The sequence below is a fragment of the Canis aureus genome, chromosome 15 (assembly GCF_053574225.1).
Source record: "Canis aureus isolate CA01 chromosome 15, VMU_Caureus_v.1.0, whole genome shotgun sequence".
NCBI lineage: Eukaryota > Metazoa > Chordata > Mammalia > Carnivora > Canidae > Canis > Canis aureus.
Genome location: NC_135625.1, coordinates 55,880,584 through 56,024,762, shown reverse-complemented (window position 1 = coordinate 56,024,762; position 144,179 = coordinate 55,880,584). Strand labels below are relative to the sequence as shown.

Sequence of the window (144,179 nt, the reverse complement as noted above, 5' to 3'; positions counted from 1 at the left end):
GTCTGACTTGGTTTCAGCTCAGGTCCTGATCTCAGGGTCATGAGATCAAGCCCTACATCAGGCTCCATGCTTAGGGTGGAGTCTGCTCAATATTCTCTCCCTCTCCCTCTGCCCCTCCCCCCTAAGTGCTCTCTCTCTCTCTCTCTCTCCCTCTCTCAAATAAATAAATAAATATTTAAAATTTAAAAAAATTCTTCTAAAAAAAACCAATTAAACCGTTCCCCTGGCTTAAACTCAATCTAATATACTAGAATTTCTGCAACCATAAGGAGGCAGAGCTCCCCTGAAAGCCAGTCTGACACACTGAACTTGATTTAGATAGCACAGGGCAGGGGACAGTAGACTGAGGCATTTCAGTCCAGAGACAGTTCTGAGCAATGTGCTTCTACCAACAAATACTTTGAGCCATCTGCATATCCAACAAACCAAAGCCAGACAGCAAAAGAACCTCTGTAACTAGCAGTGACCACCCCCCCCCTTAATCCCTGTAGGTAATTAGTTAGAAAATGATTGTTAGATGTGCTTTAATCAGACTTTTCTTCTACTCATGATATCATCTAAGAACAGACACTGCATCATGTAATTGACTGTGCTATCCTCTGCACTGGCTGCTAAAAAGTTTAAATATACAGTATATTCCTATCAAAATTTATAAATCCTTAAAACATTGATGAATTTATTCTGTTTACTAACCCCACATCTGATGTCCTCTTATTTTTCTCTATTTTTTTTAAGATTTTATTTATTTATTCATGAGGACACAGAGAGAGAGAGGCAGAGACACAGGCAGAGGGAGAAGCAGGCTCCCTGTGGGGAACCCCCTGCAGGACTTGATCCCAGGACCCTGGGGATCAGGACCTGAGCCAAAGGCAGATGCTCAACCACTAAGCCACCCAGGTGTCCCCACCCCATTTTTCTCTTGATGCAATTGTTCCACTCTCGTATTCAATTATATTTTATTTTGTTGCATACCATCTATTTTTGTAAGTTGCCCCACATACTTTTTAGGAGCCAGGAAAGAGAAAGAAGAAAAAGAAAAAGGGGGAAAGAATAGAAGGGAAGATGGTAGGAAAAAGTATTCTAGAGCAGTCCGAGCTTACTTTCTCCATCCTCTCTAGAGATTTTGTATTATCTACTAACTACGGATGATATTCTTACACATGTGGATATTATACTTATTCAGAACTCAGTGCTGTGGTTTTCTAAAAATCTATTCCTCTGTTCTAGTAAGACCAAATATTCTTATCTTTTTCCACTTAGAGCTGTAAAATAAGTGAAGCAAGGGAGTAAAACTCATGGATTTCTTCAGCAAGTTCTATAGTGAGGGATGCAAGGTGGTGACCACTTACCACACTCCATTATAATTGCATGTTAACCTACCTCCCCCCAAAGCCATGCCACTCCTGCCCATCACAGTGTCCTGCCTGGCACATGGCTGCCATCCAACCCATCTTTGTTGAATGAGTGACTATGATCTAAGTAAAGTCTTAGATATTTGAGGATGTAATCATGCCTAAACCAGGCCCTCAGATCTCTGGAATCTAGTATATAGACTGTGATAAACATATACCAATAAAACATATACATAAGTGGGGCACCTGAGTAGCTCAGCGGGTTAAGCATCCGACTCCTGATCTCAGCTCAGGTCTTGATCTCAGGGTTGTGAGTTCAAGCCCCATGTTGGGCTCCATGCTGGGCATGGAGCCTGCTTAAAAAAACAAACACACATATATAAGTCTATACAAGTGATTGTCATAGAAGGTAAGCTGTGATAAATATTATGTAAATGGTTGAGAAAATTAGTGTTATAGAAATCCCAAAATAGGAGAGATTTCTTTCAGGGGAGCACTCAGGGAAAGATTCGTAGAAAAGTGATTGTCACCACCTGGAGGCAGTATGGGACATTCCTTCCAAGTGGAGAAGACACCACAGGAGCAAAGGAAACGTGGGGAAATGCAAATGGGTTCAGGAGACAAGTTGACTGCAGAAGTAAATTAAACTGCAAGATGATGGGAAATAGTGATTGGTATGAAAGAAACTGTCAGTTATTTCTCTTTCCGTCAGCACCTTCTTCCTTAACGACAGAAATCTGAGTTTAGCTGGTCTCCTTGGTGTCTCACTAAGGGACTACACTCCCATCCTTTCTAGAAGGTAAGTGTATCCACAGAATTATTTTTTGGCTAGTAGAATGTTATCTGAAGTGTCATGTGGGACTTACACCAAGGCTCTCTAAACATAAGGGGACACATCCTCCTCATCTTCCATCATGTACCCATACTTGTTTGTGTAGACTGAAGCCTAGGAAGCCATCTTTGGCTATGAGGCTGGTCAGTCCTAGAAGAGGCCTTGGTCCTTAAGGACTTCACTGGACCACATACCAGGCCTGAACTACCTACAACTGTTCTCATTTTACAGGAGAAAGAAATAATTTCTGTGTTGTTCAAGACTCTTTCATATTGGGTTTTCATGTCGTGTGGAGCAAAACCTAACTGAAACTGACACATTAGAAAAATATATAAGCATAACATGCACACAACACACACACACACAACATGAAACAAAAAATATTACCCTCTTCCCTTCCCTTCCTTTCCACTCATCACTTTCTTGACTTTCCTAAACCCAAATGACTCACTCTGCTACATTTAAGTAATGCTTACCACAAACAGAGCCCCTGAGAAATCATCTTCAACAGCAACGTCGAAAGCAATTTTCCAGCATCTGATTTTGGTGTAAATCATTAAGATTTTCGCTTTGGCATGCTGCAATTACAGCCAGGCAGGGCAGCAGTGTGGAATTAATCAAAATGTAGTAATCAGGTCAGCTGCAAAGGACTTAGTTCCAGCAGAAGATGAAGGCAAGAACAAGGGAGGGGTCAACTCTAAAACTTAACCAACCAGCCAAGGAGCTGCTGATGATCCCTAGGCAGATTTAATAAACACCTAACTATTGTGAGCCCTTGACTGAAAGGATCTGTTTGTGCAGCAAGATGAAATCTTTATATTTCCTTACAAAGCAAAATCCGTAGTGTTCTGAATAAGTGCAGGAAAGAAGGTTCTGTGGTAGGAGCTCTGTGAAGTTTTTGAAAAAGAACAAAAGATGCACAGTAGTAGGCAAACTGGAGTTTGAGAAAGCATGGTGATAAAGAACAGGTGCCTGTGGTGACAGCAATTAACTAATAATGGAGGAGACCAGCATCTCTCATTTGATTAATTATCAGCTCCCCACTTCCGGGCTGTGGGGGGGGGGGGGGAGAACAGAGTAGCTTCAGAAGTTGTGTCAACTTTTGCCAGTGGCTTGGAATGTCCCTTTTGAACAGAGGGGGACAACAGAAGAGAGGAAGGTAGCACTGCTTCCCATTGACTGCACTTCCCATGAAACACTTGGCTGACAAAAACTGAAGTCCAACCTTGGCTTCTTGTTGGCTTCTAACCAACCACCGCCCCCCTCCCCCCGCCCCCATCAAAAACTTAAAACCCAGACTTTGGCTACAGTTGCAAAGCATTTCCATATATATCTTTTGATGCTAATAACAATCCCAATGAGGAAACTGAGTCACAAAAAGTGACATTTAATTCCCAACCATCACGGAGCGATTCGGTGGTGTGTTTTGTTTTTTGTGTTTTTGTCAGTCCATTCAAGGTTATGGAAGTGCTGATGAGACGGGGAGGAGAAGAAGACAAGAAGAGAGGAGCCTGCACAGGCAATAACAGGAACCAGAGTAGAAGGCACACTCGAAAAGAGTTGTTTGATTTGGATGAGAATCGGATGCATGGAGAAGGAAGAGGAGGTAGGGATGGAAAGGTAGGCAAGGTCCTTGTGGTGGAGAAATTTCTCAAATGCCAGGTGATGCAGGGTCAGGGAATGTATCAGTGCAGGCCAATAACACGCCTCCAGAACTGACTTTAAGAAAATGAATCGGATCAGGATGTGTAGGTTGCACACAAGTGGGAAAGCTTGAGACTACACAGAAACTTTTTTTTTTTTGGGGGGGGGTAGTTGGCAGGGTAACAGGTATAATTTTCTCTCTCTCATGCATATATACTCATGAGTTTTCTTTACAGTGAAAGCTATCCCTAAACTGAGGTTTCCTCTGCTCTGGGATGGTGATCATGCCAGATTCCGCTCCTGCGTGCAAAGCTTGAGTGAAAATCCTGTGTGCCCATCACTTAAGGGACCCTACTCCTTCTCCAGCAGCTGGCCAGTGTCGCCACCAAACAAATATGTGGGACTGTTGACAAAAAGCAATAAGCCTTCCTACAGCTGTTGAATAAATTGCCTATTAGCAGTCCCGCACCATAATTCATGTCAGATCATGTAGATTCAGCCCTTATGAATAACGGGGAAAATCTTATCATTAAATGAAGTTCTATACCAAATCCCTAAGCATTTTCTTGTTATTTCCTAAAGCTGTTCCTCTTTCCGGCTCATCCCTGAACTTTCCAAAAGCTGACAGGATCAAAGATAAGCAAAAAGTTCATACTCTCTGTATACTGTTCCTCTGGGGACAGGCCTCTTGGGTCCTTGGGATTTATATTTTAGAATCACAATTTAAATGCAGATTTTTAACTCCCATGTTGAGCAGCCAAGGAGGTTTCTGACTTGATTAAAATACTGATGCATAAATTTTATGCTTAGCATTTTTCTTCTATAGCATGAACCCAGCTAAGCAGGGATGGTGCTGAAGAGATGTTTTTAATGAACTTTCAGGTCGTGCAGAAGGTCTCCAAGAAAGTTTATTTCCACCGATCAGTTCTTGAAGTCTTAAAGAGACAGAGTTCTGCTACTTTTTAAATGGTCTTTTAGCAACAGCTCGTAACCAGGGGGGGAAGGCCATAAACTGGTGGGACATATTGCTACTCCGTCTTGTCGGTGGGGGACAGAGGCAGAGAGGAAATGTGGAATTCGCAGTCTAGCTGACCAGTGTTTTGCAGTTTGGGATTGGGAAGGTGTCTCAAGCATTTTGAACCTCAGCTTCACCATTTACGGAAGAGGGCGGTGCTTACCATGCTGACACCAGGGCATAGTCGGACAGCAGCTGAAGCATAGAAGTCCCACAATAGATGCTCATTCCTTCACACAGGGCACCTGGATTTGCTATTTACTTTGTGAACTTGTCCAAATCACTTCACCAGTCTGGGCCTCAACTTCCTCTCTTCTAAAACTGGGGAAGGTTAGATGAGGTGATGCCCTAGGTCTCTTCCAGTCCTAAATACAATAACCCTCTGATCCCGCTCTAAGAGGAACAACCACCAATTTTATGGATACAAATGCTGCAGTGGCAGAGATGCAGTGAAGGTGGCTCAGCATGCAAGAAAACGTGTAGAAACCAAATTGTAAAAAAAAAAAAAAAAAAGAAAGAAACCAAATTGTATGGAAAAGTAACACAGCCTGAGAGAAGGGCGAAAGCAAGCCGACTTGAGCTTTTCTGGCTTTCCTTCTCCTCGCACATAGAGGCCATCATTTCAAGGAAAGAAAGAAAACAAGATGGGAATGGGGGGCAAGAGGATGTCATGGCAGAGGGGGTGATAGATGGAAAAAGCCAGGAAGGAAATTAAAAAGAGAAGACATACTACATATAACTTAAATATTATATAAGACGTAACACATAAAACAGAAGCTATACAAAAATTCTATTTTAGAGGCAGCAGACCTTCTTAGCAGCAACCCCCAAAGGCCAGTATCTCTTCTTCTCTTGCATACGTCCAGCCCTTCTAGTCATGAATGCAATCTCGGGATCTGAGCACAAATCATGCTCTCTCCAACAAATGCAGTTCTAATTCTACTTGATCTCATTCACAACGACTAGGCAATCTAGTAGACAAAGAGAATGGATGTCATTTGTGTTTGCCAGCTGCCAGATGGAGACTCTTGGTGAAGGATTTCAAAATTCATAAGGACCATCCATCCCCACTCCTTAAGAAGCTAGAGGTCCTCCTTCACTATACAGAAATGTTCTTGGGAATATACCAGGAGTCATGTCTCAACCACAGACAATACTCAAGCAAAAGACTTGTGACCTTCTTCAAGAAAAGTCACCCAAAGACATTGTTGGCATTTTACCACTCTGATACAGATAATTTTAAAAAGGAACATGTTAGTCGATGATGCCAATTAAAAGCCAGAGTGACTCTTATCTTCAACTCAACAAGGAAAAACCAAGAAGCATGTCAATAATGTAATTTGAGATCTCAAGCCAAAATTTATGCAACTTGGTTACTGTAAAAAAAAAATCCTAAATATTACATCTCTAGCAATATGATAGAGATACTTCATAATAATCTTTCTCTGCCACCTGTCAGGATTGTTACCCCTTTTCTTTACTAAGTGGATTTATCAAGGATCATGCTCTGTTAGGTTTTCGTTTTATGTCTGACTTATATACAGGCTACTGCTTCTGGTTTCGCCTTTTGCTGTTTCTGAGTTTGAATTCTGTGCAGTAAAACTCCAGTCTGCAATCCTGCCTCTGCCATCATGCTCATCCTGCGTTGAGCCTCTCCCTCAAGTGAGAGGTTTTTCTGGCTCTCAATGGGAGCGGAAGGATCTCCGGGCAGCTGCACTCCACCTCCTGGAGAGCCGTGGCATGCATCCCCTTGGGAAGAGGTTCTCACAGAGAGTCTGCAAGGCCAAAACTAGATCCCCAACAATACTGAGGACTTCTCGCTGTTGAAGTTGGCACTGATGATTCCAGTACTGAAACTGTGCTGTCTTAGTGAAAACAAACTCATGGCAACAGACTGCCAGTAGTCACTATATTGTGCACTCCTGCCTACATACTAACAGGTTTAAAAAAAAAAAAAAAAAAAAAAAAAACAACTTTCATTTTGAAATGTCCCTGATGAGTGTAAATGATGGATTCAATGACATCTCCATCCCGAATACATGTCTTTTCAACGTTCTGCGTGGTAAATGGGAAGCTGTTACGCAAAGTTCTTCTGTTATGCCCAGGAGCACGACGTTGTCTCAAGGAAAAGTACTTGTTTAAAGGTTTGGGTTGGGGCCTGACCAAGCTGCTTTTCCATGGGACATCATTTTGACTCGGAACAACAGTGGAGAGTAAACTACAGTTACTCAGACTCGGCAAACATTTTTTTTTTCTTGTCAAAATTGGATTTTATTTTTAAATGTTTCTACTAGTTTAATAGTTTCAAAATGTTAACTTTAGAGTTTTAACATTTCACCTATGATCAGATTATACTATCACAATGCTAATTTTGCATGTCTTTAGTTAGGAAGGATTTTTGACACTTCCCTCACATATATGTTCACTGTTTTTATTTCCTCTTGTTTGACCTTTATGTATTTTACATATCTCTTCGAGTCTTAATGATTTTAATTACTTTCCTGACATTTTATGGACAATAGATTTCAAGATCTTGTTTGTCGTTTGATGAAATAAACTTTGCAAATATATTTCCTGTTCCTTTTAGTTTGTTTTGGATTCACGCATTTTATTGTTTTCACATAATCAAGTTTGTAAGTTCTTTCTCTATAGTATGTTCCCCAGTTTCTTTTTTTTTTTTAATTTTTTTATTGGAGCACTGTGTGTTATGCTATATGTTGGCAAATTGAACTCCAATAAAAAACATTTTATTTTATTTTATTTTTTTATAAATTTATTTTTTATTCGTGTTCAATTTGCCAACATATAGCATAACACCCAGTGCTCATCCCATCAAGTGCCCCCCTCAGTGTCTGTCACCCAGTCACCCCCAACCCCCACCCACCTCCCCTTCCACCACCCCTAGTTCATTTCCCAGAGTTAGGAGTCTCTCATGTTTGGTCTCCCTTTCTGATATTTCCAACTCATTTTTTCTCCTTTCCCCTTTATTCCCTTTCACTATTCTTTATGTTCCCCAAATATATGAGGCCATATAATGTTTGTCCTTCTCTGATTGACTTATTTCACTCAGCATAGTACCCTCCAGTTTCATCCATGTCGAAACAAATAGTGGGTATTTGTCGTTTCTAATGGCTGAGGAATATTCCATTGTATACATAGACCATATCTTCTTTATCCATTCATCTTTCAATGGACACCGAGGCTCCTTCCACAGTGTGGCTATTGTGGACATTGCTGCTAGAAACATCGGGGTGCAGGTGTCCCGGGGTTTCATTGCATCTGTATCTTTGGGGTAAATCCCTAGCAGTGCAATTGCTGGGTCGTAGGGCAGATCTATTTTTAACTCTTTGAGGAACCTCCACACAGTTTTCCAGAGTGGCTGCACCAGTTCACATTCCCACCAACAGTGCAGGAGGGTTCCCCTTTCTCCACATCCTCTCCAACATTTGTGGTTTCCTGCCTTGTTACTTTTCCCCATTCTCACTGGTGTGAGGTGGTATCTCATTGTGGTTTTGATTTGTATTTCCCTGATGGCAAGTGATGCAGAGCATTGTCTCATATGCTTGTTGGCCATGTCTATGTCTTCCTCTGTGAGATTTCTGTTCATGTCTTTTGCCCATTTCATGATTGGATTGTTTGTTTCTTTGGTGTTGAGTTTAATAAGTTCTTTATAGATCTTGGAAACTAGCCCTTTATCTGATACGTCATTTGCAAATGTCTTCTCCCATTCTGTAGGTTGTCTTTTAGTTTTGTTGACTGTATCTTTTGCTGTGCAAGAGCTTCTTATCTTGATGAAGTCCCAATAGTTCATTTTTGCTTTTGTTTCTCTTGCCTTCATGGAATGTATCTTGCAAGAAGTTACTGTGGCCAAGTTCAAAAAGGGTGTTGCCTGTGTTCTCCTCTAGGATTTTGATGGAATCTTGTCTCACATTTAGATCTTTCATCCATTTTGAGTTTATCTTTGTGTATGGTGAAAGAGAGTGGTCTAGTTTCATTCTTCTGCATGTGGATGTCCAATTTTCCCAGCACCATTTATTGAAGAGACTGTCTTTTTTCCAGTGGATAGTCTTTCCTCCTTTGTCAAATATTAGTTGAGCATAAAGTTGAGGGTCCACTTCTGGGTTCTCTATTCTATTCCATTGATCTATGAGTCTGTTTTTGTGCCAGGACCACACTGTCTTGATGACCACAGCTTTGTAGTACAACCTGAAATCTGGCACTGTGATGCCCCCAGATATGGTTTTCTTTTTTAAAATTCCCCTGGCTATTCGGGGTCTTTTCTGATTCCACACAAATCTTAAAATAATTTGTTCCAACTCTCTGAAGAAAGTCCATGGTATTCTGATAGGGATTGCATTAAATGTGTAAATTGCCCCGGGTAACATTGATATTTTCACAACATTAATTCTTCCAATACATGAGCATGGAATATTTTTCCATCTCTTTGTGTCTTCCTCAATGTCTTTCAGAAGTGTTCTATAGTTTTTAGGGTATAGATCCTTTACCTCTTTGGTTAGGTTTATTCCTAGGTATCTCATGCTTTTGGGTGCAATTGTAAATGGGATTGACTCCTTAATTTCTCTTTCTTCAGTCTCATTGTTAGTGTATCAAAATGCCACTGACTTCTGGGCATTGATTTTGTATCCTGCCACGCTGCCAAATTGCTGTATGAGTTCTAGCAATCTTGGGGTGGAGACTTTTGGGTTTTCTATGTAGAGTATCATGTCATCGGCGAAGAGGGAGAGTTTGACTACTTCTTTGCCAATTTGATGCCTTTTATTTCTTTCTGTTGTCTGATTGCTGAGGCTAGGACTTCCAGTACTATGTTGAATAGCAGTGGTGAGAGTGGACATCCCTGTCTTGTTCCTGATCTTAGGGGAAAGGCTCCCAGTGCTTCCCCATTGAGAATGATATTTGCTGTGGGTTTTTCGTAGATGACTTTTAAGATGCTGAGGAATCTTCCCTCTATCCCTACACTCTGAAGAGTTTTGATCAGGAATGGATGCTGTATTTTGTCAAATGCTTTCTCTGCATCTATTGAGAGGATCATATGGTTCTTGGTTCTTCTCTTGCTGATATGATGAATTACATTGATTGTTTTACGAGTGTTGAACCAGCCTTGTGTCCCGGGGATAAATCCTACTTGGTCATGGTGAATAATATTCTTAATGTATTGTTGTATCCTATTGGCTAGTATCTTGTTGAGAATTTTTGCATCCATGTTCATCAGGGATATTGGTCTGTAATTCTCCTTTTTGGTGGGGTCTCTGTCTGGTTTTGGAATTAAGGTGATGCTGGCCTCATAGAACGTGTTTGGAAGTATTCCATCTCTTTCTATCTTTCCAAACAGCTTTAGTAGAATAGGTATGGTTTCTTCTTTAAATGTTTGATAGAATTCCCCAGGGAAGCCATCTAGCCCTGTACTTTTGTGTCTTGGGAGGCTTTTGATGACTGCTTCAATTTCCTCCCTGGTTATTGGCCTGTTCAGGTTTTCTATTTCTTCCAGTTCCAGTTTGTGGTTTGTGGTAGTTTGTGGTTTTCTAGAAATGCATCCATGTCTTCTAGATTGCCTAATTTATTGGAGTATAGCTGCTCATGTTTTTAAAATCGTTTGTATTTCCTTGATGTTGGTAGTGATCTCTCCTTTCTCATTCATGATTTTATTAATTTGAGTCTTCTCTCTCTTCTTTTTAATAAGGTTGGCTAATGGTTTATCTATCTTATTAATTCTTTCAAAGAGCCAACTCCTGGTTTTGTTTATCTGTTCCACAGTTCTTCTGGTCTCTATTTCATTGAGTTCTGCTCAAATCTTTATTATTAACTCTTTTCTTCTGCTGGGTGTAGGATCTATTTGCTATTTTTTCTCTAGTTCCTTTATGTGTAAGGTTAGCTTTTGTATTTGAGTTCTTTCCAGTTTTTGAATGGCTGCTTGTATTGTAATGTATTTCCCCCTCAGGACTGCTTTTGCTATATCCCAAAGACTTTGTTTTTTTTTGTTTGTTTGTTTGTTTGTTTTTTTATGATAGGCACACAGTGAGAGAGAGAGAGAGAGGCAGAGACACAGGCAGAGGGAGAAGCAGGCTCCATGCACCAGGAGCCTGACGTGGGATTCGATCCTGGGTCTCCAGGATCGCGCCCTGGGCCAAAGGCAGGCGCCAAACCGCTGCGCCACCCAGGGATCCCTATCCCAAAGACTTTGAATGGCTGTATCTTCATTCTCATTAGATTCCATGAATATTTTTAATTCTTCCTTAATTTCCTGGTTGACCCTTTCATCTTTTAGCAGAATAGTCCTTAACCTGCACGTGTTTGAGGTCCTTCCAAACTTCTTCTTGTGATTTAGTTCTAATTTCAAAGCATTATAGTCTGAGAATATGCAGGGGACAATCCCAATCTTTTGGTATCGGTTAAAACCTGATTTGTGACCCAGTATGTGGTCTATTCTGGAGAAAGTTCCATGTGCACTCAAGAAGAATGTGTATTCAGTTGCGTTTGGATGTAAAGTTCTGTAGATATCTGTGAAATCCATCTGGTCCAGTGTATCATTTAAAGCTCTTGTTTCTTTGGAGATGTTGTGCTTAGAAGACCTATCGAGTGTAGAAAGAGCTACATTGAAGTCACCAAGTATAAGTGTATTATTATCTAAGGATGTCTTAACTTTGGTTATTAATTGATTGATATATTTGGCAGCTCCCATATTCGGGGCATATATATTGATGATTGTTAAGTCCTCCTCTTGGATAGATCCTTTAAGTATGATATAGTGTCCCTCTTCATCTCTCACTACAGTCTTCGGGGTAAATTTTAGTTTATCTGATATGAGGATGGCTACCCCTGCTTTCTTTTGAGGACCATTTGAATGGTAAATGGTTCTCCAACCTTTTATTTTCAGGCCGTAGGTGTCCTTATGTCTAAAATGAGTCTCTTGTAGACAGCAGATAGATGGGTTCTGCTTTTTTTTATCCAGTCTGAAACCCTGTGCCTTTTGATGGGGTCATTAAGTCCATTCACGTTCAGAGTTACTATTGAAAGATATGAGTTTAGTGTCATCAAAAACATTTTCTTTTAAAAGTGAATGAAGGAAGCCTGCCGATTCAAGGAAGACAATTGCCAGTGTTTGTTGCCAATAATAACATTTGGGCTTTCAAGCAAAAGGTAGGTTCCAGAAAACTTGAATCCACGACCTGAGCTTGACACTTGCCCATTCTGAAAGATTTTTCCGTTAAAATCAGTGATGATATTGATGAGTACATGTTTTTATATTACATAATGAAATGCGTAGATATTTAAAAGATCTGTATAGGGATCCCTGGGTGGCGCAGCGGTTTGGCGCCTGCCTTTGGCCCAGGGCACGATCCCGGAGACCCGGGATCGAATCCCACATCGGGCTCCCGGTGCATGGAGCCTGCTTCTCCCTCTGCCTGTGTCTCTGCCTCTCTCTCTCTCACTGTGTGCCTATCATAAATAAATTAAAAAAAAAAAAAAAAGATCTGTATAACTCTGAACCAACATTTTCCAAATCATCAAAGCATGGCATTGTTTAAAAGATCCAAAGTACAAGACAGACCAATAGACTTTCATGTAATAAAGTAGGAAAAGTTCATTAATATGGCTTCAGATTCCACAATGCAAATAACCTTTAAGAAAGTACAACTGGCCAGGTCTGGGTAGTACCAAAGTATGATATCCACAGTCATCTGAAAATTCGCTTAACACACTTTTCTTTTTCAACTACATGTTAGTGTGAGGCCAGATTTTCTTCATGTAGATTCATCAAAACATATCATCACCACAAACTGAACACAAAGTCTGTGCCTCATCGAGACCAGCCTCAACACCCAGCCAGACTCCCCAGCTTCTTGCTCCCTCAGTTTCCCCTCAGGGACCTCAGCACTCGTGTTTGGTATGAAGACCCTCCATACCCCTTCTATAGCATTTTTCATCAGCCATTTACTCCTCCAGCACCACTTGGCATTAAGTACTATCATCCTTGGCATTAAGTACCATCATCATTGCCAATAACCTGAGTCACAGATGATTCCCACTCATCTGGCTGGTAAGTGGCAGCTCAGAGCCTCAAACTAAGGTAGGCCAGTTCCAGGATCCAGCCTCCTTCCCACCACACTTCACTGCTTCTGTGCAGGGCACTCTCCGGTTGAGGGATTTGCTGTATCATCAACCCAGAGCTGGTTCTTTGGCTTTGGATGAAACCACCTTCTCCGGGATCCCTGGGTGGCGCAGCGGTTTGGTGCCTGCCTTTGGCCCAGGGCGCGATCTTGGAGACCTGGGATCGAATCCCACGTTGGGCTCCCGGTACATGGAGCCTGCTTCTCCCTCTGCCTGTGTCTCTGCCTCTCTCTCTCTCTCTCTCTCTCTCTCTCTCTGTGTGACTATCATAAATAAATAAAAATTGAAAAAAAAAAAAAAGAAACCACCTTCTCTAAACCTGCTGAAAAGAACTCCTGCCTCTCTGCTAAATCCTTGGAATTGAGACTTTTCCTCCTACTCTTGCCACAAAACTGAAAAACGAGCTGCTGCAGGCTGAATTGCTCCTTCCTCCCGATTCATACACTGAAACCCTCACCCCGTGTATTTGGAGATGAGGCCTTTGGGGGATAATTGGGTTCAGATGAGGTCATGAAGGTGGGCCTCAGGATGGGATTAGTGCCCTTTATCAGAGATACCAGAGAACTTCCTCCCTCTCTCCCCCGGTCTCCACCAGCTTCTGGAGCCTTGATCTTGGGTTTCTAGTCTCCAGAGCAGTGAGAAATAAGTTCTTCTAGTGTAAGTCATACCAGTCTGGTATTTTGTTATGTTGTCAGCCTGACCTAACACATGAGATAACTCGATTTTTTTTATTAATTCTGCCCCTTGCTTGACCTGCACTTAAGGTGTCTTCTGGTTCAATTTTTCTCATAACACAAGGCTGACGGCGATGGTCTGAGAATGAACACGAATTGATAGAGGACCCAGTTGATAGCTGGGCCCTGACCCAGCTCTGCCTGCAAGTCTTCAGCCTCTGGGAGACCCCCAGCACTATCTCCAGTCACAGAGAGCCACAAGAGGCTTGCCCTCAGGGTTCCTGCCCACATAGGGCATCCCTGCTGCTTTTAATCTTTCCATTCCTTAACCTCCAAATTCTCTTAAACTTCTTGGGATACATGTAATGATATTTAATTTTAATTCCATAGCTATGGTGGATTTTGCTGACTAGAAATGGAGACTTCTGGATGCAGTGCCTTAATCCTCTTTAAAAAACAGCTCCTGGGGCTCTCTGCAGCTGTAAATTGTAAAAACAAAAGCAGGATTTAAAAAATACACATGTGTCGTGGTAATTATTTAACGGGTAAGACATCAGGTTTAAACAGTGATATGAAAGCATCCTTAGGATAAGTGAGGCCTTAGTGGTATAAATCTTGATTATTGGTTACCATTCTCCGGTCTTATAATGTAGTAACAATTTCAATCCCTCCGACAGGAAAAAATTAACCCACACCTGCCTCTTCTTGGGCCAGGAGACAGACACAGCTAACAGGCCTGAGGGGGCTTCTGCTTTTGTGACACTAGGCACCATGTTCTCTATCCTCCCTTACCCCCTTGCTGCCTGCATTCACAGACCTGGGCTTTTCTCTCAGAGCCTTATCTAAATTCATCAACACACATGCAATGCTTCACCAGACTGTAAGCTCTACAAGGGCAGGTCAGATGTTTATTTTTATGACCATCGTATTAACCTAGGGTGATGGCCAATTGAAGTCTGCCTGGGACCCTCCCAGTTCCAGTTCTCAAAGCCCTGCACCCTGGGAATCCCTCGGGACTGTGGGTTCCCATGCCCTTGCACCGAGTCTGCAAACAGTTTTTGAATGAACAGACTTTAGGAGGATCTGATGTCATCCCAGAGGGAAGAGCATGTATGAAGAACAGCATAGTTGTTCAGAGTGTGACTGTGGAGCTGGATAGCTGGGTTCAAGTTCAAGCTCTGCCGCTTGCCAGCGATGTGACCTTGGGTAGCTCAACTTCTCTGTATCTCTGTCTCCTCCTTTGTAAGATGGGAAAGTAATGGTACCAGACGCAAAGGGGTGTTTGAAAATCAAGTTAGTTAATGTGCGTAAAGCATCTGGAACAGTGTCCAGTGCACGCTGTCAGAAATTAGGAAGACAACTGACCTAGTACTTGGTCCAGAGTAGACATCCTAGCTTGCTTAAAACAGTAGGGGTGGGAGCAGCTCTCGGCCCAATTGTGAACAAAATGAAAGTATTCTTCAGTTTCTTTCACTCTTTTTACCCCCTTAGGCTTGTCACAAACCAGATCAGGTAATTCCCTCCTGCGTATTCGGTACATGAGTCCCAACTAACTGCCTCACCTATAGATCACTCTAGCCTTCCTCTCTAACAGGGCACCACATTCTCTGGACTCATCCCTTCTTTGCTCGTCAACATGCCGTCTGCATCTACCACCGTGACAGACCTGACCTGCTGGTCGCTGATGAATTTGTTTGTACCGAAATGCCTCTACCCCACTGTACCTCACCCCCCACCCACAGGGGTTTAATGTTCAAAGGGAACTCCAGAAACCTCATTTTTTTAACCTAGGGAAACTGATCTCTAACAATTGGGATTTGAAGCTATGTGGGGAGGGAGGGGAGAGTTGGGAACAGGGCCATTTCGGTGGCATCTCACAAATCCCTTTGAAGATCTGTGCCTGCCAACATGGAGGACTGGTTTCACCCTAGGCTCTCTCCATTCTTGCTTTGAGACACACATTCACTACCGGTTACCAAATGTGTCCTCATGCTGATTATATTGGAAAGTTGCAAACAGGTGAAGACCTAACTCTTACACTCAAGTAGAGATGCAAGGAAAACCAGTCCAAAAATATAATTTGGAGAGAATAGATGCTATCACCATGCCACCCATTCACAAGGGTGAATTTCTGGAGGTGGACAAGGCCACAAGAGAAATGGCTGAAAGTAAATTCACCAGGATGAGTGAAGAACACCTCTACTTGGACCTTCACCTTTCCCTGGGAAAGGAGTCTTAGAAATGCCCAGCCAAACACAAAACCAAAGTGACCAGAGATGAACTTAGAATTTCCCTTCGAGGAATAAAGGGAAAGGAGAGAAAATGAGTGAAAATATCAGTGAGGGTGACAAAACATGAGAGACACGTAACTCTGGGAAACGAACAAGGGGTGGTGGAAGGGGAGGTGGGCAGGGGGTTGGGGTGACTGGGTGACAGGCACTGACGGGGGCACTTGGCGGGATGAGCACTGGGTGTTATGCTAAATGTTGGCAAATTGAACTCCAATATTAAAAAAAATTTTAAATTGGGATCCCTGGGTGGCGCAGCGGTTTAGCGCCTGCCTTTGGCCCAGGGCGCGATCCTGGAGACCCGGGATCGAATCCCACATCGGGCTCCCGGTGCATGGAGCCTGCTTCTCCCTCTGCCTTTGTCTCTGGCGCTCTCTCTCTCTCTGTCTCTCAGTCTTTCATGAATAAATAAATAAATAAAATCTTAAAAAAAAAAAATTTTAAATTAAAAATAAAACAAATAAAACAAACATATGAGATTCAAATTAAAAAAAAAAAAAAGAATTTCGCTTCGATTGCTAACTCCCTCTCTTTTCACAGCCAGCTAAACACTTTGAAGTCTGTGTTCCTATACAGTCTCCCAAACCTCCAACCCCCTCTCTTATCAAAACTTACCTGTTCGTGTCTCATTTCTTGAGAACCTTATTCTAAAGCAAATCTAATAAATTGTGTAAGAGCTGGTGGATATTGCCCCTCCCAATTATATCTCTTTAGTGCCTTACTTGAAGGTTAATGGCAAGCACAATAATGGATTTAAAGCACAATGACCCGTATATAGAGGAAATAATGAAGAGTGAGATGTTGTACCCTAAAAGCATACCCCAGAGCTTTCCATTGATAATTAGACAAGGTATAGCTTAATGACCACAGTGAATCACTTTTTGGATGATACGATTTTTGCAAAATACTATTTTATTTTGCTGAGGACTACTTAAAGATAAAACCATCTTTAGTTTGGTATTTTATTTTCAAAAACAAGAAAGGTCTTTTAACAAATCAGTTTGAGACTTGGTGATACACCTCCACCCCTCCCATCCTTCCAATGCTGCTTAAGAAAACTTAGGGCAGCCCAGGTGGTTCAGCAGTTTAGTGGCACCTTCAGCCCAGGGCCTGGTCCTGAAGACCTGGGATCCAGTCCCACGTGAGGCTCCCTGCATGGAGCCTGCTTCTCCCTCTGCCTGTGTCTCTGCCTCTTTCTTTCTCTCTGTGTCTCATGAATAAATAAATAAAATCTTTAAAAAAAAGAAAAAAGAAACTTAGACAAACAGTAATGGCCCTAAGACACAAGACTCTTACCTCTTTCCTTAATAAGCCTGAACAGGTCCTGCCCAAGAACTGGGTCACACACTACTGCCAACAAAGCTTAATATGGAATTGTGTAGACGTCCTGAAGTTCAAAGTTAACAAAAGAACTTCAACAATATTCAGAGGTGCCTGGGTGCCTCAGTTGGTTGAGCAACCAACTCTTGGTTTTGTCTTAGGTCATGATCTCAGAGTCCTGGGATAGAGCCCCACATCGGGCTCTCTGCTCAGCAAGGAGTCTGCTGAAGATTCTCTCTTTCTACTCCTCCTCACAGTCTGTTCTCTCTCTCTCTCTCTCTCTCTCTCTCTCCAATAAAGAAATAAAATCTTAAAAAGTGAACTTCAACAATATTCTCAGTTAACACCTCCTGCTCAGTAACCCGCAAACTTGAGTCAGAAAATGGTGCATAACCCAGTTACTTGGGTTACGATATAAACTCCTTTCCCTTTATTTAGTTTTCCAGAGTCATGGAGAAGCAAGGTGTGCTGTCCAGAGCAGTAGAGTGAATCCTTTCAGAGATGATGTCGTCTGGGGAGCTCTCAATTATTCTCCTGGCAAAATATTTCCCCTTCCCAGCTGTCACAGAAGCTGAATTTTTTATTCATTCCTTTCTACCAAGGCTGAATTTCTCGAAAATTCCCAGAAAGTACTGCAGAAGTGGTAACATGTTAACCCAATGTCTATCATTAAGACATGTCATTCCATCCTCCATAGCAATAAGAGGAAGAGTATGGCATTCAGACATGGAAGATCTATTGGATAAATTGGCAAATGAACTATTAGGTACTTAAAGTGAGATATTAGGGATTTCCCAATAAAAGTAGATTGATACACAGTGTTACAGGCTGAATCATGCTCCCCCCACACAACTCTTCTCTTGAAGTCTCATTCCTGGTACCTCAAAATGTAACTGCATTTGAAAACAGGATCTTCAAAGAGGTCATGAAATGAGGTCCTATAGGTGGTCCTAATCCCTGAGACTGTATTCAGGGATAGAGTCTTTCGAAGAGGCAATGAAGGTAAAATGAGGCTAATAAGGTTAGGCCCTCACAAGAAAAGGGAAAGACACACCAGAGGCACGTGCACACAGCGGAAGAGGCCACGTGAGGTACTTGAGAAGGCTGCTGTCTGCAAGGCAAGGAGATGGGCCTCAGGAAAAACCTGCTGTGTTGACACCTTGAATTTCTACCCTCCAGAACGGTGAGAAGATAAATTTCCATTGTTTAAGCCACCCCGTCTGGCATTTTCTTATTACTCATCCGACAAAGGTCCTCCTTCTCTATGAAATGACATTGCATTTAATTTATTCCTAAATACAGACACCATGTATGTTGGGCTCAGGGGAGTATTTCAGGGCCCAGGAGCATCAGAGCTCAGCAAGTACACAGCTGCTGAAGTGCTATGATAGAGGAATAAGAAAGCAAACTAATTATATCAAGTATATTTCAAGTGTTGCCTGACTAAAAGATAAATAGAGGAGAGCCAAAACATGGTTTTACATTAGTCCTCACCATTGCGTTACATGGTTGACTCAGGTCAACTTGTTCAGACCACAAAGAGTCTACCTCTCACCACTAATTCATTTGCTGGCCCTAAACCACTCGCTATTTTAGGTGACTATTAGATCTTTACTGACTGTGTCTCTGTAGGTGGCTGTCTCTGTGTGTGTCTCTCTGTCCTTCTCTCCATCTCATAGCAAATTATTTGTACAAAAATGAAATAGTAACAAAGAGCCAAAACATAGTGCATGATCCAGGGAGGCTGTAGCAAACGCTTTCAGTGACCAGTTCACATCCCTTTGGGCCGAGCACATATCAAGAATTGCCAACCGGCCCCTGTATCTCGTTGCTTGGGTGATTTTTATGACTAGCAAAACCAGAACCCCACATCCATGCACTCTGGATAATTCACGCCACACACACACACACACACACACACACACACACACACGCCATAGCACTGCCCTCTGGCTACCTTCAGCCAATGACTATATTAATGACATATAAATATGCCAGCCCTTGCCCCGTCACTGGAGGAGCTCTGAGATGTGTGCTGCATAGCAGAGAAAAGTGCCCATTGCCCACACCAGTGGCATACTAGGTGTGTGCCCTTGGTTGTCTGTCTTCCTCTTGTCTCATTGCCCCACTCTTCCTTCACATCCCAAATAAACGACACGTACTTGAATCTCTGACTCAAGGTCTTCTTCTGAGCAAAGCTAAATTAGGGCAAAATAGACCTGGTTTAGAATCCTGGCTATACCACCTACAAGGTTAGGCAAGCTAATGATCTCCCTCAGGCTTCATTTACCTATTTGTAAGTGGAAAAGATTAATACCTACTTTGTGTGTCTCAGCGAAATAACATACATGAGGCACTGAGTACTATGTCTGGCACATAGCACATACCTAATGAGTTGATTTCTCCTCCTTTGGTTTGGCTCTCCCCAAAGGAGATTTCAAAGGAGACTTCAAAGAGTTACATCATTTGATGTGCTATGTAACAACCCCTCCATCCTCCACAATTGAGTGGCATTGTTATTCAGCTTGCAATCCCGAGGGCCAGCAATTTGGGCTGGGCTCAGCTGGTTGGTGGTTCTGCTGGCGTGGGCCGGGCTCACTCACGCAAAGGTGGACCATAGACAGTGAGTTGGGTGGCTATGCTCCTAAGGGTCAGCTAACCACCAGCGGGAGCAGGATGGCTAAGCCACCTGTCTCCTATCACCTGGAAAGCTGGCCCAGGCTGCAAGTGGCAGCTCAAGTCCCCAAAAGCAGCAAGATGACAAGGCCCAATGTACTGGTGTTTTTGCAGGTGTCTGTGTCATTTTTGCTAGAAGAAGGACTCTGTTTCTGGATGGGAAGAGCTACCAACTGATATTGCAAGGGTGTAGATATAGGTAGTATGGCAATCTGTGGCCATTTTTGTAGCTTACCACAAAATATATGCCTTACATACATCTGAGGGGCTTCCGCAAGACATCGGGGGCCCATGAGTTTTTGGTGGAATCTCCCCACGCTGGGCAGCTTGCTAGTGATCAAAAAGCAGGCAGGTTCTCTCAGGTCAAAAAAGAATCCCTCAGCTGCACTTAGTAGGTGAATTACAGAAGCGAGATGCATAGCTTTTATCTTTGACCAAAGTTAGAAGTTTTCATTAGAAGACGATAAAGAGAAACGGTTTTTTAAAAATCTGGAACTGTATTTGTTTTACTAAATTGTTCAGATATGTTATCATTGTTTTAACCACCACTGATGTAGTCATATTAAACACTGGAGTGGTTATTTGAATAGTCACACAAACATGTTCTTCAAGATGCTGCCCAGAGATGTAACTATAATCAATCCAGGGAGCCGGTTTAAGCTAAGCTGCTTCTTCTTTCCACCAAAACCAATTAACTGCAAGCCTGAAGACTCACAGAAAGATTGTAATAATTGCTACTTTCTTGTAAAAGCAAACCATTTTTCTAAGTTGATTACGCGTCATAATTACTCATCTTAATTTCAATAATAATTACCTTTATAAAATTCTTTATTAAAAAACTCTTTATAGAGCCTTGCTTTATAAAAACTTTTCTAATAGGGGAAGAAAAATATTATAAATAACCTCGGGGGAAATAGTGCCTTGGATTCGGTAAATTGCAAGCAGCATTTATGGCTGCTGAACAAAAACTGGTCTCTCAATAAAGTCCAGAGAGGCCCGGGGCACTGCCATGAGATTGAAGTAATTCTCATGCTCTTGTAATTGCATTTATTTCCTATTAACTGCTACATATATACTTCTGATATTTCGTTAAACTCTGTGTAGAATTAGGGTAAAAGAATTAAGGCTTGACTACCCTACCCTCTAGAAGGTTATTGAGAGGACCTAGGCTGAGGTGACAATCCCCACCCCACCCCACCCCATAAGCATGTGTACCCACCACCACCTTGAGCAAGACCCATAAACTTCCCCTAAGAAAGGTGGTCAGGCCCTCGGGACTCAGGGCAATGGCTAAGGCACTTTATTCTAAGTATAATTCTCTGGTGCCCAGAAACAGAACAATTCGATTTCTTGCCAGCTGCAACGCAATTCTCTCTGGGCTCTGCTGGAGGGACACCTCTCCAAGGCAGGGCTAAGACTGGAGTCTCCCTCTCTGAACATGGAATCCATGAGGACGGCTTTTTCAAAGGCAGAGCAAAGCGGGGAAATCCCAGGCATGAAGCCACTGTGGATTCAGCTCGCCCATCACCAGAAGGACGAACCGCCCAGTGAGGCCAATGCTGAGAGGAGAGGGTGGCCATATGGTCTGTCACCCACACCAAGATACTTTGAATCATGCCAGGACACAGGCCTTGAACCAGGGCTTCCCCAGTGTGGGCGTTCTCTAATTGGGAGAGCTGATCACTCATCTGATGACAGGAGAGGGTGTGCTTCTGACCTTGGGAGAAATGCTGGACAGACGAAGCAACAACAGAGCAGAAGCCAGTTGTTAACCTACCTGAGGGCCTCTGTCAGCCCCTGGCCTCCCAGCAGGGCTGTCCCAAGCTCCACACAACCGGCTTGACCCTCTGCTTCAAGGAAGCAAGTGCAGTCCCCAGGACAACACAGGAAAACACATGGCCCAGGCTCACGTCTAGCCCTGGTTCTTCTACCCAACTCACACTGTGAACCACCGGTGGGAGCAAGAGAAGGCTTTTCCTGATGTTCAGTGAGGCCAGATGGGTGGTTTGGCAGGAGCGCTCCAAGACTAAAATGTCCTCTGGGAAGCCTAAGGAATTCTGACCAGCCCCATATGGACCTGGACGAAGGGGCGTCTTTCCAGTATCTTCCTTCCATGCCCCTTGGGAATGATCGATCACACAGCATTGGTCTGCACCCTGGTGAGGCCAGGCCTTGAGGTCTCCAACCCCAGTCAGTGCTCCCATGGCGGGCCCTGGGCCCTTGCGCATTGATCTCAGGAGCTTCAGACAGCAGGTTACACTGCAGTTTTCTGACCCTCTCCCCTTGGAGACAAGAGAAGGATCAGAATTTCAGTCTTCCTTTGATTATTATAGACTTCCTTTTCATCTAGGTGCTTCCCGGGAGGAAAACAATACCGTCTCCTGCCCTAAGTGAATGCTTACACCGCAGATGACAGTCGGAAGATCTTACGGGGGCTCAATAAGTATTAAAGTATTAGAGGTTTATCTCATTGGAAAGAGGACGGACTCACACCGTCTGCATGCCAAACTTCTTTTCTTTTTCAAAGTTACCAGGTATCACTGCATAGAAGCAGGTTTGCTCCATGCTGCAGGTTACCATGAAATCTTTACAGCTAACACGGTCACTGCCAAACACCAGGTATTCTGATCCTGCCCATCACAGGAACGCCTGTCCTCTGAGGCCATGCTTTCTTGGATCCTCTTCTTCTCCCACCATCCACATCCACTCACCGTTGGACCTCTAGAAGGACCAGACCCTTCCCTTCATTTCCACTCCCAACACCCCACCCCAGATCTGCTAACCTCCTGACCTCACTCCAGCTCTAGAGCGACAGCCTTCTACCTGGATCCCCAGCCTTGGGTGTTCCCCACTCCCAACCAGCCCTGCCCACTAGCCAGATCAACATTCTCCAAATACTGTCTCCTGGAACACACTGTCAACCTGCTTATGATCTTTAGAGCTTCTCTCTTGCCTTGGAGAGACTGTCCAGATGCTTCAGATCTGCCAAAACCTGAGGTCAGCCCATTGGTATCACTTACTTTGCGCCCCTGCACACAAGCCAAAGAGATCCCCACCCTTGGTCATGGGTGTAGATGGCTTCACGCCAGGAACGCACCCCAGTTTTCCCAATTCTTGTACTGTGGTCTAGGTAGAGGATAAAGAGGTACAAGTGCTGGCTTTGAAGATTAAAGGAGCCCAGAGCCCAGGCACACAGCTTTTTTAGAAGCTAGGAAGGTGAAGAAATGAACTCTCCCGGAGAATCTCTAGAAGGAATGCAGCCCCAGTGATGCCTCAATTCTAGACAAGTGAAGCCCATTTCAGAATCCTGACCTCCAGAACTGTAATATGGTAATGGGCTGGGTTTTAAGCCCTCCTCCCATTGGTGGTAATTTGTTAGAGCAGCACATCCGCATGACTCACAGAGGCAGACACTACATGAAGGGCTTGGCATTCACTAGTTTCCTCACTGCCCCACAGCAATATGGGGTGGCCACTACTATTTCCCTGACATACAGATGAGGACATTGCCCAAGGTCACGCACAGAGCCAGTGAGTGGTAGGGCCAGATATCAAGCTGGGACTTCTGATGTCAAATCCTAGGCAAGAAATCCTTCCAAATTTTTCTCAAATGTGGGGGGGATAAAGGCTCACAAGATAATAATGATAGAGAAAAACAGCATTGCTACCCTTGGCTGGCAGGCCCATGGGAAAGAAATAAGTCTTTGTTCTTTTCAGTGGACTTTGTGATGTAGAAGAGGGGAAGGCAGCCCACCTCTGCAACCTGCAATCAGGCAACATCTGGGCACACGCTTACACAGTTCTTCCCTTTTGTTCTTGAACATTCTTAAACCCTTTTTAAAAAAGAATCTCTTGTAGACTGTGGGAATAAGGGAAAGGGAGTGAGGTTGCTCTGGGCAGAAGTTCGACTCTTTCCTCCACTAACCAGCCTCCCCTAGATAGGATGAAGGATACCAGGCTTGAGGAAATGGGGTGTTTCCTCTGCGTGTTGCTTCAGAACTGGGTTTGAGTCCAAAACCACCCTCACCCACTTGTGTCTTGCTTTCAATCCTTTCACAACACTGAAAATCTCTCTGAAACATTATCACTGTTCCACGTTTGCATTGTCCTTAGGGACTTACTTAATTAATTAAAGTTAAGGATTGTATCTATCTTGGTTCACATTTCTGTTCTCCAGGAATCAAGTTCTGTCTTTCCTGAACTCCTACCTGGAATCTTATCAGCAAATCCAATCAATTCTACCTCCTAATGTATAGCCTGAATCCTTCTCCTGCCCTCTCTCTTCATTGCTATGGTCCGTGGCCAACCCTTCGTCATCTCTCATTGTGGCTATTGTCACAGCATCCTGGTTCTACTCCCATTGTCCAAAAGGCTTCTCTGCATAGCAGCCACAGATCAAATCACAATAAAAGCCAAACTCTTTAACTTGACTTGCAAAGTCCTGAAGAATCTGACCCCTGCCTTCTTTTCCAACCTTGTGCCATGCAATCCCATTTTAAGGCCATATGATAGGTCAAGTTCATCCCAGATTTATGGCCTTTGTCCTCCTGTTCTCTGCCAGGAATGTGCTGCTCCTGACCTTCCTTCACATGGCTGACTCTTCAGCCTTCAAATATTGCAAACGACACCTCCTCTGATGCTTCAATATAAAGTAGCCACCTAGTTGCTCCCTGTCATACTTCCTTTATAAGTTCTCTACGTGGAACTTAGTACTTATACCGCTATATGGTATTTTCCTTATTTGTTTCTTTGTTGATTGACTTCTTTCATTTAAATTGAGCTTCATGAGAAGAGTGACATTGTCTTTCTTGTCTCTTCTGTATCCCTGTGACAAGAACAGAATTCTTGCTAACTATTCATTAACGACTTCCTGGCATTTGCCTGGTGCATTATATCTTTTCAGCAAATGCTTGTTTTTTTTTTGTTGTTGTTGTTGTTGTTGTTGTTTGTTTTTAGATTTTATTTATTCATTCATGAGAGACACAGAAAGAGAGGCAGAGACACAGGCAGAGGGAGGAGCAGGCTCCATGCAGGGAGTACGACATGGGACTCGATCCCAGGTCTCCAGGATCATGCCCCAGGCTGAAGGTGGCGCTAAACCACTGGGCCACTGGGGCCCCCCTCAGCAAATGCTTGTTAAAGAAATGCACAGCAATTTGGTTTTAACTTATTAAAACTGTATGCATTTTCTATTTAGACTGACAAAATTTACACTATTTTAAAATCTGATTTCAAAGCATTAATTTGGCTATTCAGACAAAAACCTAGCAAACCTTAAAGACACAACTCTGAGATCCAGAGGTACTCAATGCAATTTCACACTGAGCAGTAAAACAAAACCTTGCCACTTTTGTTCCTGCTTTATCTGAAGTCTACCTACCAGATGGAAGCACAAGTGAACTGGTAAAATGCCTTCATAATGATCTCTTACATTTGTACAGCTACCTAACAAATATCATTCAAGTTTCCTCTGCCATTCCTGCTGGAATACAAATAGGATTACAGTCAAAGTCATAAAATGATAAACATTTGGGAGGTTCTGCTCCCAGTTTCTCTGAGAGGACCCTCTGACCAAACTTCCCACTTTATCTTCAAACTTGTCACAGAAGTCAATCCCCGAGGCTATCTCGCATGTTCTATCTGAACTAGCCTTCTTTTTAGTCACATACAAATATTAGTTCCCTCTATTCCCACTTCTATTCAAGCTGGTGGAATTTCCAGTAGCTGCTGCTAACACGAACCCACCAAAGCCACTGCTGCTGAATGGAGCCCAGTGGGGTGGCTGCCTCTCCAGGAACCCATTTTTTTCTGTGCTCATGTATTGAGGGTGCAGTTAAGGGGCTTTAAAGGACACTAAAATTGCTGCCCCCAACCTGCTGAAACCTTCCTTATGGTCCCAGTATTTCCCAGATATTTAAGAGAAACTATGAGCTTACATTTTGGCTTGCTAATTTATTGGAAACTAACCTCACCCCATCCCTTCTCAGGATATATCGAAGTTGTATTATGCTCTGAATCACTCTAGCTTCCTCTATGGCCACTACTCTCAAACCAAACTTGTGTATTTCAGCTTTCTCTTTCCTTAAAATAAGCTATTTCCCAAGTAAATCATTAGTAGATATGTCCTACCAGTCCTAGGAGTATTCCCAAATTGAACACAGCTTAGGCTTATGATCACAATGCAGTTCCACAATCATGTATATTTTGTTTGCTTTTAGAGCAACCACATAGGGGGAGCAAGGCGACAACTACCTGACATGTAAGGAAATAGAAAAAAAGACTCCATGAATCACCTGATCATACAATCAAGTCACTGTTGGAGCTGGATTTGGATTTAGGCCTCTGGACAACAGCTTGAGAGCTCTTTTTCATATATCAAGGTCCCAAAACCATCTCTGAGTCTCTACCTGCTTCCCCAACTCTTCCCCATCCTCAACCAGAGATGGAGTATCTGGAATCTCTTATAGTTCCGCTGATTTTGAAGTGAAAGTTTTAGTTTGTACTTTGCGCTTAGCATTGCCTGTTGTCAATTCTGTCCCTCAGAATATTCACTCCTACTGTAAGGCCAAATTCCTACTGCTTCTAAAATGGGATCCACCAGCCCAAATCTCACAATATCTACAAGAATCATGAGCTATGCTTATTGGAATAAAGGCACAGATCTGAGCAAGTGGAGCCTCCCCCCCCCCCATTAAATTGAGTCTCTTTGCCTTTATTTCATAACTAAAATAAATAATTTCCCTAGAAAGGATTTATCTTCCTTTTAGGAATACATGGATTATTCCCATATTATTCAAAAGATGATGTACTTTGTTTTGGTGGGGGCAGAAGGGAATGCTTCACATAGCTAATAATCTTCTCTGACCCTCAGTTTTCTCTTCTAAGAAAAAGGGAAAGTAACAGAAACCCATAGAGTCATTATAGGCATCAAAAAGATAATCAGTAAAATGCCAGCATGGGAGAGAGCACAGAATACACACTCAATAAATATTTCCTTACTTCCTGGCCTACTACAAATGCAAATTTAACAATGAAAATTTTCTATACATTCTCTGTTCTCTTCAAGTTTTCCCTAATATATTGTAAAGCATCTATGCAAAGTTCTTCCTCAAGTATTTTTTAGTCCTTTGTCTTTTAAGAGGATGTTGATTCCTTATGTGATGCAGAGTAAGTTGATTTGGGTCAGATTAAATGTGCTCATCCTGGCCTTTGTCACCTTATTTGCTTTGATCTTACTAACAAATTCCACTCTGAGCTAAAGCAGTGCTTTTTTTTTTTCAAAGATTTTATTTACTTATTCATGAAAGACACACACACACACAGAGGGGAAGAGAGAGAGAGAGAGAGAGAGAGGCAGAGACATAAGCAGAGAGAAGCAGGCTCCCTGCAAACTTGATCTGATCCGAGGACCCCAGGATCACGACCTGAGCCAAAGACAGACACTCAACCACTGAGCCACCCAGGTGGCTGCAGTGCTTTATTATTATATCCACATCCACTTTCTCTTACAAAAACTAAAGCTCTATTAATTAAGATATGAGACAGAGGAAGAAAAAATATTTTGGGTGGCTTTACCTTCCAAAATCTAACTGGTGATCTCTGTATTATTCCTAATTGTGGAAATTTATAATACTTATAATCTTTTTGGCAGTCAGCAAATCAACAAAGAAGTATCTGTTATTCCTAGAAACTAAAGAAAAAAATGCATATCATCATGTACATTATTATACTGTGATGTTTTAAAGATAATTTATGTGGAATGTACAGCTGAAATGCTACACTAAATAGATACCCATTTATTATGGTAATAAAATAATTTACACACTCTGGAAAACTGTGTGGAGGTTCCTCAAAGAGTTAAGAATAGACCTGCCCTACGACCCAGCAATTGCACTGTTGGGGATTTACCCCAAAGATACAGATGCAATGAAATGCCGGGACACCTGCACCCCGATGTTTCTAGCAGCAATATCCACAATAGCCAAACTGTGGAAGGAGCCTCGGTGTCCATTGAAAGATGAATGGATAAAGAAGATGTGGTTTATGTATATAATGGAATATTCCTCAGCCATTAGAAACGACAAATACCCACCATTTGCTTCAACGTGGATGGAACTGGAGGGTATTATGCTGAGTGAAGTAAGTCAGTCGGAGAAGGACAAACATTATATGTTCTCATCCATGTGGGGAATATAAATAATAGTGAAAGGGAATATAAGGGAAGGGAGAAGAAATGTGTGGGAAATATCAGAAAGGGAGACAGAACGTAAAGACTGCTAACTCTGGGAAACGAACTAGGGGTGGTGGAAGGGGAGGAGGGCGGGGGGTGGGGGTGATTGGGTGACGGGCACTGGGGGTTATTCTGTATGTTGGTAAATTGAACACCAATAAAAAAAAAGATATTAAAAAATAAAAAATAAAAAAATAAAAGAGGGGTGGTGGTAGAAATAACTTTATATTTTTGTGATTGGTATTGCAGAGAATAGTGAGAGAATAACAAACTTCGCAAACAGAATGTACAACTGAAATAATTTTAAGGGCAATAAGATTGAAATACTACTATTTTTTTACTATTATCTATAATAATAAAGTACCTCTTCCCTTACACAAGCAAAAAAAAAAAAGCAAACAAAATAAAAATGGAGACTCCATAAAAAAATAAATAAATAAAATAAAATAATTTACAGTAAATATCCTTTAACTTTTAAAATGAGATTGAGAATGGCAGTAAATCTGGAGATCAAAGTGGATAACAGACTTCATTAAGTCACCTAAAAGGTGTTTTTTTAGCTTCTTTTTTATTTTGTTCAATAGTAGAAACCACTAATGGGACTATATTGCTTCAAGTATAGTATTGAGGGGGACCTGGGTGGTTCAGTCAGTTAAGCATCTGCCTTCAGCTCAGGTTGTGATCTCACAGGTCCTGGGATCCAGCTGCATTGGGTGGGCGCCCTGCTCAGTGGGGAGTCTGTTTCTCCTTCTCCCTCTGTCACTTCCCCCCATCCCCACTCACACTCTCACTCTCTCAATAAATAAATAAAATCAATAAATAAAATCTTTAAATTTTTTTTACTTAGAAAATAAAGTATAGTATTTGAACAATACATGGGTCTCTAAATCACAGAACATATATATATTTCAGCCTTTAGAAACCCTTGGGCACCATCCCCAATATTTTACAGATGACTACACAGTAGCTCAGAGAGGAAAGTAAATTATCCAAGGGAAGAAATTATAATCTACCAGCCAAGAGTTTGAGGGGAAAAGCAACAAGCCCAACAAATATCACAACACACAGAAAGTTATCAGCAGAAGGCACAAGTGTACCCTAGTCCCCTTTCTCTAGCATCTTGCTAAGAGGTGAGACCAGGCCCAACACAACAGGATGTACCTGCAGGGCTCCAGCACAGGGTCTCCACTGCCTAGTTTCTCCCCACGTCTTGGGTGGCCTTATAAACAGGTTCAAACAAATGCCAGGAAGCCAAGCAACCAGTTTCTTAATTGCTGGCTGCACAGAGCAAACGCTGGAAAAGCATCAGAAGTCCGGGCTCATGAGAAATTGCAGCCCCTGCTGCTGGGGTCAGGAAGCCATCATCTCATGAAAAGCTGAGTTCACGTACTTTCTGCAGTTACCTCTGTCTCCTTCTGTGCGTCACAGTACACTCCTTGTGCTCCCACTTCTAGACACACATGTGGTTACTGGTCACTGGGCTCACTATTGGGGAAAAGAGAATGGGGAGTCTAATCTCCCCTCTAGTTAGAGGATTCAAGGAGAGATAAATTTTCCAACTTGTTATATTTGTCTTCAGGTTTTAAATAACTTGAGTACAAGGACCATATTTTACATTTCTTTGCTACCTCTACATTATACCATAAAATAAGCCTTTAACACATACCTGTTGGTTGAAGAATTTGATAAAGATCTTTCTTATCCTACTGTCTGAAAATTTTGCATGTAATTTTCAAAGCCTGGTGGAAAGGGGAAAGAGATGCAGAAAATGAAATAATAAAATGTTGTGTTTCATCAAAGTCAATCAAAGAGGGAGATTGTTCATTTTCACATCTTATCCCTCACGTTAGTGATTTGTGGGAGAGGAAAAGAGGGAACATGTGCTGCCTTCTAGTTCCACACTGAACTTCTCTTTCCTCTGAAGGCAGTTGATTTCTTGAGTGAACACACTGTCTGCCAAGCTCTTTGCCCTCTTTGCCTGTGTGTGTAGAGAGAACCCTCCATGTCTGGGCAGTGACTAGAGATGGGGGCAGAGTATGGGTGAACATCCTGACAAGAGTATTTCCCTGAAAACAGGCATACCTGCATATCAAATCATTTTGGTTTAGGTTTCCTATTCTAATGCTTTTGGTTGGCTCTTTTTTTCTTTTCTTTTCTTTTCTTTCTTTCTTTTTTTTTTTTTTTTTTTTTTTTTTGAGAGAGAGAGAGAGAGAGAGAAGAGAGTCCCAAGCAGGCTCCATAGTCAGCATCATGGAGCCCAATATGGGGCTCAATCTCATGACCCTGAGATTATGACCTGAGCCAAAATCAAAAGTCAGATGCTTAACCGAATGAGCCATCCAGGTGCCCCTGGTTGTCTCTATCTTAAGGTTGGTTTGTAATTTATACAGAGTCACCAGATTTTAAAAATGTAAAAGAGTATTATTGAGGTTGTCTAGTTCATTCCCTTTCAAATAGATGGTAAACACTTTTCCAGTTTATCAGGCACATTCAACAATTGGGGTTTCTCTTTTGGACAAGGTTACACATTCCATTTCTAGAAAATTCTAGATAACTCTTCGTTTAAGCTTTTATACAAGCCTCCCATATTTGCCCTATTGGGGCAAAAAATAAGAGTAATTGCCTTTGAATATTTGGTAGAGAGTACTGAAGATACTATCATTATCCTGTACTCCTCTGTTCTTCAGATAAATGATTTCTAGTCCCTTCAATGATACCTCCTTTGACAGGATTTTCAGACTTTTTTTCCATGTATCTCTCCTTTCCCTATGTAAAGATTTAGTCTTGAACTTTAGAGAAACTGTAGGTGTGGAAAGACTTTCAGGATTATTTACCAGATGACCCCAATTGCTGTCCCTGGGTTGACCAGTTCCCACTAATGAAGTAGGTACTGTTTGACCTTCAGTGCTTACTAGATATTTCTGGACTGTCTTTGAGTTGCATTTATGATATTTTGCTGTTGAACAAACGAGTCTAATTCTTTACTGTATTTTTTATTCTGTTTTGTTATTTCCAACTCTTTATGATAAAAATTTTCACCCTTCAGAAACTTTCAAAGAATAAGACAATCAATTCTCATATACCCTCTATCTAGAGTAAATAATTTTTAACATTTTGCCCTGTTTTTATCTCTTTCTCTCTGTACGCACACACACACACACACATACACACCCCTTCCAATCAGGTTTTAATCTAGAGCCCCACACATACATAGGAACAACTCAGGATCATAAGCACTGAAATCTTCAACATAAGAAAGCGAATTCAAAGCCGATAGACCCCTCCTCACAAAAAAAAAAAAAAGATCTCCAAAGAAATGGAGACATTTAGGTGACACCCAAAACAGAATAAACATTGAAATCAATATCATCAAAGAATATAGGTAATGCACCTGTAAAATAAGGATAGTACTTTTTTTAAAAAAACAAGCAGACAAGTTAAAATTAAAGATACGATAATGGGGATAAAATGCTTAATAAAAGAAATGGAAAGCAAGGTCAAAGAAATCTCCCAAAAAAGAGTAGAATTGGAAATTAGAGAATTAGAAAAATAGAGAAAATATTTTAAAATTAGAGGACTAATCAAAAGGGCTCAATCTGTGATTATTAGAGTTCTAGAAAAGGAACAAAGAAATAGATGATAGGAAGTCATAAGAAAATAGTATAAAAAGAAGCTTTGCAAAATTAAGGGCAAAAGTTTTAAGATACCCATTGCAATAATATTTCTACCTGCATGTCACATAATCATGGAGTCAGGCAACTCCAGGCATACACACCAAGGCATAACTGCTTTCATCAAGATAACATCCAGCTGGGGGCCACCTCCCAGGCTCAGCATGCGAGAGCGGGAGGGCTGAGTGCGACAGAGGCCCGAGCACTGGCCCGGGCCTTGTCCGCCGCGCCTCCACCTCCTGCGGCCCTGGGGTGGGGTTGGGCAGGGAGCGGCCCCGCGGCGGCCCAACACTGCCATCCGCCAGCCACCTGGGACGCCAGAGCAAGGCACCTACCGCTGTTTTTTCCAGCAGCTCCCTGGTTCTCCGCCACCCCTCCCGGTGTCCCCCTGAACGCAGCCGGGTCCCAACCTCTCCGAGAGCCAGTTCAACAGGCCTGAGGGTCGTCCTGTGGCGCACAGTCCAGAGCGGAGCCAGGAGTTGGTGACAGCAGCTACAACTCCCTAGCTGGGGGACAAGGAAGGACCTGGTGGTGATGGCAGCAGGGGGGCCCGGGGCCAGGGAAGCTCCAGGGGCACTGAAGAGGGTGGAAAGGGGCTGGGGGAAGCCTGGAGCCGCCCACGCTTCATGCACGTGGGGCTGTGCTTCCCAGTGCGTTGTTCATGCGGAGAAGTGAATGCCTACTGCTTAAGATATCTGTATAAAGGGCTGTGTGATTAAATTTTTTTTTACTTGCATTTTTTGTTTGTTTGTTTGGCTCATTACAATGTACAAAAAAGACAAGGTGGCACCATTAAAAAAAAAAAAAAAAAGATAACATCCAACTTCTCAAAAGCAATACTGGATCCCGGGAGAAAGTGGAACCATGTTTGTAAAATTCTACAGGAAAATTATTTTCAACTGGTAATTCTCCCACCAAACAAACAGTATGCTTGTCTTTCAAAGAAGCTACTGGGATATACCATCTTTTAAAAAATTAAGAGAGAAAAGTCAAGAAAGGAAGACTTGAAATTCAAAGCATAGATTCTCCTACACACACCCAGGAAGTTTCTGGACAAGAGCTCTGGACCAGTCTAAGGATGCAGGATGGTGGCTATTGGAGGAGATGCAACAAACAATGGAATTAATGATTGTGAGTGCTTGCAAAATTTTTGTCTAGGTGGTAGACAGATGTGTTGAAGCATTTAGGGGAAACACATATAGCAATTGGTACACAGAAAACAAAGAAATACAAAAGCAGGACAATATTAATTGTGAGATAAGTCTTAAAATATTCAGAGAAAAGACCTAATTATAAAGGAAGCAGTGCTTGGTTCAACTGTAAACGGTCTTTATAAAGTCATATTAATGTAACTCCTAAATACCCATTTAACTAAACATCTTAATGTTTAATAATAATTGATATAACTATAATAATTAATGATAATATATAATATAACCATAGAGGGAGTGAGGAAGGAGAAAGGGAGAGGCAGGAAGGGATCCTCTATCATCTTAACAGGAAATCCATTGCTACTGAGTAAAATCAACCCAATCAAGAAATAGCAATAAAAGCATGTTTAGATACATGGAGATAAATATGAAAGGAAACAGCTAAAATTGTTGAAAGTGGCTGCTTCTGGAAAGAACCTAGAATAGTGCCCAGCATATTGTGTATTGTTCAGAACTATTTCCATTGCAAGTGACGGAAACTCAAATTAAACTAGCTTTAGCAGAAAGAAGAATGTATTAGCTAAAATAATTTTTTAAAAATCCATGGACAGGATAGCTGAATTCAGGTTTTCAAAATAATGTTTATATGATGTCTGTAAGAAATTATCTCTCGTTTTTCATTTATTGGCCCTCCTTTCTTTCTCCTGGGTTGGCTTCATTTTCAAGCAAGTTTTCCCCATGGAGTGGGGGGAGTGGGTGCAAAGATGGTCCCCTGAATCTCCAGATTTACAGCCCTTAGCAGCCAGACTCTAAGAATGAAACAAAGGCCTCGGTCCCGGTAGTTGAAGCAGAAATCCCAGAAAGGGCTCTTATGGGTCTCAGTTGAGTCTTGTGCCCATTTTTGAAGCCATCTCTTTGATCAGGGTGCTATGAATGACTGGGCTTGTGTCCCATGCTCACCCTTGGAACTGGGAAAGAAAATCAGTCCCACTTGAAGCATATGGACTAGGGTCAGGAGAGCAGTGCTCCAAAACGAAGTTGGGGTATTGTGAGGGCTAATTGCATGTGTCAACTTGGCTAAGCCATGGTACCCAGATTTTGATCAAACACTCATCTAGATGTTTCTCTAAAGATGTTTTTAAGATTAAGATTTAAATCAGTAAGTACACTTTGAGTAAAGCAGATTACCCTCTATAAAATAAGTGGGCCTCCTCCAATCAGTTGAAGGCCTTAAGAGGAAAAAAAATCTGTTATCGTTCCCACGCCAACTCGCTCCTTCAAGAGAAGGAAGTCTACCTTCAGCATGTCTTCAGACTTGAGCTAAAATGTCAACTCTTCCCTGAGCCTCCAGCCTTATTGCTCATCTTGCAGATTTTGGACTCACCAGCCTCCAACAATTGTGTGAGTCAATTCTTTAAAATCTCTCTAGAGATAGAGATAGCAAGATGGTAGAGTTAGTGATGGATATAACCTCTTAGTTCTGTTTCTTTAAAGAACTCTAATACAGGGCACTTGAACCTAAAGAAATAAATTAAGATCCTGGGTAAACAAAAAAAAAAAAAAATTTGCTCCTTGATAGGTTAGTTGTTATTACAGGGGGTGGACTGGCTGATTTTTAAAGTAAGGCTACAGTAAGTGGAAGAACAGGATATGTGAGGGTCCATAGATTCTCAGTTACAAATGCCCATACAAAGGTAAAGGCACAATTCATCTACAGTGATTAAATAAGTATTTGGCTCTAAAAGCCAGCTCCCTATTTTTATTTCAAATATTGGAAGATAACATCATTTTGGAGACTTCAGTGACCAGGAAACGCGCACATGTGGGGTAAAGGGTACCTCATGGGTGACCAGAGACCTGTAAATACACAGAACTAGAGGCAGCACCAGAGAGACTGATGACACGTGTAGGGCTCCCAACCAGGCTGAGAGCTCAGTGGTAACTCTTGAGTACACTGCACTTCCAAGGATACTTATACAGAGACTTCCACTAGTCTCCTCTTCCCACTGTCTAAAGTCTGATTATTGTTTAGGTTTCTTTTGCTTGAAAACATAATCCTTTTACTAAATTGTGGTCAGCATGCTTGCAAGTGAGAGAATTGGTGTCAACATTTTGGGTACCATGGGAACAGATTTCCCGCCCCCAGGTCTTTGGACCAGAGCCAAACTGTCTGAAGGGAAACAATCTTAAAAATTGATCCAGGGCCATTTCTGTCTGAGACATAAGGGTTGACAATGAAACTTACTATATAACAGATTCTTCCAAAGGGAAGCTAGGAAGATAATGAGCATTTTTCACCTGCTGTAGGTGCCTTAGGCGCACAAGTTTTGTAATACAAATTACTGTTTGGGGAATTTTAAGTTACTGGCCTTCTGGTCACACCCCGTTGTAGTCCAGGCCATATTGAAAATAGTTGATATTGCTAGCACCATGCCAACACCCACCTAACAAGAGATGGCTTCTCATAAAACTTCCCTGACAGGAGCATATAGTGAACAGTTTGGATTTCAAACAACTCTCGAGTGAAACATGCTCCTCATAAAGACGGTATAAATAGGGATTTGAGATGATGACAAAGCAAGTCATAAAAACTGGTACAACAAATCTGTCTAACTGGAAAGTAATTTTCCTCTACTAAATAAAAATGCAAAAGATTCACCCAAAATTCAATTTCACTGTTTACAAAAAGCCATAGCTATGGGATGATCAAATTAAATAGCTAAAATTAAAACTTGAAAAGTGAACAAGAAAGAATGAATGGTATAATGTGAAGTAAGACTACGTAGACTGATTAAAAAGACAAAGAAAAATGGTAAACTAAGAGTGTTAAAAACAATGAAAATGAATATTAGGTAAAAGAATATTCTAGAAGAGTTAAGTAGTATGAGAAAAGTTGAAAATCAACATAGTTCCAGGGAAAAAAGGAGATACAATTACAGGTGGCTCTAGAAATTCAGAAGTCCTGTGATCAATACCCCATTGAGAAGTAATAGGATCCCTTGAAGCAAGATGACTGATGGTGGTTTTGCCCTGAACTGGAGATCACTGCTACAATGTAATGAGACTTGATATCTCTGGGCAAATATCCTTAAACAGATGCAGATAGTCCATAGAATGTCTCAGAGTCAAGTCTGCAGACCACATTTCCAACTATTAATCAAAACCAAAAAAATCGCATCATGGACAGCACAACAATGAAGCCAACCAACTTCTTGACAGCCTGCTTGGGAAGGAAAAACAAGACTCCAACAGCAACCTCTCTAAAACGACAAGCTCTTAGAAGGCTGGATGCCCACCATGCAGGACAGTGCCCGGGAGTAGCTCTCTGTTGAACTGCGCAGAGCTGAACCACACCAGGAACTTCTACCCTTATGGAAAATGTGTGCTAGCAACATAATTAGGTTGTCCCTTTCATCTCGAGACACCTCACCAACTCGACACCCCTCCTCAGTGTACATCATGGAACATGTCTCGTCTCAAGCTAAAGGACCCCAGTGCCTTCTGGTTCTCATCCCCTAGATAAGAGTAGTGAGGAGAGAAGTTGGAGGGGAGCCATGGCCACATACCGGAATGACCATAAGCAGGGCATAGAATGCCATACTTGGCAGTGCTTTTCAAAATTAGTTCCATGGACCACGTTCCTCAGAATCTCTGGGGGGGCTAGTTCACAGTGAGACACGCAGACCATATCATAGACCTAATACATCAGACTCTCCAAAGTGCAGCCCAGGGCTCTACCCTTTGAACAAGCATCACCCATCACCCACAGGTGATTGGTATGCTCAGTAGGAATAGAGATTTACTACCTTTGAGGAAGAGCAGAAGCAGGGAAAATTGGACCAATAGGCCAAAAATATCTCCTCTGGGCAAGAGTAAGGATATAAAGCAGAGACTGTGGGCACATCTAGCAGCCACTGCGGGGACACAGGACACAAGGGCACAGAACCAGAAAGGTAATAACATTAGGGTCTCAATACATTTTCTATCCCTGGGTAGTCAGCCCCTCTTCGGGAGAGCTGTAGTCCCCTTATCCCTGCAGCCATGCCTCTGTAGTCATTAAAGGCATGGTGTGCTAAGGGATTACTGCTCCTTACTAATTAAATTGTAAATCTTGTTTCAACTGTTTGAAAAAAAAACCAAGGCCACAAAAATACTGACGTCTCTCTAAGCTAGAATAGAGTAGCTGTCTTAATCTTGAAAGAATGCAGCACCCCAACAAAATCTATATCATAAGACAAGCAAAGAGTCCTTGAGACCGGGGGTGGGGGTGGGGTGTCAGCTTGAGAGAGTGCAGTGATATGTTACTGGAGCCAAATATACTCAACAGACCCTTGAAGTGTCAACAACAATCTGAGAACCTTCCTTCCAAATGTATAGCCTGCTCCAAAGCTCATGTGGTCACCCATCTCCAGTCTTGTGTTCTCAATTCTAGACTTCTTCTGAAAACCTGGGTCTCTCATACTGTTTGACCTATAAACTTAGTATTTCTCAAACCCACTCATTTTAATAGAGTGCAATAATCTAGAGTCACAGATCTAGATGGTTCCTGGGAAACAATTCATTGTGCCTCCACTTGAAGGGGTACTGTAGCTACAAACACAGTGTTTACACCAGTTAATGCTAGGGACCTGAATATAAAAGGTCACAAGACCAACCACCTGTCACATACACATCTCACCCAAGTGCCAGTTTCTTCCCATAAGGAAGAAGAATGATAGAACTGGACTCGGAGCTGGTGGTGCAATCTTCTTTTATTTGGCTTCAGCTTCCCATGGAATAGAAACGTCGCTCTTATGACATCTCCCAACACACTCACATATTTTATCCCATGGTGGGTGAAGTTATTTGCAAGGCTAATTGAGGACTTCAGCCTCATTTTCTTGTTCTTAGGCCTGCTTGGAAAGAGCTCTGGGCTGATAACCCATCTTCTCAGGGTTGCAGGGAAGCCCGGGGTTTTTAGTCCTGCCTATCACCTAGCAGGTGAGCCTCACTAATTGTGGTGTAAGGAGCCGTGAAGTTCAGTATTGCCATATACCTAAGCCACATTCTCCAAACTAGTCTTTATTACTTAAAAAGAAAAAGATTTTGGGAATTCTATTTGCTTTTCTCTTTCTCTCTTAATTGGTTCAAAACTCTAGAGGAAAGAAAGTGGAATAGTATATTGGCTGCCCTCAAGTCTCCAACACTCGGCCTCTACTTTCAGTAGAGGTCAAAGAAATGTAGGACTCCCCTCAGCCCAAACCTGTAGGTCCAGACTGAGGAGGAGAATGACTTCCCAGCATGACTGTGTTGCATATTTTTCAGAGTGGTTATTGGGAAAACAAAAACAAAGCAAAAAATGCACCAGTTGTGTGAGACTTACGTAGGCGTGAGGGTGAGGACTACTGTTAGGTTGCAGACACCATTGCTCTCTGGGATCCTCAATTTCTGATTCTGATTGGACTAACTATAGGTGCCCTGTTTGCTATGTCCACTGTGTTTGATATTTTCTCCACACCTTTGCACCTGCTGTGCATTCTGGAATGGCCTCTCCCCTGGCACCCACTGCTGTTTACTTGGAAAACACCTGCGCATGAGTAAAGACTTGGTTCAAATTTCCTGTCATCCTGATCTTTTTCAGGATGAATTACATACATATTTGTGTTGTTCTAATATCATGTTTATGCCTCTATTAATCACTACTGTTAGTTTTTCCATAACCCTTTTCCTCTACTCAATCCCTACACCGTTAGGCTGACAACTCTGGAAAGCATAAACTGTCTTATTCATAATCTTTATAATCCCCAACCCTGAGCCCAGTGCCTGGCATATGGGGGCATGTAATAAATACATGGGGAGAGAGCAGATGGAAAAAAAGAAGAAAAAGACAAGAGACAGAACGACGCAGACACAAAGAGTCAGATAGAAGGAGAAACAAAGGAACAAAGACCCACAAAGAAAGGGGAAGAGAAATCCATGAAAGGGGGAAAAGGAAGAAATGAACAATTAAGTCATAAATATAAGGTCAGAGCCCGCCCCCCATAAAAATATTTGCTAAGTTCTTACTGGATCCTGGAGAGAGCCATCAGTAGGGTGTTGGGGAAGGCACAGCACAATCAGAAACCATGCAAGTGGAGGTGGTGCTATGCAGCCAAGTGGTTGCTCTGAAAAACTATCTAGAACCCAGGCAGCCCCAAAGAACTGTGCCCTCATTGCTAGTCAAAAGGGTTGGGAATGTAGTTTACCTGCGGAAAGTACTCATGAACCCTCCCATGCATGGAAGCTTTCTATTTCACCTGTGTTAGGAGTAAATGACTTTCTGGCCTGCTAATTGCAATTCCCAATCCTTCTTAACTTGTCTCATTATTTAAGTAAAGAAGAAAAGAGTTCAAATGAATTCATTTTTAATTTTGACCTCCAAACCACATGGCCCAATCTCAGGACTTTTAGGAGATAATTTAAACCTTAACGTGTGCATCATAAGGCATTTATTTCTGCAAGCATGCCATAAATCTGCAAGATGAACTGTGATTCACTCCAGTAGACACTAGTATGGGATTATATAAGCATTGCCAATAATGAAAATAAATTACTAGAAATTATAGCAAAGAACAAATAAAGGCAGCTTTATCTATAAAAGTGTTACATCTCCAATAAAAGATGGTCTGTGTATAGAGAAGTAATTTATAACAGCGAGTAAGCAAACCAACATTCTTTTAGATTATCAGCCAAAGTATCATGTACCAAATAGAAAAATACACAAAACAAAACACAGCCATATAAATAGAAATAACTAATTAGGGGCTCTTTTTTTACGTTGTTTTATCCAATGAGTTGGATTATTTTTTCACAAAGGAAGGAGGCCCGCAATACATACAAAGCATTTCCTATGTCTGCCTCAATGTGTCCACATTAAGCATTCAAGTCCCAGTGGTCAAGGACCAAAGTCATTCTTTGATTAGCATTTAGAACAACAGTACATATAAATAGGCATTTATGTTTCTTTCGTGATGACCGTGGTGGTTTCGAGGGGTGCTGGTTCTGGTTTTTGTGTTTTCTTTCTAACTCCATGCAATCATCATGGAGAGAGCACCTCCTCTTTGGCAAATATTATGTCAAGACCTGAAGAAGTGTATTAATAGACAGATAAGGCTCAGGCATTATATTCAAGAATCTCAATGGCCAGTGGGCAGTGCTACAAGTCTGTAGATGCAGGTGTTCTGTCTTCTATAGTCTAGGACCCCACAGAGCCCCCAGGAGCCTTAACAGAGATCAAGCATCTACCATCCTCCCTCTCTCCCTTTCCAGTGAAGCCTGTCTCACTGGGGTCATACCACTTCACCCACACTTATTTTATTTGACTTTGTATCAGTGCCATATGGTTACTTGCAATGTCCTCTAAGCAGATCATAGATTCTTTACAAAAATAGGTCATACTTGTTTTGGCGTCATTCAGAGCAAGGAGTCTGATTAGTGCCTAGATTAGTAAACTGTTTTGTCTTATCTTCCCAAAGGCACTGTGAGTTTTTGGAGACATGAACTATGTCTGATATGTTCTGGTGATAGCCCAATACTCCAGCATAGTGGAAATTCCATTGTGCACTCTCAAGAGATCTTTGTTGAACGAACTAAGAGGAACATGAACTCCCTAGAGTAGAAGCACTTCTGTCTGCTAGCCTAATTCCATTCTCCTCTGCCTATGGCATTTAGTCCTGCTATTTTGTTTATCTCTCTGTAAATAAAGATGGTTTTATCTATCTCTCAAAGTGTATTATAAAAATTAAATATTTTGAAATACTCTGCACAGTTCTTGTCATTCAAGAGAGCACACCAGTAAAGGTAGCTGTTATATAATGTAACTCACAAGCTAGAGGATTGATCTCAGGGCAAAAAAAGTCCCTGAACTCTTACCTTGAGGGGTGAGAAGAATTGAACCCTTGTGCTCTAGCCTTAAATGTGTCCTTTCCATCAGGATTCTTGATGTGTCAAATTTATGGGTTGAAACTAAAGAAATTTCCCAGGGTCTACGTGAAAGCATTGCAAAATAGTGGTTTTTAGCTTAGAGTTCATGAATGGGCTTTGGCCAGTCCATTAATTCATAAATGCATTCTAAAACATATAGACATACATATAGATGTATTTTTCTATCCAATAATTATATGGCTTTGATTAGACATTGAAATTCAGAATTCCTACTATTGAATAATCCTAGGATAAGTTCTGCTTTTCCCTAAAAATCACTGGAAAAGGGATGCCTGGTGGCTCAGTGGTTGAGTGGGCTCAGGGCATGATTCAAGATCTCAGGATTGAGTCTCACATCAGGCTCCCTGTGGGCAGCCTGCTTCTCCCTCTGCCTGTGCTCTGACTCTCTGTGTCTCTCATCAATGAATGAATGAATGAATGAATGAATAAATAAATATTTTTTAAAAATCACTGGAGAGAATTTTCCTCCATGAATTGAAGTATTCAGGAAGATCTTTGTATCTATAGTGTATATCATATCTTATAAAACAAAAGAATTAAAGATTTTTAAACTCAGAGAATTGAAAAAGAAGAGGAATATCTTATACCCTGAGGTACAAAATATCAATATGCCTTATGAAACAAACAAGTGCCAATGATTAAAACCTGACACATGCTCACTTGAATACCTGGGTTTGAAATATATTAGAAGGAAATGTCAGAGCAATTAATAAGCTTCTACCTCCTGTCCATATTCATTGAAAGAAAAATAAACAGAAGCTTAGCAATTGCAAAAATTGGAGAGCAGAGTACTGTTAGTTCTGCAAGAAATTTCAAGAAAACACATTTCTTTTTTAATAAAATATGTCACCAGCAGCCAAAAGATAATATGATAAAAATTTTGTGGCAATTCAAGAATATTGTTTCTTAGGGCCAGCTCCATTCTCTGTTTTCAACCATCTCAGGTTTCAGAGCCTTCAAAATTTGCAGTTATTCTTTGTAGATATTCTCCTGTTAGTTGTATTACTTATAAACCACCCAACTGTCTCCTTAACTGATAAAATTTTACCACTCTTTTCCATGTCATTCCAATGGTCAGAGAATATATTACCTATAGAAAGCAAAAGATTGCTGATCTACTGCCTTTATATAAACTAATTTCTCCAAATGTCTTATTCATTCATAAAGCACATTGAGCCAGACACTTTCATAGATTTTAGAAGTAGAAAAGCAAGTAAGGTAGATATTGACTCGACATCAGGGGACTTGCACTCTAGAAGAGAAAAAGATAAGGGAGTATAAAGCCAAATAAATAAAATAGTTTAACAGTTGTATGTTATGTTGAACGCTATTATGGAAATAATCAAGAGGCTTAAGTTTAGAATAAGCTGTCTCGATACATAGAGTGAGAAAAAGAGAATCTGGGGCACCTGAGTGGCTTAGTCAGTTAGGTATCTGCCTTTGGCTCAGGTCATGATCTCAGAGTCCTGGGATTGAACTCTGCATTGGGCTCCCTAGTCAGTAGGTACTCTGTTTCTCCCGCTCTTTCTGTGACTCCCCCACCCACCCCCTACTCATGTTCCCTCTCTCTCTCAAATAAATAAATAAATTTTTTTAAAAAAAAACAGAGAGAGAATATAAGATTAAGGAAACAGCTTGTGCAAAGACTAAGAATCAGGAAAGAGCATGATATTTCTGAGAAAGGAAAGAGTATGGTGAATTCTATCCATCAAGGGAGAGAAAGTCAAGACACATGGTTGGAGAGGAAAGGACAAGATCATGCAAATCCTGGAGGCCATGGTTAGGGCTTCAGACTTTGTTTTCACTACAGTGGCAGGCAAGTCACTGGAGGGTCTTAAGAAAATGGGTGACCTGATGCAATTTCTATTTTAGAATATCATCTTTAATAATATATGAATAGTGAATTAGTATGGGAAGACTAGAAAACGTTAACATGGAATAAATGGCCATGACATTGAAGAGGAGAAAAGAGATTGAGGCACACTTCAGAAATATAATTAACAGAGTTTTCTGGTAGACCAGACATGGGGGAGAAGAGAAAGCAAAAAAATTAGTGTTACTTTTAGGATTCTTGTGGAGGAGCTGAGAGGATGGTAAAGCTGTTTACTGAGTTGAAGAAGATTTGCAGCAGGTGCCAAGAGTCTATTTTCCACTTGTAAATTTTGCCATATATCTGTGTTACATTCAGGTGGAAAGATCAAGTAGGTGGCTAGATCTACAAATCAGCCATTCAGATGACTGACCAGGGCCAGAGACATAAATTTGGTCTTCAACTTTGCCATAGTATTTGAAGCCCTAAAAATTGGCAAGATGTCTAGAGAGAAAGTATGGAAAGGGAAGAGGACCCTTAGAGGCCTTCTCTCCCCCAGAAAAAAATCCCAACCATTTAGAGGACTAGTTGAAGAAGCCAGCAAGAAAGTCTAAGAAGGGGTGATTAGTAGAGTAGAATGAGAGCTGGAGAGGTGACAAGCACTAAGAGATGAAAACGTCCTTCCTTCCAGCTCTAAATGTCGCATTCTAAGAAGCTTGGAGAGTTCATTAGCCTCAGGCACACCTCTCTGTTACTGCCCCCCAGTGTTGATTTGATTTAAAACATACTTTAAACCAATACTTTCCAATCTTTCACTTGAAAACTTTGTGGGAAACGAAGTACAAAATATCAATCAAAATTTCATTCCATAGTGGGCAAAATGGAGGGTCCCTGGAGCCCTGTGGAGGGTGCTCATGGCCCGAGGTGGCCAGCTATGGGATCGCCAACCACAGTAATGCAGTGCTGTTGGCTCAGTCTGTGATTAGACAAATGGATCAGTGAGAACTCTTTTGGTCTTTTCGTTAAAGATGTGGAAAACAACCTGAGCTAACTTAAGCAAAACTGTGGAGAATTTAATGGCACAGGAGTAACTCTAGGGACCCAGGACTGGAATCAGCCTGGCCTGGGGGAGAACTGGAATGGAGAAATGGAAAGTCATCAAGCAACACCGGTTTCTCTCTTGGCATCTCTCCTGCTTCTCTCAGTAGCCTGCCTTGTTAATTTTTTTGGCAGAGCAGCCCTCTCTGCTACTCCATGTTCATGGCATGCCTCCACATGTTCATCCCTCCCAAGTTCAGAGATTCCTTCTCTGTGTCCCCATTTCAGATTTCTGGGAAAGCAACTCTGGCCCAACATAAACCAGGGGTGCATGCCTGTGCTGATCAGCTGAGGCTGGAGAAAGGAGTTATGGTGTGTAAAACGGCCGTAGGAAAGAACTGTGAGCTGGGCACACACTCCAAACAAATATTGTTAGGTCCAACATGAAACTTCCACTTATCTTGATTATAATATTACAGTCCCTTGATTCTAAGATATCACCCCTTATATAAAGCATCCATTTGGGACACCTGGGTGGCTCAGAGGTTGAGCGTCTGCCTTTGGCCCAGGGCATGATCCTGAAGTCCTAGGATCAAGTCCCACGTCAGGCTCCCTGCATGGAGCCTGCTTCTCCTTCTCTCCTTCTGCCTGTGTCTCTGCCTTTCTCTCTCTCTCTCTCTCTCTAAATCATGAATAAATAAAATCTTAAAAAGCATCCATTCACTGACTTTTCCAGAAAAAGCAAAGACCGTGTTATCTAGCTAGCTAGCCAGCTATCACCTATCTATCTATCTAAAAGCCTCAGGATTGTGTGTTTGTTCATCCCATCACATGCCACTTTTGTCTCCAGTATCAATATGGCCATCAAAATTTGACTCTAAGTTTCTTTTACAACGTATAAAAATAATTCTGAGTCACTTTTAGATCATAAAGTTACTCTAATTTTCATAACCCACGCCCGTTGTCTTGATAGATACTGCAATTTTTGGATTGGTAATTTAATTGTAAAGCATATCAAAGAATCTGAAATTGTGTCTTCATTTCTGCTTTGATTATGCATTTAGGATTTTTAATTGAATTACATATCGCTGGAATTTAACATCCCTTTCTTGAAAGTCAACTAAAGGCTTTTATCTGATGTTCTGAGCTTGAGTGATGGACCTTCACAAAATTAGTTAAATGCACCTTTCTCTTGGCTTTGAAAATCCATCCTATGATGTATTCTGAAAAAGTTGGCCTTCTCTAATCTCTTTAATTGCATTGCCTGATGTGTGACAGGCAGTCTTCTGCATCTACAGTAACTTTTTGTTTTAATGCTGTACAATTATGTAGACTCATCTAAAAATAGTTGTTGATTTCTACAGTTATGCTTCTAAATTGAATTTAAATGCTAAGCCCCCACAGTACCACCAATGGAATCAACTCAGCTGAGGTGAACGCCTACTTTCCCTGCCTGGCTAGGCTGGCATGTGAACGTGGGAAAGCAATGGGAATAGGTTCTCTGGCCACCACCTGGAGAGTCTCTTCGAAAAGATTTTAAGACACATGCAATTTCAGAAATGTCAAAATATGGAAAATGTACATCTTGCAATCCAACAAATATATAAGTTTTCTTTCACTGAGACTTGATATGTGATAGACCTTCTTAAACTAAGTGATTTGCACAGTTTAGCTCATTTACTCCTCATGACAATCTAGCAAGCTATAGCTCTTATGCCCATTTTATAAATGAAAAAACTAAGGTTGTAAGCTTAGTTTCCTCAAGACCACCCAGCCAATAAATAACCAAGCCAGGATGGAAGGCCAGCCTGACTCCAAATCCCATGTATTTCACCAGTGTATCAAAATGCTTCCTAATTAATTGTGTGGTAGTCAGCAAGAGTCATTAAAGATAAGATTAATTAATCAGATAAATTATAAGATTAATTAATAATATGAATGTATCCACCTTGCTATTAAATTAGCTGAGCTCCTCTATCTTTCCAAGAAATATGGACAAGGCTACCTATAGTAGCTATTACATATGTCAATATTATTTCTGATATAAGGTGGAGGAATCACTGTTCACATATCCTTGATTTTCTCATCTTTAAATTCATGGAACTATTTCAAGTAATAATAATCATAAGTGGAAAACAACTTGCAGTTAAGGTTGTATGAGGTGCTCAGCACTTTCCCCCACCTGTCCTCGTCCAGGTGTCCAAACCAGAGAACCGCAGAGCAGCTGCCTGAGCCTGAGCGTTACCATCACCTGCACAGAATAGGAGACAGGCCAAATGAGCATAAAAAAATGCCCTGTTCTAGCAGACCCCTGATCCTCTTACATTAGAATTCTACCTCTGGGAATCGCACCAAAGTGTGGTGTGAGAGACAGCAAGGCATTACCTCGAAAGTATTAAAGGACATACATACAGATGGCCAACAGACATGTGAAAAGATGCTCAACATCACTAATCATCAAGAACATGCAAATGAAAACTACGATGAGATATCCCCACACCTCTTAGAGTGGCTAAAATCAGGAAGACAAGAAACAACAGGTGCTGGTGAGGATGCAGAGAAAAAGGAACCTTCTTGCATTGTTGGTGGGAATGCAAATGGGGCAGCCCCTGTGGAAAACAGTATGGAGGCTTCTCAAAAAATTAAAAATAGAACTACCATATGATCCAATAATTCCACTATTGTATATTTACCCAGGGAAAATAAAGACACTAACTTGAGGGATCCCTGGGTGGCGCAGCGGTTTGGCGCCTGCCTTTGGCCCAGGGCGTGATCCTGGAGACTCGGGATCGAATCCCACATCGGGCTCCCGGTGCTTGGAGCCTGCTTCTCCCTCTGCCTGTGTCTCTGTCTCTCTCTCTCTCTCTCTCTCCGTGTGACTATCATGAATAAATAAATTTAAATAAAAAAAAAATTTAAAAAAAAAAAAAAGACACTAACTTGAAAAGATATCTGTACCCTATGTTTATTGCAGCACTATTTATGATCTCCAAGACATAGAAACAACCTAATAATGGAGTATTACACAGCCATAAAAAGGATGAGCTCGTGCCATTCAAAACAACATGGATGGACCCAGAGGGTATTATCCTAAGTGAAATACATCAGACTAAGAAAGACCAAAACCATATGCTTCCACTGATAAATGGAATCTTAAAAACAAATTTAAAAAAAGCAGAATCAGAACTACAAATACAGAGAACAAACTGATGGTTGCCAAAGGAAGGAGGGTTATGGTTGGGCAAAATGGGTGAAGGAGAGTGGGAGATATAGGCTGCCAGTTATGGAATGAGTAAGTCACGAGGATAAAAGGCACAGCATAAGGTATAGTCAGTGATACTGTGACAGTGATGTAATGGGACACTTGTGGGAGCTACACTTGTGAGCACAGTATAATGTATAAACTTGTCAAATCACTAAGTTGTATGCCTGAAACTAATGTATTATTTGTGTGTCAACTATATTCAAATAAATAAATATATATATATTTATATATATATGTATATATATAATATGTATATTTTATACATATAAAATAAATAAAATGGACATGGGGTAAAAGTATTAAGGGACAAACCCAGGCACTGTAGCTTATCTCAGGAATATTAGTACCATCTGAGAGTCATTTCCTATATTTATTAGGATACACCAATGCTTCCTCATCCTTACCTGCCAGGATTTGGTGAAGTGGGTCTTCTGCTAGCCACAGCCCGTAGCAAACTTCTTCCCTACTGAGTACAAGTAAATAAATAAAGCTCATGCTAGGGGCACCTGGGTGGCTCAGTGGGTTAAGCATCTGACCCTTGATTTCGGCTCAGGTCATAATCTCAGGGTTGGGAGATCGAGACCCACCTTGGGCTCTAAGCTCAGTGCAGAGTCTGCTTGAAATTCTCTCTCCCTCTCCCTCACTTGTGCTCTCTGTGCCTCTCCTCTCTAAAAATAAACAAATAAAATCTTTTTAAAAAACTAAAGCTTACAGGACACCTGGGTGGCTCAGCGGTTGAGCATCTGCCTTTGGTTCAGGTTGTGATCCCAGGCTCCAGGATTGAGTCCCACATCGGGCTCCTTGTGGGGATCCTGCTTCTCCCTCTGCCTATGTCTCTGCCTCTCTCTTTGTGTCTCTCATGAATAAATAAATAAAACCTAAAACAAACAAACAAAAAAAACTAAAGCTCACAATGAATATTGTAATAAATTATATCTTATATATCGAAGATTATAATATTATAATTACAACATGAGGAACATCGCAATCTGAGTGTGGTAGCTCTTTCATGGTACTGGGTCCTCATAGGACTTCCTTCCCTGATGCTGGGAAATGCACCCTGAAAAGCTTCATCAACTTTCCAAGGGCTGTGGTTGAGTTTATTTAATAGATTATTCAATGAACTATGGGCAGAACACATTTCTATTGTTGGAGAACTAAACAGAAGACACAAAAATCTTTATGTTTTTGCCTTGTTTCTCATTTCCTTCTATTACTTTCAGGCTCACAGATTGCTCTAATTCACCATCTTTATGATTTCCTCCCCAGTGACCCTATTTCCACTTCTCTCTCATTAGTCATGCTCATCTATGTGGCTTTGAAGTTAAAATCAAACACCTACTGGTTAATCTATCCTTTTCTTTCATCCATTCACTTTGTGCTGCAAGTATTGAATCCCTACTATGCGTCAAGTCCCATATGTTCTTCCATGTGACTAGCTCACTGAGAACACTGAAATTAGTTCAAACAGATACAAGAAAATTCAGTTTTACTCTTCCCCAGAATCCCAATTGGCTTCTGAGTTCCTCCTCCAGCACTTTTAGACGAGAAGCCAAATCGGGCCCTTCTTATGCCATCATCAGGGCTGTTCAAGGTAATGTGAGCAGTGGGAGGAAGGTGGATTTGGGCATTTGGCAAATCTGTTCCAAATTCTCTCACTTATCAGGTGTGAGACCAAAAATGAGTTTGGTATGTTCCCCAAGTCTCAGTTTCTTCATTTACTAAAAGAGACAATCACATTTATCTCCCAGGTCATTCAAAAGCTCAAACACATTATTATAAGTAAAGCGATGCAAAAGAGATGGTCAAAAAATATTACTTCTCCGATGCCACACACTTTCCTACTTGTGTCTTTGTCTTGTTTATATTCTCTTATGTATTAGGTCTTTATCTAATGAGTACCTACTATGTGCCAGGAACTGTGCTATTTTTCTTCTTCTATAATGGACTCTAGAAGTTCTAAACAGGAAGGGCTTAGACAATCTGGGTGGAATGGAGACTTGCCTTAGGCTTTATTTGCAGAGAAAATTAGCTTTTTACCAAGAATTTATAAGCGGGGAGAGGAAGGAGGTGAGTGGGAGCACTGATGGAAGTTATGCCCCTGCCCACCTGTTCCTGCCAGCTTGCCCTTGGCAGAAAACACCACTTCAGTTGAGACCTCAATGGTCTTGGCCAATGCAAGACTCCTCCATGCACTGCTGTGTTCTAGGGGCCCTCACACAGAGCCAGGTGCAAAGAAGACTCCACTGCTTCCCACATTCTTGTTCAGGGTCTCCAGGTCTCTTTCCAAACTGGTTCCCAGGCAGGCAACTACTTTCTCTACTGATTAACGTTTTCTGCCTGACTCTGGATGATGAGACCTCTTAAGTCAGCTTCTAACTTGGATTATTTATTTTCCTTCTGCTCACATTTCCATTGCTAATTGGCCACATATTTCTTCACTTATTGTTGGTGATAAGACCTCTTTCTTTTTTATTTCTTTTCTGTTGAATTTTCCAACTTCGAAGGAAAATATTTTTATGGGTATACAAGACCTGTTTAGTTTGGGGGGGGGTTGGCTACATTTCACATACGTTATGTAATTTAACTATTACAACAACCCTGAGATGTAGGTGTTATGACCTCTCCTATTTTAAAGATTAAAAAAGTCAAATCTTAGAAAGAGTACTATGTAGGAAGGGTCTTCAACTCCATCTGCTCTTCCCATTACCCCAGTTTAAAGAATTACTACAAATATTTTGCAAACAAATCCACAAATATGATAGACTACAGAAACAGAGACTGCAATTGTCAGCTGATGCATGCATGAAATTGCCTTTGGTTTTCAGATATTCGGTCCTAAGCACTTGGACATCTTCTATTCTTTTGGGAGTAGGTGGATCTAAATTTTGTAAAGCAATATCTCAGCTAATTCATCCATTTCAAGGGGCTAAATAGTCTATTTTCTTAGGCATCAGTAGGCCAGAGGGCTACTGATAATAGAGTACAATTATTACCATATATATCAATTCTTAGTGTCTGCATTGTATTTATCTACTGACAAAGCCATTTTCCCCCAGTGTCAGCACTTTATCGTTAATACAGCTTTAGAATAGAACTGTGTTCTCCTCTGACTCATATATCACTAACAGAACTACTAGGAAAGATCCAATTCTCAATTACAAGCACAAAATAGTCCTACATTTTAGCATATATCAAGTCCATCTAGCTCAACATCTATTCTCTGGCATTGATGTATTCCATCAGGATGGATCAAGTCATTAAAAGACCTTGCAAGTTCCCCCAACATCATATTATTAGGTTGTTGTTGTTTTTTGTTTGGTTGGTTGGTTGGTTTTTTTTGGATCTTCAGCTTTTGCCTTCACATCACAAAATCAGTAGTGACCAGTTTTAAAGCAGACTTTTAAAGGCATGTGTAACTGACACCTTTGAAATTGACACCTCACTATCAAGGTGGGAAAAACTCGGCCAAGAAAAAATATCCCCTAATTTCATCAGTCAGGTTTTCTGGGGCAACCAGCCTACTACTTTACTTTCTCCCACACTACTAAATATCCAACAGTACAGCGTATCCCAAACATCACAATAGGAAGGCCTGTCTTAGCCTGCGTGGCCTGCTGTAACAAAATACCAGAGACTGGGTGGCTGAAACAAAAGACATAAGGAAGTCCAAGATCAAGTGCCAGCATGGTCAGGTTCTCCTGAGAGCTCTCTTGTTGGCCACCTTCTTGCTATGTCCTGACATGACAGAGAGAAAGGGTGCAACATCTCTGGTCTCTTCTTACATGGGCATTAATTTTGTCACGAGGACTTCACCCTCATGAACTTATCTAAGCGTAATTATCTCCCAAAGGCCCATCTCCAAATGCCATGATGTTGGAGATTAGGGCTTCAATATATGAATTTGGGGAGGGGGATATAAACATGCAGTCCATAACAGTGCCCTCATCATCTATGACATAATCATCCTAAAAAGCTTTAAGTTGCTGGCAATATCACTGGCTTGTATACAACTCCAACCACACATGAGTAGAGGAAAGGAATAAGAATAATAAAAAAAGGGATCCCTGGGTGGCGCAGCGGTTTAGCGCCTGCCTTTGGCCCAGGGCGCGATCCTGGAGACCCAGGATCAAATCCCACGTCAGGCTCCCGGTGCATGGAGCCTGCTTCTCCCTCCTCCTGTGTCTCTGCCTCTCTCTCATCTCTCTCTGTGTGACTATCATAAATAAAAAGAATAATAAAAAAAGAATAATAAAAAAGAATACACAATTATGAGTCCAGGGACCTGGGATCTTATACAATCTCTGCCACATCTTGATCTTAAACCACATCATTTCCTTGGGCCACACCTTGCTTACCAGAAAAATGAATGAGGCAGGATGATCTCCAAAGTATCATCAGCTTTAATAAATAAGATTCTGTGACTGTATGACTAATGTATACTATGGGATCAGTAAGAAAACGCACCGTAAACATCATTGAGAAAAATTGTACAAAGAATGAATGTGAACAAAGCAGATAATTGAAACGGTCATTTTGCTAGCGTATCTCTTCACTTCCAAAGGAAATGAACCTGAGATCAACAAAACTTTCCTAATTTAGAACAGATTCACTCTTTTAAAATATGAATGATAATCTATGATACAAACCACTTGCCATTTGTTAGGAGGGTACTCCGTGCTAGCCATTTGATATATTTAGCTCATATAATCCTAAAACAACCCTGCAAAGTAGATTTCATCCTTTCCTTCTCTGCACGCCAACCACACCAGACCTTCGGCAGTCCTTCAGGGTCACCACACTCCTACATCTCCTGGCTCATCACACATCTACTTCTCAATATTTGGGCCTCGGCTCAAATCTCATGTCATATTTTCTGGAAATTTTTTCTTAGTATGTCCCCTGGCTAACGTACCAATCACTTTCCATCCCATCGCCCTGTACTTTTCAGATCACTCATCACTATGTGATATCACTTTATGTGTATATTCTCTCTCTCAATTCCCCACCTTAACCACAACGTGAGCTCTATGAAGGCAGGGACTTAGCGTACTCATTTGGGATCCTTCTGATGATTGACATCCAACTGATGAGAGTAGAGAGCTCACCATGGAGCAATGGGAGTCTGGCATTCTCCTACCTCTCCTGTTTTATTTCTTGCCTTACTCCCTTCATGTTTCCTCTCCTTCTGCTCTCTTTTTTCTTTAAGATTTTATTTTTAAGTAATCTCTACACCCAATATGAAGCTGGAACTTATAACCCTGAGGTCAAAAGCCCATGCATGGCTCTACCGCTGAGCCAGCTAGGCACTGCTCCTTCTGTTCTTGAGGGAGGGAAGCATCAGGATTCATAAATGTTCCTCAGGTAATTCCAATATGCAAGCCAATTTGAAAACCCCCCAGGGTAGTCGCCTGGTGGCTGGTAAAGGCCTCTTCCTGTGGATTTTTGATGAAAGAGGAAGTTTTCCTAACAGTTGAAAGAACCGAGAGCTGTCCTGGTTGGCAGCCCCAGTTACAGACCTGTGGGTGGAAGTGAGCGTGGACCCGAACCCAGGAGAAGACAGGTGCGCCAGAGGGTGCGCAAGCATGCATGTGCTACACCGCACGCCTAAGGAGTGTTGCCGGTTTTCATTTTGAGTAATGAAAAGAAAAAATGTTAACATTTCATCCTGATTTTGCAAAAAAGTAGTCCCTAGTCATTTTCATGAATTTATATTTATATATTTAAATATTTATAATTTATATATATTTATATATTTACAATTTATATATAAATATTTTTAATTTAAACATTTAAATATTTATCTATAAATTATATCTGTTTATATTATGTTTATATATCAATTATTAATATGCAATATTACATATATGTTAGATTATATATAATATACAATGTTGTGTGTATAATATATGCATGAATGTAAAATATATATATATAAATATATATATAATGTTATATATAATATATACATATATGCATAATATATACATATATAATATATACGATGTTAATATATATTCATTAATATATTAACATAATAATTAATATATTATTAATATATGTTCTTTTTTTAAGATTTTATTTCTTTATTCATGAGAGAAACAGAGAGAGAGAGAGAGAGGCAGAGACACAGGCAGAGGGAGAAGCAGGCTCCATGCAGGGAGCCCGATGTGGGACTCGATTCCGGGACTCCAGGATCACACCCTGGGCCGAAGGCAGGCACTAAACCGCTGAGCCACCCGGGCTGCCCCAATACATGTTCTTAATATTCAATAATATTACATATTATATATGTAATACGTACATGTATATATGATACATATATGTAATATGTAATAATATATTAACATATAACAATATTTCATAGTAATATATAATTTATGGATTTCACTTGACAATGATGCTTACTGCTGCTTTTTTTACTCATATAACAAGTTATAGGCTTGTAAGATCATATCAGAAATTTGGGTATATGAAGCTGAAGTCCATTGTTTGATCTCTAACATATCCAATCTCTGCAAACGGAATCCTGTTATACCCAATGATTCTTTGTAGAGATTTCTACAATATTCTGTCCAATAAGGTGCCACCCTTTTTCTGTGACCTGATCTATAAACAGAAGGGACTAACTGAAATATTTTCAGCACATATTCCATAGCCACAGAGGGTATATAATATCCATTCTTCCAGCAGGGGGCTCTCTCACCATTAGAAGTCTAGATGGGAAAAGATAAAAAATGATCCACTCAGTTGTTCATTGGATTCATTTAACTCACTCACCAAAATATGATTGAGTTCCTGCTAACTATCAAATCCCGTTACTTTTCAGGGATACAGTAGGGAGGACTTCATTCTCAGGGAACTTAGAATCTAGTGTCTAATTTTTAGCTGCTTCCACAAGAAAAAATCGTCACTTCCTGAGTAAAAGCTGTTATTACCAGGACATCCATTTGAAGAGGAGGTGATTCTACTTGCTGAGAAAGTAAGTACTTTGGAAAAGAGTCTGAGTACACATTCAAAGTGATTTGCTCTCTGTGCCCTAAGGGATGTATTCCCTCCTGCAACTAGAAGAGAAATTGCCTCTGTTTCTTCCATAGCCTCTGCTGAGATCCAGCCACTGCTCTATTTTGAGGGGGGGGGAAAAGGCTAATCAATCTAGTGGGACAAGCTTTCTATGCCAATTATTTCAGATTTCCGGTCTTAGAATTTATTATTCTAAGAGTGATGAGGAATTAGGAACAATATTCAAGATTCAGACGTCATAAACATCACCTAGTTCAGTGGTAGGCAAATGGTTTTGTTCAAGGACCAAATAAAAAATTAAGATTTTTTTCAGATTGTGCTGTTGTTTTCCTTCCAAATGAAAATGATATTATTGCATCTTATGGGAGAACATAATTTTTACAACTTGGATTATCCACTTGAATGAATGCTGTCAGTATAAAAGAGAAGATTGGTATTCCTTTATGGACCACTAGAACATCAACCTCTGAACATACTCAAGAGGTAAAACGTGGTTGCAGCTTTTAATCTTTCTTCTTAATATTTTGGGCTAGAAGCAGCCCAAGGGCCAAAGCATGTACATTACTGATCTAGTGTCCAACTCTCTAATTTGGCAGATTAGGGGTCTAGAGCCCAGAGAGGAGGCAGGACTTGTGCCACACAGTGAGCTCTCAGGGCATCTTTTTAGAGAAATTGTTTTTATTATTTTTTATATATATTTTTAAAGATTTTATTTACTTATTAAAGAAGGACACAGAGAGAAAGGCGGAGTCATAAGCAGAGAGAGTGGCAGGCTTCCTGTGCAGGACTCGATCTCAGGACCCCGGGATCAAGACCAAAGCCAAAGGCAGACGCTCAACCACTGAGCTACCCAGGTTTCCCAAGAGATTGTTTTTAAAGATTGTGAAATCACAGCATCTTAAAGTTAAAATGAATCTTAGGAAATCAATCAATCCAACCTTCTGCCCCAAGGGAAAGCCACTTTGATAGCACCCCTAAAACAACATCATGCAAGCAGTGATAGATTGCTAATTGTGTTCTAGCTCTCAAATGGCCCACTCCATCTTGAGTTTTCTCATTGTACAAAAGTCATACATGGGGCCCACAGATAACTTCTTGTCATTGTTTCTAGTTTTGTTGTCTGCATCTATATAAAGAATTATACGGCAATTGCTTAAGGACAGTGATCATAACCCCAGTTCCCTTTTCCAACCTAAATATCCTCCACTTTTCAGCCATATTCTGTATGCTATAGTTTCTCTTGACCTCCTCAAATCCCAGCCAGACCCTAACATGTGATGCCAAATGTGACACTTTTCAGCTGAATCTGTCAAGCAATGAGAATGGTGCAAAGTATATCCACTTCCCAGGACACATATTTTACCTACAGAGAGAATAAAGAAGACTCACTCTGAGCAACTAGAAGAAAAACTGCTTTTTGTGCCATTTCAACCTATCGGAGGCTTGTTCAGTGTAGCCAGTTCTCCAGGCTAAAGAATTAGTTTGTTTAGAGAAGCAAAAATCAAAACGTTTCATGCATATGATAGCAATACAAATCAACCCAAAAATTCCAAACACTACCCCCTCTACCAAGTCCCAGGGCTCAGGCTCAGGGTTAAATGGGTTTAAATGGGTCAGTGAATACTTAAAGGTCAGTGCTCTCTGGGAGATACTATTGTCATGACGCACATATTCTCCAATACCTAGAGATAGAACTATAAGGGGTCTTTGGTCTCAAATAATAAGCACACCAAGAAACCCACCATGGAATCAACAATGTAAATTCTATTAATAAATAATATATGAATGTGTTTATGCAAATCAGTGAGTAAAAAAATACCCACTGCAACAATTTCCAGATAATGTCCATTTCCTAAATCTAGTTTCAGCTAATGAACCATGGTGGAAACTAATCAATTGCCCTCAATCTGGCTGGAACTCTTTATGATACTTTCAGCGGTTCTGCAGTCACTCAAACGGTCCCAGATTAATGCCAAGAAGTCCATATTGGCAAATGCCCAGAATTTCATACTCACTTCCAACACCTTACTTGAATTGTCCTCTGCATCTTTTCAGCTGGAAACCAACCACATACTCACCTTATTGTCAGCGTGTCAGGGGAGAGTTTCGGAGGCTCACAGTGACATATGCTTTGGTCAAAAATAAGTCACATATGTGAGTATTGGAACAAAATATTTTAATTAATATCTTCAGAAAACTTAGAAGTCACAGTCCTAATACCTCTCCCCATTTGGACTTGGGCCATATTCAGTTTTACTGAGATCCTATCCTAATGTGTAAGCTATTAAAATATTTCACCCACACACCATTTACTCTGTTTGGAGACATTTTAGACCTCAAACATGGGACATTAAGATAATAGCTAATAATGTACTTACTGAAATTTGTTGGGTATCTTGCAGAAACTATTTTACCTTCATAAATAACCTTTTCATACTTGTATTTTATTCATTCATGTTCTGCAGACGAAACTGGGTTTTAGAAAAGTGAATTCATTTGTCCAAGGTGGCTTAGGTAGGAGGACAGAACTGAGATTAGGTCCCAGGTCTGCCTCCAGACTTTATGCAAAGCACCACACTCCACAGAGAATGCTTCCCCCTGAGGAAGGAAGGATCTGAATTATGGCTCTATGTCTTCTACGTGGGAAGCATAAAAAGTACCTGGTCTGAGAAGAACTCATTTCACTTCTGACAATGTTCTTAAACATCAAACCAAATGTGTACACCTATTTCCTAAATACTTATTTTTGAAAGTCCTGAAATCATCTTCAACCCGATGTTAAGATCCAAATCCATCAGCTCTTTTTCCCCCATTAGGAAGACAGCTTCATGTGGTGAAAATCGCAGAGTTGGAAGTTAGAAAACAGAGTTCTAATTATAATCTCACCATCCACTATTATGGGTAAGTTATTCCCTGGAATCTATTCTCTCAAGCCTAAAATGAAAATAGTAGGGACGCCTGGGTGGGTCAGCAGTTAAGCACCTGCCTTCGGCTCAGGACGTGATCCTGGAGACCCAGGATCAAGTGCCACGTTGGGCTCCCTGCGTGGAGCCTGCTTCTCCCCCTGCCTATGTCTCGGCCTCTCTCTCTCTGTGTCTCTCATGAATAAATAAATAAAATCTTTAAAAAAATAAAAAAAGAAAATAGTAATGTTATCAATTTCCTAGAGTTGCTTATAATTATTAAATGAGAATAATATATGTAAAAAATATTTCTCAAAATCTTGTACCTACATTAGAATCACTGTTACACTTTGCATTTGTGGATATGATTTCCACTTTCCCCATAGATGTAGCCATCTGGAATATTTTCATATTTCCACAAGATGTCAACAGAGTGAAGGAATTTTCAAATGTTAATTTTCATAGTTTGTCAAGCATACAATGAAAATGCTGAAGCTCGAATTTCCTTACCACTTCATTTTACTTGTTCTAACAAGCACAGAGAACAATGAATGTAGCCAACAATGATTCCCTGTTACCTCTCTAACATAAAGCACTCAACTTTCATGATACATGTGGAGCAAGTAATAAGCACAGAAATATGTAATTGCTTTTTAAGAAATATTTATTTTCAGTTTACATTTCAGAGTAATATGGAGGACTAAATTATTTTGGTTCAAATGGAGTTTTGTCAGGTAAAACTCTAAGTATAACTAATAGATTATGGAATGGGAGCATAGTCATGGGAAAAGGAAAAAGAATTGTTAAAGGCATTAGACCTTAAACTCTACCAGTATTCATAAACCATAATGAAAAACACAACAGTCTACTACTGAAGTAAGATGATCCATCACATTTTATATTATTTCTATATACAATTAAATATATCCTGGTGTTATAACATTATTAAATGTAGATTTTTTTAATCTAGACTTACTTTCTCATACCCAAGAAATAAAATGCATATGTGTTCATCTCGATGCTAACTTATAATTGAGTTTCTTTCATGCTGTATCTCCTTATCTCTATGTCTGGGTTGTGGGGGAGAAAGGCATGATTAGGAAATGCTAAAAAAAAAAAAAAAAAGAAAAAGAAAAAAAAAGGAAATTCTGTTCAATTATGATGTTCAATGTATACCTTCAGGGTCCTTCTCTGTTCCAGTGTGTGACTCACGTGGTACATGTGCCATGTGCATTTCCTCTGCCTTCACACTGCTCCTGAACTATATTCTAAGAAGTTCTTTTTATTATTATTATTCATGAGAGACACAGAGAGAGCCAGAGACATAGGCAGAATAGGCAGAGGGAGAAGGAGGCTCCCTGGGAGCCCGATGGGGAACTCAATCCTAGGACCCTAGGGTCATGACCTGAGCCAGAGGCAGATGCTCAGCCACAGAGCCACCCAGGTGTCCCTATTCTAAGAGGTTCTTGAGCTGAAGACTGCTGCTATTTGCGGGGTGCCCCTCCTGCCAGATTTTATCCTCTTTTAGCTGTGTCCAGCTGTTTGCTTTGTGCATCCAGTCCTCTGAAGGCCAAATCACTACCTTCATGGGAGTATGAAGGAGCAGTAAACAGAATATCAGCAATCCTCATCATCAACAGAAAAAGCTGGCTGTGACAATAGTCCTAGCACACTCCCTGTTCAAAAGCAGAGATGCCGGGTGGTCCTTCCGACAATTATTTGTGCACAAGTTCATTCACATAGAGGTGATGTAACAAAGTGCTAAAAGCATTATCCTTAGGAGAGGGTTGCATTCCTAATTCTGCCACTTACGAGCTGTGTGACCTTGGGTGATTTCCTTAACCTGTGTCTCAGTTTCTTCATCTGTAAAATATGGGAAATAACTGTACTTACCTCCGAGTTATTGCAAGAAGTCATTGAGTTCTTGCATTGTGAAAAATGCTTAAACAATGCCTGGTGCATAGTGTCTGCCCGATGTCTTTCCTATTACTGTTACTACCATTTTTTGTTTTATTCATTCATTAAACATTTATTTTAATAATGTTTAATTCTAGGTCTCTGCTAGAGCTGTTATGCCAGGCATTGGAATACAAACCCGAACAAAGCAAACAACAAACAGCCTGCTATGGACTCTATAGCAACAAACACAAATCAAATAAACTTATAAATATGTGATAGGAAACATGATATAAATACATGAGATATGAATGTGTCCCCTAAAAATCATGGGCCTGTCTACCAGAATTCTTAACATCTGCAGTTCCTCCATTTTTTTCCAGGGGACAGGAAGGAGTCTGCTTGTCCCCATAGTCTGTGAACTAGAACTGACTTGCTTGTCTGGTTCCTTTGTGCCTCGTTTCTGGGGAAAGGCTTGGTTCCTCATCTTCCACTTCTCAGCTTTGAACGGCTCTACTCAACAGGACCATCCACATCTCCTTCTTCCACCAATATGAAGCTGCCTCATTGAAACTCACCCCAGGCCCTGATTCTGTTTAAATCAGCAGTCCTCCTGGGAGGGCGTTTGAGTTGTACTCTTAGACATATTGCTCTAGCTTCTGCTTCCCCTGGTTGTCCGTATTCCTGCTACTTTAGAATACCTGGATCTGGTGTCGGATGCTGCCCTTATACTTGTTACTCTGTGATTTCTACTAAATTTCTCAACCCTTCTTAGCCTTTGTAAAAATAAGAATAAAAATATCTACACTATGATTTGAGTGGCTTAAATAAGATAAGACCTCATAAGCAACTTTTAGTGTCTAACACTCAGTAAATAAATTCATTCATCCAACAAATACTTGCCCCTAGACACTGAGGATATTATCCAACAAGTAAGTATCCCCAAGCACTGATGATACATAGGTTTAAAAGACATAAATAGATTTTTTCATGTATGAAGATCATAAGATTATATTCTATCAGGAGAGGCAGCTAAAAAGTAAAATAATATAAATTGTTGTTGTTGTTGTTCTTGTTTGGGGTTTTTTTATTGTTGTTTTTGTTTAAGTGAGCTTCATGCCCAGCATGGAGCCCAGTGTGGGGCTCTAACTCATGACCCAAGCTGAGATCAAGAGTTGAATGCTTGGGATCCCTGGGTGGCTCAGCAGTTAAGTGCCTGCCTTCAGCCCAGGACGTGATCCTGGAGACCTGGGATCAAATCCCACATCAGGCTCCCTGCATGGAGCCTGCTTCTCCCTCTGCCTGTGTCTCTGCCTCTCTCTCTCTCTCTCTCTCATAAATAAATAAAATCTTTTTAAAAAAATAAAAATAAAGATTTTTAAAAAAAGAGTTGAATGCTCAACCGACTGAGCCACTCAAGAGCCCCATAAAATAATGTAAATTTTAAGTACTGTATAGGAAACAAAAAAATTGCTGAGATAGAAAAACAAGGGAGATTTACTGTAGATAGTGGCCCAACAAGGGGTGGGATAGGAGGCAGCCAGATAAAAGAGGATATGCAAAGGTCCTGAGGTGGGGAAGATTAGCAAGATTGAGGGCCCGAAGGACCACAGTGCCTAGAGCCTGATAAGGCAGGGATAGAGGGACAGAAGATGAGACCAGAGAGGTGAACCTAGTAAATGGTTTGGATCTTTCCTATTATTTAATTCCTTCTCCTCCCACGACCATTTCTAGCCACTTGTTTTGTTTTGTTTTGTTTTGTTTTGTTTTGTTTTAAAGAACAGGTAGGTACTGCTACATGGAAGCCTAGTTGATTCCCATCTTAGGAATTCATCAGATTACTACTGATCCAGTTATTTGTGGAATAAAGAAAAGAAAGGTTGAAATGGACGGTGTGATACACACCATGTTCTTCTGTTTTCTTCCTCTCTTCAAATGTTGATGCGCCCTGGGGGATCAGTCCTCTCTCATGCTTTCCTTCATATTCTGCTTCAGTCTCATGGCTTTATGGAGCATTTGTATGCTTGTAACTCCAGTTTATATCTCCAGCTCCGATTTCACAGAACTCCAGGTGCATACCTAACAGCCCACGTTACCTCACCACTTGGGTGTCCAAATTTAATATGGTCAGAAGATAGCCATACATTTTTGCCCTCCAAATGTCTTCTTTCCCAGACCTCCCCATCCCTACCACCATCCAACCTTTCATTCAAATCAAAATTGTAGATAAAGTCCTTGAGCCTTCCCCTTCTCCTGTCCTCCTCCATCTAATCCATGAAGTCCTGTCAGCTGGCCATCCAAAGCAGATCCCTCATCTATTTCTCTGTCTCAACAGCCATCCCTCTCCTAGGGTCAGTCTATAGTCTCCTGGGCTACCTGAGCTACTGGAACAGTACTGATCTGTTGAAGACATGAGCATAAATTACATCATGTTACTCCTCTGCTTAAAACCTCCAGTGCTTCACGCTGCACTTAGTATACAATTTAGACCCCTGACTCTGGCCCGTGAGACCCCAAATCATCTGGCCCCATAGTTTCCCTCTCCTACATCATTTCCTCTTCCTCTTCTCCTGTATCACTAAGCTCCTGCCACACTGTCTTTAAACACGTCCCAACAGTTTTCACCCAAAGGGCTTCATGTGGCTTGTTCCTCTGCTTCACGCCCTGCCCTCTGGTCTTTGTGGGTCTGACTTTCATCTGTCCTCCAGGACATGTCTCAAGTACTTCTCTCAGTGCCTTCCCTAGCTTCTAGTTTTTTTGTTTTTTTGTTTTTTAAGATTTTATTTATTTATTCATGAGAGATAGAGAGAGAGGCAGAGACACAGGCAGAGGGAGAAGCAGGCTCCACACAGGGAGCCCGACATGGAACTCGATCCTGGGACTCCAAGATCACGCCCTGGGCCAAAGGCAGATGCTCAACTGCTGAGTCACCCAGGCATCCCGCTAGCTTCTAGTTTTAAAGTCTTTCATTCCACTCCTAATTCTCTACAAGAGCTCTGCCCAGTAGAACCTCTGTGATGGAAATGTTGAAAATGTTCTACGATTGGTGTTGTTCAACAAAGTAGCCATGAGCCAAGCCACATGTGGCTATTGAGCACTTGAAATGCAGCTACTGCAGCTAAGGAACTGAAATTTTCATTTGATTTCATTTTAATTTATTTTAATGTGATTAGTCCTGTGTGCAGATAGGGGCTATCTTATTGCAGAACAGCTCTATAACATCACCATATTTTATTTTTCTCAGTAAACTCATAACTACCTGACATCATCATGTTCATTTCTATTATATTTCCATGAGGGCCAGGGTTCTGGTCTCCCCACAAAAAGTGCTGGACAAAGGTCTTGCTTATATTGATTATCATAAATTCAGCAGCTTACAAAAACACACATTTATTATACCACAGTTTCTGGGCATCAGGAATCCTGGGCATGGTTTAGTTGGGAGCTTTGCTTCAGTGTGTCTCATAGGTCTGCAGTCAAGATGTTGGCAGGGCTGGGGTCTCATCCAAAAACCTGACTGGGGAGGGATCTGTTTCTAAGCTTGCGTGGTTGTTGGCAGAGTTCAGTTCTCTAAGGGCCACTAGAATGAGGGTCTGTTCCTGGCTGGCTGTTGACTGGAAGCTGCCCTCGGTTCCTTGCCGTGTAGCAACAACATGGCAGCTTATTCCATGCCAGCTTGCTTTATCAAAGCATGCAAGCCAAGAAGGAAACAGAGAGATTTTGTTACCAAGACAGAAGTTGCAAACCTCTATAAAGAAATCGTGGAAATGACAGCTCATTGCCTTTGCTGCTTTTTTTTTTTTTTTTTGGACACAAGTCTCTAGACCAACCTACCCTTGAAGGGAGAGGATTTCTCAAGTGTATGAAAACGAGGAGGAGGCAGATATCACGCAGGGCCATTTTAGGGGTCCATCTGCCACAGTTGGTTGGTTATTAACTATTATTTGAATGGACGGATGAGCGGATAAATGAAGACTCTATTCTCCCTGAGTAGCTGTGCCACTTGCAGCACTTTTATTCCTCACTCTGGAAGGTAAAGCTTCTGGCATTAGAAATTATCAAGGAAGGTAAAGCTTCTGGCATTAGAAATTTTATTCCTCACTCTGGAAGGTAAAGCTTCTGGCATTAGAAATTATCAAGGAAGGTAAAGCTTCTGGCATTAGAAATTATCAAGGAAGAAACAGAAATTTCTTCTGTCCCTGAAGAAATATGAAAAATTAAAAGAACAGTGAAAAAAGGAAGCTCCTTAGCAGATTGGACAGGTCTTTACTTGATAATTATTAAAAGCATGGGCTCTGCACCATACTACTTGGATTCAAATCCCAATACTGCATTTTTCCAGTTGTGTAGGTAACTTCCCTGTGCCTTAGTTTGTTTCATGGATTGATGTCGGGATTCCATAAATGTGGCAGTCTTAGAACAGTGCTTGGCATGGAGTAAACACTAAAGAAATGTTAACTGTTATTGTTGTTACTGCTACTTCTACCAAATTTTGTATTGAAAACAAATTTTCTGTGTTTATTGCTGTTGATGTGGTTCTTATAAGTTAAAGATTGGATCGCTCTCGGTTCTTAGTTGCAGGCAAAAAAAATCAACTTCAGCTGACTTACGCAGAAAATGACATTATTAAAAACATAAGGAGTGGCTCCCAGAATCACTAGAAGGACAAAAAAACTGGCATGGGGCTGTGTGGCCAATAATACCACCCAGAATCATGAGGCAGAGCCTGTCTGGTGAGACTCCTGCTCCTGCTGTCCCCACTGCTGCACTGTCACCTCTGAGCCTCAGATATGATGGCCTGCACCACCAACAGCCCCAGTCCCAGACACTGCAGAAGGCCATCCACCCTAAGGAACTGAGTCTCCTTCAGCTGTCACCACCATAGAGTCTCATAGGCCCCACATTGTTAATTCTGGGCTCTTGGCTGGCACATGTAACTGATGGAGGCTAGGTCTCCGAGGCCAGAAAAGCAAGGAGTTGGCACTTCCTTCCTCTATGGTTGTAAATAGGCCTACTTCTTCCCAAGATTCATTAGAAGGGAAATTCACAAAACAGAAGATGAGCATTCCAACACTGAACAGACAAAATAACTTTTGAAGGCAAATGTCCACTAAAGTGGTCATTAGCGATTTCTCTGTGATGAGCATGATTTTTTAATTCAAGCATTAAAAATTCAGTAATTTCCCGCAGGGAAGCTCTCTCAAGAATTTATATCTCTCATTAAATGTCTTTCTCAGTTGAAATGATAGTTTGCAGCTAAAGTGAAAGATTGGTCAAAATACTAATTGTCTGACTATTTGTGCTTTATTTTTTCACCAATGGATTCTCCTTTTCCAGAAAATCATTAATTGCACATTATATTCTCCACCAAGACTTGTACCCTTTCAACACTCAGATGCCTTGATATTATAGCACTCTTACCCTATAAAAAGTAAGATGTCTCTATTTATGACCTCCTTGGAAGAAGTTCAAATTTTTATTGCTTGTGGCATTTTAATTTTATTTTTCTAAGAGAGAGTCATGAGAGTTTCTTTCATCAGAAACTTCAGAATAGATGGCTGTGAGCCTTTGTGATTCAGCATCAGTAAACTTGACATCGAGTAGAAGCTCCCCCACACACCAGAGAAGGAGCCTCTGACACCAAGGTCAAGGCTAGATGGTCCTCCAAAAAAGATTATACCATTTTACATGCCTACCAACAGCTTAAAGTTGATACGAAAGGAAGAGACTCAGGAAATTTCTGCTCTGGATAGTATTCTACTTCCATTATCTCAAGAATCTAGCATTTTCCTCTAGTCTTTTACCTTAAAGCCATAATTTCCCTTTTATTTTTCCCTGATACTACACATCTGTAGAAGGTTGCCCAAGAAGCATACATTTGGCAAGTTGATCATATTGCTTTAAAAATAGTTTATAACAGTGTGAGGGGGAAAAATAAACATTGAGATGCAACCCTTATGCAGGTTGGTTAACTTGAAGTTTAAGTTTAAATCTTGGTTACCTGATTCAGCTTGCTTGATTTTAAATAATGGTTCTCAACAAGGGTGGCTTGGCCCCTTAGGGAACATCAGCAATGTCTGGAGACACTTGGTAGTCACAGGTGGGAATAGTTGGTGTGATGCTACCAATGTCTGTTGGGTAGAGGCCAGGGATATTGCTAAACCCCCTGCAATGTGCAAGACCGTTCTCTACAACAACAAAAAATTTTCCCACTCAAGATGTCAATCATGCCTAATGTGAGCACAATGACTTTCACAGGCATTTTCAGTTTTCCTTCCTCACTCACATCATTCTGTCCCTTGCTGGCATAGAGACACCTCTTCTGACTCTCAGCTCTTAAAAAAAAAAAAAAAAAAAAAAAATGTTTCTTTCTGAGAGGTCATTCTAGATCTAATCCTCAAGCCTGAACTATGGAGGATGAAGGTATGCCCTGATCTTTCATTCTGAAAGTTCTGTGAACAAATTTACCTTGATAAATACTCCTTGGTTTTGAGCCTTTTCTGAAACACGTCTACTCAATTAGGTGTATTTGAACCCAAGACTTTAATAAACGCAACTCCTGTTCTTATCACACCGTGCAGGCCCACCCTTAGTTTTTCTAAAAATTATAGTCCTAAAGCCCTGATGGGCATCCAGGTTCTCCACCTACAGTCTATGCAGCCTTGGGAAGTCATATAACCTCTTGCTACTTTATTTCCACATCTGCAAAGCAACATAATAAAACTAACTTCATAGGGTAGTTTGGTCAGGTGAAATAATGTAAAAGCCTTTAATAATCTATAAGACAGTAGAAAGTTTGCTTTTACTATTAGTATTCTTTTTCTCCCCATCTCCTTTCCATACCCTGCTCCCTTACAGTTAACATGTGTAGGGCTCTCTGGTAAGGATGTCACAGAGCATACCAGTCAAGCATTTACTTTCAGCAACAAAACCAGCATACCTATAACATACATTTGTATTACATTTGCTCCTACCCATAAAGACAGTGAATTACATAGCCACATGTTTTGAAGAATAGAGAAAGCATCACACTGCAATTAGACCCTCCCCAAATTTAGTAGAAAAAATTACAGATGGGTCAGGATTTTTACCATATGGTGCCTGGGGATCGCAAATAAGATGAAACATCGTAAAATACCTTATTTTTTTTTTCACGAGAATAATTTTAACGATTTGTGGTTGAAAAAAATGGCGTCAAATAAAGCAAAGAAAGAACAAACAATAAACAAACTTCTATAACCTTTGAAAAAGAAATATACTCCAAGCCACAAAGAACAAATATAAATGTGTTGCATGTATTGATACATATTTTTGTTAGTCTTAACATTTATAGGACTTTTTATTGATGACTTGGATAGTTTGTTTTATGAAAACATAGCTCATGGAAATTTGAATTGTCTTCTATTTCTCTTAGTAAATTTCCCTAAACTTAGCAGAAATAACCAGCCTCTTTCCATCTACGTCGGAGAGTCTTGCCGCATTGAGATCATCATTCAGAGTCACTGCAAGGTCTCAGCATTTGAATCATTCCCAAAGAACTTTAGTTCAATTGCTTCTATCCCCCAGGATTGGATGGGAAAACAAACCACATAAGGAAAGCTATAAAGAAAAAAGGGACAAAAAGGACATAGTCCATTGGCTTTGAGCATTGGAAGATATTAATGAGTTTCCTATTGAAGCACAGAGCTTTGTGAGGGTTAAGCCATGGGGATACAGTCATCTCTCTTCCTCATACTGCTCCTCAGGTTACTTCCCAGAGTCAGCAGCATGAATTACTACTTCAGAGACTGCGGAATGGGTGAGTCTATTCACAACAAAGTGAATTGTAGGTGTTAATTACCGAGTTCCATACACTAGTAACTAGTAACCTTTCAGTTTTATAAAATAAGATTCTTTCATCCCATATGTATTCTTTACGAAGTATATACAAAGAAAAACACTTCAGAATTATGATAGTCAGGAATGTTATAAATGCAGACATTCTGATGTGTGTCTCTTGAATAAAAAATCCGTTTCCCTCCAGCTACGAACATGTTTTTGGAAGTTACTTTGGATGCACGTGATCAGACTTTATACAGTCTCCATGTTATCATAATCAGCACTGGCAATTTACTGGTGCATGCTCTTGTAGGCAGATGGCTGTCTAATAGTCCAGTGAGATTTTAAGTCTTCCTTCAAGAAGTTTTTAGTTGTGTTACAACCTCAACTCAGTGTGGCCGACTTTGCAAGCTAAATCTCTGTCTCTTAAAACATGAGAGACACGTCTCTGGGAAATGAATAATGGGTAGTGGATGGGGAAGTGGGAGGGGGGTTGGGATGACTGGGTGACGGGCACTGAGGGGGGCACTTGGTGGGATGAGCCCTGGGTGTTATGCTATATGTTGGCAAGTTGAACTCCAATAAAATTTTTTTAAATAAAAAAATAAACCTCTGTCTCTTAATCCATCCAGCCTCGAAAGTTCCCTTGTGATATTTGCCTTTTCTATTGTAGACTCAGGATTGCAAAGTTAACATTTCAGAGACTATTCATTTCAACCCAGGGATGTGCCAAAAATTCAGGTACTGCCAAAGATGGGTACTGATGCCTAGCACAGGAATCCACATAGGTAGGGATTAATAAAATGAAAACTAGCATACTTTTGTCTTGGTTATGTTTTGTCCAGACAATACATGTTTCCATAACCAAGGCAATGACAGTAAGTTATCCTGTTAGAATTAAATACAAAAATAAGTGATACATAATTCTGAACAAAGAAGAAATTCAAACATCCTGGAAGACTTAAGTTTTTACAAATGAGAATCTAGAGTTAAGTCCAGATCTTCCCTTATCTGAACTAAATGTCTCTGTTTGGTCAAGTTGACTCACCATCTTCCTAAAATGGCTCATCTCCTCTCAGCTTAGCCAGCCAAGGTCTGAGTCTGCTGTTGCCACCATGACCCAGTCCTTGAAAGGGACATTCTGAGGAATGAGAGCTGTATATTTCCTGGTCCCTGATTTTGGTCACCTTCCACATTGAAGCTGTTTAAGCTTAACTTACTCTCATCCTAAAAATGAGTCTAAATCCTTTGGGGCAGAAGCACCCAGGCAACTCTGTCTAGCCCCATACTCAGTCACTCTTGTGTGGCCATTCCAAAAGTGGTGGCTTCCCAGATCCATAGCCACACATACAACATGGTCTCTGTGCTGGCCCTCTGGCCCACCTCTAGTCTTGGACTATCTGATTCATCAGCACCTGCTGCCTGGAATCAGTGCTGATACGATGCATTTATTTTAGAGGGCTTAATCAGGACATGATGAGGTAGGGTTCCTTGAATCTTCATCTTGAAACTGTTGAACTCTAAGGGTCTTGCATGTCCATGGCACTGCATTTGCATGAGGCACGTGACCTAAGTGAGAGCTTAAGAGAAGCAAGGGAAACTGAATTTTATGCTCAAGCAGACATTCTGTGTGATGTTAATGCCATTTTAGAACTTCATGTTTTTTAGCATTGCATTTTCATATTTGAAAATTCGGCAGTGATATTCTATAGGCCGTGCTTTCTTTCCCCCACAAGAAAATCACTACAACACATTCAGCAAATCCACATTATTGTCAGGACTAGCTCTGACTTTTCACGTACCCATTTCTGCTATCTGACCCCACCAATCACTGATTCTACCAAGCTCATACCTGTCTTGGCCTTTGCAGTTGCTGCTCCTTCCACTTGGAATGCTCTCCCTACAGAAGGTTGAGTGGCTCGCTCCTCATCCCAGTCTCAGCTCAAATACTCTGCTCTCAAGGAGGTTTCTAGCTAACATAGCTTCTTGCCAACAATACTCACTATTATAACATTCTCCTTTAGTTTCTTCATAGCCTAAGTGCTACCCAAATCATTGTATTAATTTATTTGTTTTTTATCTTTCTTCCCCACTAGAATATTTATCTTCATGAGAACAGGGATCTTATGTTGGCAAATTGAACTGCAATAAAAAAAATTTTTTTTAAATCAAAAAAAGAAAAAGAGAGAACAGGGATCTTATCTGTCACTTCTTTCTGGATTCCTAAAATAGTGTCCAGCACTGAATATTTATTGAATTAATTACGTATTGTAAATTCATAATATGTTTGCATATCTGATACTATGTCTACCTGATTACTCTATCTTGTCACCTCACTTTTACAAACTTTTTATTACAATAACTCAAACTCCTTCAGTTTAATGGGACATAAGTTCTGCTCTAGATAGATACATAATTAAAATAATTTCATTTTTCTGATTCTAGAATTTGTATTTGTTGATAGAAAACTTAGAAAATATTAAAAAGTATAGGGAAGAAAGCAAGAAATTAACCATACTCCTACAACTCAGAGAATGGTATGATTAATATTTGATTCCTTCTAGTGTATTTTTCTAAGTGTGGATATGTGTATATACATATACATATACATATACACATATATGTGTACACACATAATTAAGAGTTCTGCACCCAATTCTACTGTGTGTGTCACGTGGAGTATGGGGTAAAGGGATACTCTACACCAATAAGAAATGTTTGGGTACCAGCTGGACTACAGCTGGAATTGTAGGACTTAATTCAACTCAATTCTGACACCATCTACATAGAGATGCACCAGATTCCACCGTTTAAGGGTTCAGTCCTACAAGACTATTCCCTCAACACACACACACACACACACGCACACGAACACACACACAAACACACACAACTTCAGACTCCAGTGTAAGCACAGGTTGTCACCCATGCTTCTGACCCACAATCACTATAGATTGGAGATTCCCCCAACCCCCTCATTTGCTTCAATTAATTTTCTAGAGTGGCTCACAAAACTCAGAGAAACATTGACTAGATTAATAGCTCATTATAAAATAATAAAACTCAAGAACAGATGGAAGAGATGCTGGGAACAAGATCAGGAAAGGACATGGTGTTTCTTTTTTTTTTCTTTTGATATTTTATTTATTTGAGAGGAAATGAGAGAGAGCATGGACAGAGCAGAGGGAGAAGAGAGAGAAGCAGTCTCCCCACTGAGCGAGGATCCCGATGCAAGGATTAATCCCAGGACCCTGGGATCATGACCTGAGCTGAAGGCAGATGCTTAACTGACTGAGCCACCCAGGCGCCCCAGGGTGTAGAGTTTCCACACCCTCTCCAGGTGCATAACTCCCCCAGCACTTCCGCATGTTCACCAACCCAGAAGCTCTACGAACCCCATTCTTTTGGATTTTTAAGGAGGCTTCATCACACAAACATGACTAAGTCATTGGCCATTGGCAATTGATTCAACCTTCAGTCCCTCTTCTCTCCCCAGAGGTCAGAAGGTCGTTGGTTCTCTTGGAAACAAGCCACATCCCTAGATGGGGTCCAAAAGTCACCATGTTAATGTAAAAAGAGACACCTTTATAGCTCTCACTGCCTAGGAAATTCCAAGGGCTTAAGGAACTTTGTGCCAGAAACACAGGACAAAAACGAAACACATATTTTATACATATATGTATAAGACACAATATCACAATAATACTCTTACAGATCTAATTTTCTATCTCAAATTAAAAGGGCAAACTGCAGTTCACCAGTTCTGCTAACACTGTCAGTGCTAACCGACCTTATGGGAAGATAAATGGTGTGATATAAGGGTGAGATCAGGGACTTCAATAAAGGATATTTTCACATTTTATTCTATATACAATGATGTTTTCTTAAAATTTTAAAAATATAAGCATGCATTCATGTATTACTTTTGTAATATTAAAATAGAAGGACATGGTCTCAGTTAGAATTGCCATGGCCCTATTTAAGATTATGATTTTGTGTGTGTATTTTGAAGCAGGTCTCAAAATTTTTTAAAAAACTATTTGGACCCTATTTATATGCATTGCTTTGGCTCACCACCATGCAAAGGTGAGGTGACTGCCTATTAAGACATACCTCTTGGCTAATTAGGGTTTTTAATTATCTCAAAAGAATTAACCCATTAAATAAACATTTTTGAGCACCTTCCATGAGCCAGCATAGTGATAATATTCAGTATATAAATTACAGCAAGATAGACAAGATTCTTGTCCTCATTAAGCCTACCATCTATGGCAGTAGGCAGATAATAAATTGATATTTTATTCAGAATAGGCTAGATTATTCTGCAATGATATATAACCTCCCAAATCTTATTAGCTTTAAATAAAAGGTTTACTTCTCACTGCTGCCACATGTCTATCACAGGTTGGCAGAGGAATTTGCCTCTAAGAGATAATCAGGAACCCAATTTGATGGTTGCCTACTGGAAAAAGTACATTGGAGGAGGTCAAAATATATCTATATATTTAAATGTTCTGACCTAGAAGTGATTTAACATCATTTATGTTCCTAAGTCATTTGCCAGAACTAGTCACATGGACCCAGTTAACCACTAGGGGGCCAGAAAGTGCTCCAAAGTGGGAAGAATGAGTAAATGAGACTAGTGACAACAATCTACCCTTCTGATCATTAGATATTAGGTATTTCTTCCCATGTGCAAAATATATGCATACCCTCTCCAGAGAAATAACCCAAAAAGTTCTATCACAGTGTCATGCTCAAAGTCCAAGATCTCACAGTACTTGGGCCTACATGTACCTTCTTTGATTTGGAGACATATGAACTAAATAAACAAAATATCTGCACCATCCTCCCTACTCCCCACCCAACTCCCAATATATAATGGTAGAATAGGAGCAGGATAACTATAGCAAATACTCCCATTTGAAGGGGAGAGGAATAAGATTATGGTAGCCCTCGTTAGTCCATGGCAATCGTGGAATCCCACTAGGTGGACATTAAGGGTCTTAGACATTAGGGTGGGGAATGTTCCTTCATTAAACACCAATTCTGATCCATGGTAGGCTCTCCCGTCCCATTGTTTTCTGTGGTCCTTAGCCCTACCCTCCACCTTCTAGAAGTTCTTTCCTATTATCCTCCATGTCCCTGGATGAAGTGAGCTTTGGAGAATATGTCCTTCTCAGTTTTTTAAAAGTCTTCCCAGATACTTCCTGTTCACAGAAAGTTGAGGCCCAAGGGCCATTTTCTGTCTCATTTACCGTTTCCTTTAGCACTCACTGCTAGATATTTTGGCACCACCCTAAAAAATGTAGTCAACTTCTCCTGCATTTGATTCAAGCTCATTCCATGTGCCATTTCAGCCACTGCTTTCTGAAATGCAAATTTTTGTTTTATTTCTCTTGTGGATAGCTTGAGCCCATCAGGCTTTGTCAGTGGGAAGCTCTATATCATTTTTATTCAACTGAAAGGATTTACTGGGCACCACTTTAATCTACTGAGAGATTTTAGTTATGAGTGTGAATGTCATATCCTTGATTTGATCCTTGACACAAGCCTGAGTTCTAATAAGCCTTTTTGCTCATCTCAGTTATGGATGAGAATCATTCGTATCTTCCACTGATGCAAATATCCAAATCTCTGGACTCTCTATGATCTCTTTCATCTCTAATTACAAGCTGGACAATTATTTCTGTTTCATCTCTCCCTGTAGTATCTTATGTAATCAGTAGTTACCAACACCCAAATGACATAACAGACACATACAGGACATCCCATTTGACAGCAGTAGAATACGCATTCTTACCAAGTGTACATTAAACACTTTTTAGGATAGAACATATGTCTCAACAAAATTAAGAAGACATAAATGATATGAAATATCTTTCCCAACCATAGTGGTATGAAACTAGAAACAAAAGGAAAGTTGGGGGATCCCTGGGTGGCGCAGCAGTTTGGCGCCTGCCTTTGGCCCAGGGCGCAATCCTGGAGACCCAGAATCGAATCCCACGTCGGGCTCCCGGTGCATGGAGCCTGCTTCTCCCTCTGCCTATGTCTCTGCCTCTCTCTCTCTCTCTCTTTCTCATGAATAAATAAATAAAATCTTTAAAGAAAAAAAGAAAATCTAAACAGACCAATAATGAGTAAGAAAGGAAGAGATTGAATCAGTAATCAAAAACCTCCAACAAAATCCAAGACTTTGGTTTCAGGGGTAAATTCTACCAAAACACTCAAATATTCAAAACAATCCTTCTCAAATTTTTCTAAAACATACTCCCAAACTCATTTTACAAGGCCAGAATTACCTGGATGCCAAAGCTATAAATAAGGACACTATTAGGAAATAAAACTAATAAATTTTCTATATTGATAAGTATAGATGCAAAAATTCTCAACAAAGTATTAGCAAATTGATACAACAGAACATTAAAAGGTCCATAGACAATGATCAAATATATTTATCCCTGGGATACAAGGATGGTTCAACACACACAAATCAATAAATGGAAAACATCACATTAAGAGAATGAAAGACAAAGATCATGATTATATTAATAGATGCAGGTGAAGGTGAAGTATTTCACGAAATTCAACATCCTTTCACAATAAAACTCTCAACAACTGGGTATTGAAAGAATGTACCTCAACATAATAAAACACAGCTAACATCATAGTCAAAGTTGAAAGATTGAAAACTTTTCCTTTAAGTTCAGGAAGAAAACAAGGATGTCTACTCTCACCACTCGTTCAACTTAGTACTGGAAGTCCTAGCCATAACAATCAAACAAGAAAAATAAATAAATAAAAGGCTCCAAATTGGAAAGGAAGAAGTAAAATTGCCTCTGCTTGCAGATGACATGATCTTACATATAGAAAATTGTAAAGACTCTACCAAAAAACTGTTAAAACCAATCAATGAATTCAGTAAAGTTGCAGGATACAAAATCAATATATAAAAACCAGTTGCATTTCTACACACTTAACAATGAACTATGTGAAAGGAAAATAAAACAATCCCATTCACAATAACATCAAAAATAATATAATACTTAGGAATAAATTTAACCAAGGAGGTGAAAGATCTGTACACTGAAAACTATATGACACTGGTGAAAGAAATTGAAGAAGATAAAAATAAATACAATGATGTCCCATATTCATGGATTGGAAAAAGTAATATTGTCAAAATGTTTATACTACTCAAAGCAATCTGTAGATTTAATGCAACCCCTATAAAAATTCCAATGGAAGAAAAAATTCCAATGGCATTTTTTACAGAAATAGAAACAATTCTAAAATTAGTATGGGACCACAAATAGTCAAAACAATCCTGAGAAAGAACAAAGCTGAAGGCATCATGCTTCATGATTTCAAAACATATTACAAAACTATAGTCATCAAAACCGTATCATCTGGGCATAAAAACAGACACACAGGTTGATGGAACACAACAGAGAGCCCAGAAATCAACCCAAGAACGTACAGTCAATTAACATTTGAAAAGGGAGCCAAGAAGATTCAGTGGGGAAAAGATAGTCTCTTCAATAACTGGTGTTGGGAAAACTGGACAGCCGCATGCAAAAGAATGAAATTAGAGCAATAACTTACACCACTTAAAATTTGACTTGGAGTAGATTAAAGACTTAAATGTAAGACTTGAAACTATAAAACTCCTAGAATAAAACATGGGGAAAATGCTTCTTGACATTTATCTTAGTGATGAGTTTTTGGATATGATACCCAAAACACAGGGAACAAAAGTAAAAATAAACAAGTGGGACTACATCAAACTAAAAAGCTTCAGCACAGAAAAAGAAACAATCAAAAGAAATGATAGGATAATCTACAAATCAGAAAAAATATTTGCAAATTATATATCTGATTAGGGGTTAATATCCAAAATATACATGGGATTCATACACCTCCATAGCAAAATAGCAAATTATCCAATTTAAAAATGGGGAAAAGACTTGTATAAGCATTATTCAAAAGAAAATATGCAAATGATCAACAGTTACATGAAAAGGTGCTCAACATTAGTAATAACCAGAGAAATGCTAGTCAAAACCAAAATGGAGTATCTCCTTACACCTGTTAGAATGGCTCTATGAAAAAGATATGAAATAATAAGTGTTGGCGAGGATGTAAAGAAGAGGGAAAGCACTTGCGCACTGTTGGTGGAATGCAAATTGGTGCAGTCACTTGGAAAACAGTATGGAGGGTCCTAAAAAATTAAAAATAGAACAACCCTATGATCCAGCAATTCCAATTCTGGGTATATATATACAAAGGAAAAAAAATCACTATCCCAAACTGACACCTATGCCCCTGTGTTCACTGGGGTGGACAACGTTATTTACAATAACCAAGACATGGAACCAGTAAGTGTCCACTGACAGATGAATGGTTAAGAAAATGTAGTGTATACACACAATGGAATATTATTCAGCCATAAAAAGGAAGGAAGTCCAGCCATTTGAGACAACATGGATGAATTTTGAAGATGCTATGCCAACTGAAATAGGTCACACAGAGGAAGACAAATACTCTGTGATCTTGATCTTACTTATATGTGGAATCTAAATTACCAAACAGAAAAAGAGAGTAGATTGGTGGTGGGCAGAGGCTAGGGAGTGAGAGAAATGGGTAAACATGCCCAAAAGGTACAAAATTCCAGTTTTAAGGTGAACAAGCTCTGAGGATCTAATGTACAGCATGGTGACTATAGTTAATATTGCATTATAAACCTGAAAGGTGCCAAGACAGTAGATCTTATAAGTTCTGAAAAAAAAAAAAGAAAAAAAAAAAAAAAGAAGTTCTCATCACACACACACACACACACCATGTGATGGATGTGTTTACCATCCTCATTAAGGTAATCATTTTCCAATACAGGCATATATCAAACCACCACATTGTATACCTTAAGCTTATACAATGCTATATGTCAATTATATCTCAGTAAAATAGGAAAAAATAAAGATATGCTCCTCCTACTCCACCCAAAAATAGTTACCAACACATGTCACCAACTTCCCATTTTCTAGCCTCTTCCACTGGAGCTACAAATGTACAGGGTGCATTATCTGCCTTCCAGGCTTCACTATGCTACTATGGGAGATTGTTTTGCCAAATGTTTCCCTCCTGTTAATATGAATCATCATCCTTATGGCTTCTAATATCACTTCCTTTGTTGTGTACTATTTAGCCATTAAGCAAATGCCATCTATCTAAGATTTTTTGTTCTAGTAACAACTCTCTTCTGACAATAATTTCTGTATCAGTCAAGATTGGTTCAGTGTTGCTGCAACAATAAACACCAAAATCTCAGTGGCTGAAAAGATTATTATTTTACTACATAGCCATTTGTGGGAGAGTAGGGGAGCTCTGCTAAATATAGTCACTCAGGAACTCAGGCTGATGATATCCACTGTCTTGAATGTTGTTGGTTGCTGTAGCAGAGGGAATAAAGAGCTCTGGAGGGTCTTGCATTGGCAAACCTGGAAATGACTCATATTACCTCTGCTCATAACTAATAGGCCAAAATTAGTTACATGACATTACTCAACTACAAGGAAGCCAGGAAGAGCAATTCTCTCTTGTGCTCAGGATGGTAGACAAAAAGGAAATATTTGTTGAGCACCATGAATACCCAGCAAAGTAGGTAAACAAACAAACAAAAATAATGAAAAATCTGTGATAAGTGAAGTGAAGGAGAAAAAAAAAAACTCGGGCTATATGGTAGTAGTAAATGAAGGATCTATTTAAAGTGGGTAGTCTGGGAGGTTTCCCTGATGATGTCACATTTGCAATGAGATCTTGATGTTCAGGAGTGAGTAAGAATGAAAAGAACATTCTGTACAGGAAGCAAATGCAACAGCCCTTGGATGGAATGAGCTTGGTTTTTCCTAGAACTGACAGAAGACAAGATTTGGGGGGAACTCAAGAAGAAATGGCGGTGGGAGGGAAGAGTCATAAGATGGGAGAGACATCAGAGTCAGGTCACAGAAGACGATGAAGGCCATAGCAAATAATTAGGATTTTATTTGAAATGCAAGGGAAAGCCATTGAAAGGTCTTATGGTGAAAAGTGCTTGTTGGATTTAGGTTTGAAAGAGGTAACTCTGGCTATATGAGGAATTACTGGAAAAAAAGTAAAAGTGAAAATGGGGAGACTAGCTGGGAGGGTACTATAACAGTGCAGACAGAGACGGTGGGGCTGGAAAGGGTTGTGGAGGGTAATCAGTAGTGAAGATGGTAAATGGTGAACAATTTAAGATATATTTTGAAGGCCTTACTGATGGATTGAATAAGAGAGAAATATTGGGAATGATGAGTTATTTATAACTTCCATTGTCAAAGATAAACAAAACTGGACACTAGTTAGAGTGGTTAAGTGGTAAGGACAGATTTTTATCAAAAGTAACTTGTTAACAATCAAAACCAGAGCCAGTCTTGAAAATTCCCTGAACAGACAATACCAGTTGAGTCATACAAACAGTGACTTAACTTATTTTGCAACACTAACTTGACCTGGGTCATTTCTTATAGATGCCTCTGAAAATCACAAGCAAAGATCAAACTGTTTTCCAAGGTTGATATGAGCCAGTGCCCTATTATTTAAGAGAATTCTAATGTTATAACCAGTCACTATGAAGAATAAAAACTCTGTTTTCCTATTATATAAACTGTTTCATAGCAGCTACCCCCAAGCCTCATTTCATGGTTTGGTTTGACTGCTCCTGGTTTGCAAACTGTCTTTTTGGTATGTGAACAATAAACTTTGACTAATTACCACTTCTGGTGATTCATTGGTTTTACTTCTGTTATGTCTGAACTTTTGACAATCTATTACTCTAGAGATAAAAATCCAGTGTGAAATGAACTCAACCTTGATTTGTACGGAGATAAACGGGTGTTTCAAAGGAAGAATGAGGGAGTAAGGGGGAGGCTAGTGGCAGCTCAACAGAGTAAATGCAAGTAGGCCAGCTGTGTATGCTAGCTGGCAATCACTGAAGTTAGGATTTTCCCTTCCAACAGAGACTGGGAGACAGAGGCCCTAACTTTGGGCGTTGGCTGAAACAAACAGTGAAAAAAAAAAAAATTGGCGGCCTTGAGCTTTCTCATTCAGGCACTTAAGGTGGCCATCTTAGGATGTGGCCTCAATCTGTTAAGAATTATATTAGTGTTTGTTCAAGTCTATATATGTCAAGGTGGAGGCCTAGTTGAGAACAGGGCTCAGGGGAACGTGGCTACGGTTTGGTCCAGGAGAGAATCTTTGTCACCACGTACCTGATTCTAGTGACATGTGGTTGGTGGTGTGGTTCACAGAGAAGAGGAAGTCTATGGGGACGACTAGGTTTAGAATCTAGAGGAAACCAAATCTCATGCTAAGTATGAGACATTTGAATGACTAAGAAGTTAAATATAAGAATGGACCACAGTAGAAGTCAGAGCTAGAGATATAAATATAAATCAAGAATTGTCATCATGATACAACTCAAAGATTACATAGGTGGGAGTGGGAGGTTGAGAAGACAGAGGGACTCTAAGGATTTGCCTCACAAATTACTCCTTGAGATTTGTTTCTAGAAATATATCACAATTAGGTAGATGGATCTGTGTTTTTAATTATCAGAAAGTCAAATGAACAGAACATCAATCAACGTGGCTGTTAAACATTTGATTTTTCTTTCGATTTCAAATCTATCTCCATTTACTATTTCTAAATCGGTAAAAAAAAATTGCATTTCTTGAACACTATTGTTCACACTCAACATATGTGGAAAACTGAACAGAGGAGGATCAAATAACTTTTGCGAGACAAAATTAGCTAAAGGTTGGGCCCTGTATTCAAAACTAAGCAATCTGCTTCCAGGGGCTATGATCTGAACCCCTATGCTATATCACAAGCATATTTAGTAGCCTGGTTTATTTAGTGGGTCATAAATAATAGACTTGTATATACATACAGTAGTTCCAGTAAGTTTTTATTGGATCTAATGTTCATGTGCGCATGCATGTCTGGGTCACTGGGGTTGGGATACAATTCACCTGGAGGCCATCCCCCAAGGTGTATTACATCAAAACTCCAGGAAGGATAGAATCAGCTTCACTGGAATGGCCCCGAAGCTTCAACCCATTAAGAAACACACGAACAAAGAGGAAATTTTAAAACACACACACACAGATTGTACCAGAAGAGGGTGGGTTTGCTCTGCCCTATGGCATCACACTGAATTCCGAGTCCTGAACATAATTTGCTAGTTGGGGAGATGAGTAACCCCCCCCCCCAAAGTCTTCCCCTCCAAACACTATACTTAGTATTACACTGAATTTTTACACGGTTATCCCTTTTTTTTTTTTTTTAAGTTTTATTTATTCACGACAGATAGAAACACAGAGACAGAAAGAGGTAGAGACACAGGCAGAGGCAGAAGCAGGCTCCAGGCTGGGAGCCCGTGGGACTCGACCCCAGGACCCCAGGACCCCGGGACCCCGGGACCACGCCCTGGGCTGAAGGCGGCGCTAAACCGCTGCGCCACCCGGGCTGCCCTACACGGTTACCCTAAGTATTGAAGAGGTCTTTGGAGGCAGGCATTGTCTCCTTCCACCTCTCTTACTACATCCTCAGGGCCTAGCGGAGTCTGGCATAGAGTAGGAGCCCAAAGGATGGTATTGATTCTGGAAGGAGAGAGGGAAGGGACCCCCCAAAAAAAGGGGGCTGAAAAGTAGGAAGAAAGAGAAAAAGAGAAAGGAAGGAAGTCAAATCAAACATTCCTACTGGGCACTTTTAGAAGGCGAGCAAGATGTCCTCCAAAGTCGCGTTTTAAAGGAAAACTTTTTCCCACGCAGGGTGTGCAAGAAACCATCCCAGTCCCACCTGAGCGAGCCTATCCGAGCCCCTCGGCCCCGCCCCTCGGCCCTAGGCCCCGCCCCTCGGCCCTAGGCCCCGCCCCTCGGCCCCGTCCCCTGCCCCCGGACGCCGCTCGCCGGCCGGCCCGCCCACCGCGCCTGCGCACTTGGGGGCCGCTCCGCCGCGGGCCGTCGGGGCGGGGCCTTCCGCCCAGGGGAAGAGGAAGAGGAAGTGGGGGGAGGATCCTCGCAGGGAGTGAACCGGAAGTGCAAGCGCTCCTGCTCCTCTCCGGCCAGGCGGCTCCCGCTCTGCTGGGCCCGGTGGCCGCCAGAGAACTTTGTCTCCCGCCCCAGCGGTCGCCGCGGCGCGCTGCCTCGCCCGCCTGGCAGGCTCTCCCCCGCTTTCCCTTCCCCGCGCGGCCCTGTCTCCCTGTCGCCCCGCGGTGTCCGCTTGCCGCCGCCGCCGCCTCGTCGTCTCTGCCCGGCCGAGCGGCCCGCCCCGCTGCAGCGATGTGCGACAAGGAGTTCATGTGGGCCCTGAAAAACGGAGACTTGGACGAGGTGAAAGACTACGTGGCCAAGGTAAAGCGGCGACGAGCGGAGGTGGGATGCGGGTGGAGGCGGGGGAGCTGCGGGGAGCTGGGGGAGGGGAGGGGAGGGGAGAGGGCTGGCGACCCCGGGTCAGACCCCCACCCTCCACCCGGGGCGCTGGTCATTGGCGTCTGGCCCTCTTTCTTCCATGCCGGACTTCCTTCGATCCTGCTTTGAATGGGGGGCAAGGTTGGGGGGGGGGTTGGGAGGGGAGAAGGGAGGGGGGTCAATTCTCCCATCTTTTGGACCTGCCGGTGGCCCAATGAAGGAACCCCCAGTGATCAGAATCGGAGGAACGTTTTCTTGAACTTTTAAGCCTGCTGAGAATCTAAAGGAGTCAATGACTGTGACCGGGGCAGGGGGGAGGGGGATGAGGGGCAAAAAAGAAAAAAAAGAAAAAAGTACCGAAAATCGCGATGGCTACAATCTTGAAACTTGGTACGGGCCTCCCTCTGAAGTCTTCACTCTGGGTGTGGCCTTTTTCCCCCCTTCCCACTCCCAGGGATTAGGTGTTTGGTTGCAGGGGTGGAGCGTCTGACCTGGATCAGAATAGTTTTGTTTTTTGTGTGTTTTTTTTTTTTTTTTTCCAAGAAGCATGCTGTGACTTTTTCAGTTCCTCCGTGTCCGTCCCTTGGTTTGCACCCCACCCCCCCCCCCCACCCCCGCCGCTGAACTACTGGAACGTGCACTGAGGAGTGTGCCGTTTCAGGGGTGCTCATCTCAAACCGAAACACTCCCCCGCCAAATAATAATAATAATAATAATAGTTGACTCTGCATCGTGGCGGAATGGTAGGCTTAAAATTCCGAGCTGGCCTGCCCTCGGGGGCAACCCCCCCTCCCCCGAAACCGTGCCTTTTGCAGAGAGAACCCACCTGCGATTATAATATGTTAAGTGTAAAAATGGACCTTCCAAAACAACAAGTATGAACTCGTGACATAACCGTGGAGGAAGAAGCATCTTGCTTCTTAAAAAAAAAAAAAAAAAAGTTGTGACTTTATGACATAACCGTGGATAGCATCTTGCTCACCTCCTAAAAGCGTGAGATCTAGGTTCTAGTTCTTCAAAGGGTATTTCGACCCCCCCCCCCCGGCGTGCTGTGTTTCTTTCCAGACCTGTGTCAGGAAGCAACTAAGCAGAAGCAGAGTTTCTCAAAACTTGCAGGATTGTGCAAAGGGCAAGCCGCTGCTAGTTTTTAGTCTATAATGAACCATTACAACTTAGCCTCCACCCCACCCCCACCCACCCCCCCTCCCAGTACGCGGGATGTGTGTTTAGTTATTCACAGTGGGTCTGCACAGCACCATTCACTGCATTCTCAGCTAGTAGTCTGAAACCCTTGGATGTTTCCACATGAGGTTGAAAGGCATAAATTACGGAGACGCTCCAATCCCTGGTGCACTGTCCAGTGGTGGAACCCTGCAGTGCTCTGGAAGGGAGTAGGCTTTTTGTTTTTCTGTTTCGGTAAAAGCTAGGTTATGCGATACACTTGAAGTATGGAAAGTTGGTAGGTACTAATGGAGCTTACAACTACAGAAACACCACCATTAATGTGGTGTCTTCCTGGTACCTTATTTTATATCATCCTTGCGAGTCTTGTGAAGTCCTTTTATTCGTCTCGTTTTACAGATAGGAGTCCTGAGATGCAGAGTGCTTAAGACAAAAATCCAGTTAAAGAGATGACAGATGATTAAGCCAGAACTGGACTGCTGACTCCAAGACTTAGGCTCTTTAACTGCTCCATGCATGCAGTCTCTCCCAGTATAAAGTGTAATTGTGAAAGCATAGGATATCTTGCTTCCAGTACGACATCCCCCCCCCCCCCTTTTTTTTAAGTTTTAAAATCAGGTCATTATGTGCAGTTTGGTTTTGTTCTTTTCCTATTACCGCCATATTGCCTATTCTTACCAAAAGAAGTGTGCTTGGGACGCCCGGTTGGCTCAGCAGTTGGGTGCCTGCCTTAGGCTCAGGGCCTGATCCCGATCCAGGGATCAAGTCCTGCATCAGGCTCCCTGCATGAAGCCCCCTTCTCCCTCTCTCTCTCTGTGTGTCTCTCATGAATAAATAAATAAAATCTTTAATAAAAAAAAAAAAGAGGTGTGCATGAGAGGGAGGCTAGACATTCAAAGAAAAGCAAAAGGAAGTATTAACTGGCTTATCTGAAAAGTTTGACTGAAATGTAATCCTATGAAAAACAAGCTTTTTCCTTAGTTTGTTGAATAACTTGAGTCTCTTACTGTATCTTTTGTTTTGTTAATGAAAAATAACAACAACAACAAAAACCAAACCACCAAAACCCAGCACTCCAGTTTTTCCTGAGTTCCCTTATGGTGCTATTCACATTCTCAGGTGCTTGTGACATAGTTTCTTCTGCTCAGCAGCCATCTTCCTTGCTTACTCTTGACTCATTTTTTTCATCCTCCAACCCTCATGATGATACTCTTGAGTTTATGTAATGTACATTTATTTAGGTAAGTGTATGTAAACAACATACATAAAGGAATGTTTGGACTCATCTAATTTTCCTTCTAAGCAGTCTTTAAAATACTCTCCTCAGTACTCCTATGAAGATTGCTCACATTGTTAGTATATAAGAATGGACCTGTAGGTGATTTTCCCTTTTTAAAACTAATATTTTAAAAAGTCAGTGATTTCACTTTTTTTTTTTTACCTGTTGTTGACTTCTGTACAGAAATCTGAAATAAGGGTAGGCACAATTTGCTGTTTTGCGATGAGTTCTAACTCTGAAATATAAGTTCAGAGCCCCAAATCATTGAAAATTGTATGTTTCTAAATGGAAAAAGCAGCATATAAAGAAAATGTTAGGTTAATCCATATTAAATGTTCATCAGTAACATTAAAACAATATCTGAGACAGCTTGGCTTCTGGACCGACCACACTTCGTTAGTTCATTCATTTGTATTGGGCATGTGTCAGGTCCCAAGCACCCTCTTAGGCCTGGCCTGATAGCAAAGAGGTTGGACACAGTGCTCAGGAAACTTAAGCATCCACCTTCAGCAGACTTGTGTGGGAAAATTTGCATACTTTTGAAGAAGTATGAAAACCATAAGTAACATCTCACTTACATGAAATTCAGTTTGTCCAATTGGAAAACAAGTGAAAGCCAGTGAGTGAGATCTTCACGAGCAGCAATAGTAGATACTTGTGGCCCCGTTTCCAATCTGTGTACTTCCTCTGGATCACATTACCTGTGCCTCGTCTTCCATTTCTGCCTTCACATTCACTTCTTCCACTGGAGTTAGTTCTGCTTCCACCTGGGCTTCAGTCAGCCTAAAAGATGGCTCTGTTTGCATGAAGTCCAGTTGAGCCCACACTGTCTTCTCAGAGATTTTTCATTTTTGTTGTTGCCATTTTGACTAATGACCTCATGACCCAACCGCTTGCCCAGATGAGAAATTGGGGGATTTTCCCCAACTCCTGAGTGTTGTCAAGACAACCCACTTCGTCCCTTTCAGCCATTCTTCACTCTTCTTATCACTGCTACTTTCCACTAGTTGCTGCCTGTTTCCTGCCTATACTATATTGTCCGTGACTATTAGTATTCCTCTCTTTCCTGGTCAACTTGCACATCTTGGTCAGGGAGATCTCTCTGTAATGGGAATTCTGAGACTCTTATCTTTTTCAGCCAACCTCCTTCACTGCCCTTAAAATATTTTGTGATTCCCATTATTAATTTTTCCGTTACTAATTTTCAAAAGGGCCAGCTACTCCATTTGGGAGAGTAGGCCATTGGGATCTGGCCCATGCCTGCCTTTCTAAACCACCCCTCTGTAAACCCCCTGCTCCAGACCCACGCCGGGCTGTTTCTTACTTGTATACCTTTACATGTGCCCTTTTCATCCTCCCTGAGCAAGTCTGCTCACCTCAATCCCTCACCTCCAACTTGGTGAGCTTCTCTTTATCCTCTGAGCTTAAATACACTTCTGCCAGAAAAACATTTGCCTTCAACTGGTACACTGCTTCTTTTACTGTTTAACTTATCAAGTTTCTGTGACTTTGTTTACATGTCTGTCTTTAATTAGGCTCTGAGCCTCTGGAGCTTAGATATTATATTCTTTTTCATCTTTGTATCCCCAGTACAGTGCCAAGGAATTTCACACATGAAAAGCATATGTTCTGAGAAATTCTTTTTATTCTTGACTTAGCTACAGTTTTAACATACTTCATTAGCTTATATAATAATGATTACCATTGACAGAGTGATTTATATTGCCAGGTATTAGAAGACACTCTGCAAGATCTTTACCTAAGTTTTCGTTTGCTTTTTACCCTATCATTTCAGTATGGCTAATAGTATACCCATTTTAAGGGTAAAGAAATTGAAACTTAGAGAAGTTAAGCAATTCAACAAGGTCGCAAAGTAAGTAGCACAACTGGGATTTAAACCTAGGGCTCTCCGAATCTGCGGGCCCCCCCCTTTTTTTTTTTTTACATCATATCAGTCTACCCTGAAATGGTTATCTGGTTTCTTAGCTCAGAGTAGCTTAGCATCAGCACATTAAGAAAAAGAAAGGGGCTTGCAAGAAGTAGACACAACAAGTTATCTCTGATTATGAATAAAGACATAGAAAATGCCTACAATTTAAAACACTTTTAACTGTAATAATACGGAAATAGCATAGAGACAACATCTCTTATAAACTTTATTATCTCCTCAGTAGAGGCCCTCTTTGCTCAAGGTACTCTATAAGGAGACTGGTTGGTTGGTAGCTTGCGGAAACTTTTGTATTTATAGTCACACACAGTTTTGGTTTTTTTGTTTTTTTGTTTTTTGTTTTTTTTTTTAAGTAATCTCTACACCCAACATGGGGCTTGAACCCACAACCCCCATACAGAGAGTTGCAGGCTCTACTGACTGAGCCAACCAGGTGCCTCTGTAGTCACATAGTCTTAGAATTTATATTCTTAATTATGATCCTATACAGTGCAGAAAAAGTTAAATTGTTTCTCTTTACCTTAAGAAACAAATGTAAACTAAAGTATTGAAATTTCTATTCAGAGTGGTTTCCTGAATAAGAACTTCTTTTTTTTCTCAAAAAGTATGTTCTTAAAATTTTGAGCATTGGGATGCCATGTATAAATATAATTTCATTTACTTATCACATCAACCCATGAGCATAGTTAATGTTGTAAAGCCCCCATTTTAAAGATTAAGAGACTGAAGCAAAGATTAAATAGCTTGTCTACAGTCATAAAGCTCTTAGTGAAGCTGAGATTTGAACTCTAACTTCATAGCTCTTTGCTATTATACTTCATACCATTGGCCTTCATTTCTCAAAAATGCTGTGTGATTCAGGGGGTACTGTTTTATTGAGTATGCAAATGTTAAAAATAATCACAGCAGGATGGTAAGTATCCATTGAGACTACTTAGAGGTGAGCTTTGTGATAGATTTTGAGGATCCAGCTCTCCCAGAAGTGAATGCTCATGAATTGTATTAATAAATAGTCCCTTATAATTTCCAGCAGGTTGATATATGTACTCTCTTGTTGTGCTTCTGTTTCACTTACTGTGAAATACTATACATCAGGTCTCTTAACTTCCCTTTCTCTGTGGTTCCCTTTCCCTCTCTAGCCCCCATTCTAATTACATCTATCTGCTTTTGACACTCTGATAGCCTTGAAAAGCAACAATTGTGCACCCTTTGAAAGGATAGGATCTCTTGAACTTGAGAAAAGTATTAACTCTAATCTTTAGAAACTGCAAGACTTATTAGGTTTGCTTTTCACTTTCCTAATAAAATAGGCAATTTAAAAGCAATCCTAATTTAATATCTTGCTATTTATTCATTTTAAGCAGTTTTCCTTTTCTCTCCATTCCTTTTTTTAAATTACCAGTTTGTTTCTTATAAAGATTTGTCACTATATCTGTCCTTTCTGTACCAGGGCTGGTGACTCTGTCAGAAAGCAGATAGATCAGTTTGTATACGTATAGATGCCCTCAGAAGACATAGAAAGTTTAGTATAGATACACTTTTCTTTTAGTCTTTTTTTTTTTTTTAATGTACAAGAAGATCTTTTTTATATTGGAAGTCTAGTGCTCACTCAGATGTCTATAGGCTATATATAGTGTTTTGATTTGAAATTTTAAATGTTATCCTTGCACTAGTGCAGACCGTTAAAAGTGTACTATATTAAAGCTGATTTGATTATAAAAATCGTATAAGCTTTTAATATTTAAAAGATAACACTGTATTGAATAAAATAAATTGAAACTAAGTGTCTCCCATTGCTCATTTTCCCCTGGCCAGGTAGTTTCTTTAAAGTACAGGTTGTATTAGGTATTTTTAAGACAGAAAAGCATAAAAAAGACAAAAATTGCCCCATAAATTCTACTATCTAGATAATTCCTGTTAACTTTAAAATGAAATTAATTCAGGAACAGATTAAAAAAATGCAACAGCTATGGCTTCCTTCCTGGTCTCTGTGAACCGTGAGCCATTTTTAACAATTCTACATAATTTCAGAGAAACACCAGAAACTCACTCATCTATTTCCCCACTTAAGAGCAGTTTTGTATGTACTTCCACACTTTGTTTTTTTTTTTTTAATTCCTTAATAATTTATCTTGGATTCCACAACAAAATTTATTCATCCCTCTCCCCCTTTTTTTCCAGTAGGGAGGGCATAGTATTCTATTTTATGGATGTACCATAATTTATTTAACTAGTATTCTATGGTAAATAGTTTTTCAAGCTTATTTTTTCTTTTTTTTTTTTCAAGAATTTATTTATTTATTCATGAGAGACACAGAGAGACAGGCAGAGACGCAGGGAGAAGCAGGTTCCATGCTGGGAGCCTGATGCAGGACTCTATCCCGGGTCTCAGGATCACACCCTGGGCCGAAGGCGGTTCTAAACCGCTGAGCCATCCAGGCTGCCTCTCCAGCTTATTCTTTCAGTTAAACAGTGCTCTCATGATTACCTTTGTATATATACCTTGATAGCTTTTGTGTCTGTATTACCCTCCTGATAAAGTTCTACTGACTTAGGCATATATCAGTAAGCACACAAGACTGATTATTCCCTCACAACATCAGCAGCACTGGGCATCATCACACTTTTTAGTTTTTGCCATTTGAATAGATGAAAAATGATCTCTTGCTTCAAATTGCGTTTCTTTAACAAGAAAATAAAACATCAGAACTTTTATAGCACATGTGTTCTTCCCCCCGCCCAATTTCTTATTTATATTTTTGTTCATTTTTCTATTAGGTAGTTGGCTTTTTATTGATTTGCATGAGCCCTTTATAAATTAAGGAAGTTCTTTTTTTTTAATCATTTTTCTTGTAGATTTTTTTGCAGTTTGTCTCTTGACTTCATCTATTTTTTTCTGTAACAGTCTTTACTTTTTTATATGGTAAATAGATCACTTTTCCCCCATTTGTGACTTGGATATTATCTTTTATTTACAGAGATCTCTTCTCTATAAGATTATAGATAAATTTGGTCTTCCAGATATTCCCCCCCCCCCTTTTTTTTGTATTTTAGGTATTTGATCCTTCTGTTATTTACTTTGAAGTGTTTGTTTTTTGACAGTTTGTTTCCATATCATTTATTGTGTAATTCCTCTTTCCCTACTACTCTAAATTATTATTTCATACTATATTTTAGTATGGAATAGAGCCATTTTTCTCTTGTATTTTCTTTAGAATTTTTGCAGGAGCATTCCTTTAAGATTTTTTCCTTTTTTCTTGTCTTGGGGAAAATACGAGCATTTTTAAAACTACCTCACTTTTATCCTTTATGTCTCTATAAGCATTATATATATTTTTTTCATTATATATTTTTTCCTAGCATGTTGGCACCATGTAATCTGAAGAACATAATGCTTTAGGTTCTAATTATTTATGAAGTATTTTAGGATCAGAGTATATGGTTCAGTATGAGAATATTCTGTATCAAAGTATTTGAAACCATGTGTTTAGATAATCAAATCACAGCTGAATTGATATTTAAGAATTACTTTAGGTACTATAGCAGATGCTACCTTGTAATGAGAAGTATGACTAAAATTAACTTTTTTTTTGCAACTGTATCTTTATTAATAGTTCTGACAGCTTCAAAGCTTGATTTTTTTTTCTTTTTGTCCACAAAACACTACGCAGGGTAGAGCTGTGATTATTGAAAGCAATGAAGGAAGAAACAGAACATAAGCTGACCCTAGAAAATGAAGGGGCAAAGAGTCATGTTACCTTAAAGTTCTAGAGGCCAATACAGTGATTAATATGTATGAATGTAAACTTGAGCTTCAAGTAAAGTTTAAATTAAGTCCACTTTTCTCCTATGTAAAAAGTCAGAGATGTGTAGGATATGTTTTGAAAAGATTTCTATTTGGGGCGGCCCCAGGGGCCCAGTGGTTTAGAGCCACCTTCAGTCCAGGGCCTGATCCTGGAGTCCCAGGATCAAGTCCCACATCGGGCTCCCTATATGGAGCCTGCTTCTCCCTTTGCCTGTGTTTGCCTCTCTCTTTCTCTGTCTCTCTCATGAATAAATAAAAATCTTAAAAAAAAAAAAAAAAGAAAAAGAAAAGACTTCTGACTATATAAAATAATGAACATTTTGATACTTAGGTCTAAATTCTTGACCTTCTGAAAATTTTAGATATCTAAGAAAGGGGGTTGCAGATAATAAACACTTTGCCCATAGTATAATAGAAGCTATAATAGATAGTGTTTTTAGGGAATTTAGAATTTCATTGTCGACTTCAGCCAAAGTGTTCATGGCTTTGGATTTAAACCCTCTTGCTCTGGTTCTGTTAACTAACTGGGACATGTTGAGCAAGTTAGTTCCCTGCTCAGAACCTGGGTTTTCTTAACTAGAGAAAAATGAGGCTATTAATATCTACTTGATATATGTCAACTGTGTACCATTTTCCCTGGCATGCAGTGTTAGCCAAGAAATGTTAGCCATTGTTATTCATAATAATAACTATATGTTTGTTTATAAGCAGAACTACTTAAATCATCTAGTCCATCTCCCTTATTTTGTAGATGAGGAAAAATTAGGTTTTTTTTTGTTTTTGTTTTTGTTTTTGGAAAAAATAGTTATTAAAGGGCTTGACCCAGATTATACTGCTAATTAGGATTAAGACTTTAAAGCAATTTCCTGGAACCAGAACAGGTGCTTTTTTTTTTTTTTTTTTAACTAAACTATGGTATTTTATGATAAAGTACTTTGTACTTTATACTAGTTACTACCTCTGTTGCAATATTCTTTTTTGCCCCACCCTATCTGCTCAGTAAATTTCTATCTATTTTTAAAGTTCTTGTTCTGCCTAGCATTGCCTGTTTGTGCAGTTAATTGCTTATTTATGCCAATGTGGTATCTAACATGGATCTTTTTACCTGTGTTGATGCTATAGTGCAGAGTTTCTTTAACTGAAGAGGTATGAGCTCCTGTTTTGACTGAAAAGTCCCTGGACTTGAATTAGAAAAAAAAATAGCTTAAGAAACTTAGATCTTGTTCTATGGAGTTCTTCTCTTGCCTTTAAGTTTCAAATGTTCGAAAAGAGTTTTGTCTAATGACTGGTTAAAAAAAAAAAGTGCCTGTGTAGAAGTGTTACCTGTTACCATTTAGATATTTGAATAGTGCTCTCAAACTTGAGAACTCACAGCCTACCTCCCCCCAAATATTTCAGATCTTGATTTAAGATACAGTGTTTGTAGTGGGGCTTTAATCTTTTGGGAGGTGGGGCTTCCCAGAATTTGAAGGCCCTTCCTAGTGTTTGAGGAGTTCTCTCTTACATAGTATGAATCTTGATGAAATGCAAGTCCTACCACAATAAAAGCCAAAAAGGACAAATACATTGCTTTTTCCTGCCTACACTTAGGAAATGGCTCCAAAACTCATAACCATAATTGGATACTTTTATCTGGAGGTGATATAAAGACTCAGGCAACATAAAGGATATAGCAGCAGCAATAAAATATGCAGTTTGCAGAAAAAAAGAAGTAATGGTATGCCCATTGTGGCATCTCTTCTGCGCCTAGGTGCTTCTTGGGTCATATTTTGGTTTTATTTCCTGTTTTGAAACCTCCTTCATGCCTGCATGTTTATGGAGCTTGATTTTTCAACCTTCCCAGTAATTCTGAGAGAGATTTTTAATACCTGTTGAACATATTCCATTCCTGTTCCTCATTATGAATTGGTTTTTGCTGCTTGTAATTCAGAAGCCCATATTAATTTTTGCTTCCCTATCCTCCCTTCTTGTGCTGTGAGCTTTTTGAAGATAGGAATTTTCTTTGTATTTCCAGCATTTATCATGTCTTTTATCTGCTATATAGTTAAGTTTGGGTTGAATTGGTATTCTAGGAACTAACCCTCCTCCCTTTGTTGTATTGTATATTTCTCTTTGTAACAGATGTTCTCTTAATATGTATGAATGATGTTCCTTCATATTTCCTCTCTTGAAAATAGCTAAGTTTTCAAAGGCTTTGTTTTAAACTGGTAAACTTTGTCCAGCTTTTTCACACTATTATCATAGGTGTGGAATACAATAGTGACAATAGTTATATAGATAGAACACCAGCTTTCACTTGTCACCTCTCATGGCCATCACTTTAGAAGTTCAGTAGAGAACTTTTAAAACCATAGATCTCAATAAAAGTAAAGGTAGTTTTTATGCTTGCATCTTGTAAAGAATCATCATTGCCTTTTTATTGGTATCAATGAACGGATATTAAAATCCATACTTAATGCCACATAAAACAATATAAAAAGCACATGGGGAAAAAAAAAGCACATGGACCATCTCAAACCAATAAAATTGAAAGCTATCTCACTGCAAACTAAGCCCTTCGAAAACACCCTTAGTATTTATTACTTTAAAGCCCTCTTTATAAGAGTAATTATACTTTCACTTTAGATTCCAACAGACCTGGGTTTGATCCCAATCCTACCACTTACTAGCCTTGACCAAGTTATTTAATTTCACCAACCTTAGCTTTCTCATCTGCAAAGAGGGATTATAATAATAACCAATTCAGATGTTTTATCTAATCTTTAAGAAATAGTGTAAAATTCAATAAAGCAGTATTGTACAGATTGTAACTACATAGTGAATATTTGCTATTTGTGTTGTTGTTCTTATGTAGATCCATTCCTAAGAGGAGTCTTAGAGAGCCCAGGGCTTTCTTAGGCTTTGTGACCTATAGTCTCTATCATAGCTATTCATCTATGCAGTTAGGCAAAGGCAGCCATAGATGATATATAAGCAAATAAGTATGTCTGTGTTCGAGTGAAACTTTATTTACAAAAACAGGCAGCAATCTGGATTTGGCCCTTAGATCAGAGTTTGCTCATTTCTCTGTAACACTGAAGTTGCAGTATTGGCTCGTCTAATAAACTCAATTCTATTTCTTTCTCCTTGAGATTTTAAGATCTAAAATAATGATATGTGTAATCAAATATAATACTTACTTTGGGGCTCAACATTTCCAAAAATATGATTCAGAAATTTTTCTCATTTAAAGATATTGAAGGAATAACAAGACTTAGAAAAGCTATGTGTAGATAAGGGAATGAGAAAGAAAGAGGTTGAATGAAATTCTCTAAAAGAAAAAGCAGAGTCTCTATAGTAAATTTGTACCATGGGCAAAAGGCTTAGAATTATTATGAAAATTAGGAATCATTACTTGTATACATGCAAACAACTAATTTAGATTATTAAACTGAAAGGGGATTCTACAAAATCTTTCAGCCATCAGAGGTCATCCTTCACCAAAAATGTTCCAGGATTATTCTCTCTAGCCCTAATGCCAGTCCCAAGACCCTGCTTGATTTCCAAACTGTGGAAGTGAAAGAGAAGACGGCATAGTACGGTTTTCTCAGGTTCATTCATAATTCATTCAGCACATATCATTTGAGTACCTTTAGTAGCAGCCACTGTGTCCAGTAAGCATAGGAATACAATAATTAATATTTTCTGAAGATCCATGTTCTTTAGTAGGTTCAGTTAAAAGGGTATACAGAACAAACAATAATTAAGATAGTTGTATGGGTTCTGAATAAATTGTTTTCCTACTTAAAACATGACATAGGAATAAAACTTAAAAAGCAATATACAAATATGTTAAGGAATCATACAACCATGTAAAAGTAATAGACTGCGATAAGAATCAAGAAAAAGTCATATTTGGTTACAGTAGAGCAGAGAATCAGTGCTATAGAACATCAAATTCAAAGTGGAAGATAATGGGAACATAATGCCTTCTCTGAGTGCTTACTCTGTGTCAGGTATGGTCCTTCAAAATGAGATACTATGCATGTAGAGATGCATGTTATTTAATTTCATGTCTACCCAGGTAGGCTTTATCTCCATTTTATATGTAGAGAAATGAAAATGAAGCAACTTGACTGAAATCCTACACCTAGTAAGTAGAAGGGCAAGATTTGATCAGACTGATTCCAAAAGAGTATTCTTTGCCATCATTTGCACTGAAAGTTTTTAGAACTACAAATGAAGTACATAGATGGAAAAAATTGAAGATTATTACAATATATAAAGCATTGAGATTGAACCAGCAAAAGATAGGGAAGAGCATACAAGTTTGAACTGATAAATAGAAATACAAATTTTCACAACTTAAAAGAACACCCAAAATTGGAAATGGAGGGTCCTCACATTTTATTCAAAGCCAGTAAACATAAATGAGGAGCGTGACACATCCTGACTAAAGTGATTAACTATGAAGATTTTCTTTTAGTCTGTATGCTTATGGGCAAAATAGTAACATTAATTTTAAGAGGTTAAATCATCTTACCTTTAGATTATTTTCTGTGATAGTACTGGAAAACAGTGAAACAAGCAATTCTGTTAGGAATAAAACATATATTCAAGTTGTCACTCATGTATGATGGTGACAGAAAAACAATCTTAAGAAAATGTATACACCACCCCTCTTCCCACTCGATAGATTTCTTCAAAGGTCACACTAAAATTGTAGGAACTGAGTTACTCTTTCCCCTCTTTCTTCTCTCCTGCCCCCTCTTTTTCTTCCCTTTTCCCTCTCCCTTCCTATCATGGGTTTATTTACAGATACATACTTTAGGAATGTAAACCATTGGATCCAGACACAAGATATTTCTCAGGCTACATAAGATTTTAGGAATAAATTCTACCTGTTGAACCCTGAATTAGTTTTTTGAAAATGAAGCTAATTTTTGATCATATTAATTTTTTCAAATTGAGATACTACCATAATGTTTTGAATGGAGTTTTTAAGTTTTGGTAGTCTATCTTCATATAAATGCATGCATTCTGTTAAATTAAAAATTTAATTTTATACCACCAGTAAAAATGTTAATACTTAGCTAATTTCCGTCTGAAAATTTCCAAGTGTAACTGATTGCTTTAAAACCTTCCAAGACAGAAAAATAAGGTGAGCTTTTAATAAGTAAATCAGCTATATAAAACTAATTTAAATGACTGAAGTAGCCATTTTGAAAAAAAAAAAAAACTTAGTTAAAAGTTCTGTGTGGTATATCCATGAGGAAGTATACTGTAAGAATTCTGCTCTTGGAGGGGAAGAGGTTGGGGGGATAGGGTAACTGGGTGATGGACATTAAGGAGGGTAGGTGATGTAATGAACACCAAGTGTTATATAAGACGGATGAATCACTGAGCTCCAACTCTGAAACCAGTAATACATTATATGTTAATTAATTGGATTTAACTACAAGTTTTAAAAATTTCAGTTCTTAACTGTCATGGGCTTTCATTTAAATACTTTATTAGTAAAAAACATAGATGTATAACACTTCTGTTAAAAATACAGTTATACATTATGTTTGCACTTAAAATTTTTTCGTTCAAGTTTTGATTTTCATTAGTTCTGTGTGATACTGGTAAGTAAATTAATGAAAATGAACTTGTAATTTGAATATATCCTTCCAAAACCTTGAATAGTCCTAAGAATCCCAGAGACAGAAAAACATAGTTATTCAGATAACTATGTTAAAAATACAGAACTTTGTTTTATTTTTTCATCCTTAAGCAAAGTATATGTGTTTTGTTTTTTACTGTGAACAGTTTCTTCTTCCAAAGAAAACTTTTTGCCAGATTCTCAGGCATCATTACCATTGAAGTATGTTGAAATTATTACCATTTGTCGTAATTTTGTCAGTGAAAATAACCCGGTTGGGAACATGTGTGGGGTGACTGATCCTGGTAGATTTTAGAAGGTGATTACTTTGGTCAGGATCAGCCTAGTAAGGATTTTAAATAGTAGTAAGAAACTATTCTTCAAAACAATTTAAAATGTTTTCTATGGATGCATTATTATTTATTTACTAAATAGGTGCTCATTAAGTGAATGTTTATGATGCATATTATTATTGTTCATTATTTTGAAATGCATTCATATTTATAATATTTAAAGTTTGATGCATTTAGTGTGTCATACCTTTCCTGTTAACTTTGTAGAAAATATATAGAATTAAGAACAAGTTGATTATATATTTCTCAGACATTCTACCTTTCTGTTGTGCCATCTACCTTATTATCATCTTTTTGGTTTCCTTTCTTCCTCATTGGTAAATTATACATTTGAATCCACTGCTGTGTTGTCATTTATAACTCTGATACTTTTTATCTGCTAATGTCACCGGTACAATATTATGTAATTTTTTTTGGCAAAGTTGTACCCTAAGGCAAGGACTTGTAACCTCGAGGGGCAGGGGATAGAGGACAGAGGGGCACTTGTAGGAAAGGAGGGCCCCTAGCTTTCATCCAATCCTCAAAAGGCTCCGTCATTATAAAAATATTAAATACCACAGTCTTAGGGAAATTCTGAACTCACAGTAGGGAAAGGTAGTACTTAGCTGTAATTTAATTCCTGGGAACATTGACTCAACTAACTATATAGAATTTGTTAAATACAATAGTTTTACTGCATGCTACTATCAGTTAAGTGTCCAGGATTAATTTACATGCTGTGCTACAAAATAGTCACACGTATGCTAATTTAGTCTATTCTTTGTTAAGTGGCTTTTGAGGACACTGGTTTCTTGTGACAGTACAGTATGTACTTATGCATTAGAACTCAGTTGCAGCAGCCTGTAGGTATCTTGGAGATCAGAGGAAGCAAATTACGTGTGTATTTTCACCTAAAAAAAGTCCTAAGACAGAGTTCTCTGCAAGAGTCAGATGACCATTTCATTTGGAAATATTATAAAGAATGTTATCTCAATCTGAATGTTTATTATTCAAATGAACCTAATATGTAGTAGAGACCTGTAAGAAATACTAGATCTAGTAAATATTCCCACCAAACCACACTCTGGAGATGCATATGAAAGATTTTTGCCATTAAGGACAGGAAATCTGAAACTGTTGAAAGTATATACATATTTGCACATATATTTTTATTCCATATTAAAACCATTTAGGAGAGTGGATAAGGCATATATTGAAAAAAGCTGGGAAATCTGATGAAAGGAGGAGGTAGAAAAGTAGAAATATAAAGTAAACTAGACTAAGTAAACTGAATACTCCTCTCTCTTTGGACTGTGGTTGTTAGAAATAAAACACTTCATATCACGAAGCCCCTTCAGAGGATTTGTTTAAGTTATCATTGTACCTAATTTTTTGTGCCTTATTTGCCTTAAACTTTCAGAAGCTGTTCTTACAGTGATGTAGTACTAGCAGCCCAGCAGAAGAAAAATTAACTCTCTGGAACATATAAAAGATTAAAATGACAGATTCCTAGAATATAGATAAAGCAAACCAAAGACCTACTACTTGTCCTGTATTACAAATAAACGTAACAATATTCTAATAGCCACCATCTAATTTTATGACTTGCTGGGTGCTTTGTCTACATTTTCTCATTTAATTCTCATAAACATTTGGTTTAAAAATACTATGGAAGATTGTTTTCACAGGTAAGATAAATGAGAATTGAAGAAATTTAAGTAATATGCCCAGGTTAACCAAGTTAGTAAATGGTAGAGCCAAGATTTGTCTATAGATCTGTTTGGTTCCATAAAACACTCTCATTTCCATTACATGAATGTGAGGTTTTTGGTTTTTGGTTTTGAAAGACTGAGGGAGTAGAGAGATGGAGTTTCCATTTTTGTTTGTATGACTTGGCACATACCTGGTGTCAAAAGTGAAACTTTTAGAACCACAGTGACCATAGTCCAGATCATGCTGTGTGAATTACAGCTGTTAATTTTCCTGATGAACTTGTGTCTTTTTGTCCACTTCTGTACATTTCTACCATGTAGAATAATGTCTTGCTCTTAGCGGGAGCTCAAGAATATTTGAATAAATGACCAAATAAATTGCTAGTGAGTGAAAAAAAATCTTTAAAGCTTTTAAAGGTCTTACTTATAAAGATCTAGAGCTGTGCATATGATAGTAAGTGTTTACATAGAAAGAGCTTGGAGTTATATTCTCTCTCCAGAAGATGAAATCAAAATCAAATTAAGGAGTGTCAGCTTGAGCTGAAAGGCAACGTTTGGAGACTAAATGACAGGAAAAAGAGTATCCAAAATCTGAACAGGAAATGAAGTGTTAACAGAGACAGAGACCGAGACCAAGAACCAGTTCACCTTCATCTTGGCCTTAGCAAACTGACAGAAAACGGATCTGAATCTGGGAAGGTGGGGAGGGACTGTAACATTGTCTTGGGATTTGACTAGTCACCCGGTGTACATTAGGGATGTTCCGTGTTCTTAAAATGCTTTTAATTGCTTCTACGGTGTAATACAAAAGATAAGGAGATTAAAAAAAATAGATGACAAGCCACTTTGAGTTAGTCATGTAAAAAATCATTCCAGGCTTCATAATTTTAAAATAAGTTATTTAAATCATTGTAAGACTTTACATTTGATACAGAACATTGCTTATTATTTCTTTTATAATTTGTTACTCAAGAGGAAACAAACAAATTATTACACAGTATCACCAAAGCCAGGTATTAGTTTGCTGGTTTTTGCTTAAAATGAAAGATGAACACCTACTTTGGCTCCTAGACTTTGATTCAAAATATTAAGACTTATTTTTTAAACTAAGGCTTGGAGATTTACTGCAGTTCTAAAAGTGCTGTACACTGAAAATTCTTGTTTTCATTCTGAATGCTCATTTTTATAAGGATGTATTTTGAATAGGTTTGTGAATAATTATTCTAAAAGAAATAGCGGACTCTGCGTGTGTGTGTGTGTGTGTGTGTGTGTACATATATTATAAATACTGGGGGGGGGTGTTTCTCAAGCATTGAAAACTCTGTTAAATGAACTTTTTTTTTTTTTTTTTTTTAAGATTTTTATTTATTCGAGAGAGGCAGAGACATAGCAGTGTGGGACTGGATCCCAGGACCCCAAGGTCATGACCTGAGCCAAAGGCAGATGCTCAACTACTGAACCACCAAGGCGCCCCTGTTAAATAAAATCTTATTATTGATTTATAAAACTAAAAAAATAGATCTTAGAGTTTGAATTCAGATGTTCTGAGGTTAATTTACTTTGGAAGCAAGATGGATTGGATGATGTTTCTGTACAGTTTTTCTTTAATGGATTTTTAAATTCATAAAAATTCCCATTACCTTTTAGCTAGTATGGAAAGTTACCAGAATTAGTATACTAAAAATTTTTGTTGTTGCAAGATCTAGGCAAACTAATAAATGTTTTCAAAGTCTAATGTGAAATAAAATAATAGGTTTTAAAAAGCCATGTAACTTTAAATTAATTTAACCATCTCACAGAAGCTGTGGTTTTCCAGTTTTTGGTCTATTCATAAGTAATATTCTTACCTTTAATATAATAGTTTAATACTTTATTTTCAAAATAATGGTTTTCCAGTATTGAGGTCTTCCTTGCTTCATCGGTAATATAGGACATTTACTATTGGTTTTGTTGTGTGTGTGTGTATTTGTATGGGTTTTTTTTGTTGTTCCTTTGGGGGGTTTTGGCCTACTTTGTGTTTATATAAAGTTTTGGTATTGATTTTTAGTTTTACTGTATTGGAATTAGAGAATAGTTTCTATAAGGTTTCGAACTTTAGAATGTGTTGAGGTTTTCTTGGGTCTATTACAGTCAACTTTCGTTAATCACTGAAAGTTAAAGGTGTAGTTTCTATAAAGTACAAAGTTCAATATATATTAATTCAGTCAACCTGCCAAAGACTGAGATTATTAAGACAGTCTCCCACTACAGTGCTATTTTTGTCAGTTATTTTCAGGTAGATACATGACTAACATACACATTTTTTTTTTTTTTTTGTAAAATGAACATCTTTTTCACGTGTATTTTTCTTTGCCTTGAATTCAACTTTATCATATTAAAACTACTCATTAATTTTTTAGATATATGTGCCTGATATATTTTTGCCCATTCGTTACATTTTTCACATTTTCTTATATTATTTTGTTTTGGGGTCTGTGTCTCATTGGATTTTTGTTTGCTTTTCTTTTTGTCAGTGTTATTTAACAAAATCTAAGATTCATTCTTTATCTTTAAATTTGATAGTTAAACCTATTCACATTTGTTGACATAACTGATGAGTTTAAATTTTCATTAGACTTTGAATTTATTTTGCTTAAACTTACTTTCATTTTGTATTTTTTTTTTTTTTAGCCATAGGGATTTATTTTCTCAGTTGCCTTTTCTCTGAGTTGTAAGGTATTCATTTTTTTAGTTCTATCAGAACTTAAATTTCATCAGTAAACAAGTGTTTGAATCTAAATTTTACTAAGCAGTAGCCTCTAGTTGTATTTTTTCAAAACAAGTATGTTATTTTAATTGATTATAAAAGTAATGGATGCGGGAAACCTGGGTGGCTCAGCAGTTAATGGTTGTCTGCCTTCAGCCCAGGGCGTGATCCTGGGGTCCAGGGATCGAGTCCCACATCAGGCTTCCCCACAGGGAGCCTCTGCCTCTGTCTCTCTGCCTCTCTCTGTGTGTCCCTCATGAATAAATAAATAAAATCTTTTTTTAAAAAAAAAGTAATAGATGCTCATTTTTAACAAATATAATGTTGAAATTCAAAAAGTGAGAGTATTTTCATAGTCCTGGCCTCTAAAGATGACTCCTAATAAATTTATTGCATATTTTATATGATTATAGATAAGCATAGTCTTCTAAGTTTTGAAGTAAGTGGGATCATCTCTGCTTTATTCACTCAACAGCATGGTCCTCTCCCCATGTCGACAGTATGGAATTTGGGCAAGCTACCTTCTTGGGGCCTCGGTTTCCTTGTACATGAATAGTAGTACTAATTTCCTAAAGCTTTGTGATAATTAAGTGAATTAACACTTGGGAATTACTTGTAACAGTCTAGCCACATGGTAAGCATTCAAGAAGTATGTTATTTTCATCTTAAATGATTCTGTGTAGTGTTTCATGGAGGATATGCCATCATTTATTTAAAAGTGACTGTGTACAGCATTTAATTGTGATTGTGTCACTTAAGACCCTATTTCGTGTCACTTAAGACCCTATTTCGGGTAGAATCTAGTGAAGTTTTATTTCCTCACCTACTTTCTGTTTCATATAAATGTGTGATTGTATGTGCTTGTTAAATTCTATGTCTTCTCTCTCAAGACTTATTTTTAATATCTGTATTATTTAATTTTTAAGCATATTTGCTTAAATAAAAGTTTAATTGGCTTTTCATCATTAGTTCTTTCATGCCAAAGCTCCCCGTTCTTGTGTTCTAATTTTGAATTCTTGTTTCACTAAGGCAACAGTTCTCAAAGTGCTGTAGACGTATTAGATCCATGGGGGCCCTAGGGACCTCTTCAAAACATCCATTAGGTCAAGAGTTGTAATGTTAACAGAGTATGAAGTTCATTGCTACAGTGACAGATTCCACATTGTAAATAATCTTTAACAAACCGCCACTTGTTGAGTTTTAGTGTAATGTCAAAGAAAATCCATAATTAGCTGAAAAGGCTATTAAGAGCATGTTAAATTTTTTACCTGTTCAGCTATATATCTGTGGAAGGCCAAATTTTCTTCATACATTTCGGCCAAAACGACATATCAAAACAAATTGAGTATGGCAGCAGATATGAGAAGTCAGCTGTCCTCTATTAAAGCAGATGTTTAAAAGATTGCAAGATATGTATATATATATAATGCAGTGTCACCCTTTACCTTTTGGGGGAGACAGGAAGAGGAATAGAGTTATTTTTTATTTTTAAAAATCTCATTTATGTTAACATGCAGTATGTTTCTTTTTGTTACTTCTAAATGAATTAATAAATATTTAAAAGGCTTTCTACTTTGATAAATACCCATAGATAGAACCATTATAAACAAAAAAACACTTTGGGATGCTGAGACTAAGTGTTAGAGAATTTACTGGGCTAGAAATCTTAAGGTACTGCTCACCTTCTCCTCCTCCCATCTTGGGAGCATCAGTGGTGTATATTCTGATTTGCTGGTACCCAAAACTGCCTTTGCCTTACACATGAACGTTGATTTGCTTGGTGTGGAATGCGTGAGTCATACTTTATTCTCTCTCAGGTGCAGATCAGAGATTCTCAACCTTCTGCCTACCTCCAGCATATTTAAAGGGCACCTCATACATCTCCCATTGGTGTCGGTGTCAGCAGCTCTCCTCAGAGGCATATACCTCATCCCCAAGTCCTCTCCAGAGAGCATTATTTTAGAGAGTTTCTTTCTCTTGTCCCCTGGAATTCAGTGTTGTAGAAAGAGACCAGGCTAATTTAATTTTTAGAGTTAATTTTTTTTTTTTTTTTACTTTCGTTTTATCCTTGTAAAACAGAAATTGCAAAACTTTACTAATAGGCAGCAGCAGAAGGGGTTGGGGGGGCAGTTCTATTGAATTTTGTCAGCTTTTACCTAAGAGATCTGTAGGTTCAGGTCTTTTTTAAACTCAAAAAAGTTTACTTTTATAACTTTTTTAGTTCCCCTTGTTCTGACCAGGTATTATTTATAGATTTTAACTTTACTGTCATTATAACATTTTAATCATTTTTATTTATCATTTCAGTATTCTGGGAGAATTTCTTAAGCTTATTGTCAATTCTTTATTTAATTCAGTTTTCTCAATCTAGAGTTGGTAGTGTTACCCAGCTCTACTGACTTTGGTGCAGATTTTAATCTTGCAATTGCCGTTTTAATTCTCCGGCTGTATTTCTGAGCCAGCTTCCTAGTCCCATCAACCTGGATCTCAGTTTGTTCACTCTACATGGTTGCTTATTTTTCTCTTAAGATACTTTTTTCATAGGAACCATGTCTTTTGGATTCCATGTTGCTCACTCTGTGAATGCTTTCTAAAATTAAGTTCTTGAGTTTTCAGTATTTTTCTTTTCCTTTGTTATTGTTTTCTTACACCCCATTATTTTTCTTCTGTTACTTACCCTTTAAAGGGGAAAGCTGTCAAGATTGAGGGTATGCAAACAGGACGTGAGGATTGCTCCTGACCACACGTACCATCTGCCTTGTACTAGAAGAATTCTAGTTTCTGGTTACTTTGTTGGCCTGATGTGATAAGTTTAGTATTCTCTATTGCCTAGTTCTAAAAGACTGCTTAAAAAAATTCTAACTTCAGGCAGGAATGTGCCCTAGGTCTCTCTGTAAGTCTGTTGCCACAGAAAGTGGTTGATCTTTCATGGATGGAGAAATAGTGGAGCACTTTTGTTTTATTCTGACAGGAGCAGATTCTGCATCTAAGAAGAGACAGTGGGAGAAAAGAAACTTTTTACCTTATAACCTTTTCCCAAAGGTGATAAATGACTGAACAAGAGAGTGGTTTATTTTTCTCTCTTGTAAGAGAAACCATGAAGTAGGCAGTCCATGCCTGGTACAGTGGCTCCGTGGTCATAAGGTACTTAAGCTCCTCCTCCATCCTTTGTGAATCACTTCTATGTTCAGGGTCACCTCATGGTCCAAAATGGCTGCTGGAGTTTCAGCCACCATTCTCGCATTCAAACAGGAATAAGAGGAGAAGCCTATCTTCCAGTAAGTCCTCGAGGCACCATTCAGCTTGTGTTCTCACCTCTTGGCTACTTCTAGGTACTGAGTTGCTGGGAAATGTGTGGGAGTGGGGCACATTGCCAACTTAATAAAGTCAAAATTTGTTGATAAAGGAGAATAGAATGGTGATGCAGTAGGTAGTATCTTTGCTACAGTGGCACTATATATGGTAATGTGCAAATAGATCACAAGGGCATGCTTCCATAACACCATAGATAATGAATGTACAAGTAGTTGGCCAATATGCTTGGTTTTCTGAGCTTGTTTTCTTTTTTTTTGGTTTTCTTTTTAGACAGAGTGAGCACACCGCATGCACATGCAATCACCGTAGGAAGGGGGCAGGGCACGGGAAGTCAAAGGAGAGAGAATCTTAAGCTGACTCCATACCCAATGCAGAACCCAACACAGAGCTCAGTCTCACAACCTTGAGATCATGACCTGCACCAAAATCAAGAGTCGGATGCTTAACTGAATGAGCCACCTGAGCGCCCCATTCTGAGCTTTTTGAGTTGTTTTTTTCAGTTTGTTTTCATGGAAGTTGAGACAGGCATATTAGGAATGTGTCCCTGAGAATATATTGCTTATACTGGAGGTCAGTTTGCTTTCCTTTTAGTTTGTGGACACAATTCAGATGAAGTGAGAACTTCCAGACATTTAGTGTTAGCATTAAGATTTAATGAGTTCCTACTGGCTTTAACTTATCTAATATCTTTATTACATTATTAAAATATGAAATATTCTATTTAGTTTCTGAACTAGAATTGATGGCACACTCACCCATTTTCCATGAGAGTAATGTGAGCAGGTGTTACTTTCAGTGTATTTCACAATTTTGTGTTCTCCAGCTTCAGGATAATCTAATTCTGTACTGCACATTTTAGCATTTTGACCCAGTCATATTTTAGTTTCCATAGCAAAGCCAGGCATAGTCAATGACTGGTAGTGTTTTTCCAAAGCACATAATCAACCCATAGGGTGACCTTCCCCCTTTCATCAAGGCAAGTGGTAAGCCCCCCACCCCATTTTGTGACCCCATTTCAGAGATGTTAAAATATAGGAAAAGGCTATGCTTTGGAATTGATGAGATATATGATATTGTATGTTCTATAAAATAAGAACTTTAATGGTACAGGGTATTTGGTATTAATCTATGTGTCCAGAATTAGGAGAGTATTTAGGTAAACTATGGCACACCTTGACAGAATATTATGAAGCTTTCAAGAATGGCACAAGATATCTCAATGTTAAATAATTAGTGTGATGATAATTTTTTAAGTAACTACTTTCATTGAGAAAATTAAGCAGAAATACAGCAAGGTAGTAATAATGGTTGTATTTTTTTTTAATGGTTGTATTTTAGATGGCAGGACTGTATAGAAGAAAAATCTCTTATTTTCCAAATCTTATTTAATGAACATATTACTTTTTAAATGTAAATGTATTCATGGTGGCCATGGGGTGGTTTGTAACACATAGGAAGAGATCAATTAGAAATAAATCCTGCTGTGCTAATTCCCCCCCCCCCCCCGTTTTTTTGTTTGTTTGTTTGGTTTGTTTGTTTGGTTGTTTTTGTTTTTTTTTTGTTTTTTGTTTTTTTTTTTTTTTCAGTTCCTAGACCATCAGATAAAGGAAATCTTAATCATTTCATTGAAATTTTTATGTTTTAATGTTATGCTTGGGGGAATGATGGTAAAGGATGGTTGGATAAGAATGTAATGAACTAGATTCAAGACTGTTTGAATGGTAGTACCCAGATATACTACCTATTTCTTTATGTAGTGAACTGAAGGAAGTTTCCTAAATTCTGGTGGGGCTCATTCTCATCTTTTCTTACTTTCTAATAAATGTCTTAGATCACCATAATGAAGATACATGAGGTACAACTAGAGGGAGGTTGGGGATCAGAACTAACACATTCCTTTTAATCTAGAAAGAAATTGGCAGCCTGGAAAAATAAGATGACCATTATAAGTTGAAATTTAATAGCCATTAATGTAATGGCTCTACATGTTTACTCAGAAAATCAGTAATTGAAGTTCAGGAGAATAGCAAATCATCAAAAAAGATTTCATCTTATAATGTGATGTGGCTGCTAAACATAATTGGTAACCTAACATGAAAATAGGGACTGCTTATTCCATGTGTTCCCAAGGGGTAGAACACAGAACTGGTAAACAGTGGATTTTCTAGCATTTAAAGTAAGAATGAGGTGATAGTAAGATCTTGTTGCCTTTCATTAAAGGTTCAATTCTAGGTTGGATATCGTATACAAGCAAGGATTCAAACACAGAGGGAGTGGTTGGGTTGGATGACACTCAGAGTCCTTTCCAACACTAAGACTTTATGATGTTCAGACACACCAATAACATTTTTGAAATATCTGTTTATGGAGTGATAGTTATGGTAAGCAACAAAGCAGCACACTTTGTTCCATAGTGTGACAAAGATAGTATAAATGACTGCACTAATTCATTAAATTGGACTGTTGGAACAAGTCACCCATAGATATCATAGGCGGTATATATAAGTAAGGCACTGTTCTTTTTTTAATGGAGTTTTTATTGAAGTACATAAATAACAAATGCCTAATTGATAAAAGGTGAAATAGAGTAAGAGACATAAACAAGAACTATGAGGATTCAAAGCAGGGAATTATATATCCAGAGTATCAGGGGGATAAAAAGAGTGTCAAGTAAAAGTTTAACAGAGAAAATAGATCTCAGGGAATAAGTGGAATTTCAGTAGATCAAGACATGAATGGAAGTGGGGGAACCATGACAAAGACAGGCAATGATGTGAAGTTTCTCAGAAGTGGGAAAGCACTGATGTGTTGGAAACAGTGTGCATATGAGGTAATGCATATGAGGTAAAATGGCCAGAATGGTAAGTTGGTGTTAAAGTGAAGATAACTTGAGCATCATGATGAGGATTCTCTGTTCAACAAAAGGGAGCAGTTGAAATTTTTTGAGTGAAGGAGAAGTGTGATCGGTCTTACTTCTTAGGAACATTGATTGACTTGATTCACATTTGTTGAATTGTTGAATGTGGAGAAGTTGAGTAGAAGGTTAATTCAGATGACAACCATTGAAGCCTCTGTTAATATTAAGAGGAGCATTTGGCATTATTGAGTGCTCACTATGTGCCAGGCACCTTACATTATTTCAGCGAAGCCCCACAACCATGTCATGTGGTAGGAGGTTTCCAAATAACATTTCTTGGATTTTCGGGAGGAAACTCCTTGAGAAATCCATATACCATAATAATTAATTTCTCCAGGCATACTCTCTTAGGTACACATGTGCTATATTCACCCATACTCTCCGGACCACCTTAATGAATATTGTTGTCTTAATATAATATTTTATAACATAAAATAACATAATCAGTTAGCAATCACAAATTATTATTGAGGTTTAGAAGTACCATATTTGGCATTGTGGCAGCAATAAAAGAAGTAGAAGATGTAGTCTCTGACTCCTAAGGTAGACACAGACCCGCAATTTCACTTTTGTGTACCATTAGCATGCCCAGTACAATGCGAGGAACATGGCTTCTTAGTAAATACTAGCTGATTTATTGATATTAAAGATAGAACTAGACCATTACACCAATAATTTTCTAGTCAGACAAGAATTTACCAGTATAGCTGAGGCTCTTTGTTATTGAGAACAATGGTACTTGAGAATTGAAGCATAACTAGCTCTCATAAATGCCAGTAATGTCATTTAATTTTCAAAAAGTTGGAAAACTGTCCAGTGTCCAACCCTAAAATGTCATCATGCTTCAACATTGGAATAAATGATATTGTTTATTCAGTTCTCCCCTTAACATAGAACTCACTGACTTATTATTGTAAACTCGTTGTGCATTATCACTTTCTTTTTTTTAATTCTAAGAATAATTCTGATTAGGACCAGAGAAGAGCCAGAGAAGGTAGTCTGCAGTTGTTAAAATAGAGTAATTTTACAACTCTTCTTCGGTTCCATTTGATTTAGAATTTCACATAGACTTTCTTCTCCCATCATAATCTAACCCCCTTATTGGATAGGCACAAGAGTCAACCCGTCCTGAAGTATTTCATAGTCACTGCAGTAGTCCTGGATAGAGTGTGTTTAATTTAAACTGCTCACCAGAAAATATTGTCGAGTTTATAATACCTACTATATTACGTATCTGGAATATGCCATATTTGAAAAAAATAAGGATAGCTTAAAAACACCTTAAAAATCTGTGTTGTGTATTTAACAACCAACAGGCTTCATGTTGCAATAAAGGAAAGTAAAATGAAACTGGATAAATTACTCTGTTAAAAGAGAAAGATGAAACTAGGCAAGCCTTGATGTGATGACAAATTAGATTTGTCAGTCTGTGTTACTTCAGCTGTACATAGCAAAGAGAAGCTGTGTGCAGTCATTTATGACCTGCATGATTATTTACACACATCATGAAGAGAAACATTCTCAAAAACATACAATGTTACTGTATAGTGATATCTTTAAAAAACATATGTGTACTTTATCCCTAAGGAAGCATTTGTTATTCCAAAAAAAATTTATAGTCAAGGTATTTCAATGTAGATATTACTAGAGGACTGTATGAGGATGACTAAACTTATCAGCTGTTTAAATTATATATAATGAAAATCTGGAATCATAACCAAGATTTCCAAAATTTGTTTTAAACACCTGGTGGACATGAATAAGTCAGGAGAGGAAACAGAAGCGATAGTCAATAATGTAATGTCACTGAAGCCAAGAGAAGAGCATATGTTTAAAAAAATAAGTGATGGACTTTGTCACTTTCTAAGCCAATTAAGGTGAGGACTGAGACAACCTTCGCATTTTGCAACATGAAGTCATTGACCTCAGCAAAAATGGGTATGGTTTAGTGTTGAGGGTAGAAGTCAGAACAAAAGGTGAGAAATTGGAGATAGCAAATATGGACAGTGCTTTTGGAAAAGTTAGCCATTAAAGGGAGGAGGGAGAACAGTAACTAAAAGGTCTGAGGATGGGTCTAAAGAGAGGTTGTTGTGTTGCAGTTGGCTTATTTAGTGGAAAAGTTGTGCATGGCATGTACTGATGAAAAGGAACCAGTAGAGCAGTAGAGGTTGAAAACAAAGAAAAGGGATAAACAAAGGAGTAAGCTTTCTAAGAAAGCAAGAAAAAATGATATCTAAAACAGGTGAGAGTTTGGCTTCAGATAGGAGGAGAGGATTTGTTGGTTGTAGGAAAGCGTGGTGGAGGGAAGTTCCAGAGGGAGTGGCTGTCTGAAGCAGTCTTCTGTGTAGAGAGGGTATGATGAGATTATCTGCTGAGATCGAAAGGGAAGGAAGAGATAGAGAAGTCTTAAGTCTATAAAAAGTGGAAGTAACTTTAAAATAGTCTCTGTGGCATGTGGAAAAGCAAGAGAAAAGGGAAAACATGGCACGTAATGCTAAGGGACCCCTGGAGATTGTACATCTTTCTTTAATCCCAGAATCTGGAAGACAAAATTAGGGTTAGATTTTTCTCTGTACTGGTAATGTTTCATTAAGTTAGAATCAAGATTACAGAATAGGTGTCTAATGTCCACTATGATGATGTCACTAATGCTTAGAATATGGGCAGAGCGTAGGAAGAAAGGAACTAGATAGAGCACTATCTTCCTTCCCTATTTCATCACCATTACTGCAGTTACCACCTATCAGAACCACTGAAAACCTGTTGAAATTGTCATTCAAATTCCCTACATCAGTAAACACACCATTGACCTCAAGTTACTGCTATTACCAGATAACTAAAGTATATTACCCATGTTTACTTGAAATGGAAGGTGTCCTGTATGGCTTACTTCCAAATCTATTACTTGAGCAACCTCTCCATTTCTTCAGCCAACAGCTTTATCGTATTAACATTTACTATATGTCACAAACTATACTTGGCATTGGAGATGCAAAAGTAAATAATAGATACATGGTGCCTGGCCTTTCATAGAGAATACAGATACATGCAATTTGAGTACAGAGTGCTAAATGTCAGGACTCCAGGAAATGCATGGTGCTTTGGGCACACCTGCAAGGCTCACATTACTCAGCTGAGGTGGTTAAAGATGACTTTCCATGAGAAATTGTATTAAAGCCTGCTTCTAAAGGATTAGTAGGAGTTAACTAAAAGGATGGGGTGGGGGTAGTGCTGGGGTAGGAATGCTGTGAGAAATGAAATTGTAAGGGTAGTCATCAGATGATAGACCACTCCAATGAATAGCCATTAGGAGACTTTTTAAAAGGGAATGATGTGATCACATTTTGTGTTTAGCAAGTTCCATGTAGTTGGCAGAGTAAAGAATAGAGTTGGGCAAAATAGTGCTAGAAGTTGGGATATTAATAAGGAGGTTTTTTCCCAGCAATTCATACAATTGTTTTGATCTCTAACGCTCACCCAACTGGTTGAGGTCACACTGATCCTTTCTCATCCCACTTTAAAACTCTGGTTCCACGTAGTTAGTTGAGGTATAGGATATAGAAGGCAAAAGCTTTTCCTTCAGCACTAGCAGTGAAGGAACCTGACCTCAACTAGCTTTTGCTCCTTAAGTCTCCCATGAAGATTGTTAGTCACCCCTGCCCTCCTCTTATCTCAAATATGACTTTGTTAGCAATCCATTTTGTAAGAATAGAGCCACAGAGATTTGATTTCAGGAAAATCTGTTCCTGAGATATAATTGAAATACAAACCGCAGATATTTAAAGTGTACAATTTGGTAAGTTTTGGCATGTGAAAAACACCTGTGAAATCACCACCATAATCAAGATAATGAACACATCTGTTACCTTCCCTGTTCCTTTGTAGCCTCTCTCTCCTATAGCCCCTCCCTTCCTCCCAGGCATCCACTGATCTTTCTTTCACTATGCATTACTGATAAAAGTTTGCATATTTTAGCATTTTATGCCAAAACTATACTTTCTTGATTTTTTTTTTTTTCAGTTTCTAGTAATTGAAATCCAGTAGTCCTGGCCTTCCAACTTGTAGTCCTGGCCTTCCAACTTGTTTTTTTTCAAAGTGGTTTTACTTAGTCTAGATTCTTTGCATTTCGAGATTGAATTTAGGGTCAGTTTGTGAGTTCCTTAAAAACCTGCTGTGGTTTTGATTGGTATTGCAATGAATCTACACATCAGTTTAGGGAGAATTGACGTCTTTACAGTCTTGAATCTTCAAACCCACAAACGGGTATATCTGTTTCTTTAGGTCCTCTCTAATTTCAACAATTTTTAGTAGTTTTCAGTGTATAGGTGTTTCATGTTTTTATTAATTTATCACTAAATATTTCATATCTTTGGATGCTCTTGTAAATAATACTGAGCATCTATATGAAAAAAAAATATATATATATATACATGCATTTGATTTTATGTATTGTTTTCTCCTGAAACACTGCTGAGGTTACTTATTAGTTGTAGCAGCTTTTGGTAGAGTCCATAGGATTTCCTGCATAGATGAGAATGTCACCTGCAAATAAAAACAATTTTACTTCTTTCTATTAAAAAAGTAAGTACTCCCCCCCCCCCCCTTAATTGCACTGGTTAGAGCTTCTAGTACAGTGTTGAGTAGAATTGGTAGGAACAGAGATGTGTTGTTCCTGATTTTTAGGGGCAAAACGTTCGATATGTCACCAATGTACTATGATAGTTGTGGTTGGGCTTTTCGGTGTAAGCCCCTTATTAGGTGTAATTTGCTGAGCTTTTATCAGGAAGGACATAGGGTTTTGTCAGATTGTTTTTCATCTACTGAGATGATACGGTTTTTCTTTTTTAGTTTGTTGACATGATATATTATGTTGACTTTTTTCAAATATTTAACCAACTTTGTATTCTTGGGATAAACTCCTTTTGGTCATGGTGATATTCTTTTTATATATATTTTTGGGTTCAAAAATTTTGCTAAAATTTTGTTTAGGATTTGTGTTCATGAGGGATATTAGCCTGTAGCATTCTTTTGTTTTGTTGTATTGTACGTATTTTTATCATCTTTGTCACATTTTGGGACAGAGTAATCTTGACCTCATAAAATGAATTTAAATACTTCCTGTCTTCTGGAAAGAATTGGTATTACTCTTTTTTCATAAATGTTTGTTAAAATTTACCAGTGTTGCTCTCCAGGGCCTGGGAGTTTCTTTGTGGGAAGGTAATCCGGAAAGTCTGATGTTAACACCTTGTGTTCTCACTCTTTTTCTGATCACTCTGGTTAGGGATTTATCAATTGTATTGATTCTGGAAAATCAGCTTTTGATTTCTAGTACTTTTCTTTTTCCCATTTCATGGGTTCCTGCTCTTTATTCTTCTATCTGGCTTACTTTAAGTTAACTTAATTAAGTTAATTAAGACAGAATTTAAGTTGGCTTTTTAAAAATAAACTTTAGGGACACCCGGGTGGTTCAGTGGTTGAGCATCTGCCTTTGGCTCAGGTGTGATCCTGGGATCAGGTTCCCCATCAGCTTCCCACAGGGAACCTGTTTCTCCCTCTACCTGTGTCTCTAACTCTCTCATGAATAAATAAATCTTAAAAATCAATAAAAATAAAGGGTTTTTTTGGTACATATTTAGGTTCACAGCAAAACTGAGGAGAAGGTACAGAGATATCCATATACCTTTTTTTTTCTCCTTAGTTTATTTTTCCAAGTTTTTATTTAAATTCCAGTAAGCATACAGTGTAATATTAGTTTCAGTGTACAGTATATATAGAGTCAGCACTTCCATACATCACCAGGTGCTCATCCTAAGTGTGGGTCCTTACTCCACATCACCTGTTTTACTCATCCCCCACCCATCTCCCCTCTGGTAACCATCAGTTCTCTAGTTAAGGGTCTGTTTCTTGGTTCACGTGTCTCTGTCTCTGTCTCTGTCTCTCTCTCTCTGTTAACCTTATACTCTGTTTTTTGTTGTTTCTTAAATTCCACATATGAGTGAAATCATATGGTATATGTCTTTCTCCAGCTAATTTATTTTGCAAAGCAAAATACTCTAGGTTGGTGTGTGGGTGTGTTTTAATACTTTCTGGTTTCTTAAGGTGAAAGTTCAAAAATCATTATTTTGAGGCCTTTCTGCTTTTCCAGTACAGGTCTTTTAGTACTATAAGTTTCTCTGTTAAGTACAACTTTTGCTAAGGTTCCACAGAAGAGGATCCTATCTTTCCTGTCCATCATACAAGGCCTTTGTCGTATTGTCATTGTCATTTTTTTAATCTGCTAAAATAAACTGTAAAGGCAGTGTCTGCAGGGATAAAGGAGAAAGTTTATACTCACAACTCCATTTCATATGCATTTTCCATACTTACACAAAGTGGGGAAGGAAGGTGCCACTTGTTTTGATTCAGGAAAATGTCTTTTTGACAAAGCCATCTTACTGATTACTTACTACAAACAATACTTTGCTTTTCTCACTGAAAAGACCTATCCAGTTAGTGCTCTCCAGTTAATATTAATGGAAAGGAAATAATAATAGTAGAAGGAAAACTAGTTTTATTTGAGATTTGCTGAAGCAGTATCTCTCTTTGCCTCAGAGCCTCTCATTTGTGCAGTCGTGAATAAAGGCTAAAGTGGCACACCAAAAAAAAAAAAAAAAAAAAAATTAAAAAAAAAAATGTGGCACACCAAATTGCCCCTACTATTTAAATTTGTTTCTGAATAGCAAGTATATTACATTAAGTCATACCTTTAAATTTCAACCATTACATAGAAATCTGCTGACTCAGTTTTGGATAGTCTTATAGTGTTAGTATAAACCAACATCAGGGATCCACAGAAATAATAGTTAACCTTTATTAAACATGTTACCTTGTGTCAGAACTATGTTAAGGACTTTGCATGGAGTATCTTTTAATGGTAAGGTAAAACCTTGTGAGGTCTAAGCATTTTTATTCCCATTATACAGATAAGGAAACAGATTTGGAAAGTAACCAGTCTAAAGTCTTCACAAGTAAGTAATAGAGAGGGAGGAGCTCCAACCCAGTCTCCAGTGGCTTTAAGCATGTTGTACACCTTTCTTCTTTTTTTTTTTTTTTTTAAGATTTTATTTATTGATGAGATAAGAGAGAGAGGCAGAGACACAGGCAGAGGGAGAAGCAGGCTCCATGCAGGGAGCCCGACATGGGACCCGACCCGATCATGGGACTCCAGGATCACACCCCGGGCCGAAGGCAGGCGCCAAACCACTGAGCCACCTAGGGATCCCCTAGGATCCCCTACACCTTTCTTCTATATCCATATAGAATACCTTTGAAAGGACAGCCCGGGGTGGGGGGCTCAGCGGTTTAGTGCCGCCTTCAGCCCAGGGCCTGATCCTGGTGACCTGGGATGGAGTCCTGCATCAGGCTCCATACATGGAGCCTGCTTCTCCCTCTGCCTCTCTCTCTCTCTCTCTCTCTCTCTCATGAATAAATAAATCTAAAAAAAAAATATGTTTGAAAGATCAGCTTGGCATGGACATGGAATGATATGGTTCTGAACATCTTGATTCAGAATATGGCTTGATGAGTTGACCAAACCAAGGTAAGTGGATAGTATAGTAGTTATGAAAATAAGTTTCTTCAAACATGTTGCTACTCTAAAATCAGAACTTTCCTTGAGAAAGGGCAAATACTGAATTGAAGGCAACATGGTGGTATAGAAAGAGAATAAGTTTAGATCTCCCTTGTGACTAAGCCACATTAAAAAAGTTATTTAATCTCTTTTAGCTTCAGACTTTTCATTTATTAAATGGAGATTTTCTCCTTCTAGGTTGGCTTAAAGATTAGAGATTTTGTGTATAGCAGTGCCGAACCCATAGTAGCTGGTCAGTAAAGAGGCTTGTTGTATTCGTTATTGTTAGAATCTGTTAATTCTCCATGAATGCAAACTTTTTTTGAGGCCTTAAGTTCATTTTCTAACATGACCCACTCCCCATCCATCGCCAAGATTAAGCCCTGTTCTTCTGATAAGTATTTGTATAGTACTGAGTTCCTTTCCTTTATAGCCGTTGTTTGACATTGTTTAATTATGTGGTTGATTTAGTATCTGCCTTCCCAGACTAGATGGTAAGCTCCATGCAATCAGAAGCTCTGTCTGATTTGGTTCACCTTTGTCTTCTGTGCACAGTGCCTGTCATATAGCAAGGCTTTAGTAAATGTTGAATGAAATGATTCTTAGTAGCATTACTAACTACCTCGAGACAATGATGTCTGTGTCCATTAAAGTAGTGATGCTTTCCTTGAATTACAGTACATGTCCTATGATTGGCATAAAATCGGTAATTTACCAGTCTTTTGTGGCCACATCTTGACATTATGCTGACTGAACTCCGTAGAAACAGAGCACAGTAACATATTTCATGGCAGCATTATTGTCTATTGTTTTCAGTTTGATCATGATCAAATTACCTTCATACTGCATATCTGCTATTGTGCAGAATTTAATTTCAACTTCTTGGTCACTTCAGTTTGCAAGAAATATTGTTTCATGACCCTCCTAGACTTTTAAGAAAGTAAAACTACCAGGTATCTCATGTCCCATCTTCAGTCTACCATCCATCTGAATATCATTTCATTTGGCTTCTCTTATAAGGGAGAAGATGTCAACCGGACACTAGAAGGTGGAAGAAAGCCTCTTCATTATGCAGCAGACTGTGGGCAGCTTGAAATCCTGGAATTTCTGCTGCTGAAAGGAGCAGATATTAATGTATGTAAAGAACATTGTCATTTTAGAAAAAAATTCCTGTTGTATGCATTGGGTCATTATATTATTTTACAAGTCTATAGAAAACAGTCTGAAATTATACCAAATTTCCTGTAACTTAGAAATATATAGTTGGGATTTTCTTTTTTTAAATAAGCAGAACAAACGTTTTAAAACTATGTATGGGTAGTAAATGGTTATCATGCAGTGGAGGATAGGACTCTGCAGTCATAGGATAAATCCAAACTGGAGTTTTGGACAAAGGTCAATAGGCAGATGGTCAAACAGGAGTAATTCTCTCCTGGCTCTCGCCTTTTATAGCTTTTCAGAGTTTTGGAAAAATGTTTAAGCAACCATGACAGCAAGTAAGATCCACTCTACACATTTCAGGGGGACACCGTGTCACCTGGCCCCATTGTGGCAGTCTTTTTACCTCTTCAGCGGCTAATTTCCATCTACTCTTCCCTTCCTGGACCTCACTGGCATCCCTACAGTATTGAGGACTTGGGGTTCAAAGTTAAATACTAGGCAACACAGTAAGTGTCAGAGCCAAGGTTTGAGCCAAGGCCAGAGTCCTGCGCCCTTTGCTTCACTGTGCTGAACAACCCAAGGAGACACTGCTATGGGCTTGGGCCTTGGCAGCTAAGTGGCTAGAAACTTGTAGCTGTGAAGCGATTTTGTATAACAAGGCAAATAGGGATACATTGATAGTTATCTAAATAAATCTAGAAAGAAGAAATGAAAAATAAAGTGGGTTTTTTTTTTTTTATCTCCTTTCATAGGCTCCAGATAAACATCATATTACCCCTCTTCTGTCTGCTGTCTATGAAGGTCATGTCTCCTGTGTGAAATTGCTTCTGTCAAAGGTAAGGTCAATTGTTAATTTTTTTTTTAGGTTTTTATTTAAAATTCCAGTTAACATACAGCATAATATTAATTTAAGGCATACAATACAGTGCATACAATACTTGCTTACAACACCTGTTGCTTATCACAACAAATGCACTCCCTCATCCCTATCACTTATTTTACCCATCTGCCCACCCTCCCTTCTGGTACCCATCAGTTTGTTCTCTGTAGTTAAGCGTCTTTTTCTTGGTTTGCCTCTTCCCCCTCACTCCCCTTTGCTCATTTGTTTTGTTTCTTGAATTCCACATATGAGTGAGATTGTATGGTATTTGTCTTTCTCTGACTCATTTCGCTTAGCATAATACTCTCTAACTCCATCTATGCTGTTGCAGATGGCAAGACTTCATTCTATTTTATGGCTGAGTAATATTCCAGCGTGTGTGTGCGCATGCACACCACTTCCTCCTTAGCCACTCATCATGGACACTTGTACTGCTTGCATAATTCAGCTATGGTAGATAATGCCACTGTAAACATTGGGGTGTGTATCCCTGTGAATTAGTGTTTTTGTATGCTTTAGGTAAATACCTAGTAGTGCAATTGATGAATAATAGGGTAGTTGTATTTTTAACTTTTTGAGGAACCTCTGTACTGTTTTCCAGAGGGGCTGCACCAGTCTACATTCCTACTAACAGTGCTTCAGAGTTCTCCTTTCTCCACATCCTTGCCAACAGCTGTTGTTTCTTTTAGCCTTTCTGACAGGTGTGAGGTGTTACCTCATTGTAGTTTTGATTTGCATTTCCCTGATGATGGGTACTGTTAAATATCTTCTCATGTGTTAGTTGGCTATCTGGATATTTTCTTTGGAAAATTGTCAGCTCATGTCTTCTGTACATTTTTAGTTAGATTATTTGTTTTTTGAGGTTTAGGTTTTATAAGTTCTTTATCAGATAATGTCATTTGTAAATATCTTCTCCCATCCTATAGATTGCCTTTTAGTTTTGTTGCTGGTGTCCTTTGCTGTGCAGAAACTTTTTAATGTAGTCCCAATAGTTTATTTTTGCTTTTGTTTCCCTTGCCTCATTTCTAGACATTTCTAGAAAGTTGCTATGGCTGGTGTCAAAGAAGTTACTGCCTGTGTTCTCCTTTAGGATTTTTATGGTTTGAGGTCTCACATTTAAGTCTTTCATCCATTTTGAATTTATTTTTGTGAATGGTATAAGAAAGTAGTCCAGTTTCTTTCTTTTGCATGTTGCTGTCCAGTTTTTCTAACACCATTTGTTAAAAACACTATCTTTTTCCCTTTGGATATTCTTTTCTGCTTTGTCGCAGATTAATTGACCATATTGTTGTGGGTTCATTTCTGCATTTTCTTTTGTTTCATTGATCTGTGTGTCTATTTTGGAGCCAATATGGTACTGTTTTGGCTACTCCAACTCTGTAATATAACTTGAAGTCCAGAATTGTGGATGGATTCTTTGTTCAAGCTTTGTGAATAATGCTGTTGGTACTTTGACAGGAATTGCATTAAATATGCAGATTGCTCTGGGTAGTATAGACATTGTAACAATATTTGTTCTTCCAATCCATGAGCATGGGATGTCTTGTCATTTTGTTGTGTCATCTTCAATTTCTTTCATCAGTTTTATAGCTTCAAGATTTCTAGGTATCCTGTTGTTTTTGGTACTAAGTTGCTAATTTTTATTGTTTTTTCCATTACTCTGTTTAAGCTAGGTGTTTGGATGTCATTTAAATTGTGTGTGGCATCAGGGACAAAAAAAAATGGAGGCAATATTTAAAACCAAGGTTTAGAGCAAGTGTTATTTTAAATAGCTGGTCCAAAAACTGTTACCAGTTCATAATGAGTAAAGAGTAGTTTGGGCTAGAATATAAATCATTCCAGTCTCCTTCATCAAAAATGTCTTGCTATGAAAAAACAAGTTAGCTGAACTAAGCATTATACTTAATGATGTAGAAAATGTTGTCCTGGACTACTAACAATTTGCAGACTGGTACCACATTCACAACACACTTTGAGTATCCCTACTATGGAATTTGTAAGTTTAATTTTCTGTAGCACATACTGAGTGAGATGATTAGAGGCAGTTTTCTGTAGATAAGTCATCTTGATATGCTTCAGGTCCTGGTAAGTTCTAATTTTCTAGTGTTAACTCTTAAATGGAGTTCAAATTCCAGTCTCAACAAACCAGTCAGTTGTAACCATTCTGGCTGTATGAGCTGGAACCTGCAAATGATGGAAGACAAGAAATCTTAATAAAATAAGGCACTAGTATTAATCCCAAGCGTATCATTTCATGGCATAATCTAGAAAATATTGTTTATAGCACTTTACTTGGGGTTTTAAAATAGAAGTCCTGCTAAAGAACGATACAGAAAGTAAATGAGTAAATGTATACAAAGCATTTTGCCACAGTTCCTGACATATAAATGTTCAATAAATGGTAGCTTTTATATTAACTAAGTCTGAAGAGAATTTTATGCTTCATAGGCTAACTCATTTAGGAAAGAAGGCTAGCACATTTGTCTCTTACACTTTATTGATAATTTCTTAAAGAAACTATTCTGAAAGCAGTTAATTTAGGGTATCTAAAACTAGGAATTTTTTTACCCATAGCTGCATGTTAAGCACTTATTACTGAATTTCTTTAAGTGTGTGGTGGTCATTGGTTTGCGGTGGGTTTTTATTTTGGGAGAGGGGGTATATAGCAGTAGTAATTTTAGGTACTACACATTATACTGATATGAATGATGTGGTTCTGCCAAAGCCAAAACAAATGAAAGTATTATTCTTGGTCACTGTGATGAATCCAGAATCTGTGGTAAGTACCTTTGAAAACCACTGGATCACTTCATCCGGGAGAATATTTTTGCTTACCATTTTCAAAACTGGTTATCACAGGTTATAAGTATTGATTTACAGTTTGTTAGAAATTTGTGTAATTCCAGTATTTATTAGTTAGAACTCTTTATATTGTGTGTAACTAAACCCAGCTTCGATAGCTTAAACAGTAAAGAGATCTTGTTGACTCACATAACTACAGCTGAGGCACACAGCCTGACCCTGGGCTTATGCCGCATTACCAGGATCTGATTTCTATTTGCTTCTCAGCTCTGTTTCTCAGCATGGACTTAGTTCCCCTGACCTCAACCTATCTGCTATAAGTGTATAGTAAAAGAAACAGTAATAATACTGTCGTGTATATTTGAAAATAGTTGAGAGTAAATCTTTAAAGTTCTCATCCAAGAAAAAGCTATCTGAGGTGTGATAGATGTTAACTTTATTGTGATAATCATTGTGAGTATATATGTATCAAATCATTGTGGTCTGTACCTTAAACTAATACAAATGTTATATGTCAATTGTAGCCCAAAAAATAAATTCGTAAGTCAGAATAAAAGATAAAAGAACTTTTCCTCCCCTTTCTTTCTTTCCCTGATATTTTTCCACCCAGCTAAGGTTTTGTTCTCTGAAAATAAAAACCTCCATGGGATTCTTTTTAGCTTAGGCTCTGATCATTTATTAAATGAGATGCTCCCAAGCATGCTTTTTTTAGTCATATATCAGACTCTGTATTTCCTTCCAATAAGCCTCTCTTTCCTCACAGGACAAACAAAAAAGTTATTATTATGCTGGAGAAGTCCCAAAGCATGATGCTCCAGGTCATTGAAACGTGACTGTTAGATTCCATTATTTAAAGAATCTTCTGCCTTAATTTGCATGTGCATTAGGCCCTACTATGTTTTCTTAGAAGGGTCCCTGTAATTATGTACTCTGTTGCTACATTATTGGTTGTAAGTTGACTCTTAACTAGCTTATTTTTTTTGTTTTACTTGTGACTGTAATACTGCCCTTTTATTTGTGTCTGAGCCTTGATTTTTTGAAGTTAAGTGACATTCAGAGATGGCTCTGCTAATGGCAGATCAATTGTACCCATGCAGAGCTGTTATTTTAGATGAAAGGGTTTTACCTTTATGAAAGCAGCATAGTAAAATTTAGTTCTGCTTTCTCAAAATTACTTTGATTTTTTATTATTGCATAAGCTTCTTTAATGGATACCCTATGGTTTTGTTAGCCAAATTTTTTTTGGAAATTGATTGTACTCTTTCAGAAATCCTTAGTTGTTAAAACAAGGCTATTCCAGAGTATTTTTGTTGTTGTTGCAATCAATGTTTGTATTATGAAATCTGGTTCTACCTTTTATCAAAAGTTAGAATCCTTATGGATTATTATGAATTCATTTTAAAAATACTTAGTTTGAGAAGTTTACCAAATTGACATTTTTAATATATTATCCAGCTGGCATATCCGTAAGTATAGGAAAAAAAGCCAAAATAAACAAAGTTAAAAACTCAATATGATCACCACTAATGGTGGGGAGCCACAAAAACAAAAGAAAGAGGATTACTAGACTATTCAAAATCAAACTGCGAAAAAAAAAAAAAAAACACAAAATCAAACTGCGCTTACTGGACATGTTTTTGTTTTGATTTTAATGCAATACAAGATGAAGTTTATGATACAAGTGGGAATTTAAAACATTTAATTTTTGATTGTCCACATAGAAAAGAAGAAACTAACATCTGTAGAGAACATAATATGTACTAAGCACTTTGCTTATATAATCGTCTTTAATTTCCGTCAACCCAAATACATAGGTATAGTCATCTCCATATTATGGATAAAGAAACAATTTGGCTTAGGGAGGCTAAGTATCTACCTATAGTCAAACAAAATATAATGGAATTGAGATTTGTTCCATGATTATGACTCAGAAGTACATGTTCGTTCTACTACTTAAGATTGCGTATCATAGAGTCAGGGACAGTTATGAGAAATAGGTTGTGTATATTTCTGTAGGTAAAAGTTATTTGGCCTAATTTTTTGAGTTAGCACTAATAATAAGAGATCAGTAATGTGGAACTTCCACTTCGAGATTGGGGTCTGAGCACATGCTATGGTATCCTACCCTTTTTTGCCTTCCTATGACAGGAAAGAGGTTTTTAAAATGAATCAGTATTTTCTTTGAAATATAAGAAGGGGTTCATTAGAGAAGAAATCTATTGAATCCTTGAGACACAGAAAGCAGAGGGGATGAGGTTGAAGAAGAAAACATTCCCTGAAATGAGCAAGAGAGTATTGTTAAAAAAAAGATAGGTGATCCAGGGCTGCTCCAAGCCTGAAAGTGGTCAGTACCCTGAGCAACAAACAAGTGAAGATTTGGATGCACTTCAGGAAGAAACAAATTAAACTCAAAGAGAAAAAGAGTGATCATAGTCAAGAAATTAGTATGTGACGGGCAGCCCGGGTGGCTCAGCGGTTTAGTGCCACCTTCAGCCCAGGGCGTGACCCCAGGGTCCCGGGATCGAGTCCCACATCAGGCTCCCTGCATGGAGCCTGCTTCTCCCTCTGCCTATGTCTCTGCCTCTCTCTATCTCATGAATAAATAAAATCATTTAAAAAAAAAAAAAAGAAAAATTAGTATATGAATCTAAAGAAATATTAAAATACGAAACAGCGCAGCCTGGGTGGCTCAGCGGGCATGATCCTGGAGGCCTGGGATCGAGTCCCACATCGGGCTCCCTGCATGGAGCCTGCTTCTCCCTCTGCCTGTGTGTGTGTGTGTGTGTGTGTGTGTGCGCGCGTGCGCGTGTGTGTCTCATGAATAAATAAAATGTTTTAAAATAAAATACAAAATAATAACATTTAAAAAACAAGCTACTATAGAATTATTAAATAATAATTAGATCCATCTTATAAGATGGAAGGCAAGTGATCAAAGGAGTACATGTAAAACATTGCATAAAACTGGGGAGAAGAAACAAGGGAAAGGACACAGATAAAACAGGTTAGAATACAGGCTCAAGAAGCATCCTGGGAAATGTAGCAGAGGAAGAAAAGGCCTAAGCAAAACTGTGAAACAGACATCTATGTAGAGAAGTGGTGACCAAACAGCAGTCAATAAAAAGACCAAGCCTAATTGACTTCAGCCTGTTTTTATCAAAGCAAAAGAGACTAAGTATGTATCATTTGAATTGTAGTTTTCTCAGTTGAATAAGAGTTTTTGTTTGTTTGTTTGTTTGTTTGTTTTTTGCCCTAAAAGAAATCTCAACCAAGAAATTTCAATAATAAAAGGAATGTTTAAAAGGTGATACAAAAATATGCTATAGTCCAGAGGTTGGCACACTTTTTCTTAAAGGGTCGTGTATAACTGTAGGCCGTGTGGTTGCTGGCATAACTTTGCCACTGTAGCTCTAAAGCTTCCATAGACAAACTAGAACAAATACCGAAATTTGTATGGAATCATACACACACACACACACACAAAAAAAAAAACCTGAATAGCCAAGGCAGTTTTGAGAAAGACCAAAGCTGGAGGCATCACAACCCCTGATTTCAAGATACATACTATAAAGCTATAATGAATGAAACAGTATGGTAACTAGCCAAAAATACACACATTCTGTTTGGCGGAACAGAATAGAGCCTGGAAACAAACCTGTGTTTAATATGGTCAATAAATCTGTGAGAGAGGAGACAAGAATATACGATGAGGAAAAGAAAGTGTCTTCAATAAATGTTGAATGTTGCCTGAGTGAAAAATAAATGTTGCTGAGTAAAGTGCACAATTAACAAACAAAAGAGTAAAATTGGACCACTTTCTTATATAAACTCACCTGAAATAAAATTCCCAGAAAAAAAAAACCATAGTAATCTGACATTGACCTTAGCAACATTTATTGTGAAATATTAAGTGAAATCAGAGAAAGACAAATACCATATGATTTCACTTATATGTGGAATCTAAAAAGGATAAACCCATAATTACAGAGAACAAACTGATGGTTGTCAGAGGAGAGGGGATAGGAGGATGGGCAAAATGGGTGAATGGGAGTATAGGCTTCAAGTATGGAATGCACAAGTCACAGTGATAAAAGGTACAGCATAGAAATAGAGTCTGTGGCATTGTAATAGGGTTTTATGATGACAGGTGGTAGCTATACTTGCAGTGAGCGAACCATAACATATAGGGTTGTCTAATTGCTATGTTGTATACCTGAAACTAATGTCACATTGTGTATCAACTATAATTTAAAAAGCTGACATAGGACAGAAATAAATAAGCATTGCTGAGTTCCTGTAAAACTTTACTTAAAAAACAAGCATCTTGGTCACAGTTTGCAGACTCCTGTTTTAGCTCATGAATAGTTTAGAATTTATAGCGCATCATTTTAAACCTCTAGCCCTAGTGGGAAGATATCCTTCCTAAATGATGGTTGAGAATGTATCTGTCATTGTGGATGCTTTTATTCATCTGTGCTATTGCTTATTTGTTGAAAAGTTTTATTATCAATTAATGCAGCTGAACAAGAGCTTATAGAACAGTGATCTGGAATTTTCATTATTACTGAACTAATCTTATATGCCTGAATAATAGCATCATTTCATAAATACATTATTTAGAAGAGTTAATCATGAAGTGATACTCTCTTGAATTATATTATTATTAGCCAGTGGACTTTTAAGTCCAGAATTCATTTCTTTTTCACAGCTATGTATTTTTTGGTATACACATAATTTGATACCTTAAATCTAGTTTGCCTGATTGAAGATACAATTCTCTGAAAGAAGTTTGTCTATAGCATTAATACACTATCATGTTAGACATTTCCTATAATATTGTTATCATACATAGTTCTGACATATCATTTCTATATTGATACTTATTAGAATTCCTTATAATTTATGTAATGCCTTATAATTTATGTAATTGGTAACTGGATTTTAAGAAGTATCCTTTCTTCCTAATCCTAAGGAAAAGCACTCCTAAATAAACCAGTGTGGGGAAAAGGGAAATATTTAAATGTTTACTTCTGTTCCTCTTTTAAAGGATGTTAAGGAACATAGGTAGATAACCTGTGCCATCTACTCTGGTATGTGTTCATATTCTGTCCCCGTATAGGTATATACTGCTATTAAAAATGACCACTCGACTTCCTGTGAGAACAAGAATTCTTTTAAGTAAATAGAAAAAGTTGTACCCTAGCATGTGAGAATGAAAATCTTGTGAATTTGAAAATTTAATCCAACTTCTAAAACATGGCAATTACTGTTTTCCTAGATTACAAACCTATAGCATGCTTAAATTGTTATTATACACTGTCATTTGTTATTAGTGATGTTTAACACAGTCAGCTATACATGAGAGGAACAAATCCAAAGAAACCTGGGCTTTGTTTTCCATTATTTCTCTGCTTCACTCTGTGTCAAAGAAGCTGTCTCCTTAGCAAGTGTTATAACCGTACGACAAAGTAGTAGGTGACCACTGATTGTGCAACACTAATTGTAGTGATTCATAGCTCTTTCACACAACTGTAAGACGTCTGCTCCTCTTTGAGTAGAATAAATGAATGAGCGACAGCAAAAAAGGCTTATTCAGCTATCTCTTCTTATAAAAAGAAAGTCAAACTATTAATGTTTTATGTATAATTGCTCTAAAGAGTAAAAAATACTTTAAAAAATCAGTTTAAGAAACTTTAGAAGACCATCTTTTATATAACATTGATGTTTTTGCTAAACATGTTTGTGTTGTTTTAAAAAAATCAAGCAGCCAATTAATGATAAAAACTGAATACCCCTCTCAAATACCAGCATCGTCAAATTCTCAGTGTCTGTGGTAGATTTTGCCGATTGAACTGAGATTCCAATGTATAAGATCCAAAGATTGTAAGTTACCTTGTCAGCATCAACAAGTATGTGCTTGCAAGTAGAATGATTTTTCACACTCCTAATTCCTCCCTGCCCCCCCCCCCCCCCAGTAACATCCTGGGGGTTTTACATCCTCTCAAGTGCAGATTTTATCATAGCTCGGAACCCCAATACATAGGCAAGTCTGGTTTTAAAACTTTTTAGGACAGGTGACCCTCCAAGAACTCAGCAGTGCCTTTCTCACCTACTTTCAGAAGGAACTGCATTGCCAGAATTCATACAGCCACCAATCTTATCACCTAAATAATGAAGAAACCAGTTCTTACACTGTTTAAATGTTTCCCAAATCTCATACATAGATATGCCCATTGTAAGCTTGTTGTTTTTACCCATTTAGATCTTTGAGTCTGGAGTCATAATTAAATAGTTTTTGTCAGAGACATATACTGGCAGCTTTGGTGCCACATTCCCCCACTCCCCAGTTTAGTTCTTAGTTCTGCTTAATAGCTTTGTGGTTTTGAGCAAGTTCCTTAACATGTAAGCCTAATAAGCTTTCTTTTCTGCAGCACAGAGCCAGTATAATAGTTCCCTCTCATCCAGAGTTTGCTTTTCACAGTTGCAGTTACTGTCGGTCATCCACAGTCTAGATTCAGATGATCCTCCTCCTGACTATCCTCAGAAGGTCAGCAGTAGCCTGATGCTGCATGGCCATGCCTACGTCATTCACCTCACTGCATCTCATCGCATAGGCATTTTATCATCTCACATCACCACATTTTACAGCTAACTCTTCCTTTCACCTGAACACTTAGAGGCCACTGTAGGGTTATTAATTGGCCTAATTTCCTATTGTGTCTCGGAATAGGGAGACTTGGAGAAGAGGGAGAGAGAGAGGGAAATAGCCAGTGGAACAACCAGAATACATAGATCATGTATCGATTAAGTTCACCATCTTATGTGGGCACAACTCATGGGCGCCCAGAACAATTACAGTAAGAACAAAGATAAATGATCACAAATCACCAAAATATAGAAGTATGAAATACTGTAAGAATTACCCAAATGTGACACAGAGACATGAAATAAGCAAATGCTATTGGAAAAATGGCACTGATAGACTTGTTTGATCCAGGGTTCCCACAAACCTTCAATGTTTACAATAACAACAACAACAAACAAACCAGTATCCGTGAAGCACCGGTAAAGCAAACCACATCAAAATGAGGTATGCCTATACTTGATTTATAGCACAAAAGCAGCCATAAACAATATGGTCCCCCCCCCCAAAAAAAAAAAAGAGAGAGAGGACTGTGTTCTAGTAAAACTTTATCAAAACTACGTCTGACACTTAATAGAAACTTTACAAACATTGAATAGACTTAGGGAAGTGGTTATCTTTGAAAATGTTTTTAGCTTGAATGTATTCCAACAGATGACACATTATATACAAAATCGTATAAGGTTCTTCATTTTCCTGGAGGAGACACAAAAATGTTGAAAATACCTAAGGTTAATAAATTCTAGAATCTGAGTCTCATCCTAATGTTTTTAGGGGGAAGTCCATAGGTCATTTTTAACAAAAATCATGGAACACAAGATGTAGAGTGAGAAGGCTCTAGTTTCTTTAACCTGCTGACTGATTTTGGGCAAGTTTCTTACCCTCTCTGAGCTTAAGTTAAATCTCTGTTAAAAAGAGATAACAGTGCCTACTTTACAGGGCTGCTATGATGATAAAACGAGATGACATATCTGTAGTATTGGGTTAAACACTCAAAACTGCTATAAAATTTAAGAAACCTAACATTTACTGTGTTGAGTATTGCATTAGATTCTATTGGGTACCCAGAAATATTCTTTATTGTGTCTTCTGTATCAGTATGTAAGTTAAATGCGCTGTTAAATCCTGTAATAGTAAATAACATTATACAACATGTGTAAATGTAGGTATTTGAATTACTTTTCTAGTGTTACTGTTTTTAGTAGACTCCAAAATGGAATTGTGTAAGTTCTATGCTAATGGCAATATTCAAATGTATATTCAAACAATTGAAAATTCCCAGGTTCTGAGCATTTTATCCTACTGCCATAGAACTATAAACAAATGACCCCAAATCATGAGATAATAGAGTACTTAATGAGCAGTTTCTCAGGATTGTTCTAGAATATGTATGACTTGATTCAAAATAAATATTTTATGGTATTTTTTTTAAGATTTTACTTATTTGGGAGTGAGAGAGAGCACAAGCCAGGGGAGAGGCAGAGAGAGAGGGAGAAGCAGACTCCCCACTGAACAGGGAGCCCGACATGGGACTCCATCCCAGGACCCTAGGATCATGACCTGAGCCGAAGGCAGATACTTAATCTACTGAGCCACCCAGGCGCCCCTGCAGTATTCTTTAAAACAGTGATTTGGGGTACGCCTGGGTGGCTCAGTGATTGAGCGTTTGCCTTCTGCCCCAGGAGTGATCCTGGAGACCCGGGATCGAGTCCCACATCGGGCTCCCTGCATGGAGCCTGCTTCTCCCTCTGCCTGTGTCTCTGCCTCTCTCTCTCTCTCTATATATATATATATACCTCTCATGAATAAATAAATAAAATCTTTAAAAAAAAAAAAAAAAACATAGTGCTTTGGTATGTGTATACACAAAATGGTAGAAAAGATAGGCCCTACATTAAAAGGAAAAACTAAGGGTAGGATTGATGTTACTAATACTCATTTGCATTGTGACCCACATGTAAATTTTTGTTGAGCATCTGCTATATACCAGGCATCATCCTAGGTGTTAAAAGTACAGAGATGAATATAGTAAGACCCCTGCCCTCATGGAACCCAGCCTAATTTGGAGGAGAGGTCTTTTAACATCAATTCAGACTATGGTAAGTGCATTAAGAGAACTGGAGTTCAGCTATAACATAAATTCCTACTATAGTGATTTAAACAAAAAAGTGATTCAGCAGAGGTCTGAGGTGTGCAACCCAAGGCTGGGCAGCTGGATGTGCTGTGTCATCAACATCCCACACTCCCTTCTCTATCTTCCCCAGGGCTCATTGTTACAATGACTGCTGAACCACCAGGCATTGTGTCTGTGTTTTGGGGTAGGAACAAGAGCAAAGAGCTAAGGACTGTGTCCTCCTGGGACTTTACTGAAAAAGGAAAGCCCTCCATGGGAAACGCTAAATTTGTGTCAGATGGCCAGCTGTAGCTCTATGGCAGTCTGCAGATTCAATTTCTTTTCAACCTCTGTAGTAGAGGAAAGCAAACTCTAGTCTAACGGAGGGAGACAAATACATAAAACAAGCACATTAAAGTGTTATGATGGCTGTGGCACACAGTAGGAATTTGAAGGAAAAGGTCAGGTATGGCCCTGGTGGGTCAAGGAGATAATGTTATAAGTAAGGATGCCATTACAACCTCAGGCACAATTCATAAAGCAGTTGTAATATAATTCATAAAGCAATTGACACTTGAGCTGAATCTTTGAAACTTGTGTCCAGGAATCTAATAGAGAATTAAGGTATCATTCTAAACAGAAGCAATAATGTTAGAAAAGTCACAGGGACAAAGAGAGACCATGATGCATTAAGGTAAGGTTTAAAAAAAAAAAAAACAATAGAGCTACAAAATACACTAGGAAGAAATAGGACTAAATAGGTAAATAGTGAGATTATGCCTTGTTTGTGATACTATTTATCTTTGTTCTCGTCTGTGAGGATGCCAGTAAGGTTTTTTGGTAGTTGGCTAGTATGATCAGACTTGGATTTTAACAAACATCACCCAAATTGATGTATGGAATCTGAATTGAAATGGTGTAAGAAGTGAAAAAAGATAAGAGATTATTGAATTAGGATCTCTATGTAAAAATCCCGAGCTAAGAGAGTAGTGGTAGTAAGGACAGCTGAAAAAATGTTAAGAATAGTCTGGTCTAAAAACCTGGTAACTGATTATGCGGGAAGTAAACAAGAAAAACTGCATGGTGTCTGCACATTTCTTGGAAGATGTTAGTATTCTTTACCATGATAGAAAATGCTGAAAAAGGAGCAAGTTTGTAGGAAAGATTATGGTGGAAACAAATGTAAAGGTGAGCCAGCCTGAGGCAGACAATGAGGTCAGTAACATGGGAAAAGGGATCTACATCCTTAAATGACCTTACAAGGTAATTTAACCTTAATACTCTTACTTAGCACTAGACTATTTGAGAGAATAATTAAAATGTACATAATACCCAAAATAATCTACTAAGTCAGTGTAATCTCTATCAAAATTCCAGTGGCATTTTCACAGATACAAAAGAAACAATTTCCAACTTCGTATGTAGAACCACAAAAGACTCCAAATAGCCAAAGCGGTCTTGAGAAAGAAAAACAAAGCTGGAGGCATTGTGCTTCATAATTTCAAAACCTATTACAAAACTTACAGTAATTAAGACAGTAATGTGTTAGCATAAAAACAGACACACAGATCAATAGAACAGAATAGAGTGCCCAAAAATAAACCCACCATATATGGACAACTAATTTACAACACAGGAGCCAAGAATATAGTCTCTTCAATAAATGCTGTTGGGGAAATTGGACAACCACATGTAAAAGAATGAAACTGGACAACTATCTTAACCCTACACAAAAATCTAAAAATGGATTAAGGACCTGAACATAAGACCTGAAAATCATAACATTCCTAGAAAAAGAACATAGAGGTTAAGCTCCTTAACATCTATGTCAGCAGTGGGTTTTTTTGGATTTGACATCAGAAGCAAAGACAGAAAAGCAAAAAATAAATAGGTGGGACTATATCAAACAGTACAGCAAAGAAGATTAACAAAATGAAAAGACAGTCAATGGAATAAGAAAATATATGCAAATTAATGTATATAAGAGGTTAATATCCAAAATATATAAAGAACTGCAACTCAATAGAAGAAAAAACCCATCTGATTAAAATATAGGTAGAGGACCCGAACATTTTTCCAAAGACGACATACAGATGGCCAACAGGTACGTGTAAAGGTGCTTCACTGATTGCCAGGGAAATGCAAATCAAAACCACAATGAAAGATCACTTCTCACTTGTTACAATGGCTATCATCAAAAAGACAAGACATAACTAATGTTGGTGAGGATATAAAGAAAAGGAAATCTTCGCATACTATTAGGATTTAAATTGGCGTAACCACTATGGAAAACACTATAGAGTCTCCTCAAAAAAATTAAAAACAGACCTTCCATTTGATCCAGCAGTTCTACTTCTGGATATTTATCTGAAGGAAATGAGTGTGGAGGTTCCTCAAAGAGTTAAAAATAGACCTGCCCTACGACCCAGCAGTTGCACTGCTGGGGATTTACCCCAAAGTTACAGATGCTGTGAAACGCTGGGACATCTGCACCCCCGATGATTATAGCGGCAATGTCCACAATAGCCAAACTGTGGAAGGAGCCTCGGTGTCCATTGAAAGATGATGGATAAAAAAGATGTGGTCTTTGTATACAATGGAATAATACTCAGCCATTAGAAACGACAAATACCCACCATTTGCTTCAACGTGGATGGAACTGGAGGGTATTATGCTGACTCAAATAAGTCAATCAGAGAAGGATAAACATATGGTCTCATTCATTTGGGGAATATAAAAAATAGTGAAAGAGAATAAAGGGGAAAGGAGAAAAATGAGTGGGAAATATCAGAAAGGGAGATAGAACATGAGAGACTCCTAACTCTGGGAAAGGAACAAGGGAAAGTGAAAGGGGAGGTGGGCGGGGGGTGGGGGTGACTGGGTGACGGGCACTGCGGCGGTCACTTGATGGGATGAGCACTGGGTGTTATTCTATATGTTGGCAAATTGAACACCAATAAAAAATAAATTTAAAAAAAATGAATGAAATGAGATCACCATCTTGAAAAGATATCTGCAATCCCCATGTTCCTTACCGCATTATTGACAATAGCCAGGACATGCTAACAAACCTGAGTGTCTATCGACAATTAAATGGATAAAGAAAATGTGTATAATACACATTCATGTGTGTGTGCGCACAGGAATATTATTCAGCCATTAAAAAAAAAGAAATTCGCATTTGCAAATTTGCTGACATTTGCAACAACATAGATGGACCTTCAGGGCATTATATTAAATGAAATAAGTCAGAGACCAATACTATATAATGTCACTTATATGTGGAATCTTTATACACACACATATGTAAAGTGAACAGGTTGCTGGTTGCCAAAAGTGGGGGGTGTTGGGGAATGGGCAAAATAAGTGAAGGTACAGACTTAACAGTTGAAAGATAAAAAAAAAAGTCCTGGGGATGTAATATACACTGTGGTGACTTAAAAGGCATAAAAAAGAATCAAAACAGTTCTCACAGAACACAATAAAAGCTCATCTTGACAAAATAGAAAAGCTGGCAAGTTTTAAGAGAAAGTATACAGTAGAGACATGAAATACTGTCCGAACTGATGGAACAAGAAATAATAGGCTTAATTAACTGTACTTTAAATGTATAAAGAAACAAACTGGTATTTTAAATATATGAAGAAATGAGATAGTCTGGTGGTGAGTTAAAGCCTCATCCTTGTAGCAGGAAGTAAGAAGATAACATCTAAAATTAATATTGCAAATACTAACGTGAATATATTATAAGCTATGAAAATAATCACCAGAATTAAAAACAAGTGATTAAAAATGGTTTCCTCAAGGAAAGGGTGAAGTGAAATATACTTACTGTAAGTTTGTTAGGAACTGCATCAAATACCAAAAAATCATTTTAATATTCTTATCCACATTGACAAAACTGGTTCCTCTTTTTCAGAAATGGTTTGACTTTGTTTGGATTTATTCTTAAGTATTTTATTCTTTTTGGTGCTATTTTAAATGGAATTGTTTTCTCCATTTCATTTTTGAACCATGAATATTGAACCTTTTAGATCTTATGAAATGCACCTCTTTGTAGTAATACTGGTTTTTTTTTAAGTTTCTGTCGATATATATAGTCTCTCTAGTTCTAGGGTTAGTCATTTATTTTTAAAAGATTTAAAACAAAAGAGTAGACAAACACTAAAATGTTAACAGAAGTACTTGCTCTATAGAATTATGAGTTTTATGGATTTTTTTTTGTGTATTTTGAGTTCTGTGATTAAAATTAGATTAAAAAGTGACTTCTATAAATCAGCCAGATTTTTGTTGTTCTTGCAAATGGCAGAAATTGACTCTAACAGGTAGAAAAGGGAATTTTTGAAGGTATTGGACTAGTCATAGAACCAACAGGACAGCTAGAGAATCAGGCTCAGAAGGAGCAGGAGCTGTGGCACCTTCAGGACTCCAGGTAGCAGAAACTCCTCAACTGTCTTATCTGGGTCATGCCACAGAAATACATGAACTCTGAATTTTTTATTCTCCCTCTCTCGATCTCTCCCATCAAGATTCAGAATCCAGAAGTGAAAGTTCAGTCTGGGTCAAATAAATGTTTGACACTTGGTGAAGAAAATCCACCAAGTTATATAGGTTATATATAGGCCCAGGACTCCAGACAGTAGGGACAAAACATTCACCCAAAATCAAATTAGGAAGAATGCTGTTACCAAAAGAAAGAAAACAAATTCTGGCAGCTAACAAGCAAGAGGTAGATGTTCACTAAAATATTTAACTTCTTGTTAGTGCAGAATTATTGTTTTAATGCTAGTCATAAAAGCAGCTATCAGGTAAGAAATGGTTTTAAATACAGTGATCCCAGTTATTGTCCCACAACCTGTAGAGGACTTCCCACACTGAAGTTCTCCCTCATAGACTTCTCTCCCACTTGACTGTGAGTTCCATGGGTTCCATGAAGCAGTCAAATTCAATTAGAAAATGAGGAAATAGAGATTTTTTTATAATCCTATTGAAGAGGACTTTGTAATCATTTAACACTTCCTAGGATGTCATCCTCTTGGTTTACTTAATTAACTTGTATTTATTCATCAAGACTCAGCACAAGCACCGTCTAATTTGAGAAGCCTTTCTCCCTTACAATCCTCCTATCACATCCTAACAGACGTCTCATCCACATGCAGAACACATTATTCTCATCCACCGCTGTCATAATGGTTCCTTTGTATGTCTCCCACACTAGCCAGACCTACAGGCTGTCTTGTTCTTAGATTCTCCAACTCCTTACACAGTGTCTACACATTCACTAAAGACTTGTTGAATGAATGAATCTGCCAGAGCACAGGTGTAAGTCCAGCATGTGTAAAGGCATGACACATGGTATTTGAGAATGGTGAGAAGTTCCACAGGATCAGAGCAGAGAGAGGTTAATGAAAGAAGAGACTGCTAAGTTTGACTACAGCTGGTCTTTAAAGGACCATCTCCATTAAGTTTAGAGAGTTCTGTAGGCCTTAGAAGAACCGTGGAGTTTGGCAAGGGGAGGAGGGCGGGACACTAGAGGCTGTTTGGTGGCTAAACATCAGTTGGGGCTGGAACTAGCCAGGAGAACCCTCAGGTGTTGGAATATTGGAGTCTCTGGGAGTTTTAAAAAGGTCCAGACCTGGTTTGGGAGCAAATTCACCTCCCAGGTTCTAGGCACTTTTTAGGTGCTGGGAACACAGTAGCAAAGTAATACAGAGGAGATGCTCCCCTGGAGCTTTGTTCTAGTAAACACAAATAAAACCAACGGACGCAAAGGTGTATATACACTTTCTCAAAACTGAAACACCATGTTGCAGGTAAAATATTCCAGAATCGCACTGTCCAGGTAAAGCTTTGGAATATAGGCTGGAGAGGACTTCCAAAGAATACAGAAGGGAACCTCCTGTTATAGCCCACATAGCAAACATTTACTGCTCAGTTTTTGTACATAGAATGACCAGTATTATACAGTATTCTTAAGGAATTTGTCTTAAATGGTTTGTAAGCTCTGAATTTTAGAAATATGTGTATAGATAGTATTTATGCACTCTCCACAGGGTATTGCAAAGGAATAATTGTCACAGTAATGCTTTCTTCTTTGGCAAAAGTAATTTTCTCCGTTTTATATTTACACATTGGGATAATCTTTTCTAAAGCTTAATGAATGCGTGATAGTATAAATGAAAGGCAATCATTGCCCACATTATTGGCAAGTTGTATTTGTAGCTTACAGTTTCTAGTACCTGAAAAATAATCTGACATTTTTACAACTTAGTCTACAACCTTGCCAAATGCTTGGGGTTCTGTTTTTGTTTTCATTAGAAGGGATTCCATTAGTATAGGGATGATTGATTCTTGACATACACATTGGCCTGGGCAGGTGATGGAGTCTCCACGTTCATGGTGGACTCATTCAGTATTAACGGCTGTTTCCTCTCTTCCCAGGGTGCTGATAAGACCGTGAAAGGTCCAGATGGACTAACTGCCTTTGAAGCCACTGACAACCAGGCAATCAAAGCTCTTCTTCAGTGATGGACGGATGGGCTGACAGCTCTGGAAGAAGGGCTCTCCTGTGGCCTCACACTGCTGCCTGTCTGTCTGTCACTCTATCTGCCAGCTTCTTCAGCTAAATACTTTAAGAGGGGTGAGGGGAGAGAGAAATTCATAACAAATCAGACTACCAGAAAAAACAATGTTTGGGAAGAGAGGAAAACAGGGTGATCAGGCTTTTACTCGGATTCCTGATCAAGTCAGCCTCTTTTCCATTTCCAACAAAATCTACAGCTTATGCCCAAGGGAGAGCAAAGACAAAACCTACCAGTACCATTTGACCCTTTCAGCTCCCTAGCTAGTTTATTCATTAGATCGTGTCGAGGGTCTGATTCTACCAAGACCAACTCTCCGTGTGGGGTAGCCCTAACTGTGCAAGCAGCATTGGCTGCTGGGACCTAACTCCGGGTGCTGAGATAAGCAATCAGCTCTAGCCTTCTGCCTTAAGATGCACTCTACTGGGGGCCTCCTGGCGTAGTTAAGAGCGCTGCCCGTGGTCGGCGACCAAATCTTCCCTCAGCAACTTTCAGCTTTACGGAAGAGCTCAGTTAAGGTGAGGGGGGCACACTCCTAAATTGCTGGATGACTCAACTTTGGATTTCCTCTCCCCTTTCACATGGATTTCATGTATCTTTAGATAAAACTGACGAGTTTTATTTATAAAATCTGAAATTTTGGAAGCCTAAAGGAGAAATCATTCCAGTGTGCATATTTTTTTCTCCTCCGGATTCAGATGTTTATATAACATTGAAACACTTTCAAACTTCTGCTGGTAGTAAAAGGGGATTTAAACATAGACTCATAGCCATAGCCTGTTAGTATCCCATAGAGAACAGTTGTCTTAGTACCTATGGATTTTCTTCATTTGCTCTTTTGGATTGATCTCGGTTATGTTTGGAGAATCAAGGAACATTCTTTGGAAATCCTCCCTCAGACCCACCTAGGATGCTAATTATTTACTGCACCAAAGCTATCACTGGGGTGAGATTTACAATCTGGACAAATTGAGCCCTGGCCCTTCAAAAATATGCTCATTACCAGGTTTCCCCATGTTATTGGATAGGCTTCTGCTGAACATACGCCAGCCCACCTGCATAATATATTTTTGTTTCTTTTCTAAACCATGCATCACATTGAGTGTGACACTTTCAAAATGTATTCTGTGTTCTTAAAATATAGTGCCCTAAAATGGGTGTTATGACCTGCAGGAAATATTTAGATACACGTTCAAATGTTTATTTCATGAGCAGTACGAGAAAACAGATACCCTTAAATTTGCTATTTTGCATTTAAAATATCGATTCCTTTGATTTGCCATCCATAAAAGCTTGCTAAAAATAGGGTTTTTCCTTAGCCAAATCACGCAATAATTGAATGTACCTCAAATTTTTAAAGGGGAGGGGGGTTGGGTTAGGGGCTTGTATTCAGATCATGGATAACAAAGAATTGATGATTTTTTTAAGGCAATGTAGCATTAAAGCAGGGTTAAACTAGTATCAAAAATAATAGCCAGCTAATAACAAATCTTAATCAGTTGCCGATTGGTTTATTAGGGTGTGGGTTTATGCGTGCGTGCCAGGGTGTGTGTGTGTGTGTGTGTGGTTCCCCCCATGAACCTTTTTTTTTTAATCATGTGGCTTTTTGCTTACAACTAGCCTAACCCTGTAATTTTCCTGCATCCAAGAAAACAATCACAAACAAAATGATTTAAATACTTTGATATATATGGTTAATTCTGCTGTCTTAATGCAGCTTATTAGAGTTGGATTAGAAGTCAGTAAACAGTACTTTATTACATCACTGAACAGAAACAGAGCTATCCTCATTGAAGACGGAGGGCACTTTATCAGTCTGTACGTTGGTAGCAACAAGGTGTTTTGATACGTTTGTTTTCACCTCTTGGCATAATGCTTTTGAAAAGGCTTGGATTTTACCCTCTATGGTTTTTACCTTTACTTTCAAACTGTTGTGTTGTATTTGGCTATTGCAGAAAGTGCACGGTCTTATCATTCCTAAACCTGGTCTGCTTTCTACAGTCACCTGGTGTAAAAACCTCGTGATTCTTTGTACAGTTCATCCTGCTGTTCTTGTAATGCAGTAGAGGCTACTTCGCCTTCCCTCTTCTTTCTCAGCCATTTTGTAAGCCCCATAATTATGGAGCGATTGCTTGAGAAAATAACATAAACATAGAATAGACTGGCCAAGATGGTTTACAAGTTCCTTTTTTTTTTTAAACTAGGTTATTTATAATGTATTTCTGAACCACTTGGCAGAGAAATTTCACAACACTTAATGTTCATTTTTTGAGTAAAAGAAGCTAAAAACATGTCTGCTTTTGGTACTACATGCGTTTAGTGAAAGGTAAATAAGTTTTGTTCTCCACTGAATATTTAACATCTCAGAAAAAATCTTGCATGTTCTGTAGTTTTGTATTAAGTCAGTCATTTTGTATGCACTATATCAAGTAAAAACAGGTGGTTTACCTGTTTACGTTAGTATACTAACAAAGTCTCCCCCCCTCCCCCTTGCAGCTTCAGACTGGTATCTCTAGACTTAGAGTTCAAACACAGCACCTGAGGATACCCAAGTAGCTCTTCTATGCATAGTTCACCTTCTCCACCCAGTGGGGCACAGAGGAGAGTAGGTGGGTACAGGGTGTACAAGCTGCAAGTAAGGCCCTTTATTCATTGATTTCTTTCCCCCAATTAATGGATCTTTAATCTGTATGTACCGACTTTTTTTCTCTGAAAACTTCAACTGAGCTGCTCTTTACTTCCATGCAATATTGTATACTCGATTGTGTATAGAAGAAGCTGGTGAGAGTGCCCTCCTACATAAGCAATTGCAGTGTTTTGCATGCAAAATTTTAAGAATTTAAATCGTCCTGATTCTATTTTGTAAATGGAGAAAAACAATCATATCTTTCTAAGCAGTAATGGAGGAAGACTAGTGCTTTGTGCATTTTGATATATTTGAGTTTCATTTTTTCCATAATGTAATACTTTTGACACAATTGAGTTTCTCATATTATCCTAGTTCATGTACATCCGAATGCTAAATAATACTGTGTTTAAGTTTTGTGTTGCAAGAACAAATGGAATAAACTTGAATTGTGCTACAAGGAATGTGTCAGCAGCTTTTCCTCCCTCGGCTCTTGCGGCCTTCCTTTCCAAACCCTCTTCTCTACAGCTGTACCCATCCTGTGATTGACTCCAACTTTGGATTCAGCCAAATTTCCCCTCCCACCCTACTTCTAGAAAAAAATAAATGAAAAGAAAATAAGACATAGGAAAGATTTAATTGAAATAAACTGTACCTCTATTCGTCTGGAAGGTTTGTTTTTGTATTAGTCCCCCATTACAGATTGTTTTCACTTAGAAATGTTTAGTGATCCTGGTCTTCTAAACACAAGGGCTAGCTAACCAGCATATGCTGGAGCATTCGGATTGGAGTAGGTGTTAAGGAAAACAGGGTCACGGTCAGCCGCTCAGACCTCGCATGTGCTCACTGAAGTTGCTGCACATCCGTGAGGTTCACATTTGCTAAACTTAACTTGATCATGTGTGCTTTTTTAGAGTGTACTTTTCAGAACGAATATTCTGATTTAAAATTAAATCACTTTGAACCTCAAAATCTGAACAAGATTATATGCAGTTTGATTCTATTGTAGTCTTGTCAACAACCTAGGACTTTTGTGTATTTTTCTTTTGAAATGGTCTATGAATAAAAAACTACATGCAGATGCTCAATAGAATACAGCAAAAGCTATCATTCGGAACCTTTGTGTTGCTTACTGAGGTTTAAGTGTGGGGTAGCATGTGGGTGTAGGTGTGAGTGTTGACAGGAGATTTTTTGATCGATGAAACTTTCATTTTAAGAATTGGTGTCTATCCGGGGCAGTGGCTCAGTCAGTAAGCATTTGACTCTTGACTTCCGCTCAGGTCAGCGTCTCAGGGTCCTGGGATGGAGCCCACATCCAGCTCCATACTCCCATGGGGAGTCGGCTTGAGAGTCTCTCCCTTTGCCCTTTGCCACAGCTCACACACACTCTCTCTAAAGTAAATCTTAAAGATGTGAAGTCCATCAACGTGTTTAAATCTAGTTAAATATATGTTAAAGGGATCCAAGCAACTTCTATAATCCTTGAAGAACAGACCAATATTAGTCAACAGAAGGCACTTTTGGACAAAAAGAGCTTAGAGTTACTGTGAAAATCTTTTGCGATTAGATACCAACTATCCTAGCACCCTAATGCAACACAGGAGATCAGGTTAAGATTTTTTTCCTTCTACAAAACCAGTGATTATCAAAATGTCCCTGGCCTAACTACATCACCGCTGCCTGAGGACTCGAAGTGCCCAGTCCAGGCTGACAATCCCAACGTGGTGCCGAGCCCATCTGTCCATGTTGCAACAACCCTCCTAGGTGATTCTGACGCACACTGGAGTTTGAGGCCCTCTGTGAACGACCATAGGGAGTCTAAAACCCTGTAAATGGGAGGTCACCCAGGGCGGCTTCCTGGAGATGAAGTAAATGAAAGCCTTTAACATGAGAGCCACAGCAAAATCGTGGACACCCAAGGAAAACCTTAAGGTTCGAAGCTTTAGAGTTATGCTCGGGGCAAAAGAAGTTAGGGTAAGAGGCAATAACAGCTCCAAAGATACAATGCTGGGGAGAATGACCCTTCATTTTTGGCGGTATATTTCCCTGTAGGGTGTCCAATCAACGGCTGTGGATAGTATTTCCACAGGAGCCCAGGGCTGGAGTCCCCACGGCCCAATTGCTTGAGCCCTCCCCAAGTCCTTTCCTTGAATCCCACACAGGGGTGAGGAGGCATGCAAGGAATTTGGGAAGATAGGTCATGAGTCTTCTTATCTTGGGTTTGGCACATTGCACATCACTGGGATGGTTCCTGTCACTTCTTCGCTCTGTCTGCTCATTTCTGCCTGTCAGCCCTACAGCAAGAGATAGCCACCCTGGGCGGCCAGTTCCTGCTTCCTCACTCCCGCTGCCCTGTGAGTGTAGATCCTCCACTGCGGTAGGGAGGCCACTGGCTCCGGAACGGCCAATCCTCCTGTCATCTAACCGTGGGCTGTTGAGGATCACCTGCCCCTCCCAGATACTAACCAGATCATCACATATCAGCCACAGGCTATTTTTCCTCAAGGCTCTTTTTTCCTTGAAATAGCAATTAACCGATTGAGAACAAAATTTATCAGCTTTTATAGCCACCTGCCACTTGGAAGACATTCACTGTATGTGTTCTGAGCTACTAATGTCAAATCATTAGACAGCCAAATAGGAGACGGGCTTTGTTTTCAGTAAATCATGCCTAAAGAGTCGCCGTTGGGTCCCTGGGGTGACACCTAAGTGTCACCGTACCCAAATGTTGGTCGAGTAGCCTTGTAAGTACTACTGGTGCTGCAACTCCAAATCAGCGAAGTAAAGACAAATGCCACAGTCACGATGCATCGAGGAATGCTGACCAGAGGTCAAATGCAGGTCACTGAGCCACTGTGGCATATACTAAAGCACAGCTATAAATAGAGCAGCAAAACAAAGGCTTGTCTGGCCACCCTAGCAACTTCTATGCATTCAGCAGCTGCAGCAACAAGGATAGTCTTATTTACACAGTTTGGATAGAATGAGGGGTCACACGTCTGGCAACATCCACACGCATCTTGTCACACAAAGGAAAATAATGCATAGACAATTCCAGCTCACTGGGTGCTGTTTTTAGGGTACTACTAGATAAAATGTTTTTAAAAAAATGTTATTCATAAGAGACACGGAGAGAGAGAGAGAGACAGAGACACAGGCAGAGGGAGAAGCAGGCTCCATGCAGGGAGCCCGACCTGGGACTCGATCCCAGGACCCCCGGGATCAAGCCCTGGGCCGAAGGTGGGCGCTCAACCGCTGAGCCACCCAAGGATCCCCAATAACTAAATCTTTTTTTTTTTAAGGAAGAGATACTTCTCTAAGGTTTTACTAACGAATCTGAAGAAGTATCCGTACGTCCCTGCCTGGCCTCTACTACTGTTGCTTGCTTTCACGCACACCCCCTGCGCCAGACTACCAAGTCTGGCCCTATCGCCACTGCTCGTGACTTGCTAGTTGGATCTGAATACTTGTAACAGGCTTGCAAGTACACAGATCTAGGCCAATTTTACCACTAAAATTTTTAATCAACATTTATTGCATGCAAGTTTAGAGCTAGGCATCGTGCTGAGGACTTTGTACAGCATCACCTTATCCGATATTCACGATCACCAGCTTTAAAGGGGCGCCTAAGGAATGTTAGGTAACTTGCACACAGCCAGTAAATAACTCATGAACGGGAAAATTCAGCTCTGATTTTTAGTGCCCAAGCTCCTTCAAAGTAAGTGAAAAATAAAAGCTGTTCTCACCCAGACATCCAAAACCGATGCTCATGTGAATCTTTCCCCAGGCCAGTGCTTCAATCTCTGGAGGAGGCTGCGTGGCCCTGGTGCAGTCTTTCTCAACCGTAGGTCTCCAGAACTTATTTCACATTACCGAAGTGTTGTAACATTTAACCACCAGGTCTCCATTGATCCCGCCCCTAGCCCTGGGCACCTGCCATTCTGCTCTCTGCTTCTAGGAGTCTACTTTAGATGCCACATGTAAGTGAGACCATGCAGTATTGTCCTTTGTTCACTTCACATGATGCTCTCAGGGTCTATGGATGTTGTTGCAAATGGCAGGAAACTTTTCCAAGCCTGAATTAATACAATGTCCTAGGTCTGTAACCACATTCTCTGTATCCATTTATGTATCGACACTTAGGAAGTTTCCCTATCTTGGCTCCGATCGAGTAATGCTGCAGTGAACATGGAGAGCACATCAGATCTCTTTATGATCTAGATTCCAATTCCTTTGGATATATACCCAGAAAAAAGGATCGCCGGTGTCCCAAGCACACTCTAAAGGCATACATCAGTTGTGTCTTCCCCCAGGGTCAGCTTTATCCAATCCTAAAGCAAGGTTAGCATAACTGTAAAACAGGTTCAGGATCCCAAACTCAAGGACACACAACCAGGCTTCATGCCCATCATACAAAGTCACACAACAGAGATGACACGGAGAGGGAGGCCTATGAAGTTAATGAAGCCAACTCAAAGTCATTCCATGAGTGGGCAGTTGAGAGGAGGACTCGATCCAGTCCAGACCAGCTCTCAGCGCTGATGGCTCATTCTGTCCAAGCAGTGGAGCGTCTTTATTATGGTGTGGGAGCAACTGGGGGGGAGCCTTGAGTAGCAGCTGCCTTTTTAGTGCAGTCAGACATGGAAGTGTCCATGTTGAGAGTCCGACCATCTGACAATATGTCATGTTTGCTGCAAAAGTCATTCCTTCTTAAGGGAGTTTGATCAGTCTTGGCCCTTTGTGGGCCTATTCTGGTTCTCATGATTACCAGCTCTTGGCTCTTCCAGGCCTTCTTGGTTTTGATGGTTACCAGTCCACGGTGCCATCAGCCTGTGAAGGTTCTGGTGATAACTGGTCTTAGCTGCCATGCCCTTGGCTGCCTACATCGCTGCTAAACATGAACCGCTGCTTGCCATGAGTGATTCCATCTTGCTCTCTATGGCTAGATTAAATCTGAATTCTTGTTTAAATATTTTGAGGAACCACCACATTGTTTTCCACAGTGGCCGCACTAATTTAAATTCCCACCAACAGTGTAGAAAGTTCCATCTTCTCTACTTCCTTATCAACACTTGTCCATTGTTGTTGTTGTTGTTGTTGTTTTTTATGATAGTCAACTTAACTATATAGGAGCCAGTACTTCATGGCAGTTCAGATTTGCATTTTCCTGAGGATTAGTAATATCGAGCACCTTTTCTTATCTCCGTTGGCCACTGGTAGGTCTTCTTGGAAAGAAAATTGAATTACTTGGTTTTATTGATATTGAGTTATAGGAGTTCATTACATATTTTGGATATTAACTCCTTATCAGATAAGTAGTCTGCAGATATTTTCTCCCATTCTGTAGGTTGCTCTTTCATTCAGTTGACAACATCCTTCACTGTGCAGAAGCTTTTCATTTTGATGTAATCCCACTTTATTTTTGCTTATGTTGCTGTGCTTTTGGTGTCATATCAAAGAAATCATTTTCCGGTCTAACATCAGAAGCTTTTTCATGTTTCTGTCTAAGAGTTTTATTGTTTCAGGGTTTACATTTAAGTCTTTAATCCATTTTCAGTTGATTTTTCTTTATAAGGGTCCAATTTCATTATTTTCCATGTGGATATCCAATTTTCTCAACACCTTTTACAGAGATTTTTTATTGTATTCTTGGCTCCTTTGTCAAACATGAGTTGACACTATATGTGAGGGTTTATTTCTGGCTCCCTATTCTGCTCCATTGGTCCATAAGTTACTATGTCAATCAATATTGTATTGCTGATTGCTATAGCTTTGCAATATTTGGTATTTGCAGTATCACAGGGAGTGTGATACTTCCCACTTTGTTATTACTCAAACTTGTTTTGGCTGTCCAGGGTCCTTGGTGGCTCCAAATCAATTTTAGGAGTATTTTCCTATTTCTATAAAAATATCTTTGGGATTTTGTTAAGGATTGAGTTGGATCTATGTATCGCTTTGAGAAGCATGATCCCCATTTTAACAATATTAATTCTTACGAACATGAGATGTCCTTCCACTTGGATCATTTTTTCTGTCAATATTTTATAGGTTTTAGTAGACCACTCTGTTAAGTATCTTATTCCTTTTAATAGTACTGTAAATGGATTTGTTTTAATTTTCTTTTTGGGTAGTTGTTAGTGTGTAGAAATACAACTGACTTTTGTATCCAAAGGACTTACTGAGTTTTAGTTCCAGCAACTTTAAGTTAAAATTACAAGTTCTTATAACTGTACCACCACACGATGAACATGGAAACCATCCTATACCTATGCTCATCAAAAAATTACCATTTAAGGGAGTTAGGATTTCAGAATATTTTGATGTTTGTTTCACCATTTTTTTAACTGAGCATTTACTATGATCTGGGCACCATTCTAACTATTTTATGTGGACTACTATGTTTAATCTTCATAGTAATCCTATAAGCAGGACTATCATCATCCCTATTTTCAGAAGAGAAAATTGAAGCTCAGAGAAGCTAAGTAACATCACTATGATCACACAGCCAGTGAGCAGCAGGGCCAGAGCTTCAACTCAGGCAGTCTGACTAAAGTTTGTACTCTGTACCTTCTTATTTTGCCCCTCCAACTTTCACTGAACCAACTCACGACATCTTAGTCTATGAACCCAGCTTTTACCAAGTTCTTAAAAAGATACTTAGAAAACATCGTATGGATTTATGATTTCAAACAATCAGGTGGAAAATATTATGTAACATACATTTATTGATGACTTTTCATATTGAAATCAAGTTCTACAAAGATGACATTTAATTTTCAAGTTTGAGAAGCAGCAATATTTGAGTGTAACATACATTTTTTTCGGCAGTCTGAAAGATTAGGATACAGACCAAGAATCAGCAAGTCCAAAAAATAAAAATTAAAATAAAAATAAAAGAATCAGCAAGTCCATAGGCCAAACCTAGCCCACCATCTGTTTCTGTAAATAAACTTTTATTGGCACCACAGCCATGCCCTATTCATTTATATATCATACACAGCTCCTCCCACACTTCAGTGGCAGAGCCAGTAGTTGCAAAGAGTATATATGGCTTACAAAGCCTAAAATATTTACTCTCTGGTCCTTCACTGAAAATGTTTGCCAACTCCTGATATAGATGTTTAGGTGAGCTAGGTTGAGAAATACCCTCTAGATTTGGCCAGGATCTAGTTATAGAGTGATTAGCAAAGTCATGAGACACTGTAATGCATCGGTTGACGCAAATGAAAAGTCAAAACCATAAATAACACACCTCATAGCTGTAGGAGACTGTTCCAGTAACCATCCCCAGTGACTCATGCCTCCCAGTATGGATGCCCTAGTGTAACCCCACTCTATGCGGACTCTTGAGCTTGGCCATGTGACTTGTTGGAGCTAAATGGGACAAATGTGAAACCAACAGAAGCTTAAACGGGTACTTCCTCATTGAGGTTTGCCCCCCTGGATCTCAGCATGAGAACGAGTACTCTTCAGGAGAGGCCACACCAAGAACACCACACATGTGACTGAGTCCATCTTGGGTCACCCACCCTCAGGCATATGAGTGACACCAGATGAGAGCAGCAGAGAACACCACTAGCTAAAAACCCAGTCCAAACTGCAAAACTTCGAACAAACAGAGGTGATTTTAAGCCACTAGGTTCTGGGGGGTGTTTTGCTTTATGCAGAACAGATAGTGGCCACAACACCCGGGTCTAAGACCATCAGTAGCCAGTGGCCTGAAAATCAAAGGGGAAGTAATCATAACACATGTAGGAAATACCAAATACCATGACGGACCTGAGATTTCCTTTTCTTTCAAAGTCTTGAAAGAGAAAAGAAAGAAAGAAAGAAGAAAGAAGAAAGAAAGAAAGAAAGAAAGAAAGAAAGAAAGAAAGAAAGAAAGAAAGAAAGAAAGAAAGAAAGAAAGAGGAAGGAAGGAAGGAAGGAAGGAAGGAAGGAAGGAAGGAAGGAAGGAAGGAAGGAAGGAAGGGAGAAAGAAAGAAAGAAAGAAAGAAAGAAAGAAAGAAAGAAAGAAAGAAAGAAAGAAAGAAAGAAAGAGAAAGAAAAGAAGAAGAAGGAGAGGAGAGGAGAGGAGAGAAAGAAGAGAGAAGAGAAGAAGAGAAGAGAAGAGAAAAGAGAAGAGAAGAGAAGAGAAGAGAAGAGAAGAGAGAGAAGAGAAGAAAGAAAAGAAAAGAAAAGAAAAGAAAAGAAAAGAAAAGAAAAGAAAAGAAAAGAAAAGAAAAGAAAAGAAAAGAAAAGAAAAGAAAAGGCAGGCTGGATGGCTCAGCAGTTTAGCTCCACCTTAGGCCCAGGGCCTGATCCTGGAGTCCTGGGATCGAGTCCCACGTCAGGCTCCCTGCATGGAACCTGCTTCTCCCTCTGCCTTTGTCTCTGCCTCTCTCTCTCTGTCTCTCATGAATAAATAAATAAAATCCTAAAATAAAATAAATTTTAAAAAAAGAAAAGTCTTTGGCTTCCTGTTTAGGAAAGGTTAGGTGCTGCTAAATAATAAACTCTCCTGTTTCTACAGCATCCTATCCCCTTCTGTCTTCCCAGACCAAAAAGGAATTTCTCACATCCTTGCAGGGTTTTCTTTTTCCCTCTGGGAGGAGTCAAAGCCTAGTGGGGATTTACTGGCATGAGCCAAATACTTGGCATGTGCCAAGTTGGGGCTTTAAGGCAAAAAAAAAAAAAAAAAAAAAAAGGCAAGCAGTGGTTTAGTAGTGTGTGTGGGAAGG

General features: G+C 39.1%; 1 protein-coding gene and 1 long non-coding RNA gene across 2 annotated transcripts; both read left to right on the top strand.

Annotated features, from left to right (window-relative positions):
• Window positions 1–53,686: 53,686 nt before the first annotated feature.
• Window positions 53,687–59,639, top strand: LOC144284049 (uncharacterized). Its single transcript, XR_013352519.1, has 5 exons — window positions 53,687–54,037; window positions 54,392–54,561; window positions 56,134–56,232; window positions 56,895–56,979; window positions 59,036–59,639. It is a non-coding gene; the product is annotated as an uncharacterized LOC144284049 (long non-coding RNA).
• Window positions 59,640–79,788: 20,149 nt separating this feature from the next.
• MTPN (myotrophin) lies at window positions 79,789–135,919 on the top strand. Its single transcript, XM_077850060.1, has 4 exons — window positions 79,789–80,128; window positions 113,674–113,787; window positions 114,567–114,650; window positions 132,694–135,919. Exons 1-4 carry the CDS (start codon window positions 80,057–80,059, stop codon window positions 132,778–132,780), a joined length of 357 nt encoding a protein of 118 aa, XP_077706186.1. The 5' UTR covers window positions 79,789–80,056; the 3' UTR covers window positions 132,781–135,919.
• The last annotated feature ends 8,260 nt before the right edge of the window (window positions 135,920–144,179 follow it).

Excerpts from the sequence above, each read along its gene's own strand:
- MTPN (XM_077850060.1), top strand. The coding sequence starts at position 80,057 with ATGTGCGACAAGGAGTTCATGTGGGCCCTGAAAAACGGAGACTTGGAC. Across the intron at positions 80,129-113,673 it reads TGAAAGACTACGTGGCCAAG|GGAGAAGATGTCAACCGGAC; the intron begins GTAAAGCGGCGA and ends TTCTCTTATAAG. Across the intron at positions 113,788-114,566 it reads TGAAAGGAGCAGATATTAAT|GCTCCAGATAAACATCATAT; the intron begins GTATGTAAAGAA and ends CTCCTTTCATAG.